At 37.7% G+C, this 117,210-nt stretch overlaps 2 protein-coding genes across 2 annotated transcripts; one reads left to right on the top strand and one right to left on the bottom strand.

Annotated features, from left to right (window-relative positions):
- Positions 1–20,316: 20,316 nt before the first annotated feature.
- grin2db (glutamate receptor, ionotropic, N-methyl D-aspartate 2D, b) lies at positions 20,317–91,577 on the bottom strand. Its single transcript, XM_026284471.1, has 15 exons — positions 91,130–91,577; positions 65,439–65,771; positions 64,991–65,197; positions 63,261–63,527; positions 60,079–60,407; positions 56,236–56,350; positions 44,456–44,661; positions 42,465–42,633; positions 37,551–37,704; positions 34,142–34,267; positions 33,454–33,683; positions 30,754–30,914; positions 29,561–29,748; positions 24,694–24,935; positions 20,317–24,478 (listed from the first exon to the last, which is right to left on the bottom strand). Exons 2-15 carry the CDS (start codon positions 65,727–65,729, stop codon positions 21,305–21,307), a joined length of 5,859 nt encoding a protein of 1,952 aa, XP_026140256.1. The 5' UTR covers positions 65,730–65,771; positions 91,130–91,577; the 3' UTR covers positions 20,317–21,304.
- A 9,643-nt stretch (positions 91,578–101,220) lies between these two features.
- pitpnc1b (phosphatidylinositol transfer protein cytoplasmic 1b) lies at positions 101,221–116,237 on the top strand. The gene is made up of 10 exons (XM_026284469.1): positions 101,221–101,674; positions 103,562–103,710; positions 105,939–106,027; positions 106,203–106,210; positions 106,326–106,397; positions 109,268–109,360; positions 113,785–113,940; positions 114,034–114,097; positions 114,264–114,350; positions 115,386–116,237. Exons 1-10 carry the CDS (start codon positions 101,627–101,629, stop codon positions 115,532–115,534), a joined length of 915 nt encoding a protein of 304 aa, XP_026140254.1. The 5' UTR covers positions 101,221–101,626; the 3' UTR covers positions 115,535–116,237.
- The last annotated feature ends 973 nt before the right edge of the window (positions 116,238–117,210 follow it).

Raw genomic sequence — 117,210 nt, 5'->3', positions numbered from 1 at the left:
TTATTTTGGGACGAGGGTGCAAGGAGCGGTGTTAGGACATAACACTAACCCACTAACATCCAGAGAACAGGAGTGAGACAGAGTCCAGGAGGTGATGTGAAGGGAAGGAGAGGATGAGAGGATGACAGGAAGAGGGAGGGAACAGGAGAGCGAGTAAAAGGTTGAAGGTCTAATTATGTAAAATGTAGGTTATTAGTCTCCTGATGGGGACACTGTGAGAAAATTAATTAACAATTATAATTAGCAAGATTGTTAGAGAGCAAAACGGTGTCATTGGACAAGTATGTGTATGGTGACTTATGTGTGTGTGTCACTGTCTTTGAGAGGGAGGGTGTGTAGGTCAGCGTGTTTTATATCTTAATTTCAGATAGAGGCACATGCTGCAGCAATGATTTCAGAGCTTCAGTGTGTAATGTCTGCAGTGATAAATCAATGCCAGCTTCATGTCTCTTCATGCTGTAATAGCATTATAATGCAGAATATAGATGGGCTTTACAAAAGTGAAGGGCCTGTGCACTTATCTATAGTCATCAATATTGTTATGTGGAGAGGAGAAATTCATGCAGGGAACGTTCATCCTAAAATGAAAATTCACTTATTTATTGATCCTCATTTCATACAAAACCTGTGTGACCTTCTAAATCTGCGGAATACAAGAGAAGTATTTTGAGAAATTGTACTGGTCTTTCTTTTCCATGCATTTACAATGAATGCACCAACAGAGTATCATAGTATCATAAAAGAGAGCCACATAACTCATTTCCTTAATTCCAAATCGTCTAAAAACATTATAATAAGCTTTGTGTGTGGAACAGTCCAGATGCTATTTAGTGTGCTATATGAACAAATCTTTCTTGAGTTAGATATTGCCAATGAATCAGTTGATCCGGTTCACAAAAGCAGCCTGAAAGATTCATTCACGGATCAAACTGATTAATCTTACTGGGGATCGCAGCAGTTAACTATGAAAGCTTGTTTCTGCCAAATAATTAAATAATAAAAAGGGAAATGCAACTTTTTATCTCACAATTCAAACTTTATTTTAAAAAATTGCAAGAAAAAAATCTGAAATGTGAGATACAATCTAAGTCAGAACTTATCAAGTGCCCAAACAAGCTTGGAGGAGAATATTATCATTGAATAAGTTACAGAATATATGTTCCTCAAACAATGCTTGCATATTAATTCAGAAAACTGTGAATATAGTGCACAAGTCATACTGTATGAAGTACATTTATGATACTTCTATGACGTGCCCTTCTTTAAGCTTTTTTTCCCATGCAATTTAAAGTTTTACATATTGCATAAACTGTAATTCACCGGAATGTGTGTATTAAAATATTTTACATTCTACTAATAATAAAACACATTACACATACTGTTTATGATTTCTACTAGTCGTTTTCAAAATGGAATTGTGTACAATGCATAACAGCGACTACAGTATAAAATATGTATTCTATGTATGGGAATGGCATATGTTGAGTTTTAATATCTGGATAGGGTCTTTGGGGTTGTTTTGGGCTATTTTTGATTGGCCTCTAGGCTGGTTTTTGTTATACAGATCTGGCAACCCTGTGCAGTGGTGTATTTTGGGCGATATTCCATTAGGATTTAGTAGTTTTAACATGCCATGAATAGAAGGCAACAAATTATCTCTAGAGACCCACAGGGACGATTATAGTTTCTATTAAAACCAATACCATTTCCATTATAACCATTTAAACTATTATCAATTATTTGAGGGTTTCTAATGTGTGTGTGTGTGTGTGTGTGTTTTTTTTCTTTATCAGCAGGGAGCCCCAATCCCTATTTATTACAGTTGCAGATAAAAAAAGTGACACAATTATTATTATTATTTTTTGTGTGTGTTCTACTGAAACAGATTTGAAAGGACATGAGGGTTAGTAAATGACAACAGAATTTTCATTTTTGGGTGGGTTAATACTAGAAGATTCATTGCATTACTGGGCTTCTGTAGTATAAAAAGACATCTATAAAAAAGAAGAATAAAATGACAAACTAATCAACAAATAATTTGTGCAGACAGAATGAAAAGGTGATGGGAAAAGAGGACAAAATCCATTTAACCTCTAAACACGTGAACAGAATATCTGTTGGTATGTGATGCCAAGGTATGACAGGCTTTCAGTATCATGTTACAAATGTGGCCATGAGGCAAATCACAGATATGCATCATGTTTAGCCTTTTCACACCTGTCATCTTTAAAGGGGAGCTTTTTTTATATCTTCACCTTGCTAGAACAAACATCCAAACAATTTCACATAATAAGAAAGACACAAAACTTCTAACAGATTTCTCACCTCAGAGAATCAGAGAATAAATCACTGAAACGGCACTCATACTAATTATGCATTTTTTTTCTTAGCCATCGAAAATAGCTGCAAATAAATACAGATTTAAGTTGAAAGATTTCACAATAAATAAATAAATACGTTTGTATTTGTTTATTTATTTATTTTGATAGGCAACTATATATATATATATATATATATCAAACATGTTCAATATATTGAGCTGTTATTTTTTTTAATGCATTGTTTTAAAAGTCTGTGTTTGATCCTAAGTTATGTAGTGTATGGTGTCCAGTTTTTCCCCTGTAACTTACTCTGTAAAGACTGAAAATACATGTAGTGCTAACTACTGTAGTGCTTCAAATCTGTTCAGTTTAACTACTGTTTTCGATATAATCCCTTTACAGGCCATTAAAGGGTTAGTTCACCCAAAATGACAATTAGCCTGTGTTTTACTCACCCTTGTCTATTCAAAGCATTATCATTGCAGTGGGAGGGTGTTTCTGTTCAACAGTCCAAAAGAAGTCAAATAAAGTGCACGCATCCATAATAAAATGTGCGTCACATGGTTCTAGGGGGTGAATAAAGGCCTCCTGTAGCGAATCCATGTTGTAAGAAAAATATTCATATTACAAACGTAATAAACAATTTTCTCTCACTTCTGCTATCTGTCATACGCGGGTGCCACTCCAGCGGATGATGAAGGACGTATGCGACGAGCACGTACCTCTGAGATATGCTAGTCTCACGAGTTTGTTTACAGGAGCAAATAAAGCAAAGTTTCCTAACTTTAGCAAAGGAAAACCAGTTTCCTCTTGGATTTTATCAAAATCCTCTGACATTTTTCTTTACAAATCCTCGTTTTGTGCCTCTAATTCTTGACCAGAGTTTTTTTTGTTCTCTCTCCGTGTTCATCACTAATCACGCAACACTAACATCCTATGTCATCCATTGGAAATGCTTCCACTTTCCACAGTTAGATGTAGTGAGAGAAAAGTGTTTATTACATTTAAAATATGGATATTTTTCTTTAAAAAATGCATGGATTCGCTATAGGAGGCCTTTATTCACCCGCAGAGCCACGTGAGGCATGTTTTATTATGGATGTGCATGCTTTATTTGACATCCTGTGGACTGTTACACAGAAACCCCTGCCGACTGCAATGAAAATAGTTGGAATAGCCAGCATTTTTTTATTTTTTAAATATATATAACTCTCATTGGATTTGTCTGAAAGAAAAAAGTCTTATACACCTCGGATGCCTCGAGGGTGAGTAAAACACAGACAAATTAAAATTTTTGGGTGAACTAACCCTTTAACATAGTCTGCTTTAAGAAGTTACTGAAAATGACTATGCAAATTTAAACACTTTGGGTCTCATTCATGAAACACGAGCAGAACGAATTTGTGTGTAAATCGCGTGTAAAGTGGTTTTGGTGTAAATTTTCGGATTCATTAAAACGTTCGTATTTTCCAAATGTTAGTTGGTACGAAAGAAATCTACACCTGCTCCCAGCCACGCGTAAATAGTGCGTTTAACGTCTGAACGTTTTGCTCATTAATACGGCTGCATTTTAATTCATAATCGGGTACATATTTACACAGCATTTTGAAAAAAATATTATATAAATTAATTACATACGGTTTTTCTTTTAACTTTTATTATGAGAGCCAGTAATAGCCCTTACGGAAATTAACCATGGTTTTACTACAAATGAAACCAAAAAACCATGGTTACTATAGTTAAACCATGGTAACCACAAATTAACCATGGTTTTGCTATATTAACCAGTTTAACCACGTTATATGTAATAAATCTGTGGTTAGACAAATGGGAGTCAATACGCCAAAAAACCATGGGTTACTACAGTTTTACTATAATAAAACCATGGTAATTTTTCGTAAGGGAGGATCTGTAATATGCTGCCAAACTTCCTTTTTTAGGACCTGATACGCCACTAGTACGCTTGAAAATAAAATGTGGCGTTTTGAATGAACTTCTGATAATAAAACTTCAATTTCTGCAGCTGAGAAATGTTTCTTTTTCAGTCGCTTTTGAGAAGACATGTTGAAATCCTTCGTTTAGTGTCATAATATGATGCTCATATATAGTTGTCAGTCGGATTTAATAGGCGGGATTTATGGTAATTGAGAGTGAGCGTGCACGCGCGTCCCATTTACGACTGATTGGAATTCATTAACACACACACACATTTCACTATCACATCTGACGTTTACGAAGTTTTTGTGAATCAGGAGAAGAGTTTTCGGGAAGTTTTCTTTACGCGCAAATCACTCAGATATTTACTCGTATATTTACGAATGTTTCATGAATGAGACCCATCGTGTGTTGAAAAACTGTAAATTACATCTTCTGGCGAAATGCAGGAATTAATTCAGAGCGGCCCACACAGTGCGTATATATTCTCGCAGTGGTTCCCAAACCTGTCCTGGAGACCCCCCTGCCCTGCACATTTTGTATGTCTCACTAATCAGACACACCCAGTTTAGCTCTTGCAGTCTCTACTAATGAGCTGATAAGTGGAATCAGGTATGTTAGATAATGGAGACATACAAAAAGAGCAGGGCAGGGGGGCCTCCAGGACAGGATTGGGAAGCACTGCGCAAACAGCTGTGGAATACAGTACATGGGTTGCACACTTGTTACCAAGTTGCATTATGGGATTGAATTGAGTGCACTTCATAACTTCATGAGTGCACTTCATAATGTTCATTATATTTTTTGACACCACTACAAATGACTGTTCCTTCGAATAGTGCACTAAATAAAGTTATAGGAGGCGATTTCAAACACAGCAAGTGTTTTCTGAACATTTCGGTTGAGTGAATAATTCAATGAATCACTTATGAATTTAGTTTTAAAAAAGCAGATTTCTCTTACAATGTGTGTGTGTGTATAAACTTCCCGAATATACACACACATATACACACACTTCGTTGTTTCATTTTGGTAGAATGCAGCTGAAATTACAAGAGAAGTGGTCATGCTGTGAACACAGGGAGGAATATATCACAGTGCTATCTCTGCCTGCTTTACAATGCCCCACTCCTGCTCGTAAAAATGAACTATGGCAATGCTGAGTGGAAATACATTACCGTCATAAAGCACTCTACCACGCCTGCAGTACTCTGGGAACACACCTCTCTCACATAGAACAAGAGAGAGAGACTGTTTGGTTGCTGATTAGTTGCTAGAAAGCAGAGGGGCTGTGATAAAATGAAACAAAGGCAATAGTCACTGACTATCTGGAGGCTTGTTAGGGATGGAGGGAAGGTAGTTCAGAGTTGGAGACATCCACAACTCAAACACCTTTAGAAAAGCCATAAAAATCCTTCATTACCTCTTTGGGGGCCATAATTGTGTTAAAATGCCTATGTTATACACATAGAAAAATTGCACATACAGACAGATAGACATACAGAGTTAGAGATGTCATCACAGTGCATTCCAACAGTAAAATATTCAGTACACAAAAGCAGCATAACTTAATTCATCAGTGTGGATCATTATAAAATAACCCTGACATATTCACATTTTTATTTGCCATTATTTCAGTTTTTTTGCTGACTGAGCCTTTTTAATTCTGACTGCATAATACTCCTATAAGCCCCTGCATTTCATAGCTACTGTAATTTCTTCCTCTTCGTTTGCTGATAAAGTTTGAGGCAGTTTAAATCCAGAGAGCATTGATAACGCAGGCACTTTTACTTCAGGCACAAAAGCAGTGTTAAACTAACCTGAAACACGGCAGCCTATTTTCCGAAAAAGCTGTGCATTCATTAAATCATCAGTGAGTCACTGACACCTCCTGTGTGACTTTTGACAGATATGGGGATGATGAGGCTGTCTAAATGAGTCTGAGGAATGGCAGGAGGATATTAATAGCTTCCTTTTTACAGGATTTTCCTTAAAGCTTTTGCAGGCTTTCTGTAGTGATTCTCATCTGAAAGGTTTTCATGAATGTGCAGATTCAAATCTGAGAAGTACATTTATACACTTGATTTGATGCATGCACCTGTACACTTTTCTTGGAAACAGATTAAATGGGACATATTTTAGATTTTTTTTCCTCCATGAGTTCCACTAGTGAATCTCAATTAAAAGTTGTATTGTGTTGACTAATTTATTTATTTATTATTATTATTTACATTTTATGGATTCCCCCAATCTCCCACGCAACCCAACTCTGTATAGGAAACCATATTTATTTATTTATTTATTTTAAATGGATTAATTGTTATTTAAGCAAGTTTTAATTAATACCAAGAATCAAGAAAAAGTGTTACATTTCTTAATTCATGGACATAATTTTCGCCCTTGTCATGGCATTACCCCCTCTTCCACGGAGCAGCTACCAGGTGCTCCACCCGAACCCGAGAAGAGACCAAGGAACACAGAGACCAGGAGGGAGGTGGACCGGCGGAGGATCAGGGGGAGGGATGGAGGGCCAGGCCCATAGAGGGAAACCGAGAGGAAAACAAAAACAAGGAGCCCAGGAGGGAGATGGACCGGCTGAGGATCAGGGGGAGGGACGGAGGGCCAGGTCCATAGATGGAAACAGAGAGAAGAGGAGCAAAAACAAAAAACAAAAACAGAACAACAAAACGTCCTGGAAGGACATAACGTTCAGTGTTCCAGGGCCGAACCGACAGGGCAGGAATCCAGAGAGGAGCAAGGTGGAATTGGAGCCCTGCGGTCGAGATAGAAGCCCACCCGGGCGGCGCAGAAGACCACCACATCCATGCGGTCGACACAGAAGCCCACCAAGGTGGCGCAGAAGACCACCACTGGATTCAGGAAGATCAATGGTGACTTGACTCTGCTCATGAAGATCAATGGTGACTTGACTCTGCTCATGAAGATCAATGGTGACTTGACTCTGCTCATGAAGATCAATGGTGACTTGACTCTGCTCATGAAGATCAATGGCGACTTGCCTCTGCCCATGAAGATCATTGGCGACTTGCCTCTGCCCATGAAGATCATTGGCGACTTGCCTCTGCCCATGAAGAACACCGGTGACTGGCCCTGACTCGACTCTGGAGGGTCAACGGTGACTGGCCCTGACTCGACTCTGGAGGGTCAACGGGAACCTGACTCGACTCTGGAGGGTCAACTGTGGCTGTCATTCTGTGCAGAGGCGCTGGACAAGCAGCCATCTTGTGCCATGACTCTGGACCGGCGGCCATCTTGGGCTGTGGCGCTGGGCCGGCGGCCATCTTGGGCAGTGGCGCTGGGCTGGCGGTCCTCCTGTCTGTAGACCCCGGTCTAGAATCGGCCATCCCACCGGGAGAGACAGGTGTGGCTGGGGTATTCCACGGAGATCGATGTTGTAAATAAAATACAAACTCCCAGAAATTATAGGTGTCCAACTGCTCCATTTCAATTCGAGGAACCGGGTCATCGAGCCCGGTGTTGAAAGTGTCCTTCAGGGCCGCATCATTATATCCCATCCCCTCAGCTAGGGTCCAGAACATTTGTGTCATAGCACCCACCACAATCCCCTCTTGGCGGAGGGTGGTCAATTTGATGTAGCATGCCCTTCGTTCCACCATACTGGCTGGGGAACGGGTATGAAGTCCCACACCGCTGGATCTCGACACGGATGGAGTCCTTTTGTTACGATCAGAGACCCAGTGAAACGCAGGAGACGAGAGATCCAATCGCAGTAGGGTTTTAATGGGTAATCCAAAGACAAATCAACAAGCAGGGGTCAAAACCAAAAATCCATCCAAACAAACAAACAGGAAAAGGAATAGGAACAGGAACGGAAACATGATTAGAACCGAGAAACTCGGAATGCGAGGAAACTGGGTGACAGAAGGAAAGGACTCCATGCAGACAAACAGAAAAGGACTAGTTAATATAGGGAGGATAATGACTAACAAGTGAAGACACCTGAGTGCAATTAACAGGAGTGCAATTACTGTGATGAAGGGACAAGGCTTTGTGGGAATTGTAGTGCCTACGGTGAGGTACCTATGGGGAAGTGAGACCACTAGTGGAGACTCAGGGAAACAGAGACCAGACAGCTTGACAACAACAAGCCACCTTTTCAATCTTTTTTTTGTTTTTGTTTTGTGGCATAATGCACACATCCTTAAACATAATCTAAACATCCCAAGTTCATATCCTACTTTTTGTACAATTTCTAGTTTTTCATGTCACAGTTTTAGTCTATTATTCTTGATTACTCACAACCTATTTTTTTTTTTTTTTTTTTTTTAATGGTGTGAGTCAGAGTAAATTTCGATGTGAATGAAGTCTCATGAACGTGCAGCCTTGTACACGTTAATATGTATGCTTGTACAATGGACCAACGGCCAAGGTCAGGAATTTTTGTTTGAAAACTTTCATTAGCTTGTAGCTCGAAATGAAAGCCCCTTAATACAACATAAGGAAATAGTTTAATGGTTTTCATAATGACAGCATGCACATTGTTAAAGACCACAAGCGAAGAATGTTCAGTAAGAAACCTGTAGTCTGACATGTTTCTTATTCACAACATAAGATTTTAGGAGACAAAAATTTTGTAATCTGGCACAGTGACTGGTGTACATGACAGAAGTCATGTAGTCTGAACAGGGCTTAACATACTTGGATATATAACCACTTTGTTACGTCAAAATAAGACTTGAAATGGTGTAAAAACATGATATTTAGGAGTTTTTAGTGAATAATCAGCTTGTGAAGTTTTAAGTAAATCTTTTTCTCTGAAAAAAATGTTAACTATTAAATGAATGGCTGAACATGAGTTCAAATATATACTGTATGATATATATTTATATATTTTTTATATATATAAATTTATTCCAAAATAATAACTGTAGTGAAGAAATATTTATTTAAACATGAAAATGTGACTGGGACACAAATTTACATTTGCTAAAGAAAATAATAATAATAAAAAGAAAAAAAAATAAGGCTGGACAATTATTCAATATCAATATATCACAATATAATTTTTTCAATAACGCTGATATGAACACATTCCGATATTTCAGTATACATTACCAGTGTTTCCCATGCATTGATTTATTTGAGGAGGTTGACTTCGTTGAATAAACATGAGCACTGCACATTTCAAAATCAAAACTAGTGTGCAGGTGTTTTATATGGATGTATCTTTGAGGGCAACAGACTGTCTTCAGGCATTTCATTTTATCTGATAAAGCAGGGTTCATAAGCTAGCGCTGCTTTGTTATCAGCTGTTATCGGGGAAACCACTGTTTCTGCTGCTCCAAAAGTGCCTCCTGCTGGCAGAAAATGAGTTTGCATTTTCAATAAGCCTGTCTTCAGCAACGTTTTTGTTGTTGCTCACTCTTTTTTTCTGTTTTCTGTTAACTCTGAGCACTTTTCATATTCTTTATCCTGGTGAAGTACTATTGTTGCAATCTATAAGAATACTCAGCCTATTATTATTAATGAGTATGATTAAAAATACTGATTAAAAACAGCACATTTTATTACACAACCTTATTACAAAATACAAAATTATATGACATATATTTAATATTTCCAAGGAGTCAGACATTTGCTTCTTGGCATGGACTAGTAAGACCTGCTAATAGATGCTATAACTACACCAATCTCCTGCCAAAAAGCATCTCTCCTTATTGATCTTAAAATGGCAGTGTATTATGTAAATATTTAATTATATTATAGTAGATTTTGTCAGTGCCCATTTTCTTTGGAATAAGCTTAAAAGCATGAAATGGGCTCATATTTATCCCTGTCTGCTGCCTTTGGCGTCACAGCTCATGTACCAATGGGACAGTCATTAGTAAATAGCTTGGGACAGTGGCATCAGTCAATCAGCATTGTCATTTCAGCTGCAGCTGATCAGTCACATGACATGTACGGCTCAGATGACTGACTTAAACACCTCTATCAATTGCAATTAAAGACCACCTTGATTATTTCAAATAGACTTTATACCAGTGGTTTGCAACTGGTTAGCCTTGGGACCCACATTTCCCAGTGGTCATCAAGTAGTTTCTATGCTTTAGTGAAGTGACATAAAGGGTGGCGCCGCATTTGCGCGTGGCATTGAAGGGTGTGCGCTACGAGAACAGTATAACATCTGGCAGGACAGGATAGTTCGTTTTTCTGAGGTGAGAAACTTTATATTTCATAACGAGTTACGAAAATAACAATAAAATAATGACATTAACATTAAACCTGTCAACATCTCATCTGACCGCAGATACTCCATCAAGATAGTGCATGTTTTTTCTCAGGCACTCTTAAACTACTCTAAAATAGTTTTTAAAAAGTTTCATAACGTTTTGAGATTTTGAGGTTAGATTTTAGCTAACCAAAGGACAAAATGTTTCAACATGTTTTTGATAATTATTGTTCTACAGAGTCCAGAGAATATTTCTGCAGTGGTTTGATTGAGAGTAAGCAAAAAACCTAGCACTAGTTTGCAAAAGTAGGTTTTTAACATAACTGAGAATATTTAATTAATGATTTGATTGACAGCATTAGTCCCAGAGGCAAAGTTGTTCATAATGAGGAGATCTATTATATTAAATGAAAATCTTGTGTTTGTGTGAATATGTGAACATGTTCTACAGTTTGAGGTTATTTTCTATAGACATTTTGTGTTTTTGAGGCCTTTTTAACTGTTTTAGTGCCACTTATGGTCCGATCTCAATGAAACTTCACCTGCTTGCTCAGAGTCATCTGACACGTTTTCATTAAGTTTCGTAAAGTTTTGAGTTTTCGTTTAGGTTTTATAGGCTTTTGGATCTAGAGAGTCCAGAAATATTACTGCAGTGGTTTGGTTCCAATTGGGCAAAAATGCTTGGACTAGCTCGCAAAAGTAGGTACATATTTGTGAATAATTAATGAATTATTTGATTGACATGGCCAATGGCGGCCATATTTTCTGAGATATGCTAATGTCCTTATAGACACTTGTGCCACATTCGACCAAGACACTGCATACCAATTTTCAAGCCGATCAGACCAAAAGTTGCCTAGTTATAGCTGAATTTATGTTGTTCTGTCTTATGCGCAATTTTATTTTCATTTTTTTACATATGTATACTCCTACATATGTATACTGAGTTTGGTAAAAGTAACAAATTCCGTTCAAGAGTTATACTTCAATTAACATTTGGCTTACGTTAGCATAGACACTTTTAGGCATACTGTTTCATGCGAAAAATCTAAATTTTAACATTTTTTTTTATTTTTATTATTGATATTCAATGTCCACTGAATATTTCTGCAGTGGTTTGGTTCCGATCAGGCAAAAAATGGCTAGGCCTTAAGGTTTGGGCTGCACTATTTAACAAACAAGAAACATTTAATAGACATTTAGAGTCCTTTAGCCATAATATTGCTTTCTCAGTGCATAAAGTTACCTTGTCTGATACAGCAGATAAATACAAACATAAGCTAGGTTCAAAGCTACAACAGCCAAATAAGGGATTTGTTTCTTACAGATATGCAGCTTTTCCCTTTATAAGACATTAACTGATAGACTGGAGTCATGCAGATTATTGTAATGTTTTGATCAGCTGTTTGAACTCTCATTCTGATGGCACCCGTTCACTGCAGGGGATCCATTGGTGAGCAAGTAATTAATGCAAAATTTCCTTCATTTTTTGTTCTGATGAAGAAACAAACCCTAGTACATCTTGGATGGCCTGGAATTGAGTACATTTTCAGTTCATTTTCATGTTTTGGTAAACTATTCCAACACAGACAGGCAAACAAGCAGTTAGACTCCCACCAAGAAGCCAAACACACATACTGTAGTAAAATTAGCAGCATGCTTTATTTCCGGCTTGTTGATCTTAACTGCAGGGTGGATTTGTAGGAACTCTCATTCAGACGCTGATGAAATTCGGCCATCCCAGTTGAGTGCACTGTCTGGCCAACTAATCACTCTAAATAGCTTAATTACTGAATTAGCTGCTCAGGTACAGCAGCTAATTGTATAACAAGTTGCAGAATACAATACCCCTCAAGAATCCAGATAAATGAAGGTCAAAAGAATAAAGATCCATCCGTTTCAATCTTCTAAACCATAAAATGCTCTATTGTTTCTCAACATTAGGAAATTCACATCCATCACGGTAACACTAAGCTAAATAAATATCTCTTCCAAACAACAAGGACTCCTTTCTCAAAGGGAAGCTATGTAACTGGCAGCTATGTGGTCAGAAACCATAAAATGCATAACAAATTATTCAGATTTGCCGTTGTTTAATTATTTTCTGACACCATTGTTCAACCACACCACATTAGTGGCTTAGAGAGCTTTGTAAGCGGCTTATGATATACACTTATGAAATATTTGTTTACAGAAAGATAAAGGTAGATTAGATGATTAACATCAAAGTGCATCTTTTTTTATCTCTCTCTCTCTCTACTGTACAAAGCGGACAGAGTTCATACTGGCCACAAGCCATCAGCTTATTAGTCCTGACATTGCACTAATGAAGAGGAAAAATTCTGCATCTATACAATCCCCAGCCTTCTTTTTTTTTTCTGTCTGCCCTCTCTCTCGCCGACCAGAATCTGACCAATTACACGAATCTATTACAGCAAAATTAAAACATCCAAATGTGCTTGTGTCTGGTCTTGCTTTTCCAACTTTCAAAATGAAATTAGTCACAAGTTACATTTCAGAAATATTGCTTCTGGAAACCCAAAGGCACCCGTGTATTGCTTCTGCTTTCCCACGGTAATGTATTCAAATGTGGCATTTCATAATGATCTAGTTTGAAATAAACGTGTCTGTTATTATTATAAAATTTTAATTTTTATTAACTTTAAAGGGGGTTTACTTTTTGAGAACTCAGAGCTTATATCAGGTGCATAGTGAACAACACAAACAGCTGCAGAGAATCCAAAGGCCTTTAAACAGACAAAAATAACTGGCAAAAACAAGCCTCTTTAATCGCCTCTGCGCTATTTGCAGCTTTTGCTCGCAGTGGTTTTATCTATAAAAGCAACAGCTAAGTCCTGCAAGACAAACTGATATTAACGCTAATGTCAATAATGATGAGAGACGAGCGCTATGTCGTGTGAAGTTGGAGTATGCCCCCGTGGATTCTGGGTAATTTGTCGTTCAGTCCCAGCGCAGTAATGTGAGCGGGGGGAAGAAAGGAGATCTGACAGGATTTGCTTTGTGGATGAAAAGATGCTCACTATCTCTCTCAGTCTTTCCCCTGTTCTTTATTTTTTATTTTTTTATTGAGAGATCAAGTCGATGCGCTGGTGCACCCTGCGGCACGCTGGGCTAATGATGAAAGAGAGATCATTGCCGCTTCTATCATGTGCTGTATGTGTGCAAACGTGAATGTTTGAGCGTGTGTAAATCAGCTTGGAATCCAGCTAACGTTAGTAACACTTTCTTCGCTTGCTCGAGGACACGTGCGGTGTTAATCTGAGCATTGATGCTATGGTGAAAGGATAAGTGAGGACTCGGATTCTGCTGTGCCGTGGCAGAACTCTTCATACCCGTGTGGCTTTTGAGTGACATAAACACGGCTCAGTGTTGATCGATGCACAGACATCAGCACACCCCAGAGATGGATCATCTACAGCGGCTGAAAACACTCCCAAGACGAGACTAAAAGCTCTCCGCCATCATATCGATAATACTAGATATAGTCCACTCCAGCTATCTGCTTCACACAGCATATGCATAAAACACAAGATATCCGGCAATCTCTTTTTTTTTTTTTTGCTCCAGTGGGCACACATACACACGCGGCTCTAGGGTAAGCGAGGACGAGCAGAATAAGGGTTGAATTCCAACATCAAAGGTTATTTTTTTGGTTACTATATGCTTGTGTTTTAATAATGTTTTTTTGAAAAGGATAGTTCACCCAGAAATGAAAATTCAGTCATTATTTTATTCACCCTTATGCTGTTCCAAATCTGTTTTTTTCTGTGGAACTCAAATATATTTTTAAAGAAATGTTGGTAAGAAAACCGTTTTGGTAACTACTGACTTCCACTGTATGGACAAACTGATTTCTCAAAATATCTTCACTATATTTCACAGAAGAAAAAGTAGCTAAATGATGACAAATTTAATTTGGGGGTGAAATATCCTTTTAATTTTAGCTTGGTTGGGATGACACTGAAGGTTCAATCACATTCAACATTATTTGACAAATGGATTTCATTATTTGAAATCCATCCATTTCTATAAAAATCCAATCAACATGTAGAATTTTGAGTAAGATTTCCACATTCAGATTTTGTAGCAGGTGCAAGTTGGTTAATTAATTTTGATGAATTTACCAACAAAAGGCTGCTTGGTTGGAAAGTGACATTCGTGTGAGCTGTGAAGCATCAAAATATAGATTTTTGTCAGCAATACAACATAATTTCTAAATGTGACTGCACTTATTTGTATTTAGGTATGTTTCCCAACTACTTTTACGCTTTAGTTTTAGATTTTTTTTTTTACTCTATTAAGCACCAGAAGTGTCATAAAAATGCAAAAAAAAAATTCACAAAAGAAACCGTACCATCAATAGGCAATAGGTTTTCTTTCAAGTAAGTTTTATTGTTAATTTTGGAATATTGCATAAAAAAATGCTGAGAAAACATTAAGAATCGAATCAAATTTCCAAAATGTGCTTAAAATAGGTTGCCTAAGGTAAATAAATCCCTGAATAAATTCCTAGATGCAGGAAAAAAAAGTCTTGTTATTGAATAATTTGCTTCTAAAAGATCCCAGTGGCTAACTTCTGTGTCCTTTATTTTATGTCAGTTTATGGTTTAATTTATTCAAAACAATGGAAATGCCATTTTGTTTGTTTTTGCAATATTTCATTTTCTTTTCATATAATGTTGCAATTTTGGACCAGGGCTAATAGTAAAATATTATATTAATTATCTAACTACCCATCTAACTATCTATAAGTTTTAGAAAAGAGAAATTGTATTAAAGCACTTATAAGCATGTCGGCTTGCACATATAACTCATTAATATCTTTTGTATCACAAAAGGGGATTTGTATTAATATTGTGCATGACTATGTGCAGTTTGTATTTGTCATGTTAACTGACAAGGAGAGGAAGATCACAGCTCATCATGGCTCTGCGTACAGAGATGGTGGCTTATGTAAGGTCAGGTCTGGTCTTCAAAGATCAAAGCTCAGATCACATTGCTCAAAAGAAGGGGGTGGGGGGGCTCAGAGAGACGCGTACCAAAAAAAGGAAGAAAGTTCTTATCGAGATAGAAGAGAATTTACTTTATCCCCTCTGCAGGCATTAGTGGAAGGCAAGACACTCATTCTCATCTGCACAGACACGCACATAAACAAACCTTCCCATGTTCACACGCAAAATACAGTTACAAGATAAATAAGAAAAGGCAATGAGTATTTTAAAGAGAGTATTCTTTATGAAACAATTCTTAGCACTGACCCCTTCAAATCCCTTTCCAGGACATGATGTCATAACCAAACAAAATCTGATTGGTGGAGGAATTCTGTCTGGACTGTACAGTACAAAGGCAATAAACATCCTCAACTGATGCCCGTCACACACATTCACGCTCACATTGCCTTTAGTCACAGTGCAGTTTACACAATGCCGCATCAATCCATGTAAAAAATAGTGAGCAAGCTCAAAACGTATCCAAAATAGGTCATAAACAACAATAATAAATTAATTTAAGCTGTTTTAAGCTAATTATTTCATTCTTTTCCTTCAGCAATTGGAATGGGAGATGAGATTACTTGATTATGAATGTGATGTGACATGGATGACCCTGTTCAAATATGGGTTTCACAACATGTAAGATGTAAAAGCACTTTCATTGCATGAGGAAGCAACACTAGAGTGAGTTTCCAGTCTTGAGTCTCAGGCGTTATTGTTGGTGTACAGCTGCAGTTGTGGAATAAGGGTAGGCTAAGTAAAACATGTAGAGGTCTATCACAGGGACTGACCTGCTTTCACACACACACACACACACACACATGGATCTCTGCTCAGCTGTGATCAAGAGGGAAGAGCTGCACTTTTATCCATCGAGCCTGTCAAGTAATGCCTCACATCATGGTGCCAACAGCTACCTGGAGCTACTCTGAGCCTCAAGCTCCTGAGGGGGAGAGAGAGCAAGAGAAAGTTCTAGAGCACCTGCAGGATTCGGTATCCATGAAGCTGCAGCAAGTGTGTGTGTGTGTATGTCTGTCCTGAGTGAGTCAATTATGTATTATAGCAGCCCAATGAGTGAGAGAATAGTGAGGAAACGGCTGAGTAATCTGGTAGAGAGGTACAGAGGAAAAAGAGAGCAGATACTTTGATGTGTATATATAATGCATGTGCACCACACCACACTCTCCTTAACATGCACAATCAACACATAAATAATGAAACACTTACAAAGCTTTACAGTTTGTGCAGTACAAACCTGTTTGTTTACTCAATGAGTGACGTAATGAATTGTTTTAGACCCTTAAATTCATTACGTCACTCATTAGCAAGCATTTAATATGAGGACTTGAAGTTTTTGCACTGAATTTAAAGGTGAAATTAAAAGGTCTAAATACCTATTGGTAGCTGAAAGCTTATCATTTAATACACTACCATTCAAACGTCTGAGGTCAATAACATTTTTAATGGTTTAATTGTTTTGGTGAAAATTTGACGAACAGTATAGGACAAGATTTTTTTGCAAAATTCTAAATTGCGAAGAATCTTGATCCATAGAAATGTCACATTTGGAGTACATTAGCCATGGAATCAGAGGGACGATTTATTTTTATTTATTTTATTTGCTTTTAGACTTACAGATCAAAAGTTATTAGCAGAAACATGAGTGCAATTTGGCCTGTTGGTGGTGCTAGAGAGTTTGAGAAAGACATTCCAAATTTGCTATGGTTAATATTTAGACTGTCCTTTATCTTTGTGCCATTTTTCATAACTTTCCCGCAAGTGTTTGTATAGGCTGCCATAGACTCCCAGAGTGGAACAAGATGAAGAAAATTAACAGATACAGTAGGTGCCTAAGCACAATTTTCTATATCTATTCTAAAATATAATTTATTACTGCGATTGCAAAGCTGAATTTTTAATCAGAAATCATTCCAGTATGCTGATTTGGTACTCAAGAAATAGTTATTATTATTATCAATACTTACATATTCTCTGAGAATCTCTGATAAAAGTTCAAAACCGCAGCATTTATCTGAAATAGATTTTTCTAACATTATAAATGCCTTTAATGTCCCTTTTGATCAATACTGAATTAAAGTATGAAAGACTCCAAACTTTAACAATAGTGTAAATTAGCATACAAGATGTATCAGACATGCATAACTTTTTAAAGGATGCTGTTTCTGAACTTTGGGCACAGATTCTGTGTAGGAAATAAATAGCAGAACCTAGAATTACTGACAGCAAATGAGAAGCACACAGATAATGCATCAGAGTGGTTGCAACACTGTAGAAAAAAGAAAACTTCTCTCATGTGCTGAAAATTAAACATGCAAACAAACAGTCACACTTAATATAAAATAGCAGCTGACCAGCCCTTAACACAATATGTGACTTTAATTTCTCAGCCAAATATTGACCACCACTGACAATTCTAGCAACAATATCCAACCCTTTACTTTGTCTATTTCACAATCAGGTCACCAGTCTAAACAGATGAGGGAAGAGGATGAGAGGATGATGCCTTTGGTGAGTGTTTGTTTGGCGATGGGATGACTTATCTATTGCCAATATGATATGTACCTCCTAACCAACATGAGTGCACCAACATTATTTTACAGTTAGTTAACACACATTACCCCATCTAGTCAGCACAGTAACAGTGAGTTGTGTACAGTACAGCCCAGACTCTTACTACAGTGTCATGGTCATCAGGTACTCTCCAGTCACATTTTCAGTCGTTTATCAATTACATCATAACTTTAATTGATCATCTTCAGTAATCAACTGATAGGAGCAGGAACACAGTAGCTACTGGTCTCTGTTTTTTTCTGGTTTTGTTTTTTTGCTAACTGAGAGAACATACAGAGGGATAAACAGAGAGATTAAAAAATATCTAAAAAAGGAAAACGCCAGAGGTACATTGTTTAAGTTTCCTAATCAATGGCTCTGTGGAAAAAAAGATCATGAGACAACTACAGAATAAGAAGAAATCAGCAGTTAGATTGATGGACTGATGGGTGATTGAATGGATGGATGGTCGGACTGATGGATGGAATACTAACTGGCTAGATGGAAAGCTGGAATGGCAGAATGTCAAAAGGACAGATGCAGCGATAAGGACACAGCAACATGAGCAAAGGGCATAAAACACACATGATCTGAAAGCTATTTAGGTAGTATCAGAGTAATTGTGAAGATTTGCTATAAATAAATGAAAAGATGGACAGAAGGATGGATGAAAGGATATTAGACTTGTTTCTTGTTTTTTCTTCACAGGCACTAATGTTTTCACAGTCATATAGGAGGAATCAAAATTCAAAAATGTCTCCAGAGTCTAGAATTGCTACAAAGCTAAAACATTTAAAACTATATCTACCACTTCCTCCAAGTATATTAAATTTAACTCATTATATATACCTGTCTGTATATATATATATATATGTATATATTTATTTGTACATATATATTTTGTATAGATAAATGATCTGATGGAAATGAAAACTGAATACAATGGGCAATAAAATATCTAAGTCAGTTCACAGTATAACATGATACATTATCAAAAACATAGTATATAGAGATAATATTTATTTTTGTTCTCAAGAAAAAAAGCTATATGAGAATTATAAGTCCATTCTGTACATGCAGTCACAGAATACTGTGTTAGCGCCTTCTGACTCAGTAAGGGTCAATGACAGATCAAGTGTACTCATGGCACACTATATTAATTCAATCATTCTACATCCATCTCCCTGCCCCCCGCCGTGCTTCCATGCCGTGTGTGGTGGCCTTTCCGCTGACGCACCCATATTCCCGGCATTGGAAGAACCGCTGACCGAGGGGATTAAGCGGCTGTGTGTGATTCGGTTTACACAACACGCAATTCAATACCTGAGCTTGTTATTTCTTGACTCGTGTGATGACACATGGGTCTTTAAAATGTGTAAAAGCCCTAAATTTCACTGCAAATGATGGCGAACCTTCCCCAGGTGGTCTTGTTTAAATGAACAAGATAAGAAAGGGAGACAAACATCACTTATTTCCGCATGAACAGGTGTATCAAATAAAGGGCAATTGAATCTGTTGGTCTGTGACGACATGTACAAGCCCTCTATGCTCCCCATAATAAAAGTGTAATTGTCACTTCTTGTTATGTATAACTGCATCCAGAATGCTACAAAATCTACCGCATGTCTACTTTTTGCTAAATCATTTCAAAGCTACATTCAACTACAACATGGGCAAATAAGCGGTGCCTGACGTCAAATAGGTATTCAGAAACTGAATCTCTGTGTGACTGACATCAATTCTTTTGCCAAAAATAAATGGTGGAGGATGCTTTTGGCTCAAAATCGATCAGTATTGTGTTTGTCCTTGACTCCTCATTATCATATGTTAACAGTGGCACTGACGAGGGTCAGCAACTTGTGCTTTAATACATGCAACTCTGCATTGGAAGTAGGCTTCCCTTGAAAATGCACTATCAGTGAAAATGACAGCCTCAGCTCTTCTAAACAATGCCCTTAACCATCCCAGAAACAATGTAAGCTGTCTGTTCCAGTTCTAACATGTGATGATGATTAAGGAACAAAACAACAGGCACAATCCACTCATGGTCCACCATTTGTAATCGCTAACGTACAGTTTTTAATATTATGTAGCCATCTAGTGCCAATCATAAATATTGCAACCCATCATCGTTTGATGAAAGACAAGTATTGCTTGTATGCAAAGAAAGGACCATTGTATTGGGCAGTGCCGTGGATCTAGTTTTGACAATTTTAAAATTCTGCTATCAAAACAAATAAATAACTTTGTAAAAATTGCCCTCGCATCTATAATTCCACTATTTAACATCAGACACAGCTGGTTTACCCTTTAGTTAAAATACGACCACAGTGAGAGCAATAAACAGCTTTAAAAGAAAAGAAAACCTGAAGGGGAAAAAAATTATACAGGAAAAATTGCTACATTTTTGTTTGTGTTCTTATTGTTTTTCTTTTGTCACTTTAGAACACAATGTCATCTATATTTGATGTCAAAGTGACAACATGGCATTGGAGTTTTGATAGGACAACCAAAGTACCAAAGTTTTGATGAGTGAAATGGCTCCATGTAAGTTCTGATTAGGTTGGAATCAAAAATACATAAAGAGTGACAGTTTACTCTTGTTTACTTTGAGGTCAAATTTCAATTAATAATTTTCCAGCATGGCCTTGAAAGAGGAAGCCAAAGGGTGATGGCATAACATCAATGTTGCAAGTGTCAAAAAAAGGACATATCTGTATTTATGTGCATCAGGTTGCCATGGAGACACTTTTTCAGTCAGTGGATTGGTGCTGATCATCTGAGCCTTTCCAAGAATGCATTCAGATTGAATATAGATTAATTCTAAGTCATCTGTAAATTAACTGAATAGTCAGTTTGAGCCGCTGCAGTATTTGATGTCTGTCGTCACATGTCATATGTGCAGGATGCAAAAATGTCTTTTCCTTGTTTGAAGGAGTGTATATGTGTAAACATGACATCATTACTCACAGAAAAATTCCAGACAATTGCTATCCACTGTTCTCATTGGAGGAGAGTAGCATGGAGGACATCGTAATACTCAACTCAGACCGAAGATGGAGCACGGCTGGAGTATCCATTGTGACCGTGGCGGAATTTGTTGAGCCATTCCCTGCTTTGACCGGTGATTCTTTGTTGCTCTGGTCACTGTCGTGGATGTTTTCCTCATCTTGGTGTGGCACGTGTATGTGCATCACACTCCAGCTGCGCTTCACAGTAGAGCTCACACATACGCGCAGCAGTGAAGCCCCGTGTCATACTTCACTTTCTAGGCTGGAGAAATGGGCAGAACCACGACGTGAGCACAAGCTCTTGGCTTTGAGTGGTAGGTGTGGTGAGTAGAATCGCCTTGGCTGGGGCACAGAGCGAAGTCTCTGGTACTGAAGCTTAGCGCTGGCTGCCTGGGAGGAGCAGGAAGCACCCCCAGGGGAGAGCACAGGTGGAGGGGACATGGATGCAGAGGATGGAGGTGGAGGAATGGGCATGGGTAGGGAGTTGGGAGCAGAAGGTACAGGTAATGTGGGCAGGAGTGGCTGTGGTGGGGAGGGTGATGGCTGGGGTATGTGTTCGGAGAGCTGGGCTTGCTGGGAGCTAAGGTTGGACTGGCTTCCAGATTTGGATTTGTCAGGTTTAGGGGGTGGTTTAGGTCGAGAGCTTCCACTGAAGCTGTGGCAGTGGGGAAGCAGATCTTCCTGGCTGTGAGACTGAGTGCTGCTGTGTTTGTGATGTATGTGGGGCCTACCGTGCCTATACTGTGTACATGTACATGATGCAGCATCTTGCATCCTATCCCGAGACCTCTGACCTTTGCTCTTTGACCCACTGCGGCTTCGCTTCTCACCCTTCATCTGCAGTTTGTCGACTGACCAGTAGCGTCGTGGTGGTGGCAGGGAAGTGGGAGGGGGTGGCCACTGTGAACCTAGCCCTCCACTGCCTCCTCCAGATCCCCATCCAATCCCTGGACCTGAACCCCAAAAATCACCTGCCAATCCCCATCCTTCTGCCCGACCCAAAATAGAGTCATCTCTGCTGTTGACACTTCCACCTTTCTCTCGAGCAGGGTACGTTCCAAAAAACCACCCCCCTCCCCCAATTCCACTAGCTCCACCTGCTCCAGTTCCTTCCCAGTATCTCTCAAAATGGCCAAACTCTCCTGAGGACCCCTCATCAGAAAAGCTTTCTTCTGCTCTGATTCTATCCCGTTCAGACTCTGACACTGCCCCTCTCCCTGCCCGCCGCGCTCTCTCTTCTATTCTCTCTCTTTCTCTCGCTCTCTCCTCTTCTTTTTCTTCTTCCTCCTCATCCTCAGAGTCCCACTCATGGAAGGACAAGCCTTCTCTTGTGTTAACTCGCCCCCTTTCATAGCGGAGAAGCAGTGGCCTGCGTTCTCCTACTCTCCCTTCTTCCTCTCTCTCTACCCCACTACTCCTCCGTCTCTTGGACAAGGAGAGGAGTGTATGTAAAGAGGAGGGAGGGGAGGGTCCGGAGGCCTCCGTGCCACCTGCTTCGCCTCCACTGACCCAGAATTTAACTGAAGAGGGGAGTTTGTTGAGGTTGGCATAGCGTTTACTGGACGGTTGGTGTCGTGAATGGGAGCTTTTGGGTCTTCTCTCTCGGCCTCTACCTCCCCCACTCTCATCCTCTCGTTCGTCCCTGTCATCCTCACCTCCATCTCTCCTCCCTCTTTCTCTCTCTCCCTCCCAAGCTGAAAGGCCGCCTTTGTCTGCAAATGCACTCCGATATTGAGTGGAAAATGACGAGTACTCTCCCTCTCTATCCCCATCCCCCTCTCCATCTCTCTCTGCCTCAACGTCACCCTCCTCTGGCTCTGACCGCTTGCCGGATGACAACTTCTTCTTTTTTGTTTTCATTGCTTTCTTTTTCTTCTTTTTCACCTTACGACGCTTTCTTTCTCTTTCTCTTTCTCTTTCACGCTCCTCCCTCTTTTTTCGCTTTTTGTTTTTCTTCTTCTTTTTCTTTTTCTCCTTTTCCCTCTCTTTCCTTCGTTTCCTCTCTCTTTTCCTTTCTGTAGCTCCCTGGTCTCCGCCACTTCTTTCCCTGTCCCTCTCTCTCTCCGCCCATCCTGCCCACCATTCCTGGAGCTGTCCTAGTTGACTACCACCCCTTTCTCTCTCTCTGTCCTTTTTATGCTCCCTATCTCCAAATGTGCCCCATGGTTTGCGTGGGGGTATAGGAGGGGGAAGTCCATGAGTGAGAGATCTAGGGGAAAGTATGGACCGCTCTCGGTCCCTGGTTCTGTTGTGGCCCTGTAGAAGACTAGACTCTTCGGTCAGCTCATCCAAATCCTCCTCATCCTCTTCCTCAGCCTCTCTGTCTCGGGTGCTACGAGATGAAGCTGTGGAAGTAGATGAAGGAGAGGTGGAGCGTGAGGATGTGGCTGAAGATGTGGTTGAGGAGCTGGTGGTAGATGAGGAGGATGATGTGGAGGTGTAGGGGAGTGAGGGAGAGGGGGATGGAGGAGTGTAGCTTGGGGAAAGTGTGACTGGGATGGGGAGAGGAGGAGAGGGTCTCGGTCTTCGACTTGCTTCCCTTCCTCCACCTCTCCGGCCCAGTGGCAGGATGTTCTCGTACAATGGGCCACCAGGTTCTTTGGGTTTTTTTGGTCGCCGTTTTCTCCAGAAGGATGAAGGGAGAGGGGGAGAGGGGTGCTGTAGCGGGGGGTTAGGTGTCAGCGGGGCTGGGGTCTGGCTTTTAGGAGGAAGCCTGGGAGTCCCCAGAGATTTAACCCCTCTACCCTGACCCCCTCCACCAGTACCCGCTCCCACCTTCTTCCCCATGCCATGGTCCATGCCCTTCTCCTGGTAGAAAACCACACTAGTTGGTGGGGGTTGTTGGTGGGCTCTGGGGACTGTTTTGGGAGTTTGAGAGCCTGTCTGTTGGTCCACACATGGCCCAAGTCCCTCTGGATCAATAGGTCCATAGTAGCGCTTATATCCATCTAGACCACTACCTGCACCTCCACCACCTGCCCAGGTAGGTGCCACCTTTTGAGGCAGGGGTCCTGTTTCTCCAATTGCTCCTCTAACACCAATGGCAGTCGTGGCACTAGCAGTTTTGGGAAGTCTCCAGCGGTCCACAACTGCTAACCTGCGATCTGGCCGTGGTAAGAAAGTAGTGCATGGTAGTGGTGCTCCTACAAGTTGAGTATTTGAGGGACCCAAAGCTGCTCCAGAATGAACAATTGTGGGAGGGGAGCCAGGAAGTGGTGTTTTGTAAGACTGAGGAGGTTGAGGCTGTTGTGGTTGCTGCTGTTGCTGCACCATGGCAATGGCTGGAGTGGATACAGCTGAAGTGACCACATGTGAGGAAGAAGTAGGAACCATGGCAGTATGATGGTGGCCAGGAACTGTGACTTTAACCCCACCTTTTGCAGTTTCATCTTCAAAACTGCAGCAGCTATACATTCCCTAAATGTACAAACAACAAAGATATAATAGTGAAATAAGTCATATTCTGATGATATGGGCAAATCAGTGTCAATTACATAAGCATCATTCTCATCTCATCTGTAATACCACAGGCAAAGCCCATGTAACAGTCCTTCTCAATTTAAACAAACACTTCCAAATAAATTTCTAGAGACTAATAATCAGTCACTCTCTCACGTCACACTCTTTCTCACCCTGCTGAAGGCGAGTAGGAAGTCCAGTTTGCCAGACTGGCCCATTTTGCTCATGCAGTGCCGTAGCCTCCAGTAAACCAGGTGTTCCCAGGCGAAGACCAGCAGACTTAGGCCCATGGCCACCAATAGCATGTAGAAGACACCAGCCATATTGTCTATGTCTAGTTTGGAGCTCATCACCTCAATTTTATCATTATGACAGATCCCTGAGAGCCAGAGACGCTCTAGCATCTCAATCTCATCTGAGTGGAAAGGGAAGAGAAAAGACAAAGCATCAGCATTACTCGCTTTCTCTGTTAATATGTGATACAACTACTTGGCACAGATGCTTCAATAAAACATGTATGAATGCAGTATGTTAGTGACTTGCCTCTACCACATGCCTGTTGTAGCAGGAAACAGATGCTAAAACTCAGCAGCTACTATGTCAGGTGCTATTCTGAGATCTTTAGAGTATGATATTGAAAACATTTCAGATCAGATGTCAGGTCCCAGTGGGTAAAAGAAACATTACTGTGAAGGTCTGTTTAGAAGCCGATCAAAAGGAGCAGACTGTTAATACTGAAAGAGTGAAAGGAAGAGGAAGAGAGCAAGAGGCCTATAGGCTAGCAAAGGCTAGGTCCTGTGTAATGGTCTACCCATATCGTCTTTTCCTCAGAGGGTAAATGAGAAGACAAGAAAGGAAGAAGAACAAAGTTCTTTGTCTTTTCAATGCTGCATTGTATCATGGGAAATGAGAGAATGTGGAGAAATAAGTAAAAGGCTGGTGGAAAAGAAGAAGAGAGTGACTTTGTCATTATGACAAATAGCAGAAGCACCTATTCTATTCAGAGAGGGGGAAGTTAACAAAAAGTGGGATGAAGACAGATGGCAACAGGGGGAAACAACCGTATATGTTCATTGTTTATGTTGGTCTCAGTGTGTGCATGAGGATGTGAAAGATGAAACAGAAAAGGGAATATTAAATAAGATAGAAGGAGCAACAGAGTGACAGGCAGATGGCGGGAAAAACAAGAGGACAGACAAGGAGACAGAACGGTGAAAGGGTCAGATCATAATCATTTAATTGTGCCGGAAGATGGTCAGGCCTGCAGCAAACTCGAGAGAAAATCAGAATCTCACCTTCTATCTACAGAAAGACGGGCTTGTGAATTACCCCAAACCTTACTAGATAGAGGCATGTACTGCAGCATTTACTGCTTTGATGAGGACTGGACAACAGCACCACGTTATCTCCACTTGGGCCATCTCAAAACAGTGCTGTGTAACATTATAAAAGCACATCATCACCTATCACACTAGAAATGACAGTTCCGTTGTTCTCACAAAGGTTGAAATATGGCGTCTGTCTTTTATGCTATCAAAACAAACTATCCAGCAAGCGCAACCTGCCGGCATTAATCACAATGTAGATGAGATGCCGCAGACACATCACATAAAGCATTTCACAAAAGAAAATGCAGTCAAGCAGGACGAAGAAGCGCAGGCTGAATTCCACATGGGACTTGAACAGATAACAGAACAAGCCCGGCTCGGATCCGAGCACTGCCTCACTCTGTTGACACTGTCCATTCACCTCCTTCTGACTCCTGCCAGTGGCTCTGGCAAACCACTTCACTGACCACAGCCAAACTCAGCAGGTGTGTCATGCTGGAAACATACATATACACAGAGCTACAGTATATGCTAACACACAGACACCATTCACACACTTGCACAGCTTTACAAATACACACCCACACATATAGTAAAAATTCTAACACACGTACACATATTTTCACACCTTTGCTCTTGCCATAGCAGCTTCTGTTTGGCAACGGAGCTCAGGGCTGGCATGGTTAAGTGGGCACATTTGAACAGTTAATGCTTTAGCAAGGTCTTTAAGCTCAGGCAGACAGCCAGTGTGTGCCATCTGTGTGACCTCCAACACCGTTCCCTGCACAGCCCCCTCTGATCCTGCCCTGACCCAAACCACTATCACGCAAAAGCAAACACTGCAATTGGATCAGCATTAAAGGTCAACACTTTTATAAACAGATTGGAAGTGCCACAGCATCTCTGACCACTGTAATAAGTCCTCTGAATTGTTAGTAGGCGAAAGGACTTCTATTCCAGATGACCACTGCAAAGAAAGCTGCTGGCGCTGAGATAAAATAACAGAGGCTTTTAGCAGGTAACAAATTATTTTGCATGGCACTGACCAATAAGGTTACCTGCAGTGTTTAAAAGACATGAAAAGGCTGTAGATGGACAAGTGGTTTCCTGTGGCTCTATGGAAACATAAAAGTAACACTGTAGTTGTTGGTTGTACAATGACTACTATATTTGCAATCTATTGCCCACTCAAACAAAAACACTAACAATGTCTTTCATGATTGTCCAATGAAACAACCTGAAAAAAGAGAGTGATTACATGTTGTGCTGCCAATTATAGACCATTTTGAGGCATGTAAATTATAAATAATCTAGTCCAATGGTCCTATCACATTTCTGGTTTAACATTTTTGTTTTTCATATTTTCTGTGAATCCAAAAAGGTCCACTTTTTGATAATAACATGCTACGATAGCTGTTAACCTTAGTTACAACTGAATGACCTCCAGTTAACATTTTAAAATAGTTTCATGACAAGCAGGGTCAATGACATCAATGCATTGAAATGGTCTATAATAGCAGAAATCTGTTAAACGACACTAAAATATTTTGATAATAGTAGCTCATTATCCCCCCAAAACTGCTTTTTAACACTTTAAAGGTAAAACAAGGACAGAATTCAGAAAATAACATCAGATAAATCACCCACGCTTCAACATACAACAACCAGATGAATAATAAAATAAAAAAGTCACGTTCTTTTCACATGTAAAGCATCTCAGCTGTTAAACAGTGGTGTTAGCTAATGGAACCTGGCACCAGTGTGATGATCTCACTGTGGAAACCTGGCGTACACACACATTCTTTCAGTCTCTCTCTCTCTGACACACCAACAGCCAAAGAGGATTTAAACAGCAATCAAATAAACCATCCAGTTGAAACAAAACACTGTTAGATAGCTAGTGTGTATATGTATTTGTGTTTGTGTATGTGTGTGTTGGGAGAAGGCAAGGAGGAGGGTGTATAAATGACAATTAAAGAATTAGTACTTGGACAAGCGCATATGAATCAGATGCGTTCCACGCTGACATCGCAAATCCGTAACAGCTAATCCTCTAAGTAGTGTGAGAATGGACAGTGACTCAATACACACATCTTACTCATAGCACACAATAGCTCGGTTCCAAAACCTAGTGAGCTTTTGCCTACACAGGCAACTGCCTTCAAACACAACATCCCAACTGTCATACTCTAGAATGCTTTGTGTACACTAGTAAAACAGCACAGGATAAACAACTCACAATCGTTTAGCATGTTGCTAAGATAATGATTTGATGCACTAATAAGAATAACGATACACAGCACATAATGATAAAATGCAAATGATAAAATGCATTTAAAATATATAATATACATACATTTATATTTTAAATGCATTTTAAAATGATAGTTAAAGGGATAGTTCACCCAAAAATGAAAGTTATTACATTAATTACTCATCTTCGATCATGTCATCCCAAACCTGTAAGACCATCATTCAAAACATAAATTAAGATATTTTTGATGAAAACTGAGAGCTTTCTGATCTTGCATTGACAGCAACGTAACTGACAAGTTCAAGGAACAGAAAGGTAGTAAGGACATTGTTAAAATAGTCCATGTGACATGTGTGGTTGAACTGTAATGTTATGAAGCTACGAGAATACTTTTTGTGCGCAAGCAAAGCAAAAATAATGCCCTCAACAAAAATAAGTCTATTCTTGTGAACACGCGTTGAATACTGACACGGAAGAGAATAAATTGTTGAATAAAGTCTTTATTTTATTTTTATTTTTTTTTTGCACACAAAAAGTATTCTCGTAGCTTCAGAAAATTAGAGTTGAACCACTGATGTCGCATGCACTATTTTAACATGTCCTTACTAGCTCTTTCAGTTGCATTGCTGTATATGCATTGTCCGAAAGTTCTTGGTTTTCATCAAAAAAATATTGTGTTCCAAAGACGAAAGTCTTATGGTTTTGGAACGACATGAGGGAATTTTTATTTTGGGGTGAACTATCCCTTTATGTAGTTTTATTGACACTTTTTTGCAATTAAAGATGAATAAGGGGATTTATATTCAACATTTCTCCTGCCTTGTGCGTCATTTTGAATTTCTTTTTTCACCAAGCTTGTTGCAGTGCATTCTAAAGTGTTCATTCTTATAAATGTACATGTGATGTTGCCTTGAACAACTTGAACCAGCTGGGAAATCTGCATGGGTAAATTTTTCAATCTCACAGGAAATTCCTGATCAAGTAGATCCCTATTCAAATAATTGGATTTCTCTAAAAAACACAGTGCAGTTGACACAGCTTGATGCTTTAAAACCCTGCCTCTTAGGCAGCTCAATGGGTTTTGGAACACAACACAGTCTTTCTTTCTCCATTCCCAAGACTGAAACTGATACATGCCCATCTCTTTTATGCATCAGTAGGTTGCTATCATCTCCTTTAAATCAGTAAGCAGCCTGCTAGCACAAAGAAAAATATCACCTGCTAGACAACAAAGATACATATTGCATCATGTGAAGGAAACTTGATTACACCAAGATGGCTGGGAAGATGGCTTGAAGCTAGCAGTACAGACTAATGAATGAAGTCTTGTTAAATATGCATAAAATAGACTTTAATCTCCCAAAGGCTTTTATCTTCTCCAGCCCAACAGCATAAATGCACTAATATACATTCCCCTAATTTTAGCACTTTGATACTGCATAACCTTCAGACTCTCACCGTCGCCCACCAGCTGCAGTAAGGCCAGGTCCAATGGCCGTTTCCAGCGGGAGTTCTTGATCAGGGCGATGCCATAACCAGTCGTGGCGAATACTTTCCCTGAGCCGATGGTCATTACTTTACAGCCTTCATCTTTACGGGCCATGTAGTTTAATACAGCCGCATCATAGATTAAGGCATCCAGTTTACTGCAAACACAGAAAGGAAGAATAGGATTCAGGGGAGACAGAGCGTGAGATGGAGTAGGGTGACAGACAGAAAGAGAGCAGAGAGGAAATCTGTCGTGTGCCAGCATTATATTATCACTTTTGCTAAAAATGGAAAGGAAATGACAGGCTCTGGAAAACTATGGTGTGGGTTAACAACTCGTGATAAATAGAGGATGAGTGTGTGAGGTGTACAGGGTTGAGAGAAGAAGTGTGGGAGAAGGGGAAAAAGTGCAAACACATCGTAAAGGAACTCCTGTTATATATGCAACATGGGGCTGGGAGGTGTAAGGAGCGAGAGATGTTAGATAACGTGTTGGAAACAAGGTTATTATTGTTGTTATGAAAACTATTACAGAGCCAGAAACAGAAACTAAATTAACACAAGTGTTTCCGTTAACTGAAAAACTGTATAAAAGAGCCAGCAAAGGAATGAATGCTAAACCGGAACTATAGATGCAAGAAGCAACTTAATTACTTTTTTACTTTTTTTCAAGACATAAAACTTTTTCCAGATGCTCAGTTTTTTCAGGACAATTTTAATTTTATGAAAATCTGACATTTTTTTTGTTATAGATTTTTGAGAAAAATGGGCCAAAATAAATTAAATGTAAGATAAACATTGTGCTTGTCTTGACTCTTGAAGTATTATATACTACAACATATATTATATAGCTTTAGTGGCGAAAAAGTCCTTACCAAACACTATCACTTGTACTATAAATGTGCTTTACAAGCAATGCAAATCAAATCTAAACATAATTATTTAAAAATTTCACTATTTTTCATATTATTGCTTAGCTGAAAAAAGTCAAGGAAGTTAGTGATTTTAAATGCTGAAAAACTATGTGATAATTTTCTAAAGTACAAAAAAGTATGATCTATGCACCATTAAAACTAAAAAGCATAATACAAAACAAAACGAAATTCAAAACTGCATGAGAAAGGATATAGGAAGTCAGTGAGAGTAAGAAAGCCAGCACAGACCCAGACTTGAGGTGAGAGATGGCATCCTCCACACTTTTCTGGTTGTATTTGATCATATACTGGTGCATGTCTGGATAGTTACTGCGGATGTTTTTCTCTGTGCTTCCGTTAGGGACCGTTCCAAATTTCAGAGGGGGGTACTGCTCTGTGGGGTGCTGAAACTAAGAGGGGAACACAGTTTGTGATTGAAATTGCATTGGTTTTTTCAAAGTAATTAGAGGACTAACAATAGAGTCAGTTGAAAAATACTGTAAGCTTCAACATGAATGACATGTGACGGTGAATGCATGTTAGAAAGAGTCTAGAGCTACTGCAGCTGTCAAAACCAAGTATAATACATCATAAACACAGAACAATATACAAAGCAGCAGTGCTGACATGCACATTGTGTTCATTCTGCTTTTAACAAAAGAGAACAATAGTGAAGCAGATGGGGGAAACTATTTCCATTTAAAAAGGGATTACAAAATGAACACGAGGCACTTAGAAAAAAAGAACCAACAAAAGTTAAATGGCTCTAAGTATCCAGATTTGATGTAGCTTCTTTCTGAAAATGACACAAACACAATGGAAACACAAATACATTTCATTTGGTGTACATAAGTACATTCATTTGGCATGACAGCAAAACAGTGATTTTTTTTTTCCTCCAAATATCCTTCCAGATTCTTCAAGGTCGACAAAAGGCAAAGGAACATTTTCATGCTAGAATGCCAAATTACTGATCTCACAGATACATACTTAATTACATATGAAATGCAACATAATAGCATCTAGTACTTCAAAAGACAAATAGTGAGAAAACGCTACTTCATGCTGTTCATCCACTTAGTAGCCAATTTGGTCTTGAAAAAAATAAAAATTTAATTTAATTGGTTCACTCAGAGCAGAATCGATTTTAATGTTTCTGTTCCTGCATTCCTCTGAATTATTATCGTTCTGAAACCGGTTTGCCTAGAAAAAATACTGGTTATTAAAGATATATATATTTTTTTTCTTTGCCTATAATAGTAATTACAGTAATAGCCTAATAATAATAATAATATTTTCTATACAAAAAAAAAAAAAAAAAAGGAAAGAAAAGAAAGCAAACGAAAACAGCAAGAGATCTGGTATCCTAACCCACTGCACTTATTCACAGCCAATATAGCATCATCCTTTCTAAATTTTGGCCAAATTATAGGCTACTAAACAAAAAATAATAATAATCTGTTAACACTTTCAAGGCATTAAAGTTTAAAAGTTTATTTTTTAAGATATAAAAAAATTTGCTGAATTCTTAAAAAAAATGCTACTCATATAAAATTTCGATTTGAGAGGGGGAAAAAAACCCTAAGTCGCATAGGCTTCAGAAATAATTCACAAATAATAATTCACAAATAAGATGCTAAAATGCCAGTAAAGCAAAATGTTTACAAACATTATAAACACCACATATACTGTATGGTTAACCATATAATAGGCTATCTATGATAAAACACAGTTATTTGTTTCCTACTCTCCACAACATTTCCAAATCAATCCAAAAACAAATTACTTTAAGGTGAAACTTATGCCTACCCTTGACTGGTACGAATCCAAATTTTCCATATTCGCAACGTTTCTGTATGTTAAATACTATTTATTATGAAATAGGCTTTGTACTTCACTCGCATCGACATCATCCTTCACATCAGCTATATCAGCACAGGTTGGTGGTGGTCACACTGACTGCAACAGATTGTACAACGGAGCAGTGCAACGTTTTATGTTTCTTTAACTGTATTTGATTTTTAATAATGAACATGCTGCAATGTCGGAAAATACATGTGTCTGTGTGCGTGCGAGGCGCTGGCGTGATCTGGTCATACCAACGCTGGCTGGTAATCCAGACAGAAGCAAAACATCATTCAAGACTGTCAAGATTTGCTAAATAAATAAAACTGTAAAATAAATAAAACTGTAAAGCTTTTGCTAAACAAAAGAAAACTATTTTCTGCTGTCCCATTTTCCTTTCCGTGAACTTTGGATCGCGTCACAATAAAACAAAAATAAGAAAATAATTTTTCTTTTTTTTGTTAATCTGTCAATGATTTAAGTGAAATACATTTTGTGTAGGCCAATATTCATTAGACTATTCCTTTTAGGTTAGCATATAGTTTTATTCTGTTTTCTCTGTTCTCAGAAGCTTTGCAGGTGCATGTAATCTGTCAAATCCTTCTTACACTATCCTCGGATAAGCTCTAATGCATTGCCATTGTGACTTACCTATGATGAATTTACAGCTGCATTTCTCACGTCTAATGCGTCAGAGTCACATCTGTATGTCTGAATTCCTGATTGGTTGACAGCTAATTTCAAATATTGAATGAAATGATGAAATAACATTAAGACCTTGTTAATGGCCATTTAAATTTTTTCGATTCTGTTCGCAACTATACAATTTGATTTAGTTTCTGTTTCTTTTCCTGTCAAAATTTTGTTCGTTTCATTACTTGAACCGGTTCGGAGCCCTGATTTACACTACTGTCAATCTCAAATATTTCCAGTCTCAATCTAGTCTTATATATGGAAGAAGTCAAGAATATATTTGATCCTGAAATCCATGTCAACACAACATCACAAATTATGAAAACTTTATACCGTTTGCCCATCTACACGTACTGATAAACACAAGTTTTCTCTGCATCTACAGAAGCCCTGAAACCCCTATTCCCTTACCTTTTTATCACTGAGGCCAGACACCGTGTCAATGTATTCCTCTTGGATCATGAAGGCAGCCAGGTTGGCAGTGTAGCTGGCCAGGAAGATGACAGCAAAGAAAGCCCAGACAAGAACCATGATCTTGCTAGTGGTTCCTTTGGGGTTCTCCACTGGAACGGAGTTATTGAAGACCAGAGCCCAAAGAAGCCAGATTGACTTCCCTATTGTGAACTTAGAACCTCTGGCCTCTGACAGAGAAGAGCAAGTGAAACAGAGAAAGAAAGACTTTTAGCACTGCCTTGAATCTTAAAGGCACTTTAAGTATTTATCAGCTCCAAACAAACTAAAAGATATCAAAACTGATAAACGGATAAAAAAGGCTTTCTAAACTTCTCCTATGCAGATGATGAGGTGAGAAAGTGGTGCCGGCGCCAGAGGATAAAGAAGAGAGCAGAGGAAGGAGAGGTATACAGAGCACAAGTCTGCAGTCCTTTATTATACATGAGTGTCTGCGAAACTGCCTGCACCACAAATATCAAACCCATGTCCAGGCCGATAAAGAACAGAGGTGAACTCAGCCATTAGGATTCCTGAATAAACTCAGTCACAGGCAACTCATTTATGTCCATTCAAATAACACTTGAAACTACCAAAGTTTGACCTTATCAAAAGGTTAAATGCAGGACTAAGAGCAAATTGGACTCACTCTTGCCACTCTGAAGGCTACGGTTGTACCCCACTGGACTGAAAAACTCAAAGATGAAAACCGTCACTGCCACCACAGTCAGGCACATTACAAACATCATCACCCACACAGCAGGGCTGTACGGCTCTGAGAGAGGGCACAGAGAAAGAGGAGAGGACAGAGAGAAATCAGAACCATTAGTATTACTGTTTTTCTTTTCTTGTTGTTTACTTGGTTTGTACACAACAGAGCAGAAATTAATACCAGGGGTTTAGCAACCATAAGAACTGGAGGTGACCTTTGGAAATGACTAAATTATGTTAAATTTAATTAACTTTTTAACGTAACTATTAATTCAAAATGCCATTATATTTGCCAAAATAATAAATTTTTATTTGTTCATGCATTTTATGGGAACTGAACTCATAATTCTTGCTAGTGACATGCAAAACAAAAAACGAAAACAAATCAAAACACATTTACATGTGGCAGACACCTATATTAAAAACAACTTTAATTGCATTTTAAGGTATATATTTTTATCCATTCATGCATCCTTGATATTGCTAGTGCTATGCTATTTAAAATAAAATAAAATAAAATAAAATATTAAAAGTGCCGTATATATTTTTTTGGAAATTGGTCCCATGACTTTGACTTTGCTAGTGCTATGCTCAAAACAAAATAAAACAAAACACATTTACAGCTGGCTTACACCTGTATTAAAAACATTTTAAAGTAAAACAAAACAAAACAAAACTTGACATTTGGCAGACACTTCAAAAGACTTTTACTAGCAACTATTCAAAGCGACTTAAATGTAGCTTCAATTAGGGCTGCTCAGTTATGGCAAAAATCACAATCACAAATATTTTGGTCAATATTGTAATCACGTTTATTTAAAGGTGCCATAGAATGCATTGATACAATATTTTAAATTGTTTTGTGATGTCCCCAGAGTGTGTATGTTAAGTTTTATCCCACAGATAAATTTTTATAGCTTCTTGAAATTGCCACTTTTAGGTTATGAGCCAAATGCTCTGTTTATGTGTATGGCCCCTTTAAATGAAAATAAGCTGGTGCTCCCGCCTCTTTTCCAGTGCTGCCACTGTTGCCACGTGTTGCTTTTCATGTCCGCAGGAGGGTTTTGTTGCGAAAACCTGGTAACCCTGCTCCCTTCTCAGAAGAGTGCGGAGCGCCAAGTATAAGACATGTTCGTGGATCAACATCTTTTGATGATCCATGATCAACATAATTGTCCAAAAATAAAAAACTTAACCCAATCCCTGCCCCTAAACCTAACCCAACCCATAATGTATTCCAAAAATAAGTGGGAAATGATGGCTAACTAACAAGAGTGTAGAAACACCTAACCCTGATTTTAAGCCTAAAACAGATATTTCTTGAAAAGTTATATCTCAATTCTGATTGGTTGATTGGAATGTTGTTCCAGGATCATCAAGGATGTTGATCCAGGAACATGTTGTACTTGGTGAAATCACGCTCACCTCGCAGGTATTGACCTCACACATTGCTTCCAAACGCAATTTTTAACTACCACATTCCTATTCTCGATCATTCTGGTAGCACGTGAAGGCAGCATTAGTGAACAGGCAGAGACAATGGTAGCTTTAGCAACATTAGTCTTACAGAGAGCCAAGAAGCTTTTTTGGAAAACAAAATATGATGCGTGATTCTTACTTTGTCCGGAGTCTGGACGTTTGCGCACGAGGCGTTGGCATCGCTCCCTCTTTCAGAAGCAATCTTTGCACAACTCCAGCGCTGAACTGATCCTCGTTTGTGAGGCAGTCCAGTGTAAAATGTTAGCACAAACTTTTCAATTTTTTCCGGGACATTTCCTTCGAAAATGCAAGATAACCAACGTGTCCTCAGCAGTCTATGAAGACTCCAATGTTTGTTGGTGCATCCCAACATAGACACTTTTAATGGTTCTTTGGCGCTGACATTATATCTTCAGCAGCTACAGCTATGGTGGACTGTAGCTGTGTATATGCTAACAGGGCAGAGAGCCTCACAAATGGGTGGGACTTTCACCGACTATGTCGTCATAGTCTGGAACTGCTTGTCTGGAGAGACTGTTTATAATTTTTTGAGAATTATAAAACAATGAGTGAGTGGATTTACCATTATATTCTGGTTGTTTTCACACACTGTGGCCACACAACTGTGCTCAAACACCTTATAAAATTGATTTTTGCATTCCATGGCACCTTTAACACGATTATTAGTGGGTCATGAACAAAACGTTATATTAGTGATAAAAGTCCTCAAAAATTAATGAAAATAATTAAACTTTCAGTAATACAATAAAAACAAAAAGCAAAGGTCAAAAACAATAGAAAAAATGTTAAAAATGAAACAAACAGTGCTTTGAGATTTTTAAGGAAGTCTAAAGTATTCAGCTAACAGTATACTACAGCAATTAAATAATCAAATGTAAAATTAAACAGCATAATCTTCGATGTAAGAATTACACGTGCTCTGTTTCTTATTAAAGTCACAAAAGTCCTTCAGTCAACAGCGGAGAGTGGTTTTCTCGGTCTTTTGTTGTGTGATATGACACAAGGAATATTACCCGCTGTTGCTTTAAGAACTGTACGGATCCAGTATACTGTTACACACATACTGTATTTTCATTCTCAACTGTTTACGTTCACTTAAGACATAACTGACGAGTGTTTATATGAATAATCACCAAGCTATGTCTTTTAGTGTATTTGACTGTTTAGGCATGCAATTTAAGCTAAAAGTTTACTTTACTTTTCTGCTTCGTGTCAGAGAGCATGCAGAGATCATCACAAGTTCTTTTTCACACTTTTAGAAACATTAAACAAATCTAATAAACATTCATAAATCAAGCACTTCCCATTTTGCGAAAATCACGTTACATGATTTTACTGATTTGCATGTTAAGTTTGGGCTTTTAAGGAGGAGTGCCACACTGACTGGAAAGGGATGGAATGGGGCACATTAATCATTTTATCTCGACTATTGCATTTTCATAATAGTTGGAAGCCGAAATCAAAATAAAAAATGTATTTCGGTTAATTGCACAGCCCTAACTTCAATGTAGAGTATTTTTATCCGTTCATGCAGTCTCCAGGAATTGAAGTCATGAATTTGATGCAGCTAGTGCCATGCTCTGAAGTAAAATAAAATGTAAAATAAATTATAAATTAAAATAAAATAAATGTACAGCACTGAGTTTGTCTGAAAAATGTTGATTTAGTGCTTCTCACTGAAGTGTGATAAATAGTTTGTTTTGAAAGGGAACTGTAAGTCTGATTGATGAGCTCTGAAATGATACGCACCAGTACCTGGAAAGTCATACATCATAATCACATGCAGCAGCGACTGATTAAAGTCAAATATGATGAAGCATTATGGCCCGCACGAGACTCAAACTCACCAAGAAAAGCAGAGGGAGAGACGGTTCCGTTACTGCGAGAGACCATGACGCTGATGCCCGTTTCCACGAAGGGCACAGAGAAGTCCACAACCTCTGACCTCTCCTCGTTGATAGTGAGAGAGCCGATCGCCATGTCTGCCCGCTTGTACACAACCTAGTGAACAGGAGGAAGTGGAAGATTGTATTTTTGCCCTTTTGCCACTTTTATTAGTAGCAGGAAGGTTTTATTTACAGGATTTATAGGGACTCATTTTACAGGAGCATTAGACCTAGTAAAATTCTGCTTTGCCCCAGTAAACTTTTACTGATTAATCCTTGTTTGACAAGGGATACAATTACCGTATACCGACCTAAGAAACATGATAGACTACTCAAAGGATTTGATCACATCCAAAACATCACAGGCTAGTCGAGGTGGACATTTCCTTAATTTAGATCTTCTAGGGAATCTTAGGTTTGCCCTGAGATCATGTGGCCACTGTAATTTGCACAGAAATCAGAGACTGAAAGGTAGCTAGCTACTAAGCTAAAATATGCTAATGTCTGAATGAGTAGCTATTGCAATCATTATATTGAATAGGATAGGGAAGAAGCAACAAAGAAGTACAGGAAGAGAGAGGGGCACTGGGACATGCATTTGTCTGGAACAACTACCCTCTGTTCCACAGCTCTGACATGAAAAATGCATTATGGATCAAGATTATGATCCATAATGCATGCTCAACCAGAAAACTATATAAAGAAAACTATATGATCAACCATCTTCGAAGTGTTTAAAGTCCACATGTACCAGAAGTTGCTGCTGACTTTATTTCAGTGTAGCAACGTATTTCCAGCTGAAACGGAATATTGAATAGAGAGATTGGTTTTATTTTCGTGCTCCTCCTCTCTGTCTCTCTCATAGCAGAATATTTAAGAATATTCTGCCCAAGCCGTTAAACTGACGTCCTCAGAGAAGGAATGCCATTCCAGAGCGGAAGTAGATGTTCAGATTTTGATTAAAGATTAGCAAAACACGGATTAATTGTTCACATCAAGACTAGCAATGTAAGCTAGTAAAGTAAATAAATTTTGATTTCATGCAGACTTTAATATAAAGTGCTGTGAAATTTCAACACCTTAGTGCTTTTCTTTTTAGATAAATAGAATGTGCATTACTGCAGAGGATTCTGCCAGTTATCAGTTAACACTGGTTTTGTTTATGTTTATTATATAAAATTTAGTTATTTAACAGCAGTCATGCTACTTCACTATATGTACTGTACACTACCATACAAAACTTTGGGTCAGTAATCTTTTTTTATTTTAAAAGAATTATTAATTTTATTAAGCAAGGATGCATTCAATTTATCAAAAGGGAACACAAATTAATTTTACATTATTACAAAAAAATGTATATTTCAAATAAATTCAGTTGTTTTGAATTTTATAATAATCATAGATCCCTAGGAAAAAAATAGGTTCTGCAAAAATATCAAGCAGCTCAGCTGTTTTTAACATTGATAATACATTTATTCACTTGTCAGATAATTGTGTTTCTTGAACATAATAAATGTTTCTTGAGAACCAAATCAGCATATTTCAACATATATCAGCAATGATATCTGATGGATCATGTGACACTGAAGACAAAACTGTTCTTTTAAATTGTATTTATAAAAAATAAATTATATTTCACAATATTTTGCCATACTGCATTTTTGATCAAATAAATGTAGCCTACGTGATTAGAGAAAACATAAACTTTTGAAGGCTAGTGTATATTTTTTAACTTTTTTCAGCACAGTATATACAGCATGGCCATTGATAGAGTTATATTAGTTTTTTATACATTTGTGGAATAACATGCTTTAAAAAAATAAATAAATAATAACTTTTTATGTAACCAAACACAAAATAATCAGATGAGTAATTAATTATTGTAAGAATCACGAGGCATACATTAAAGTTTAGGAAGCCAAAGGTCACTCATCATGCTTTGAATAAATATAGGATGATTGATTGCCAGTATTTAAAAAGTAAACTACAGAATTTATTTAGTTTTCATTTTCCGGGTCATAGATAGGGTACAAATATTTGCAGGTTAGAATTTTGCAAATAATAAACTGAACTAGTGATCATCTGTAACCTGTAGTTACATTAATGCCACACAATAGTGTTACAAAAAATGTAAAACTGCTGCTAAAACAAAAATGGCCAGAACTGAACACTTTGGTTCTTTGAACTCTACCCCCAGGCCCCCTAGAAAATAAAGGAGCACTTTTTTTACTTGATGTGGAGAAGCACCAGCAATGCCACTGGAAAGAGGCCGTGAAACGTTAGGGAGAAAAGAGAGGAACCAGCTTGGGAATTGACACGAAGATGAATCAAACTCGTGTTGCCCGCATGAGCACCACGGCTCAATCGCTAGACTACGGCCCTAACAGAATTTCCTCTACACTTTACTGATCAAAGCATTCACTGTGCACCAAACCTAGACAGTCAAAGAACTGGTGATATGGAGGTGAGTCCTCAGCATTTTGCCTGAACACAGGAGCCATATGTGGTGAGTAACAGGTGGCCTATCTGCAAATTCAGAGAACCTCTATCTCTAATTAATATTCAATCCACGTACTGACTGCATTCCAGTATCCATAATTTGGCCGGGCAGATAGTGTAGTAAGAAGCCTGCAAACATAGACGCTACAGGAGGCAGGTTATCCATCTCGAGACAGTAAACCCCATACAGAGAGAAAGCATGCCTAGGAATACCAAAAAGGAGGGACAACATTAACATCTTTACTTTCCAGTGCAGCTCTTTTCTCACTTTGCATTCTGTTTTATATTCCTGAATGGTGTGAAAAGCTTGTGATGCAGAGGAACGGGATTTATGGTGACGGTGCAGAGTTGAGTCACTGCCTAAAGTCATGCAGGTTGCAAGCTTTCCCAAATCTCCTCTGACAGCTTGAACGCTGCATTGATTCCAAAAAGACACGCACCTGCCTGTGTGTGTGTGGGGGAGAAGGGATTGTTTAGGTAGTATAATTTCCAGTGTGCAGCGAGAACTAGTGCATCCTTGTTGCTAGTGAGCCTGCACGTTTCTTGGTCTGCAGAGACTGTGGAAAGAACATCGATGAAGTTGTTTCCTCGTGAGCGCGCCGCAGCCCCAGTCCTGCTGCAGGCCGGCCTGCCGCACAGGGGAAATGTGGACCTGTCGTAGATAGAAGATCAAAGCTGTTCACGCACACACACACACACACTTGCAGCCTGAGAAAATAACCCTAAGCACTGCGCCTACAGGGGCCGTGCTGACAGCTGATTGGCTGAGCATCAAAATATGCAGTGAAGAGACCAAAAGCGAGCGAGAGAGAGAGAGGGAAAGGAAAAGACTGAGAAAAAGAAAACGACGTGGTCACAGAAAAAGCGATATACTGAAAACCGAGGAGCAGTGAGAAGGGGAAAAAAATGCATAGGATACCGTGAGAAATAATAAGAGCAGAAGAATGGAAATGAGACGTTGAAAAGAGCTGTCTCCATTCCCTAGCAACTGTCTCGAACAGGCATCACTCCAGGATGTGAGCGCCACAGCAGGGTCTCGCTCTCAAAACAACAACCCTCCTGTCTGCCATTCACAACTCGTTTTTGGCTGGTTTCAGGCCTCTGTCTTGGATACCTCCTTGTATGTGCGAGTGACCCATTAGCCGATTCCCTTGGCACTGTGTTAAAAGGTTTCAGAGTGTTTCAGTATTCCTGGAGGCTGGCTGATACTGGTGGGAATTTAGTCATCAAACAGGGCAACAAGTGACTTCTCTGTTACATCACGCACTGTACTGGAATTACACGGTCAAACACTTTACAAAGAGCAGGGGGGTTCAACCTCCTGCACTCAGACCCTCAAGGACCCCCAGTTAAAAAAAAAAAAAACTTTGATATCTTCAGCAAACCCTTAACTTTCATTAAGATCATTAAAAATAGAATTTAATTAAAAAAAAAAAATTCATCATCACAGACAAAAATCACATTTTAAACTAGAAAAGTTATTTTAAATTGTAATATTATTTCACAAATTTACAGTCTGTTTTTTTTTTTATAATATTATATAGCTATAATTTTTAATAGCTAGAAATGAAAAGAAAACCTGCGTATAGGTTCGTGGTAAACAAATATTTCTTCTTGTAACTTTCTTAGGAATATTTCCTGCCTTTTGTGACCTTTACCTTGCTCACTGATGGTTTTATGGCAGTATGGAGTCTAAAGTTGCTCTGGAACAATATTTATTCTATTTGAAAATGTAATTGTACTGGAAGAAAAAAAGATATAGAAATATATTTTTTTTACTTTCATTTTAAATATAATTAAAAGAAATGTAATTATTGCTTATAAATATTTTTTCTGATATTTTAATATTTTTATCTATTTTGAGTCTTTATGCAAATAAGTCTTTATGGCTGAAAATACAGTATAGCTGCTTTTACATTTTAGGGATGGGGTCCCTCTCAAGGAAAGCAACATTTTTGAAGGTCTTTGGCTTGAAAAGGTTTGCAAACCCCTGCCTTAGTGTTGAAACCCCTGGGTAAGACACTCTGGTGACCACATAGTGTCACACATCCACTTCCTTCAACAGAACATGGACATATGTTATAAGCTCACATTAATTCCTTCCTGCAACTTCTTCAAAAACACTGCACCATGACCTTAACTATCCCATAATCACAGTGTTTGATCATCATGACTACTGATACTAAAGGGAATAGCAGCCTTGCCTTTAATCTGTAGTCCTCTCTCCACCTAATGCCTGAATTTACATATGTAAGTGAAGTCTTCTCAGTGATATTGCTGACCTCATCAGCCCAGTGAATAAGGAGAGGCACTGATGGGAATACAACAAGCTCGGCCGGTTTAAAGTAGGGGAAAGAAACAAAAAGCTTCCCTCACCTCTCCCACCATCCCGTTCCAAACTCCATCAATCTTTTTCCCATGTTTCCCATTGGTCACCAAGTAGAGGTCATAGGTGAAGCCGACAATTTTGGCCAATCGCTTAAGGATGTCGATGCAGAATCCCTTGCAGCACTGTTTCATGGGTGCCACCCCTTCCTGAATTGTACTGTAATCAGAGAGAAAGTGCTTAGTTATGTGTCATTGCATGTGTCTATAAAACCAATCATATAATAACAATCAAAAATATATAATATGATATAATATAATATAATATAATATAATATAATAATTGAAACAGAATTTTGTTTTAATTTGTAATAATATTTTACTATATTTATTTTAAAATATGAGTGTTATATACACACACACACACACACACAGTATACACCTGAAGACAGAAAACAAGAGAAATAGTGTTACCAAAAGGAATGAGAGTTACAGAGGGAATGTGAAATAAACAAATACACAAGAATGGGAAGGGTTTTTCAGAAGTATACTATCTTGGTACATTTTCTGAGATATAGCTAAAAATGATATAATTAGATGAAACACAGGCATCCATATTTCTGGTGTGGAAGCAGCGAAGCAGTATCTGCCGAGAAACGTGTACAGGCTAGAGCTCAAGCAGATTGACAAGCAACATGATGGCTAAGTATGAACAGAGATCGCCACAAGGCAAAGCCAAAATGAGAGGGGAAGCGAGAAAAAAGAGAGAGGAAACGAGTGATCGATTGCAAAGCGAAGGCAGGTGAGTATAGCCCCTGGAACTTCATAGTGATATGCTGGGGAGGAAAAAAGATACACAGAGATAAAGATTAAATTGAAAGAATGTGACAAATGACCGGAGGAAGCTGATCAAAGCTTCCGAACTGAACTCTTTGGAGGAAGAAAAAACAGGACATGCTTGCAACCTCAAATTACGATTTCTGCTGTAAATACTTCATTGGTATGCCAAAGATTGCTTTTCAATTAACAAATCAAATTTAAGCAATGCTTGCAAAACACTCTTAAGAAAACAATATCAAAATAAAGTGATGTCATAATATATTTGAATATCTAAAAAGGGTTGATGGTCAAAATGTTGGTTTAATAATTATAGTATTTAAGTTGTGATAAAATAAAATCAATTGAAATAAATGTCTTGTAATAAATGCTGCCAGTAATAAAAAATAAAATAAATAATAATAAAAAAATGCTTGCAAAACACTAAAAATTAAATTGAAATGATTGAAATTCGGCACCAAATGTAAAATATTTATGACATTAAAACTATTCTTTTGACCAAACAATTATCAAGCTAAAGTAGTGAATATAAAGATTGTAGTGTTGGCATCTGAGGGACTGCATTACTAATACAAATTTGGCTGCAATAGATGCATAACTGCATTTCTCCTCTAACACCTGTATTTGATCTCTGACAGAAGTAGTGTTGTTAAAAGTGCCGACTGCAATACCATTCGTTACTGAAATAAATAAAAAAAATGGGTCCGTTACCATCAGCGGATCCCTAATATATCTGCACATAGACTGATCCGCTGATAGACGTGGATTTCAAACAGTATTGTGTGTTTCTGTGTGTGCGCTCGGTGAAGAGCATGAAGCGATTTGCATTGAAGCCAATCACAGACATTGAGCATGTGAAAACAATGACCAATCAGTGCTGTTTAATAATCTGCTCAACAGTGCTCAAATCTTAGTTGGAAATGGATGTTTTTTTTTTATTTCAGTACTGAATGGTATCGCGGCTGATACTTTTGACAACACTAGACAAAAGATTTGGCAAAATGTGGAATGACACTGCAAAGCCTGTCTCGCTGAAAGGTCAGACCAGTGGGAAGAAAATCTAGTTCCTAACCTGAAACATACAACTTTCTAATTTAACTTTGGTTTCTTGGGATCCACTGGAACAATTTAACAACAATGTTCCTTTTCCCCAATAAAGAAAAGCCATGATAAAAGGCAGACGAGGTGGTCAGATCAGTACTAACCTGGCATTGAGAGGCCGTCTGCATGGCACAGAGTCTCTAATGCAGGTTCCAGAGGCAGGGTCTGCAAGCTCCACGATAACGAAGGGCCGCTCCTCCAGGGTCACAACCCTCAGGTGCTGAGCATCATCGGGCGGCTGCAGGAATGGACCATATCGAGACCAAGCAGGGTACCTCAGACGTAACACCCCATTCTCCCACCATCCTACCTAAGACCACACATACAGTACATGGTCGAGGGTCAGAGGTCATCTGTGTCTTTGCAGTTGCAGAAATGTGGCTAATAAATGGATATATCAATTTAATAGGCTGTGCTTATAATGACCGTGACACTTATAATGACCATGACAAAAGCTGTTTAAACATGACTACTTCTCATTATGAATCCAATTCATAAATCAATAATACATGGAAGTCAAAGGTCTTTTTTTAGCCGTTTTAGCTATTTAAAACGGTTTATTCTAATAGAGTCATTGAGGCTGGATTACAGACAGGAATGGCTTTCTTTTCTCAGGTTAAGCCTGTAAAGTGAGGAAGGATAGTGAAAAATGAAAGACTATCTCCTCTATGTTCCTCTGTGAGCTTATAGCTGAGGGCTCTCTAAAAACAGTCCTGTGCCCTTTTTATTCATTGGGGAAGGAGTGGATTTTTCTTTACAGAAAAAAAAGACAGATTTTTAGCTAAGTGACGGGCCACAGAGGAAAAGGTTACGAGCCTGAGAAAAAACAGCAGAGGGGTAAAATGTGTCAAGATAGGCTATGACAGTACAACTGAGCTCATAATCCATATACAGAAGATAAAGATCCGTAGAACTGTGGGAATCAGAGTACTTCACAGAAAATATACCAAAACAAAAAGCATGCTTTTATTTACAAGTATTATTGTAAGTATTGTTTCCATGTATTATTATTATTATTATTATTATTATTAGAAATAAAACTATTACTATGATAAATGACATGTATATTATACTTTGTATAAAAGCTTAATAATCATAATATTAATATAAATACGTTTTTATACAAATTATAATTTACATGTTTTAATATCAGTGTTGTCAAAATTAGCACATTAACACAGGTGATTTATTTTTTAGGCGTTAAAAATATTTAGTGCCATTAAAATAGTGGAGAAGCTAGGGTTGGTCACCCCACTCATAAATGCTGCTTCTGTCTCTTTTTTTTTCTTGTCAAGAATTGTATTTATTTAACGTCTTTACAACCACATCTACATGAGATTTCACCTCAGCACCAGCCGTCCAATAAGCTTCAGCAGAACAACAGTGAACTGCGGTCAGATGAGATGTTGTCTGGTGTATACTGTATGTATTTTTTCCTGTCCTGTCAGCTGTTATACTGTACTTGTAGCAGGTGATCTTTAATTGCATGCACAAAAATGGCGCATGCTGTAGCCTGTATCATTTCATATTAAATTGTGAATAAAATTACAAGCATGCGTATCAAATCTGCATCACATTTTGGCAGCGGCAGCTCTTAAAGTCATAGCAGCCATTTAATTGATGAAGTGCACAGGTAAATATTATATTTATTATAATGGGTTTATGTAAACATTGATTTACGATTATTTAAATAGAAGTTTTTTAAAGTCTTAAATGTTAAAATTGATGGCTCTCCAAATTTTACTGTAATGTTGAATGGCTATAGTCAATGGGTAAATATTAGGAAAAACAATTCCCTAGAGACATCAGTAGTTTTGGTATCAGTGATACTCACCTTACACTTCACCAAATATAAAAAAAATACTGTCTTTATGTTGTTTATACATTAATTTGAGGATTGAATGTGAAATTATTGCAATATAAAAATATATTTAAAAAATGTAATGTTATGTGGGATTAATCGCGATTCATTTTAGAAAAAAAAGTGTGATAAACTGGTTATTTTTAAATTGATTGACAACACTAATTAATATTAATTAATACTAATTTAATTTCATATTTAATCTTTTTATTTTAATAGTGCTACTATTAGCAGAAATGAAGAAGAAGAAGAAAAAAAGGAAAATGAGAAGGAGAAAGTGGAGAAGAATTACAATAATACATTTTCTTATTCTTAAACACAAAATGCAGTTCAGAATGCATCACAGGTCAGCGAAAAGTTGATGTAAAACTAATTATGGAATTTTATCCAAAGTAAAAACACAAACGAGAAATGCTATAACACAAGCAATTCATCATAAGAAGAGACAGCAATAAAAGAAGTGCTGTGATACAAAGCATCAGTTCAGTTTCATATTTCACCTAAAAATGAACAATTCTGTCATTATTTACTTACCCTCCCGTCATTCCATTCCTGTATGCTATTATTATTTCCATAAACCTTAAAAGAAGAATTATCTGAGTCTTCAGAGAGATCTTTTCATATGACCAAGTGACAGTGACCAAGGTTTGTCAAGCTCCGAAATGGCTAAAAAGAAGTACAAAAGCACCATAAAAGTAGACTAAAATTCAAGTCTAATTTTCTCATAAACAAACAGAATGAGGTCATGACATCAGATATCTAAGGCAAAACATCAAACCAGCGGCAAGGTCATGTGCATCTACTTAAAAAATGATTTGGACAATATGAAGATTCAATCATCAAAAAATAACTTACAGTTTTGGAACAACATGAGGGAGAATAAATAAATAAAATACATTTTTCCATTTTCAGAACTATTCCTATAGGACACAGCAACCTCTCAGCAGTTTGTAAGCAGCACACACTTCACATATTACTGTCTTATCCCAGTCCCAACACTCAAAGTTTGCTAGCTGCACTGAGCCGTAGGACTCTCCCCTACACACCAGCGGAGAGTGGCAGCTATCAGCACCAAAGCAACCCTCGAGAGCCATTCAGATACAGCAAAAGATCTTTAAAAAATGTTACAAGACTCAGTGGTACAGAGAATAAATATACCTCTCATAAGCTGTGTATGTGCACGCATATGACTCTGAGATATCAGTCAGCGGCTGGCAGCTAAAAAGACTTTGCATATTAGCACAGGATCAGGGAAGAGGCATCTAATTGAAAGGAATCGAGCAGGAAATGGCAACAGTCAGCATCTAGATTCCTGCAAGCACTGGTCTCATTGGGCTAGTTATTCCACTTCTAAAATGTTCAGTAACTGAGGCTGTGGTGTCACAAAGGCTCGGAAATCAAACGTATCCGGGTCGTATCACTGGAAATAACAAAAAGCAGATTCTGTGACATCGGCTCACCTGGTCTCTGTCTCGTTCTCTGTTCATCAATCTGTCTGCTTGGCTCAGTTTGACTGTCCATTTGTCAGCTTTCTTTCTCTCTTCCACCTTAAATTTCTATTCACACCAAAGGTGATAACCGTAATGATAATTTAAAAAAAATAGGGGCATCCACATCACAACTATAAGGATAGCAAGATAGAACCAATAAGTGTTGGAAACTCTTTAGAACTTTTTTTCTAGCTAATGAATGATAAACATATTGACAATGAGGCATATTGGCCAATCAATCTTCATGCTTTAAAGAACATTAAAGGGGTCAAATGATGCTTTTTTTAAAGATCATTATTTTGTACACATGCACAAAACTCTGTATTTAAACATTCAATAGCAAATACTTAAACTAATAACAAAACATAATTACAGTAGCTGATTCAGAAATGGCAGATTGTCCTAGGAAAGTCAGAATAACCTCCTCTCCTAGGTTCACGAAATGGAGATTCATAAAATGCGTTGCTGTTCTGTTCTGTAATCTTAAAGATTCCTAAATGGATCTACTTATGGAAAACCAAATAAAAATGCTTTTGCTTTTGCTCAGATACACACAGCATCTCCCTGACATGGCTGCTTCAACACTAACTGCGGTTACTGAAACCACGCCTTCTTTCTTTGTGTGAACATTTGGGCGGCATTAAGCAAATATTTCCACATAGTGACGTAGATGTGGGGCGCGTTTGAGCCGTAGATGTGAGGGCGTGGCAGTCTTAACTTTGAAAATAAATAAATTTGCATTTGAGACTTGTGTTTTGCACTTTAATATATTTTAAAGTAACAAAATAAAACAAAGCAAAGAACAAGTGTCTTATTTATTATAAAATGTAGCATTATATCACTTTGTTGGTCACGACAAACAGTTGTTCTGCCATTGTTACAAGTCCTTGTGGAGACTGAAAGAATGCCATCTATGGCTGTTCTGTTGTCGTCTCTTTTTTTTGTTTTAAATAAATGATATTGATTTTCATTTGCCGCCGTCATGGCTGATGCTTCTCCGACAAGCTGCTTCTTCTTCAGCTTTTGCAGTGGTTTGCAGGTTACACAAGCAACATGCCCGTGGACACTAGCGGTTTGCATGTGTACTGCACGTCGACATGGACAACAACACAGAAGTATAAATGAAAACTGATGCACATCCTATGGCATTCCGACGCAGAAGTATATATCAGCCTTAACATTCATACATCTGTCATCATATCGGCAGCTATTAGTAGTATATATTCGTCATTCAAAAGGAGAAACCAAAACAAAGATATATGAGATAAATGCAGATATATGAAATGTAAACAAAGCAGCACTTGCTTACCGTTTTGGATATCAGTAACGTTAATAACTTGAATCATTTTAAGCTGCTCATGCTGTTATCATGCTGTCATCACTTTTGCTTTAATTCTCTGACTCATTCGCTAAACTGAACATCCAATCAGAGTCCTAACTCTCGCCGATGGCCCCATAGTCCCTGACGGCGATTCAACAAAGTGCCGCCAATGTGAGCCCGACGAAAGCCGACAAGTGGAACACACCAAAACTAGCCCAACCGTCGCTCGCCATCAGCCCGACAATTGTTTACAGCCGATCGTTGGCTTGGTGTGTCCCGGGCTTTAAGGACATCTTGCAAAAAGATAGGGTGATTCTGTAGCCAGAAAGCCTGTTGTGTGGTGTGTGTCTCTACAATCCACACTATGTATTTTCTAAGGTCATGTATGCATCTTCTACTCTTAGATTTATCTTAGTTTTTATTTATATGATTTGTTATCTTTGAATTGGCTATGTAATTGACATAATACATATTTACCTGACTGATAATAAATTGTTACATTTGATTTTATTCTGTTTTTATTTTGTTGTATCATTGTTACCACTTTTCCTGTATCAAGTTAGTAATGGAGTTAAATTCAGTTGATATGGAGCATAGGGCACACCAACTGAATCTTCAGAGATACGACTAACACTTGGTGTTAGAGTAGTTCAAATTTACTTAGATTGTAAGAGCTTATAGGGAATTTCCATTTAGGTCAACTGGATGTTGTTCGACCAACCTAAATAGGGTTAGCCTAACCTCTGTTGATTAATATTATTCTAGTGTGCCTGGCGTAGCCATGGCATGACCATACCAAAGCTTCTATCAGGGAAAGTAATGATGGTCAGCTTATATCTATAGTTGTGGTCCTGACCTCTGACTAGAAATAATGTTGCTTTATTCAAATGTGCACAAATCTATGGGGGCTAATTAAAAGTACTTTTTGAATGAGCACACATAGGAGTGGCCATCTAAAGTATTAGCCAATTACCTCTGTCTAATAACCAAGACTGACAAGAATGAGAAGGGTAGAAGCAATATCTATGAGCGACATGAGCACCCGAATGAACGAGTTAAATAATATTCAAGAATAACTAGAATAATCAGATGTCTACATAAATTATCCTATAAATGATCAAGAATAATTGACATTCGAGGTCATAATAAAATGGAGCCAGATTAGATAATAAAATGGAGATTTGAATTGAACCTAAATTGAATAACTTTGCACGCTGAAATGACCGAACACACCTGGAATTTCTTCTCTTCCATGTCATTGGATGCGTGTTTACGGCTTGTAAATAATGTTCAGTGTATCCAGGTTCTTCATCAGAACGCCGGCTTCTGCATCACACATGTATCATGGTGCTTTCATGAATGCGCCACGGAGACTGACACAGAAGATAAATAAAGTTATTTTTGTTTTCTTTGAGCACAAAAAGTAAATTTGTAGCTTCATATAATTACGGATTAACCACTGATGTCACATGGCCTATTTTAACAATTTGCTTACTACCATTCTGGACCTAAAACATGTCAGTTCCATTACTGCCTATGCAAGGTCAGAAAGATCTTGGATTTCATCAAAAATATATTCATTTGTGTTCCAAAGATGAATGAAGGTCTTACGAGTTGAGGGTGAGTCATTTTTTGGTCACGTTATCCATTGCCTCTATTCTCCGGTAGTGATGTACTGTATGAGGCACATCTGACAAAAAAGTAACTTTCAAGCCAAGCAGCCTCCTGTTACTGTAAGGGGCAAATCTACTTGAACGACTTGAACCAGTGGGGAAATCTTTTGCCCTTATGCAAAATCCCCAATCACATGGATTCCTATTGAATTTCCTGCAAAAATTTTCTGAATGTAACTGCACCTTTATTATGGATTGGTGCCGTAGTTATCTTTATAGTAATCGTTCTTGGTGTGAACAGGTCTTCACAGTCTGTTAACCCAAGATCCATTTTCTCTGAGCGGCACTGACGGGAAGAGAAGGGAACAGGAAGGGAATGTTGAGTTTGCTGGCTTGTGTCTGCATCTGACAGACAGTGTCAGCACAGAATCCGCCACGGAAAGAAATCCAGCCACACATCTCAACAGGTGACACTGTCTTGTATTAAGGATGTCTGAACAGCTTAATAAAATATGCATGGCGTGTCACAAAGTAGCACAGCCAGGCAAGGTAGGACTGTGTTGGATCCGAGTGGCTTTTTGCAGCTGCTTGAGGGATTGAAATGCTAATGATGTGCAGTGTTTAGTGTCATGTCCTTATAATACTCTTTAATGTCTTTGAATGTTAGGGCTGTTGGGTTTCTCCCTCTCTCTTCTCTGACCCCCCTCCCCCCCCATTTCCTACTCTCTTCCACCTGCAAAATGTAGTTCTCAGGGCCGATCCATGTCAGCGGCAGCGAGATGTCTTAACTCTTTTCGACGTTGGAATGTGGGCCGACAAAACCACCGAAATAGGAGTATGAGAGCATGTGTGGAGAACCAGAGATCCTGCGGTGCATAACAAAGAGCCAGAGTAGCAGAGATCTGGGCCCAAGCTGAGGGGGCAGAACCTCACGCAGGCAGAGGTAGAGCAGGGGCCCGATCAAACACAGTCTCCCCCGGGAACAGATAATACTTTCACAGGGTGAAACACAAACATGCTGCCATGACACCCCCGTCCCTGTGAACGTCCCTGTGAGAGGAGGATAAAACGAGCCACTTTTACCACAGTGCGATCCTTACAAATCCACTAGCAGATTTACACGGCATAAACACACATGGACACATCCTGACAGGTACAAAGAGGGTTTGGAGAAATGTGCTTGGCATTTCATTTCTTAAATGTTTCCCCCCTGATACGTATCGATTTATGAGAACAGCACGGACAAATGGGATCAAAAGCACTGTAGCAGTTAGTTAAACGATATAAATGCCGCATGTGAAAGGCGTCACATGAAGTTTCTTGTGCACCACGGCTTCTAGAAGTTGAGTCATACATGTCCATTGTCTACTCTGTGTTAGAACGCATTTACGAGAACCAAAGACAAAATGGATCAAAGACAAAGACAGCGAGCGTCGTGTTTTAATAAAGCGCCCTCCTAAAACAAATGGAAATTGAAAACCTCCTATAGTCAGCGTGGAAGCCTTTTAAAAGTACATTATGGCGCCCCATTAAATATTTTATGTGAATGACAAAGACTCTGTGACTCTGAAGTACAAAAGCATCCAGATGTCTCTAACAGCACTTTTCTCCATATCTGCGAATGAGACGAAGGCGCCAAAGCCAGAACCAGCGCCATGCAACCCTTAACAGACTGTTGCACCGTTTGATGGCTTTTTAGGAGTTATTCCATTGACAGATTTAAAAAACAACAAAATACCACTGTCTTTTATAGAGTGTGCCATTCACTGATCTATATATATAACTGGATCGCTCATCGCGTTCTAAACTGCCAACAGGCAGTGAAGCCACCGGAAGTGTTCGATCCGCCATCTTACTAATCCCTACCAGCAGAGAGCACCATTGAGTTACATTCAAACCGCTGTCCTAAAATAACTCGATTAGAAGCTGATCAGTCAAACGGGACTCGTTTTTATGTTATTTGTAATAAAGTAATGTTTACTTCTGATGTTATCTGCAGTGTTTACGGTTTTTTGGGACAGGATAAGCGATATATTTAAATTGTGTAGGTGGGTGTGTCTGCTGCGCACTGACGACACAGGTAACTGATCAAACACAAAAATGGCTTATTTCTTTATGAACAAAGTTATTCAGGAATTATTAAACGAACGTATTAGTATCAGAAATGGATTTTAATATATTACAATGAATTATACAATTATGTTGTCAATATTTCTCTATAATTAAATAAAAAATTATAATTTACTATCTGGGAAAATAAAGATTTGTATTTATTTCTTAAATCCGTACTGTATATAGTCAGTTATTTCTCTGAATAAATTCAGATTTCAGAACGAACACTTTGTCGTTTGTTATATGTGTTTAGGTCGTGTCCGTCTGATGTTTATCATGTTCATGATGCTCACTACTGTAATGAACGTAGCTTTTTAATAAGTAGGAGAAATTCCCGACATTTAAAAAATAACCGTTTACATGCCTAGGGTGTTAGCATTGTAATAATGTACAGTGATACTTCATATTTATAAACGCTGATTTGTTAGGTGATGTTTTCTCATTAAAATCATACAAATTCCTATTAATTCAATGGAACTTTTTCGCACACTAGGGCGCGGCGGCTTCACTTTAATGACGTCATGAGCAATCCAGTTCTATATTATAGATCAGTGGTGCCATTACAGAAAACTTAAACTTCTCTGAATATTTACTCATGTCATTTCAAACCTGTAGTTTCAAACTTTTTCATTTACAGAAACTAGGAGTAGTAATATTTTTTTAAATTAAAAAATTTATAAAATCATTTTACACAATAATAATGACAAAAAAATTAATTTCAGTACATTATTACATGATTTTATTATATACAAATAGCAATTTTGAATACTTTTGAATAATAAAGTATTTTATAAGATTGAGCTAATTTTTTTATTATGTAGACTTCTTTTTTATATATATATATAATTTCCATGACACTTCATTCCCTCATACATCCGGGTTTTCCAATACTGTGAAAACACTGATTCTTATTTAATTATGACAGTTGTAGAGGTAACAAATTATAATAAGAAATATGTCAGCCTACATTTTTTTTACCTTTCTTCCAAACATATTTTGTCTTATTTTAAATAACTTTTGGCCATTTTATGACCCCCTTGGAATTGTGCTGAGGCCCCCAGGTGGGTCCCAGCTCCATGGTTGAGTCATACAATACATTTGTGTCTGGAAAAGAACAAGATTTATCAGTTTTTTCAATAATATTCTCATTTACCCCATCTCTCATTTATGTTTACTCAAATGTGGCACAAGAAGTTCAAATTTTAAACCAATCAATAGTTAGTGGTGCTCTTACAGTATGTCTAATAACCAATTGTAATGCCAAATTATAATATAAAATCATAGAAATGGAATCTGAGAGATATGGCTATAGTTGTCAGTTGTCATGATGTCAGTACACCTATATTTCGATCTGTCCCTCACAAAAAGCTATCCAACACAATCTCATTTTAATTATTTTTAATTATTTTATATTTTGGCGAATCAGTGGCTAAATAGTTAGAATTTATCATCTCATTAATACCTTTTTGTACAATCTATGAATCTTACAATCTTTTTTTTTTTTATTATTAAATCACACCACAAATCAAGAATGCATATGAAAAATTGGACTCGCATTGTTACATTTTCTCTTGAACATGGGTTGAGCTATGATATGATTTATGAAGACTTAAAACATAGCATGAGTTATATGGACCTCCATTATGAAACTTCTATGGTGCTTTTGTTTTTGCAGCTTGACAGCCCCAGTAGTCACCATTCACTTTCGTTCCATAGAAAAGAGCATCATTAACGTACTGTCTAGCGTTTCATTTTATGATTAACTGAAGAAAGAAAATCATTCGGTTTTGGAACGACGTGAATGTAAATGATGACAAAATTCTATTTTAGGTTGAACGATCCTTTTTATAAAGTAGAAAAGAACGATTTTAAGGAAATGAAAGACTGGCCTGATTCAGAATAGACTAAATGTAGAACAGACAGCAAGGAGGAACTCATTCGTTGGCACCTAAACAAAGCCTACACAAGAACATCGACAGAACAAACGATCAACACTCGACCTTTCAAGACGCCCAGGGCAACACAATCCCCATGCATCCTTTCACTCTCCTACCAGAGCCAGTTAACATGAGCCTGTCGCGCAACAGAACGTGCTGCAGCTCAGACTGCAACCATTGGACCAATGCATGAAAAGCCATTGATTATAAGCTATGTTGTGTTCAGTATATAATGCGCATAAATATAGACTGTCACAAACTATCTGGATCAGCAGAAAATATCCCCCACTCTATATCGAATTTTTTTTTTTTTGCTCTTATGGCTCAATGTCAGTGAATTTGGCCCGAAGGAATTAGAATTTCTCCCAAGTACATAATCCGCTGTCATTTTCTCTGTTAACAGATTGTAGAGGTGGGGAACACAAGCGCTGCCAGGGATTACAATTTTCAGTCTCTACGCTTGTCTTTGTGGCATCTTAATATTAATAATTCTGTTTTAAGGCACTAGTTTGAGTGGCACCTTCATGTATATGACTTTCTCCGAGGCTATATTTACTCAGCTGGGTTTGGGATCGGTTATTTTGTCTCACGACAGCAGTGCTCTGTGGGAGAAATGAAGAACCACAATGTCCCATGTGGCACCAACGATACCCTGATATATGAGAAGCCAATAAATTTAAGGGAGTTTTTAATTCATTTATTTATTTATTCCTTCTCCGCTCAGACATACTAAACACAAACATAACTAGTGAAGGAAGGGGGAGAGGGAAAAGAGGAAATCAAATTGGCTTTCTAAAAACATTTCACAATTAATTATTTTCCGGTTATTGTTCTTCACATAACGCAGGCTAATAATGTTGGAACGCCTTGCTAATCTTAATAACATACTGTGGGTATCATGGATATGCGTAGAAACAGGGCCAAATTTAAACATGAGCTAGTTGTAAATTATGTACATCCTCTTGAAACCCTAATTATATGTTTATATCATTGAGGCTTTAACGGTTCTGTGCAGTATGGCAGAAGTGCACAGTCAACACCAAAACACTCTCTCTGCTGCTCAATGTGATGCATTGTTCAGAGTTAATTGTAATGGGTTTTTCTGCCATGGACTGTCATGGGAAATGGTTTTCGAAATTAGTGTAGTGTCAAGTTGTTTATCATTTTAAACCTGCTTTCAATCTATATGTCTTACTGCTACAAACTGGAACATTAGACTTGAAGCTCTTAGACAGCAAGTGCATCATTACGATAGTCATCATGATGAAGTAAATCGCACATTTTATTAGAGCAATGGGCTGTCGTTACCTTTGAATCCCAATATGTACTGCAATCGCTCATATTTGTAATTAAAAGCGCACAAAAAGCCGACCGTGTCATAAACAGACACCTCGAATGATATGTGATCCCCTTTCAAAATCCATTCCAGCGCATTCCTGCTGCAGTGCTCAGCATGGCTACTGCAATGCTGCTTTTCATCCTGGACATTACCAATCCATAACAGCGGTTACACAAGAACGAACAGAAATAGAATTCTGATTAGTTCTTACGTCTTCCCAGCCACTCCCAGGCGTGTAGGAGATGACATCCAGAAAGGGATTGGCCAGGTAGCCCTCGTTATTGAACGAATAGTCCCGCCCACCGAGCGTGATGTTACTGAAATACCTGCAGAGCAGAGAGAACAAAGCAGAAACAGTCTGTTGAGATGGAAGAGACCCAGAAAGAATTAGTATGAAAGACTCCGAGGACGCGTCAAAGAGGAAATCTCGCATGGAGCACTTCACAAACATCCTAATTAGGTCAGATTGCGAGACTGTGGTGAAGGTAACCATTTTATTTCCTTCAGCAGTGGAATCAAAGGAGGCAGTCACTCTATTTCGAGCACTTAATCTAAACCAGTAAAATACCCAGAACGGTGCCTAAATGTGACATTCTTTGTGACTGCTTCAAATGAATCTTTTTATCTTAAATCCAATATGCTTTTGGCAAAATGAAGTGTGCACATTTAAAAATTTGACTGGGTGCACAAGTTCGAAGGAGCAAAGTTTCCTCCGCTCTGTTCTTATGAGGCTTTCGTGAATAATCCTCACACAGTTCTTACAAAGATCTCTTTGATAAATACATGCAAAACCATTATGTAGAAGCCTATTTAGCAAACCGTAATTACATCAGCAGCACTAAACAGGTGAATCGCTTCTCCCCATCAATCCTCTTCTGATGTGTAATGAGTGTGAGTCACACCGATGGGGTTATGTTGAGAGTTTCTGCTCAGCGAGTCCATTTCTTTTAAGCATTTTTCAATGAAAATTAAGATGCGACGAAATGCAGTGATTTGAATTAAACAATTTTGCTGATGAAAATATGAGACAAAAATGCTGATTGTTCAAAGAATCTCATCATAGTCAATTTCAGGGATATAAATGGTTTGAACATTTCATCAAAGTTCTTTCGTCTACTAAAGTCAGATGTCATTTTTATGAAATTCAACTAAAATTAACGGACATTTAATGACAAAATACTAACTAAATTATAAAAGTTTCGCCAGAAAGCTTCTCAGAAATTATCCACCTAATTTTTCAAGGCAGAAGTATGATATTTCCTGTGAATCTGTGACATTTCCAACTGATTAGCCACCACAGATGTATAACTAATGATAACAAAGTGGAATAAATCAATAATAATAATAAAAAAAAACTATTTGCAATATAAGCATTGTTTATGATTACACAAAAATTATATGATAACAAAACCAGCAGCATAATGGACTAAATTACTGAACATAAGTAGAAGCAGCTGATAACGGAAGTTAAAAATGGCTTGGCTTTCTCTGTTAAAAATAAGGTGGGTAATCTTCCAATTATAATAAATGAAACTGGCACATGCTTGTCGATTATAATGGGCCTCTCCTAGTTTTGCTGCATTGCATGCTTTCAGGGCAAACACAGCATCAAACATGCTGCTATTGTTTATCCCCTCCCACCCATGTTGTCTTCTTAAATACAGGGGCATGTTGAACGTCTCTCCCTCCAAACCCTGTGGTGGGGGAGTAAAGGACATTCATGCCCCAAAGGTGCAACACTTTCACTCTCATTAGAGTGTGTCATTACGGATAAATAGACTTTCTATAAATGCAACAAAGCAGAAAAGTTGAAGGTTAATGCCTAATGAGATGAGCTTTAAACACAGTTCTCAGGGTGAAGATAAATAGAGGGCTTTTTAAAGATATTCAAGATCAGTATAATAACACTTTTAAACTATGCTGAAAGCAGCATTTATTTGCATGTGCTAGTTTAGCACTTGATTCACTAAATGAATTAGGCAGGCAATTTCACAAATGCCCATTCACAAAACCTGTGAAACTGAATAGCACAGTCCCACCATAGACATCCAGACACATAAATGATCTCTTAAAAATGCACTTGAATCTGGATAAATGCCCGGTTATAACACTCTCCTCTATCATTTGATAATAATCAGCTGATTTACTGCTGTCATGATTGCTAGAAAGTGCACACAAACATCCCTTTCAGATTAATTTGTCACCTGCTTTCATTTTATTGTGAATACAGTGCAATATACAGTACAATGAGTCTAATAAAGGAGCCGTGTTTGTGTTGAAATTAATGCTAATTACTTAATTTAAATACTCTGATTGCACCTGCTAAAAATAAGTTTGTGAGTGGTTAGTGAATAAGATGCAGATTTTTATGCTGCGATACCATGGACAGAGATGGTTTAATTATTTAGTTAATTATTTAATTTGCTCCTATGAGAATATCTAAACTAAGAATATCTAATAACTAAGAAAAACGTTGTCTGGTCTGATAAGTATCAGTTTCTGCTGTGACATTCAGATGTTAGGGTGAGAACTTGGCGTAAAGAACATGAAAGCATGGATCCATCCTGCCTTGTCTCGTCGGTTCATGCTGGTGGTGGTGGTGTAATGTTGTGGGGATATTTTCTTGGCACACTTTGGCCTCTATTACCAATTGACCATCGTTTAAATGCCACAGCCTACCTGAGTATTGTTGCTGACCATGTCCAGCCCTTCACTACAGTGTACCCATTCTCTGAGGCTACTTCCAGCAGGATAATGCACCACGTCACTAAGCTCAAATCATCTCAAACTGGTTTCTTTAACATGACAATGAATTCACTTTACTCAAATGGCCTCCAAGGTCCTCAATACAGCAGCTTTGGGATGTGGTGGAGCGGGAGATTTGCATCATGGATGTGCAGCCGACAAATCTGCAGCAACTGCGTGATGCTATCATGTCAATATGGACCAAAATCCATCCTTTTTGAATCAATGCCATGAAGAATTAAGGCAGTTCTAAAGGCAAAAGGGGGTCCAACCCGGTACTAGCAAGGTGTACCTAATAAAATGGCCAGTTGAGTTTATATTTTGAAAATATTTACATGTATATAGATTTTATTTATATTCATATAATTTATATCATATTTACATATATTTAATATATAAAAATAATTTTTTTCTTTAATATATAAATGCATGTATGTTTATATATATATACATAATATATATACACAGTACACACACATATAGTATGCAAACAAAAACATTTATTTTGGGTGTGATATATCGCAATTAAATGTTTGACAGCAATAAATATAACTTTTATTGTACTAAAACCTTTTTTTAAGATAAATTAACCAACTATTACTAAATATTGTAGAAACTTAATTTTCTGTAAGGTTGCTTTGCAATGATTTGTATCGTAAAAAGCGCTATACAAATAAACTTGAATTGAATTGAATGTTACAGTCTTCTTTCTCTACCCATTGAAATCTCATTTGACAAAAATCAAATCCCACCCTACATTATGTCCCACTAAATATTCCATTTCCCTTAAATGGTTAGTTCACCCAAAAATCTAAAATATGTCTAAATGACTCACCCTCATTTCGTTCCAAACCCGTAGACCTCCGTTCATCTTTGGAACACAGTTTAAGACTTTTTAGATTTAGTCCGAGAGCTTTCTGTTCCTCCATTGAAAATGTGTGTACGATAAACGGTCCATGTCCAGAAAGGTAATAAAAAACATCATCAAAGTAGTCCATGTGACATCAGAGGGTCAGTTAGAATTTTTTGAAGCATTGAAAATAAATTTTGGTCCAAAAATAGCAAAAACTAAAACTTTATTCATCATTGTCTTCTCTTCCGTGTCTGTTGTGAGAGAGAGTTCAAAACACTGCAGTTTAGTGAGAGCTCTCGGACTAAATCTAAAATATCTTAAACTGTGTTCCGAAGATGAACGGAGGTCTCAAGGGTTTGGAACAACACGGCGAAAGTGTTGTGCCGTTTGTAAGACATGTTGTATCTCTCTGTGCAAAACATAACATTTGTATCGGCAGAAAGAACTGTTTCTTACTTTATTCTACCGCGGATCCTCTGTGTTCTGTTGCCATCCGTCTGACAGTTAGTAACAAAGTGCGGCCCTCCTGTGGCTCCGTAGTCCTTACGCAACGCGACAGCTCCATGGGTAAGAATGGACACCCCACGGGCGATACGTCTGCGGGGCTCGTCTCTCCAGCCCTGTGGTCTGACCGCAAACAGCCGACTGGGTAGTCCGGTCAGGCCCAGCTCGGACAAAGCTGGACCCACCACAAACCATATGTGAGAGGCGCTGGCCTGACCAGCTGCCCAAGCAGCATGGAACACCTGTTCTGCTTCCTCCTGAGAGCAGTACAACAACCGCACCTACAGTGGGAGTGGGGCACAGAGGACAGAGGGGACCAAGATGAAAACCAGAGTGCAGGAGCAAGAGAGGAAACAAAAGAGAGTGCAAAATAGAACACAGAGGTCAAAGGTGAGGAAGAGACCATGAGTGGAATGAGAAGAGGAAATGGAAGAGAGGACAGGAGTGGTATAATAACGGATCATGAAAATAAGTCCTTCAGTAGCTGAAAAACTGTATTGAAACTGTAATGTAATGACATTTTACTGTTGATTTCTTATAATGAGAGTATTTCCAATTTACAAAACAGAGCCTAACAGTCCCAATATCAAAAGAGCAATTTAAATGTCGCTCTTGCTATTACATTTCAGATATTTCATAGAACATTCACATCAATTAAATGGGAGTGCATCCACTTGGATCAGTGAATTTGGATTGAAACTTAAAATTATTTATGCACTCTAATTAATGATATATGAAAACTAACTTTAAATGGATTATTGAAAAATTAAGACTTCGTTAAGGAATTAATAAACTGATTACTGTAGACTGATGTACTACAGAATGTTCAGAGGGCAGAATATGTGTGTTCCTGCAGTCACACCTTCTACTGTCTACTGTATGTCAGTTAAATCATGCTATTTATTCTGCTGCATTTAGATTGTTAAGACATGTTCACTAACTACCTTTTTCTTAAAATTTGTATAGCATAGAATAGGGCATACTTCAATGTGCATATTTTTTAGAAGAACAATATTAGAACACTATTAAGATATCTGATTAATCAATCAAAGAGTTAACCAAAATTGTATTGATTATAAAAACAGTTATTAGTTACAGCCCTAATGTATGAAGATTTATTCCAGAACAGACTGAAATTATTTTAAGAAGAGGAACAGCTTTGAAGTAATGGTGCTGGGACATGCCTTAATGAAGGAAGACAGATACTGGATGGATGGAAAGAGAAGGAGAGAAAAAGGAAAGAAAGGAAACTAGCATATCTAGGAGGGAGAGAGAGAAAGGAAGGAAGGAAAGAACAGTAAAAAAGCAGAAACTGATAGAGAGACTAAAGATTTCACCTTTACAATGCATGAGAGAGAAAAACCCAAGAGAGACAGACTGTAAGATAGAACAGGAGAAGAGGGCTAGAGAACTGGGAAAAGAACAAAAGATAGAATAAATAGATAGAAAATCCAACTCGTATCTGAACTCACCAGCCCTGAACAGGACAGATTAAATGATGAAATTATGTTCTTGCTCTTGTTCTGTGCATGTGTGTGTGTGTGTTTATGTAGAGTATACAGTATATCCTGCCTATGTATACAGTATTGAAAATCATGGTATAATTAAACTGCTCCTGGGTTTTTGATTGGTCAACACTGTGTCCCAGTCGTGCTAAAATTCACAGTGGAAAACATCATTTATCACGTCACCGCGCAGCTCCCATAGATATTTTTGCTACATAGCAATACTGTAAGGGACTATATTTTTCAGCAGAAAAATGCCACTTGATAATGTTTAGTAATAAGTGAATATATACACAGCTTAAGGTCTTGTGAATGCTACACTGTGCATTACTTACCTCTTGTACCAAATGCAGTTATTTTTAGGGATCTAACTGATAATGTATTATGCCAATATGCCAATAAGTATTTTATGTGTCCTCTGATAACCAATAAATACAGTATAATACAGCTGATAATAAAATCATTTTTCCTTCATTATTTTTCCTAATATATATAATTATGAATAATTGAATAATAAATAAAACATTAAAAACTCCAATAAAAAAACACTACTATTTAATAAAATGATTACGATTAATTACTGTTTTTAAATATTAACTTGGAGAGTGCATTATAAAAGTATGAAAACATGAGACTGACAACAACCATTTTAATTTAAAATAATTTAAAAACATTTTAGAAACAAAATACAATTTTAATATTACATTATTATTTTTAATAAAATTATTCTATTTTTTTCTATTTTAACTTGTAGTGTTCTTCGAATAATAAAGATAATTTAAATATAAAATTAGAAATTAGCATGCAGAATAAAATATCCAAAATAGGTCAATATACAGTATATCCATTCTTGCATTAGAACATCACACAATCAGAAACGAACTCCCTCCCATTTCAATCAACAAAGTTGTCTACACTGAAAACAACTCTGCAACACAGTGTGAAGAGTAGACTTTAACTTTTTGCTTAGTGTTGGAATTTTGTTTTTTTTACATTGCACAGCAGATACAATGCAGTACTATAAACGGCATAGCATCTCTACCGACTGACATATTTCTACCACTGTCATACCACTCAGTGTAATCTAAGATTGCATTTGCACTCTATACTGTATGTGCTACTAAGCAACTTTCTGTGTGTGTATAAATGCATACTTTATGTATGTGTGCAATATTTATTTGGGTTTGTGTGTATGTGAGTGTGTGTAATTGAGCAGAAGCACTGCATACTGAATCTAATGCATATGGCATTGGGCTGCACCGCCACAGGCTCTGTGTTATATTAACACTGACATCAGTGTACTGGGACCCACAAGGCACAATAACACCCTCTAAAACACACATACACAGAACAATAACAGCCTGGAGCCAGGGGGAGACAGAGGACAACCTGCGACACACACACACACAAACACACACACATTACACAAATATAGGAAGAGATGGGAAAGGGAATGAGAATGAGAGGAGAATGGAGAAAGGACAGCGAGAGGTCAGAGAAAGATGGTGGAGACGACAGCCAAAAGGAAAAGTCAAACAAATGGTTAAGGACAGGAAGTGATGTCAGAGTAAATGAATGATTAAATGAGCGAATGAGCGAGACAGAAACGCAATGACCTTCCCTCTCTACCTGTGCTTCATTCTCTTTTAGCAGCCGCCGTGTGCGCGCTCCTCCCGGATCATCGGTTAAATTCAACATCACTACACTCTTCTTCTCCCAGCCGATGAATGACCCATCGGTCAAACCTTCCACTACTGACAGGAAGTCCTGGTAGCCATGGTGACGTGTGGACACCACCGAGAAGGCCGTCCAATCATACTCCTCCAGCACCTCAAAGATCACCTCCAATTGGAGTGCAGTGGAAGAGCTGAACTGCAGGAAGATTGAGCCGGTCTCCTGCAGAGTAATTAAGAAGGTAAACGACTACATTTCCCCAAGACTGAAGACAGCTGATTCATTCCTTGCATAAGGCATCATGGGAACTACATTTCTTCAGAACTGTTTCTAATGTGACATTCACTAATCATAACAGCAGACAGAGCTTGTCTTCTGCAGTGCAATTAAGGGGAAAAAATAACTACGTTTCCTGTGACTGAAGAGTATTTATTGCCTCCATAAAGCATCATAGGAATTCAATTTCTCGTAAAGAGTTTCTGAGATATGCAGCCACGTTAGGAACATGAGGGAGGTACTTCAGGGTCTCTAATCGTCACTGGAGTACATGGCACAGCTTTAAATTTAATTTGTGATGGCGTTGAGTGTACAGAGTAAATAATGATAATAAAAAACTAAACATTTGTGATTGAAAATGTATTTTTACCTTTGTAGTTTTCATTTTGTGCTAGGGAGAACATGTTATAAATGGTGAGACTAGCAGCTGAAATTGCAAAACCTAGAACCGAAGCACTTCAGTGAAAATAAGAGGGAAAAAAAGAAAAGACCGTATGGCCTGCAGCAGTAATGCATGACCCTTGCCCTTGCTATTTATCCAAATGGATGTTAGTAATGCCATCCCTTCCTACAGTTATTGTTGAGCTCTGATCAGGCCCCGACAGAGACGATGGCAGCCCTATCTCTGTGCATTTAACGGTCCTCCTAAGGCGGTACCATTAACAAACAATGCCCTTATAGCACTGCAGCAAGCCAAACACTATCTAGCAAGTGTTAGAGCTCATTAACACCAAGAGCTTGCAGATAGAGATGTTTGTGAGGAATTTCCAAAGTCCAAAGAAACTCATACAACATTGTTTTTTTTTCCCCCCATTCAGAAACAACAACACTGTCAAATAATTCAGTGCTGCTGAAGTGCATCTTCAGACAGGACTTAGAAATCCTCAGTGGCCTAGTTTTATTGTCCTATTAAATTGCATAGACAGTACAGTTAATAAGAAAAAAAAAAAAACCACTATTCATTTCAAGACAGCTATACTTCAGAATCAAAATCAATCGTATTTGCTGGGTACAATCACTTTTAAGAGGAATTTTACTTAGCTGAGTCAAACTGCTGACACTAGCTTAAACCTCGCAGGGTTACAGGAAATGCTTCAAACAGGACATCTCTGTCTGTCTGGGAAGTTTCTGTCTGTAGACTTTGGTTCTGTATTTAAAATCATTATGTCAGTCTGCACCATTCTGTATTGGGAGATTTCCGCGGTATAAAGGTAGATCAATGAAAAGTGCTCAGAGTCCTTTGTCAATAGTGTAGAAATGTATGAAGCTGGTTTCAGTTGGACAATGTGGCAAATTTGCATGACCAAATTGAACATAAGTGAGATCTTTATAGGAAAACTTCGCAAAGCTCTCAATTGCATTAAATTATGGGATTTATCGTTTCACCTAAATTCCCTAAACAATCATACCTGTGGTACCCTGCCCAGACCAGCTCCCCCTCCCACAGCAACAATGGGGAGGCCGGTCTGGGCCGAAACGAACTCCAGCATGGGGGCCAGGGGCCCAGAGACCAGCGGGAGGGGTCTCTCATCTTCATACACGAGTCCCTGAAGGGGTCTGGCTGCCAGCAAGTCACACAGCTGAGAGAGCAGCGTCCTGGGGCTGCTGTCATTCACCTGTAGGTAATTCACATTCACTTCACATTTGTGTTCACATTCACACCACATTAACTTCTGTAGTTATGAATGAATACTCTTGCTTAAGTGCCCGTATTTTACTCTACTTTTGTATTCACACCTCAGTTCACAATCAACAAAGCATTCAGGTATTCAGGCTACTCTAAATTTCAATCCACCACTGTTTCGACCCTTTAAGCAATCAATTCAGTTTAATTTGAATGACCTCTATCGGACTGACCTGGAGCCAGATTACATTTGCGGATCCCCACTGGGTGACGACGCTCTCACCGAAGCTGCTGTGCACACGTCCGAACCCCGGGTATGGCACCCTACCCGCAGCTGCTGCAGCCCCTGCTTCCCCTTGTTGAACCGTTGAGCCTGCGTGGATCACTGCGATGTTGAAGTGCATTGATGCCACCGGGTCCCGTTCACGCTCTCTGGGCCGGAGCAAGAGATGAGGGGAGGAGCTGGTCTGACCCACCCATTCTACCAGGGCCAATAGCAGAGAGAGTGTGGGTACTGTGACCATGGCAAAAAACGAGGAGGCCAAATGAGAGGGTATGAAGAAAGCCTGAGTGAAACCAGGAAGAAAAAGCAAGAGGGTAAACTCTGATTAAAACAAAATCAAAAGAGCAATATTAAGAAAAAAAACAATTGAGTGATATATAAAGAAAGAGCAGGGCCCGACAGTGTGAGCATTTCACTAACATTTGCGACTAAAAATAGATGTGTGCAAACTGGAAAATGTATTTAGGAGCATGAGTGTGAATACAATACAAATACAAAACAGAAGAAAGGTGAAGGGAGTGAAGGAGATGAAACGCACATTCGCCACTGGGTCGCTGACGGAGGCAGAAATGCTGCAGTTACCCCGGTAAACCTGTAAACATAGCAGCTGCCCTAACCATATATGTGTGTATGTATATATACGTTCCTAACTGTGTAAATAATATTTCACAGTCATTTAGATGTTTATATTCACTTTAGTCTACACAATAGAGCCAAATAATTAATACGTAATTGAGCTATTTATTTAAAAATATATATATATTCTAACCTAAAACATGACCCATCCACTGGTCTACAATAGAGAACAGTGGGCATATCTGTATATTGACTGATTCGCTATTATTGTTTGCAAGGTGTTGGTGTGGTGTTGGCGCAGAGGATAAGCCACATGCCTTTGGTGTGAGAGACCTGGGTTCAAATCCACTGTGAAACATCAATGTGTCCCTGAGCAAGACACTTAACTCCTAGTTGCTCCAGAGGTGTATGACCTCTCACACACACACATATATATATATAGCAATTGTAAGTTGTAATTCTTTTAATAACATAAAATCAAAAGTTGAGTCTTCTAATATTATTCGATGGAGCTAACATGAACGAACATTTGTATTAATCAGCATTAAGTTGGGAAGTTGTGGCCTAGTGGTTAGAGAGTTTGACTCCTAACCCTAAGGTTGTGGGTTCAAGTCTCAGGATGACAATACTACGACTGAGGTGCCCTTGAAGGAGGCACCGAACCCTCAACTGCTTCCCGGGTTCTGTGGCATAAATAGCTGCCCACTGCTGTGTGTGTGCACTTTGGATGGGTAAAATACAGAGCATGAATTCTGAGTATGGGTCACCATACTTGGCTCTATGTCACGTCACTTTTTAAGTAAGGGATAATGTACATCCAGCCAGTTGTTATCTCAGAATAAACCCAGACGGGGTGATCTGGACCCTGATGTGAAGCAGAGGAATAATTATCCCTTATTATTACACTTATTACACGGCCAAAAATATTTATTTATACCATATGTTGAAATTAATGCTTAAGTCTTCCATTGTAACATGCGGTGGTTGAGTGTTTTCAGTCACAAGGTAGTGCCAGAGAGTAAACGATAGCGGAGTGACTCTTTAAGCATATAAGTAGTACCGGTAAAGATAACTTGTAGTGCCCGCATGAACGGTGTTTCATTCAATTTGGTGGTTGTTATCTGGGAATAACATACCGCTGGATGGTGCGACTGACCAATTAGAATCAAGTATTCCACAGAGCCGTGTAATAAAGAATATTAACATTTAGCTATTGCACATTGTTAGTTAATGTTAACACGCTTTAACTATATGGGATCTTATTGTAAAGTGTTACCTATTGTTCTGTCATTCATTTGAACAATATTTTGCACTCTAATCTAAAACACTTGTTTAGTTTATATTCTTGTGTGTATTTTTTTTATAAAGTCTTTCTTTAGTAAAGGATCTTTAATAAAGTATGTGTATGAGCACACTAATAAAAACAGAGTCAAGGAATGGATGTGCTTATTGTTAGGTGAATGAAAAATAACAAAGATTAAAATATAATCACCCACACAAATTCTTCATAACCACACTCACATACCAACATGACTGAACACACACACCAATAAAACTATTTGGAGTGTTAGAGGTTAGTGCAGCTGATGTAAGAAAGTACCTCCATGCTGTATTACGCTCCTTTCCATCTGAGTTACACACACACACACACACACACACAATACAAGCAAATCATTTTCAATTTACTTTCGTGGCAGCCTCCTCCTGCCTGCTCTTCTCTGTTTCATGACTTCAGGTGCTAATGCAATTGCTTGGAATCACCAGGCTCTCTGACATAATGTTCCCCCTCTCCCAATTCTGTCACCTCTTTCTGGGTTTGTTCTCTTTTTGTTGCATTCTCTTTCTCGCTCTGTTCTATTTATCCGTCTCTAAGCCTGTTGGTCTGTTGACCCTGACGAGTCCTTCAGATGAATGAGAGAACGAATTAAGAAGCCAAAGACGAAGAAGCAATGATCAGAATATGGGAGGGATGGAGACAGATACAGAGAGAGAGAGAGAGAGAGAGAGAGAGAGAGAGAGACGGACAGACGTTGGAATTGTTTGGCTGGAAGAGGTAAATATAGTCCTAATGACTAAGATGAGAACAGAGATGGGGAGGAGGGAAAATGGAGGGAATGGAGAATGAGAAAGAGGGATGAAATATGGCGGAATAGAGGGAAAGAGAGAAATATTGATTACTGGGGTGTGTGTACGTGTTTGGCCTGAACAAACATGCTGGCAATCCTCCAGTTTTGACAGACAAGGGACAGTATGAGAGTGTGTGTGTGTGTGTGTGTGTGTGTGTGTTATGTGAAAGGTTGGTGGGAGAAGGGAGGTCGGGGGGCTGGAATGCACGAAAGAGCATCGAAGCACATTCCACAACAGCATATTACTGTTTTTGAGTCACTTCAAATTAACCTGGAGTAATGATAGCCTGGGCTTGTCATTTGGGAACCCACTGTGCTAATGTTGTGCAAAAGCAGTAATTTACTGCTGCTTCCACAGGTTGCATTGTACAGTAGGAGACGTGGGAAGTGCACACGCAGCCCTGAATTCATCAAAGAGAGCCAAAAACACTCAACAATATATCATCCACAAAGGAAAGGACTCGTGCTTCGCTGTTGCTTACAGACCCCCGGGCGATTCTAAAATACTACAGAGTACATTACTATAACGGCTCTCCATATAAATTTACATAAATCTCTAGTGTCCCTGACTAGTTTTTTAAATATGCTGCGAACACTTTATTTTCAGAGACATTCAGAGATGTTCAGTTCAGTTTATTTACAATTAAATTATTAAAAGCTCATTATTTACAGAATAAAATTTATCCTTACACAATTCATACATCCATACATTATTAAAAAAAAAAAAACTGTACTTTATGGGTCTTATAGGGAAGGTTAAGACATTCATAAAAATATATAACAATTAAATGAATAAATAAATAAACCACCTTTTGTGTTCTACAGAAGAAAGTCATACAGCTTGGAAAGACATGTGGTTGAAAATGACATCATTTTCATTTTTGGGTGAACTAACGCTCTGCTCGCCTTCTCCTCATTTCCCGAAAATCCAAACAAATGGACAACAGAATGCACCAGACATGAGATGGACTGCATTCACTCACACTGGCTGGATCTGGGGCCATATGCATTGACAGCTCGTGATCATTATGGCTGAGCTCATGGCTGCATTTCCTGCACCGAGCTGGCTGTGAGAGTGTGCGTCTCTTTACTGCACGGCTGTAAACACAGCTCGTAAAATGCTTTGCATGCACCGTGATGACCAACGCTATCGAAAGCACTTTAGCTGACAAATGACCACGTCATCCATCAACCTTCCACACAGGCGCAGATCCTCGTCACAAAAACAAAGCCCACGCTACACTGCACAAAAACATCAGGACACTATTTAGATACCATGAGTGTTTTAATAGCGCTTAACAGAGATGCTGTATCACCATAAAGCAGTGAGTTTAATCTACTTCACTTCTAAGATCTCTACTTCAAGAGTGCAGTTAAAGTAATCTTATCCACAAGACAATAGCTGCCTTATCTTTACCTGATTTTCACCTTCAATCTCAGCGGACTAAAAAAAAACAAGCTGTATCCCCTAATTCTCTCATCAGCATGAAACAACATGCAGGCTATTACTGTATGCCTCGACAAAATTAAGAAAATCAAATGTTTCTATTCTGTAGGGTTTGTACAACACATCTAGTGTCCTATGAATCGCAGAATCCCAAAAACAATTACTGTGCAATGAGGAATGTCAAATTTTGGATGAAAAATTCCAAAATATATCCATATACTTAAATCAAAATGCAATATGGACTATTTTCCACAAATATAAAACTGTAAAATATAGTTTTAATATGAAGTCTGCATGGTTTGTGTGTCTCTGCGTGAATCAATGACGACAACTGCAGTCTCACTACGTTCACTTCATGAGCAAAAAAGTTGAATTTATTACAGAAATATATTACTGCTATACAGTAGAATGCATGTCTCAATGTAATACCAATACTAAAACTATAATATATCAAACTTTATTTTTAAGGAATAATCACAATTATATATAACTAAGCTTTTTTTGTTAATTAAGTTGATTATGCCTTTCAATTATTAAAATGTAATCAAAACATTCAAATGGAATATAAAACATATTTCATTCATTTTAGTAAGTTGTTGTTAAATTGTTTCATGATTCCTCTTCATGAAGGTTTCATGATTTCAATTAATAAAACATGCTTTTTTATTGCCAACATTTTAAAGAACTATTAAAAAATAATAATTTCAGGGGGGAAAAAAATCTAACAGATTTTATAGAACTCTACATGGCATTTCACAAAATGAAACATTGTGCAAAGCTCTCCACCGATTGGTGAATTGTTTAAACCAGAAACTTAGCAGGTAACATAAGTAGCAAGAATGTTGCAGATCTATTGTAGGCTGATAAATAAAGATGGTAGGTTTGAATCCCACAAGGAGCGATTCATGAATTATAATAATTGCATCTTTGAGCAAGAAACTTAACCCCAGGCTTCTCCAGGTGGATGGTCCCTGTAATAAGTGTACTCTTTGGATAAAAGTGTCAGCTAAATGATAAAATAGCACAAGTGCTCCCAGCTTATTTTTTTCCAAATACAGCACTGTTAGGCCCTGACAGAGGTCTTTGAGAAAGAGCGGTAAGTGCACTCCTGGGGCTTCATCTCAAAGACTTCACATTTCTGCAATACACAAAATGCAGTTCTCATTTGGCTTTATTCCCACCTTTTTAAAATTCTTTCTTTCGAACACAGCACAATGCATATGTTTGAGAGAAATCTATTTTTATTTTTTTATTTTTTGGTCAACAAGCAAAATTCCATTTGCATAATTTTGCACAGGAAAGCATGAAACTTACAGGTGTACATATATACAACTGTACATATGCATGTACACATACATAACCATACAAAAAAAAAAAAAGATATTTATACTAGAGTGTGGGAGACTTAACTCAGGATTTTAATACAGGCGGCACGGGAGGAGTGATGCAATACTCTGATAGAGCTGTTCACCTACAGTATGACATGCTGTACTATTTAAAACTTGCTAATTATTTCATAACTGTTATACATGCAGCTTTAATGCCTTTTATTATTTAAAAGACTACATGAAATATTTCTACAGTACATTTAAAAATTCATTTGTCACATCGGAGAACCATTTGAAATGAACTAATACAGCTAAAAAGGTTGTTAAAAACATAATAAAGCTTAATGATAATATTATTGAGAAAAAAGTAATTTACTTTCTAGTAAGACTGATACAGGTTTTACTCTAAAATCCTGATATTGAAATAATTGGACACATTATGCATCAACTACCTAACAAGGATAAATATAGATGGCACACATACATTACTAAAATGTAAGTAATAAAAAAAGACTGAACAATGTAATTTATTCTTTTATTGTCAGTATTGAATTACTTCCCTGTATAGCATTAACAACAACAACAACAAAAAAAAACACAGAAAATCAATATAATAAAAGAGTTTTATGTATAAAAAGTGTTCAAAAGAAAAGTTAACATATGCGTTGCGCAAGAAGTTCTACATCAAATGTAGTACCTGCTTAGTCTATGTTTTCAGATACACTATTTGTGTGTACGTTATCAAATGCATAGATTTTATATTAGTACAGAATTCATTTCAAATAAATGCAATACAAACAACTGAAAAATGAACAACCAGTTGACACACGGACATTTCTTGTAGAGCCCTACAAATCAGAAATCTTCCGTATGTTGATATTGGTCTTAAATAATAACCAATCCCCTTGCCTTCATCGTGGCTCAAAACCGCCACAAACATTCACTGTCAGAAATAGCAGGTCCTCGATGGCAACCTCTTTCTCATTATCTCGTAATTTATTTTACTGATGAAGGAAGGAAGCAGAGATGTTTGAAAGAGCAGCCATATCTGAACAAATAAACAAGAACAACATTACAGAAAAAAAACTCTCAGTGTGAATCATTTTTCTCAATTCATTCTGGATAATCTGAGAGCTGAAATGAGAAATCTGTGAGCTGGCCTTTCCACACAGCACTCTATGCAGCATTTTTGCTCACTTTCTCTCTCTCGCTCACATTTTCCCACTCTCCTTCTACCTTATGTTTGGAGGTCCTGAACTGCTTTAGAGGTTGAAGAACACTATGTTCTTGTGTAGCGTACCAGCCGATCACACCGTGCCTTTGCATCAAATGTGCACATTTCCGCGGTTATGCAGAGTCGATTCAATCCAGCGGCCTCTTCTGTCCCCATTCACAAAACAAAAAACACCTATGAATCCTCCTATTCATAAATCAGCACCCTAATAACTTCCATTCCCTAAAAACAACCCCCAACGACGTTAATTTGCCCAATTTATCCATGCTGAGAAAACGGGTTTTCCATCTATAAGGAAAGAACAATTTCACAAGCCACAAAAGCAAACAAAAAAGATCCCCTGCAATTCATTCACTGCATTTACAAAATACAGTGGTACTTGATTCACCCCGTTTTTTTTTCCTTCTGAAATCATAGGACTACTATAATCTTGATTTTTATTTTTTTAAACGCCATAACACCATGTCATGCATCCATCTATTATCATTATATCATATTTGAGCACTCGATTTTTAACAAAATCCTCGACTGCAGTTTGCCTGTGTCCGGCATAATACTCGAAGTGGCGCATTCCTTGAATGAGAATCCATTAAATGCATTATTAGACTGTATTCCAAGAGAAACAAAACACTGGTCGCGAATTAGAAGTACAAACTGAGGATATGTAAAGAAAAATGTCGGAGAATTTCAATATAAGCCAAGAGGAGACTGGTTTTCCTTTACTAAAGTATGGAAAATTAGCTTCCTTTGCTCCTGTAAACAAACTTGTGAGACTAGCATGTCACAGAGGCGCATGCGCGACACATAGCTGCTTGGCTAAAAATAGTGTTTTGTGAGTTGGCACCGCATGGAGGACGAAACAAAATCTTGTCGGAGCCGTAAGGTGTTACGGTAACATAATAGTTCATCGTGGGCTGCTTTTAAATGAACATTCTTTGGGCATATTAGCCTACTCAATAGCATTAACACAGGTTTTACTACTTTCAAACTTTATTTGGAATGTCACCGTATCTGTCATTGCAACTTCTCGATCAGGCGAATGCACACACACACACACACACAAGTCTGCCTGATGAAAAAAATGTATTTAAAAAAATTTAGTTAATATTTGCATTATTTAAGATTTATTTTATCCACCCACAAATTAATTGCTCCAATTAATGATTTTAGGAATTAATTTTTGTTTTTTGTTTTTCCTGCTCAGGATTATATTGAACAATGTTTATGTCACATCAGACTCCTAGATTTTATGAGATTAAATGTTTATGTTGTCCTTCACAGTTTACTACTGTATAATGTTTAAATATCAGATGGCTCTGTCTGTATTTATTTTTGTGTTATATTAAGTATCCTGACATACATACATAATGTTATACATAAACCCCATTTTTTAAGGCATATTAAAATTTTCACTGTATAAGGAATTTTTGTGATTATATATATATATAACGTTATTATATACAGTGGGGCTCGAAAGTTTGAGCACCCCTTGCAGAATCTGTGAAAATATGAGTAATTTTCAAAAAATAAGAGAGATCATGCTAAATGCATGTTATTTTTTATTTAGTAGTGTCCTGAGTAAGATATTGTGCATAAAAGATATTAACATTTAGTCCACAAGACAAAAAAATAGCTGAAATTATTAAAATAACCCCACTCAAAAGTTTGGGAACCCTTGGTTCTTAGTACTGTGTTCTGTTACCTGATGATCCTCGGCTGTCTTTCTGTTTTGTGATGGTTGTGCATGAGTATGGTATGGTATGTTTGTTCTGAACAGTTAAACTGAGCAGCGTTCTTCAGAAAAATCTTTAAGGTCCTGCAGATTCTTCAGTTTTCCAGCATCTTTGCATATTTTAACCCTTTCCAGCAGTGACTTTATGATTTTGAGATGCATCTTTTCAGACTGAGGACATTTGGGGGACTCAAACACAACTATTTAAAAAGATTCAAACATTCACTGATGCTCCAGAAGGAAACAAGATGCATTAAGAGCTGGGGGGTGAAAACTTTTGCATTTGAAGATCAAGGTAAATTGTACTTAATTTGTGTACCGGGAAACATACAAGTATCTTCTGTTGCTTACAAAGGGCAGAACTAAATGGAAAAAATTATATTTCAACAAAATAAGTCAAATTTGGCCATCTTCATCGTGTTCAAAAGTTTTCACCCCCCAGCTCTTAATGCATCTTGTTTCCTTCTGGAGCATCAGTGAATGTTTGAATCTTTTTAAATAGTTGTGTTTGAGTCCCTCAAATGTCCTCAGTGTGATAAGATGTATCTCAAAATCATTAAGTCACTGCTTGAAAGGGTTCAAATATGTAAAGATGCTGGAAAACTGAAGAATCTGCAGGACCTTAAAGATTTTTCTGAAGAACGCTGCTCAATTTAACTGTTCAGAACAAACAAGGGACTCATGCACAACCATCAAAAAACAGAAAGACAGTCGAGGATCATCAGGTAACAGAACACAGTATTAAGAACCAAGGGTTCCCAAACTTTTGAGTGGGGTTATTTTAATAATTTCAGCATTTTTTTTGTCTTGTGGACTAAATGTTAATATCTTTTATGTACAATATCTTACTCAGGACAGTACTAAATAAAATATAACATGCATTTAGTATGATCTCTCTTATTTTTTGAAAATTACTCGCATTTTCACAGATTCTGCAAAGGTGCCCAAACTTTCGATCCCCACTGTATGTTATATAAAGCCAGGGCTCCAGACTAACATTTGAGAGCAGTGGCACCAGCGCCACTAAGTTCAACAGATGGTGGTGCTGGAGCAGATTTGGTAGTGCTGGGGGTGGTGTGTGGGAGTATTCAGAATAAAGATCATTTAATCATAAAATTACTGTGGTTTTTCATTAATGAGTGCATTTACTAATAATATTTCATGTTCATTTCTTCTTTATTTTTCTTTTGTTTCCTTTTTATACAGATTTGACAGCAAAGTAATAAACTTGAGTTAAGATGCATACAAAATGTACTTTTCTTAACAACAGTAACAGTAACATGATCTACTTTTCATATACAGAAAATGCATATATTCCACTCTTATTAAATGTACCATTATTTTTCTTACATATGGAACTTCTGTGATTATGTGTGATTTAGTAGCATATTGAAGAAAAGTTTGAGACTTTTCTTACTTCATGCACAGAAAAAGTGTAAAATTCTGACAAAATCTGAATCATCATTTCTTGATGATTTGATACTTTATAATAGCGAATTTATCATTTCAAAATATGTATAAAAAGTAGAAATGAATGACTAATAAGCCAATAAGTGCTCCTCTGCTGCTGTCTACTTGTTGCAATTGTGATTTTATGTATTTTTAAAATTTTACATAAGTGTTTGTTTACCACAAAGTAGGCTATTTTGTTCATTCCATTAAAAATAACATTAAAGCTTTAAAGTGCTGGAAATAGTTGTGTGAAATGCTTGAAAGTCATTGAAAAGTGCTTGAATTTCTCTTTCAAAAGGTTGTACAAACCCTGAAATGAATGATACAGTATATTGCATTAGACTATGTCTACCACAATACCATGGTTTCAGTTAATGTTACAGCTTCTGATTTTCTGATGTATGTCAGCATTGTTTATAACAGAGAATTCTGTGCAGAATTTGAATGATTCTCACTAGATCTCGCAGCACTGTTGCATCTGTGCAGTAACAGTGTCGCAAAATCAACACTGGCTGCAGAGTAAAGCTGTTCTGAGCTGTTCTGTTCTGAGCTGATAAACGTTCCTCTCTGTGCACATGAAATGTAGCGCGGTTTAGTCGCCCTTTGTTTCATTTGCCATTTGATATTTCTCAAATGCAGCAGAAATGGCAGAGCTTATGAGTCAGGCAACGCAGTGGTCGCGTCAGTGCCACCACTCACAAAAATTAGTCATATTGGCAGAAAAAATGGTGGCAAAATGTGACCATTTGGTCGCAGTCTGGAGCCCTGAAAGCTTGCCTTGAAGCATCAAAATCGGTATCGATAATGGCTGATGACAAGAAATCGATATTTTGTATCGGCTACAAAAATCCTAACCAGAGCATCCCTATTAGAAAGCCATTATATCGGTCTAGGAAAAAAAGCTACTTTAACATACAGTACAACTTTTAAAATGTGAACAGATTTTTAAAATACTAGGCTTCATACACTTACCAACTTTGTAAATAGTTTGTTTTTTTATTTTTTTAATGTGCAACTTCACTGAATATGGACTAGTCTAGATGTTGCAGTGTGCTTTAATGACACTTCTATATGATCAAATTAAATGCCTTTGACTTTGTACCTTTAAATACTTTGTTTTCAATTATTCTTTAAAAAAGGTTGTTTAAAATTAAAAATTTACTTTTAATAAAACATGATGTGAGCTTAAAGGTAACAGGGGTGTGCTTAAAGAGTGCAAAACATGCCCATTAAGCACAGCCAGACCTTTCGCATTTAATGATGTAGATCTTAATTGAAATGCTTTGTCATTTAAAATACTATTTAATATTATTGTGTGAGAGAATAATATTTTTATTTTAACATAACGTCTTGTATTGAACCCAATGTTTTGTGCACTACAAATGACTCAATGTAGATTTTGGTAAGCTTATTAGGTACTTTGACCCTAAGGGCCCTATCATACACCCGGCATGTGTATGATGTGACGCAAGTGTGTTTGCTAGTTTCTGTCCGGCGCCGTTCGCATTTTCCCGTCCAGCGCCACGTTGTTTAATTAGCAAACGCATTTGCGCAGGTCTAAAAAAGAGGTGTGTTCAGGCGCATTGCTATTTTAAAGAGCTGAAAATAGACTGCGCCATAGACCAACTCAAACCAAAATATTTTTTTTTTTTATTTATTTAAAGAGCGCGTTGGTAGAAAATGCGCCTCTGGGAGGGTCCACAGTGTGCGTTGACTTTGCTTATTACACACAGGGATGCGCATCACACAAACATGCCAAATTTTAAAAACAAATTACAGTGTAAAAGAATATTAGGCTACATGAATATAAAAATGTAATGATGGATAATCATTGCATGTATTAGAATTAGGCTATCTATTTGCAATTCAGCCTATTAGTACTTCTTATAATAATGAATGCAATTGGCTATTGAACAATCGTGCCAATACACACACATATTAACTGACTCATCGCGTGGAGCTTTGGTGGATGCCTGCTTGTCCCATAGATGATCTGCTCACGCGCTTTAACTTTACGCATGAGCAGATCAGTTTCTTCGCTTGAGAAGCGTTCAGCTTTTCGGGCAACAAATTCCACCATGTAAATAGTGGTCCACCCTGGCACAAGCGCATCTCGCTCTTAAAGGGAATGGGAGATGACACTCTGGTTGGTTTATTGAACGTTACGCCCATTAGTCTCATTAAGAGAATAGGGACAACCCATTCTAAAAATGCGCCCAGGCGCACGGACCGTTTTTCCGTCGTTAAATTAACAAAAGTGTTTTTGGACACGCCCTGAGTGCACCTGCACCGTACACTTTGCATTTAGATCGTTAAAATAGGGCCCTAAGTCTTTATTAATTGATAATCGGTCCCTGCAATGATAATTTGTATGAAAATAAATTGTTGGACTTTTAATATCACTAGCTGTCATTTCATCTGAAAACTGCAGTGAACTGTACGTAAAGGAACATTTTGCACAAATATAGGTAGAGTCAGATTTTTTCAAAGAGCCTAGGTTTAATATCTGGCTGCTATTCAGAGGCTTGGCATTGATAAATGTACTCCTGGAAACTTCTACCAGCCTGCAGCTGGCTCTGAGGACCCTCGAGTAGGAGTTCAGTACCATGAACCTTCGTGGCGGTCTCTACATGATGCCCTGCCTGGGGTTGGCTCAACCAGCACATCCCTTAAGCTTCCAGTCCCCACTGAGATCCTGCATCCTGCCTTTCTGTCAAGCACAATGGAGTGTTTTAAGGATTAGAGCCGTTCTAAGGACACACCGGGGGAAATGCCGTGAGTCAACTTGGATCATAAACCATCCAAAATCTCTGAGCCCCTGGGCAGCATCTGCCCAAAGATCAGCCTTCACCCTCCATAACAACACCAGTCCTCAGAAGATCCGATCGTCTGTATGATGCAAAAAGGTACAGAGCACCTCAAGGATGGATATGGATTTCTTTAACTGGAATGGACATTTTTTTATTGTACAGGTGGATTCAACTAGAGAAGCTAATTTATTGCATCTTTAAAAGATTGTTAGCACTGAACAATGTAAATGATGTGTTTAAGTCAAGCTTCTGCTGCTGAATCCAAGCTCCTCCAAAGATACAGAGTGCTCAAACTGACTCTTAACTAAAATTTAATTATAAATGACCAGGAACGGCCTCCTCCTGCCTCTATCCACAGATAATTGACTGCCCACCATGAGCATTAGCTATTCATTGGTTGCCTAGATTAATCGCAGAGTTTCATTAAAAAAAAAAAAACCTGAAAAACCTCATCAACTTGTTTTGGGGTTTAATAATAAAAAAAAGCAGTTGCCTTGTGTTGTGCCACTCTACCATTTGAATATGATTGAGATTTAAAGTGGAAATTGCCCTGGAGAAAGAGACCTGACTTCCTGACAGTGGGGGAAATAAGCAAGCCAGGAGATGCAATCCATCAGGGAGAGTGGCCTGCTCACTGAGCGCTACAGTGCAAAAAGACCATTATCCAGCAAAAACACACAGATTTAGATTCAATGATAACACAATGGTTGGATCAACAAAGCTGCATCCATTTTTTGTCTGGATCTATAAATTGACTCAAACAGTATACATATGCAAAAAATGCAATTCATTTGTTTGTATGCGTATGTATCTTTTTATGTATTGGTATGTTTATAATATGTGTGTATGTATATATATACAGGTGTTTGGATGTATGTTATACAGTATGAATGTGTGTCTAAGGGTATATACATACATCTACATTCCTTTGTATACAATATTCTCAAACAATGACTGTATAAACCCTGCTGTCTACACTTACAACTGCAGTATATAATGTATAGGCTATTGATATTTCCTGTTTGTTTAAAGAAAATAAATGTCAGGGTGCTATTACTGTGCTGATGTTATTATGAAGAAAAAAAAGCTTCAGTGAAAAAATTCCTTAAGGATTTTTGCATGTTTTCTATAATTAAATTTAATTATAAGCGTCTTAAAATGATTTGACCTTTTTATGAAAAAGGTCAAATTGTAACATCATGTGGTGTGACTTAGCAAAAACATTATATTCATGAATGAATGATTCATGATATTTGAAAAAAAAAGCAAAGGTCAAATTGTAACATCATGTGGTGTGACTTAGCAAAAACATAATATTTATGAATGAATAATTCATGATATTTGAAAAAAAAAAAAAAAGTTACCTTAAAAACGTATCTTAAAAATGTGGTTTACACTATAAATAAGAAATGTTATGTACAAAAAAAAAGTCATTATCTCATTGGCTGAGTCATCTTATCTACAGTATGACACAGCTAAAGTGTTTTTTGTCTCAGATAAAGGAATGAACGTCATGTCACGGTACGTGGTTTTCTTCAGAGGGCAGCCCAAACAAGCGTATTGTTTTATATTTTTGGCAAATCGAGAATGAAGGCTTTCAAAAAACCTAATGAAGCATCTGATGAGCATCCAAAACTGAAAAGCGGTTACAGTTCTACATGAGCACAAGTAAATGTAGTGCTCCTATCTGTTCAGTGCGGTGGGGAGTGAATGGATCGGGAGCCAGTGGAGTGGCACAGGATGAGTGGGAGGTGCTGATGAGAGGAGATGAAGGAGGAGGAGAGGTAGAGCTGAAACACAGCACGCTTACAGCATCCCTACTCACACCTCTCAGACACACACCGCTGTGAGGAGTGAGCTTCACTGACAAGAGCTGCATAATAACACTCGACACATACACATAACACATCTGTGTACTGTAAAAATGACTTCGGACCAACTTTTAAAAAAAATCTAATTTGTCAAAGCCAAATGTATTAGTTTCTCTCAAACTATATTTCTGGTTTGGTTTGAACATTACATACGTATTAAATAGTAATCAAAAATATTCCTTTTTGCAAAGACAAAAACATACAATGCCATTTTTTGCCAATTTTTTTAAAAACAAATATAAAGAAATATAAAGAAATATTATATAATATGCAAAAAAATAAATATTTTCTGAAAATCCAGCTAAAATATGAGTCATTTATCCATAATATTACTTTCTCCTGTGAAAAAGTCTGCTCTGAATCAGGAGAGAAATATGCACAGATTAATCATTGTTTACACGCAAAAACAGTTCTACACAAATAAGTTGGTGGCTGTAGATGTGAGAGGAACCTTTTCACTGTAAGATGCATTATTATGGATCATAATATTATGCCAGAAGCAGCATAAAATCATGGACTGGAGTCGATTATTATAAGGTTTTCATCAGCTGTTTGGACTCTCATTCTGACGGCACCCATTCACTGCAGATAAATCCATGGGTGAGCATTTGATCTAATGCTAAATTTCTCCAAATCTGTTCAAATGAAGAAACAAACTAATCTACAGTACATATTGGATTGCCTGAGAGTGAGTACATATTCAGAAAATTATTTTGACATAAGCCAAAATGTTATTACAAGTCAATACAGAATTTATACATTTCTTTATTGCTTTTTACAACTTAATTTTAACATAAAAAGACTAATCTAGCTATAATATGGATGAAAATATATAAAATATATGAAAATATAAAGACCCCTTCTAAAGAAATTGTGTTTTCTAATGTCTTCTTAAAATATATAACATATTCTCTGTTACACACACACACAAAAATTTTATCCAAAATAATGTTTGCCATCAGTAAAAGTAGCCAGTATTTGTTCTGCACACCAACACTCAGGTGTCAAGTGAAAAAATGATTTTAACCAAATTTCTGTTTGTAGTTTTAGACAAACTGAACAAAACAGGTTTCAACCAGAAACCCCAATTTTTTGATTAGGCCAATATGAAAATACACTTTAAATGACATGGTCGTTTTACTTTTTTCAGTGTAAACTGATCCACAAACAGTGATGCTCAGGAACTAACCTGCACTCTTAAAACAGAGCAAATCCTTTGTGAAGTTTCGTCTACATATCCACATTGACAACTTGGACTGGAAATAAGGACACACATCAAATTACACTCTCTCAATCAGTCACACACACGTGCTTTCACACCACATCTGGCCTGTCCTCACACGCACTGGGTGCCAGAAAAGAAGCCGGATACACACTGTGCACATCAACACAATCTTCATGGACACTGATACACTCTCCCAGCTGTCAGCTTCCTCCCGTGCCCGCCTCAACATACACACACACATACACTTGCAAGTGGACACTTGGCTTTACCCACTAACGTGTAATTTCAGGCACAGATGCGCAGGGTGGCCACACACACATATGCTCGCACACAGACACAGACCATAAAATCAGTGATAGGGAGCACATGCTCACATGGCATATGTTTAATGACACTCATGTGCACCCCAGCACACAAACACACTGCCTTTAGCCCCAATGCAGCACACGCAGCCTCTTGCAAATCGCTTTGGTAGGAAAGCGTCTGCCAAGAAAATAAATGTAAATGTAATCAGAAATGGTGGTGTTAGTGGCCTCATCTGCCCTCCGCTGTACAAGGGCCGTGACTCTTTGTTTGACATAGTCATTATTAAAGGTCAATGGGAATGTTGTTAACATGACAAAAAGCCTGTCGTAGACGTTCAATCTTTGACATGACTGCCTTCGAAATGCATGCACAGTTTGAATTGCTTTACAGGTGACACCGACTCCCGCCGTGTGGCTTCATATCATTTGTGCTGTCGTGGTAATGTCTGTTTGCTTGTGAATCATCATTAATGAAGACACAGGGAGACATGGGAACTGGTATGAATTAAAAATCATGACTTGATAAAAGAGGAAAATGGAATATTGAAGGGACAGTTCACCCTCGAATGGAAATTCTTTCATCAATTGGTCACCCTCATGTCAACTTTCATTCTTCTTTGAAACACAAATGGAGATATCTTTATTAAAGCCCGAGAGATTTCTGTTTCTCCATTGAAAGCCAATTTCAATTCTCAGATCAGAATATCAAAAGTAATGCATATGAATCTTCTAAAGAGATGTGATCAATTTATATGATGATGATCATTTAATTTACAGACATGGAGTACATCAAATATAAACAAGGAAGCTCAACCATATTTCTTGTCAAAAGAACAAACCTCATTTTTTCCTATAAAAGCCACCTTTGAGCTTCCATTTATCAGTTTTGATGTGCTCTATCCTTGTGAAAAAGAAGCGTGCTTAACTGTAATGTATGTACAGTTTTAGTGTACTTTAAATATTTGAAGTATTTTAGCACATTGTTCTAAATCTAACAGAATACTAATGAAAAATCAATAAATTTACAGAATGCTAATGAAAAAAATTAAATAAAATGATCATTTGAAATGTAATATTGTAAAACCTCATGTGTTTTCTCAAAACACTTAAACTTTAATTGTGACTGTTTCATGTACATTTTGCTTCTATCACCCTTTTTTTTGTGTAACTGCAGATTCAACTTCATGCCTTATCTCCCATTCTGCTCTTTTCTTCCTTGCATATCTGGCTTGAATTTCCTGACCAGACACTTATTTTAGTTTTCTAAAGTCAGCAGTGTGCCAGCAATATTTAACCAACTTAAAATAAAAAACAAACTTTTTAAACAGATGTATTCTTTGCATTTTAGTCCTTGTTGATTTCTGTAACAATTAATACAAGTATTGTCACATTAACATTTGTTTACATTTTGTGAGCAACCGTATAATTTAGAAATGAAATTCTGAATGTCAAAGCAGGTCTTACACTATCTTTCATGATGAGCAAGTCCTTCTTTGAGGTGTAAGGTTATATTGCATCAGCCAAAACTATTTTATCTTTAAAGTGTCCTTTAATTAAGGACCATTGTTATGCTCTGAAAGTGTAAACCCATTGAGCACAACACAATCAATCTTAAACAGCCCACTTTACCTGAATTCACCCTACTTCATTTTCAGAAGGCTTTGTATGTGATTATATGAATAAATTAAATCTGTTCATCATATAAAGTGATAGTGCCTATTCAGATCCTTAAATTGAACTGCTCGATTCATATTGATTTCTTTTACACATTCATTAACTTTTTGAAGTTTGAAAGTTTATGGTTGCATGGCCTTTCAACAAAGGAACAAGAATGCCCGTTTCATTCAAAAAGCCTTCATTTGGGAGTCAGTCTTATGGGTTTAGAACAATATGAGGGTGAGTAAATGATGACAAGACTTCTGATTTTTGGATGCGCTTTTCCTTTAAATGCTACATCTGAAAGTATATTTATGATGAATTCAGTTTGATTGGTCAGAATCCCATTGTCCTACGGTTGTCTGAAGATTGCGTATTGAGCCCTTTGGATGGGCTTATTAAGCATGTAAAGTACTATGCTGTTAGCATGTATATTAGACTCAAGGTAATCTCTCTAGGTACCTTTTTGTGCAGTTGCCCCTAATTACCACGTGCGGTAGGAAAAAAGAACAGATGAAAGAGAGAGAGGTGTCCGACAAAGCAAAGGAGAGAGTTCATAATTCCAGAACTTTTAATGAAAGTTGTTGGGAAAACTTCACTGAGGCAACTAAGCAAAAAAATGCTCTGTGTCAGAGTAGCACAGAGTTTAAATTAATGCATCATTTCATGAATACAGCCTAGCGTTGTCCTATTTCTTTGAAACAGATGACAGTTGTTGCCCAATGAGACTGTTTCTCTCGTGCTCAGCACACCATGCTGTGAGTTAACCAGCAAATTATGGCTGTAATAATGCAAGAACGCCCTCCTCTCTTCAATCACTGAGACAGCGTATCTATAGATAGTTAAAAACTAAACGCAGCATGCATTCCTTACACACATGTACAAAGGATAAACAGCATAGGTAAACATAACTGAAATGCCAGACCCTAAAGCACATACCATATTTCCTACCTGGTCTCATGGCATAAATGCATATTTCAGATATGAATAATTCATGAGATTGAATCTACATGGCAAACAGTTGTTACAATCAGATGGGGATGCACAGATACACACTTGGATGTAAAAGCACTGCTCATATATGCCTACAGCAACATTAGATTACTGACGCACCAACATGCACACCTGTGCATCACATGCTTGATTACACTTACAATCTCCCATCTCTCCTTCTCTCTCTCTCTCACACACACACACACACACACACACAGCTGCACTGAACTTTGAACAACAAGTACTTTGAACAAACAATCTACACAACATGGATATTAGTATGTCATAACTACATTTTTCACTTTTTTTTTTTTTTACTGTATTTTGAGGGTTCAAATATTTTTTGTTGGTCCAACTGGTTTAGATTTTTTCCATCACATATACATTTAATATTAACCTGTTAAATGTCACCCTGTCCCGTATACGGGACGCCTACGTTGACTATACTATATTACAATCAAATCTAATCTAATCTTGACAAACTATATATCGTTGGAAAGGTCTAAGACTCCCAAATATATATTTTACCAATATTTTTTGTTAAAAATTATGTAGTAAAAGTAATAGATGAATTTATGACAAGAGTGCACCCTCAGAAGTCTACATTACAAAAGGAGCTTTGACCTTTGTTTAAAAAAAAGACTTCCTCGTTGCCTTTTTCTCTATCACATTTTAGAAATCATCAGAAGTTATATATCACTTGAAAACATAAAATCTCAAAATTCATCCTTCAAAACCCATTTTAAAATCAGACATTGCATTGCCATGTAAATGGTACATCAAAATCATGTCACAAAATGTTTTCAGTCATGAATTATAAAAATGTAGGTTTGTATCATGCACATTCAAGTCTATCTTCAAAAACGTGAGTGACAGTTAACAGGTTAAGAAACATATTTTTATACAGGTCAGAAAACATAATTCTCATACTTTTTATTTGAAGGGATAGTCACCCCCCAAAAATGAATATTCTGTCATCATATACTCACCATCCCGTTGTTCCAAACCTGCTTGACTTTCTGTCTTCTGTTTAAGAAAGAATTTTTTTGTTGTTGTTGTTGTTCATAGAATAGTCGACATAAGGATGAGTAAATGATGATAGAATGTTTTGGTGAACTAAACTTTAAATGTCCACAAAGTAATTTTTAGTTTTTAATTTGTAATAATAGTTAGAAATTATACAACGTAGACAGCTTTAAACACAGAACTGATTGTATGTGGTTTTGCTTATATTAATCCTGTCCTAACTTTTAAGATCATCACAAGTCAACAGAAACATCAGTTATGTCAGCCAGCTCAATAATGTTATCTTGATGTCAATACATCACAACCAGACATAGAAACACAAGTAAACAAGCAATATTTTGTGCAAATGTATTTAACAAAATGTGCATATGTAATGTGTTACTAGTTTTATTCCAGCATTACTATGTAAGTGTTACAGTTAATGATAAAATGATTACTCTCTCTAAAAAAAATAATAAATCTCACAAACATAAAAAATGCAGACACAAAAACATCAAGATAACTTGCACAAAGTACCATATAGGCTCATAAATGACAATGGAGCATGATATCTCAGCAACCGTTGCTGGAGTGCCTTTGTACAAAGACACACAGGCACTTAGACTAGGGTGTAACAGCCAGGTTTCAAAAGTATAAATTCCATTCATTTTATCCATAAGGAAACTGAATTTTAACAATTACTTAACAAACGTTACAGACAGACCCACTGTGAGCTACGATGTTGATAATAAATGGTGTATGCGTCTGTTGAAACTGTCAGTGTGCATTAGGAAACACTACATTATCTATAATTTTGTAAACCTATGATCTCAAACTACTAAAAGTCTCCCTATGCTCTCAAACTACTAAAATATCTCTAAGCTTATTTTGAAATAAACCTAAATATGTAATATCTTTAAATCAATAGTTTTTAATTCATGTAATTCACAATGCTATTTATTCATTCACTTAAAGGCAATAGGTACACAGTCTTGTCAATCTTTGTATTTTTTTTTTTGCTTCAAATCAAAGTTTGTAATGCTGAGATTCATCTGGTTGGTTTAGTCCATGGCTTATTAGTCTGTAAAGAAGACTTTTTCTTAGAAAATCCCAATGAAAAAAAAAAAAGAACTTCTGGAACCAAGGCTGCTGAAAAAGTGCACTCTATTAGGCGCATTAAGAAAACAACTTCACCAGGATGTATTCCATTTCAGACACATCTGTGAAATTAAAAGTTACCAAAGAACCATTTCTGTTCTTGTTTTGATCTAAACAAAAGTAATTCAGCTATATCTGCTCTAGATCAGGGTAAAAGCACACGTCGTTCTTTTCCTCCTTTTTTTCCATTAACATACTGGACAGAAGTCTGTCAGTGTGATCAATCAGCACCCCAAAATGTCTCCTCAGTTTGGTCCACCATTATCCGTGTCATTTCACTGTCCCCGAATCTCATCTCGTTTCATCCAGCAGCTGCTGTACACATCGCTGCACCTCTCCACTTCACAGAAACTGCATCACAATACCTGTCTTAGCACTAGAGACCTCCCCAGTGGGGGAAAAAATGGCCTCACTGGCTTGATCTTCAGCCAGTGTTAGTTTACATCTGTCAGGAGCATTTTATGGACTTGTGTTTGATTGGATATCAGAGACGAATGAGTCAGAGAGGCTGCTAGCCTGCAGACCGTCAGCGAGCTCACGTTAAGCTGTCAGGTGAATTGTGTTTGGAAGCGAGGGAAGTCTTGCAGGGATTTCCGTGGTAACTGTACAGGACTGCAGTTGTAGTTAGATGGAAATATCCGTGGTTACGGTAACCGTGGAGATGGGTGAAAAAGAGGGCTCAGCTTCCTGTGGAAACTCATGGCTGATTAGAACAGGATGCCAGTGAGTGCTACACTTTCTGTGTTAACGTTTCCTCTTAATATGCTAACATTTCCGGCTTGTTGTTAAAAATCACTTACATTTCTGTTTTTAGAGCTTCTTCATCGCCACAATGGATCATAGAAACACTCTCTTTCTTTTTTTCCTCCTCCTCCTACTTTTTCCATTGCTCCTTCACTGCCACTTGACATCAGCTGCACAACTATAAGGTGGCGTGCACACAGAATGGACTTTTGCTTTTCTCTGCATGGTTTTTAATTATTTTCTACATAAACATGCTAGAAAAACACGCTTTGACCATTGCACCCAAGTTTTCTCTTCATCTGCAGCATCACATGCAAAAAAGACTGGAAACATTTCAGGATTTTTCTCTATATAGTGGACTTCAACAGGGACCAAGGGGTTGAAGATCCAAATTGTAATATCAATGCAGCTTCAAAGAAGCAGAAGTACCAACCCAGGGTTTATAAAGTGAACATGCAAAGATCAAGTCAAGTGCCCTTTACAAAAAATAAAGCTAAAACAATTTGAAAGTTGGAGGAGAAAATGAGCAGATTTTCACCCTACCTTCTGCTTAGTGTTGTCACGGTACCAAAATTTCAGTTTTCGGTACCAATACCAGTGAAAATCCACGGTTCTCGGTACCAGTTTCAGTACCAAAGCAAAATGCAAAAACACGCTTATTAAAAAAATGCCTTGCACTCTATTTGTGTCGTCATATATGCAAGTTCACTCTCTGCCAGCAGGAGGCACTTGTAAAAGATGAAATAAAAATGACATCCATAATTTTCTGAAGAAAGCCGGATTCCTTCAAAAATACAGTGATATAAAAACACCCGCACTGGGTTTCGACTTAGACACACGTGCTCATGTCTATTCAATGAAGTCAAAGCCTTTTGGAAAATCTATTTGTGGTGGTGAGTTTTGATATTGTAGTTTGGTGTGTTTCCTCCTTTTGATGTCGCATCTGCGCACCTTTCAGATAGTGCGTCAAGAACTGTGTTGACTGGGTACTCAGTACTCTTAAAAAAACCTGGTACCGTAACATTTTCATTTTTTTAGTACCGACTTGGTACCAAAGTACCGGGTCTTTTGACAACACTACTTCCGCCTATAAATTCTTAATGTGGAGGCTTATTTCAGCCACATTTAAAAAAAAAAAAATTAAAAAAACCTTTGATAAATCATAATTACAACATAAGAAGTTATAATAATGAAATAGTAAGAGTCTAAATTAATATCAAAATCAAAATAATGAGATAAAATGACTTGTTATAATAGTATTTTTTCCATTACAATTTTAACTGTCAATTTTGACTAATTTGGTCTCATACTTGTGACTTAGTATGTGCTAATTTTGACTTTTCATCTCATATTCATGACTTTGCAATAATTTTTTTCCTTATGTCAATTTAGACTTTTTGTGTCAAAGTTATGACTTTTTATCTAATGATTATGATGTAATTTTATGACTTTTTAATAATTTTCTATGAATTTCGAAATTTCAAAATTACAGCTTTTTATCTCATAATTATGGCAGAATGTCATTATTTATATTTTATATTTTAATTATGTATTTTTTATGTTGCAGAAATGGGATAAGAAGTTTAACTTTTAAAAAGTGTGTCTTTAGACTTTGTTTTTTTATATATTAAAACACTGCCCAGCATCCCATTTATAACACAAAAATGTGTTCTGTGCCCCTAAAATAGCAATAGCTCTGTGCGAGACTGGGTGGGCTGTAGTATATGGGTCAGAATGTCTGAGCGCCTGTGGGGTCCCATGTGCTTCCCTTTCTCCATCTGACCAAAGCACCCAAACTCCGTCTGAGGTCTAATGTAAATTAGCGTGGCCTTTATCAATAGCGAGCCAGTCTAACCGCTGGGGAGTCGAGGGAGAAGGGAGCAATGTAATCTCTTACAAACACCAGCCTATGATCTCGTTAAAGACTAATTGATGTTCTGTGTTAACGAGCTTTACCTTAATTAGTCACATTTAAGTGAACGGGGATACTGAGAGGAGAGTTGGATGCAGTTTGGGCAAGCTGGACTCATCAACACAGCTATGCAAACAAAAAATAAGAGAGAGGGAAGTAATCAGATGAAGAGACTGATATTAAAATGCTGGAGAGGGATCCAGCGGGAAAAAAAGAGATGTTAAAAAAGAAGCAACACTCTAGAGTCTGAAAGCCCAAGGGAGGGAACGATAGAGAGGATAGAGAGCAAAGGTAAAGGAGAAGATAAAGAATCAATGCGCCGAAACAGAAGAGGAGAAAGAGGAAAAGAGAAATGCAAACGTTGATTCAAGCTGCTCTCATCTCTCTGTCTGAGCCCTCCAACCATGTTCAGTCTCAGATATTCAATTCCTCTTTTCGCTTTCTTCCTCTCCTTCATTTCCTCCTCTCACTCCCTCATTCTGTTTGCACTGTATTTCTCTTTTCCTCATCCTTCACTGTATTTCTGTGGCTGTGAGACTTCTCCTCCACATCCAGCTTCATCTGTATCCTCACCTCTGCTGTATCCTCCTCTTCAGTGCATTATAGTCTCTCACCTTCTTTCATTCTATACTCTTTCATTCTTTCACTCTCCTTCCTTTTTTTTTCTTTATAAGTGCACTCCCCCTCCCTCTACAGTAAAGCCTGGAGAGCAGCTGTAAGACAGACCGCTGGAGTGAAGCTATATTGACACTGAAGGCAACACATTAACATTACTGTGCGCATTACAGTACTGCAGTGTGTGTGTGCAGTCCTTGGTGATTTGCGTGCCCAGTATCCACAACATGCCTTGTTCAATAAATGTGCTTTTTTGGAGGTCATAATCTTTCTTCATCTCTCTCTTTTCACCTGCGAGACCACATATGTATCTATCTCAGTAGATGTGAAAATTGTACAGGGTTGAATCTTACGAAAGGTCACGTTTCACAACATGCCGTTAGTGTACTAACACATATAATTGTACAAAAAATGTATGATATATGCCAGCACTGATCTTAGTCCTGTCTTGGTGGACATTAAGACCTCACATTCCCTCTGCAGGACTCCAGGCTCCATCATAACAGCTTTAATAAGTTTGGCGCAAGCAGGGAGTAAAACTTATTACGGAATATGAAGCAGAAGCCCCACATAAATGATTTTACTTCATCTAAACGCCAACGGTTTGATTCATATCGCAGGAGGAGAACAGTGGGCCTATGATGGGCTCCATATGAAATTAACATAATGAGCCCTGCTCATGAATCTCGCTGATTTCTTACCCAACTATTAAAGAAGCAAATGGCCAGACTTTGAGAAATGACAGCAATTGGTGTTTTGAGATATTTCAAGTCTCCATCTCATTTAAATGTTTATAAATACAAAAAACAAATACTGGAAAAGGAACAAGCTATGCTATTTAAATAAGCTCGCATGGCACTGAAACACCAAGAGCATCAAACACACATGCACTACGAGACACTGATAACTGTGCTCAGGAAAATTGATAAATCCGCAGTTTACATTCACAACTGGAGATGAGCAGCCTAACAGCGCGGCACAGCGACTCGATCATTAACCGCACCGAAGCAGCATTTTAAACACGTTTTAAAATTCAGCCGCTTCGCAGTTGTTGTTTTTATGAAAAATCACTAATTGTGGCCGCAGACTGCTCGTCTCAGTGCCGTTTCCAGGCGCGTGCGTGCGTCTTCGCATGTTGCTGTAACCTCTGCGCGTGTATATCTGTGCAGTGAGAGTGCAAGAAAAGTCGAAGTATGTGCCGTTTCGCTGAGGAACAAGTGGGCTTGTAAGCGCTGGCATATGTGTGCGCGTGCAGCAATGACAGAAGGGTCAAACCCCCGCGCGCGCCGGTCGTATCCATCTCTCTGTCTCGTGCCATCCATCTTTTCCACATATAGCGCATCAAAGTCCCCTCACCCGGAGCCGGCGGTGCACTGTCAGTGCCATGTCTCCTCTCTCCACGCAGTCAAGTCGGTGCAGAAACACAGCAGCATTCATTAAACTGTTACTTACTGTGTTTTTCACGCGCCTGTCCCCCCTCTCTCCTTTCGGCCCTCCATTCTCTTCACATCATTCCCCTCGAGGTATCCTTTTTGCGGCTTCTCCGGGGAAAATACACATAGAAATATATATATTCTACATGTATTCAATTTTCGCGAGCTCTCTATCCACCTATCTCCCGCTCCCTCCTCTCTCTCTCTCTCTCTCTCTCGCTCCTCTCTCTCTCCCCCTCTTTCTCCGCTCTTTTGTTAAAATTCAGTATATGCGCCTCGTCACCTAGCAACCGTCAACCGTCAACCTCCCTCTTTCGCGCGCGCGCGCCGGCCACCTCTCTGTCCCGCGCTCTCTCTCCATCACTTGCGACACGTGTTGAATGCTAAACTTAGCGATGTGGAATAATATTAATAACTGGTTGGCTCGAGGTCTCTTCCTCTCCTCTCTCTCTCTCAGCCCTCTTCCTCCCCACACACACACACGCTGCCGCGCACACACCTCCTCCTTTTGCTCGCGCATATCATCATGCAATATAAATATTTACTAGAGCCACTCAGTCCTCTGTTGCATGCCCCCCGCAGCCCCCTTCCGCGCCTCGTTCCCCTTCCATCATCCCGTGCTGCGAATCAATGGTGCCGTATCGCCACTTCTTCTTCTCCGAGAAAAACAGAGAGGTGCTCGTCCGTCAGGCCGTCCATCCGTGTCACTAGACACGCGTGTATCATACAGCAAAAACACAGGTGAAAATACTCACAGGCCGTGTGCGTGCGTGCGCGTGTCCTGCAGAGTGAGCTAGCGTTCCTCATGCCGGGAAAATGATCGGTGGATGGAGTAAGTAGCTTGAGCTACAGTAGGGCTATCAATGGAGCATCAACCTGTCTTATAATTGTTAATGCAAGTGCTTTTATTTTATTTATTTAAACAAAAATGTTCTTTCTGTGTTGAGCTCTTTTTTTTCATCTGTGGTCCTGTAGATGCTGTGACTCGTCAATCGATTAATAAACCAATAACTCAATATCCTGTGATTAATACTGACACTCTGTGTGTTTCATTTAGTGAGCTCAGATGATAAATGGTCAATGTTTTTTACAGAAGGTCACTCCTTACTGAATCCCAGCGTGACGCAGCGCTATTGATGAAATACCATTCAGCCGTTTAAAGCACGGTCGTTTCCAACCCTGTTCCTGGAGGGCCCCCAACGCTACACATTTTGGTTCTCTCCCTCATCTAACATATCCATTTAAAGTCATGGAGTACTCTACTAATGAGCTGACGAGTTTAATCAGGTGTGTTTGATTTGGGAGACATCCAAAGTGAATACTGTTGGGGGCCCTCCAGGAACAGGGTTGGAATCCTGTATTTTAAAGCATAAACTACTGATCTGTTTCCTCATCTCCTCCCAGCATCATGTCTGTGCAGGGAGTATCTACAAACCCGATTCCAAAAGTGAGTAAAAAAGGAATGGAATAATTTACAAATTTTATAAATTTTTGTTTTATTCACAACAGAATATAGATAACATATCAAATGTTGAAAGTGAGACATTTTGAAATGTCATGCCAAATAGTGGCTCATTTTGGATTTCATTAGAGTTACACATTCCAAAACATTTGGGACAGGTAGCAATAAGAGGCCGGAAAAGTCCAATTTGAAACTTATTAGGTCAATTGGCAACGTGATCGGGTATAAAAAGAGCCTCTCAGAGTGGTGGTGTGTCTCAGAAGTCAAGATGTGTAGAGAATTACCATTTCCCCCAATGCTGCAAAGGAAAAATAGTGAAGCAATATCAGAGAGGAGTTTCTCCGAGAAATATTGCAAAGAGTTTGAAGTTATCATCCTCTACAGCGCATAATATTATCAAAGATTCAGAGAATATGGAACAATCTCTGTTCGTAAGAGTCAAGGCCGGAAAACCACACTGGATGCCCGTGATCTTCGGGCCCTTAGATGGCACTGCATCACATACAGGAATGCTACTGTAATGGAAATCACAACATGGGCTCAGGAATACTTCCAGAAAACATTGTTGGCGAACACAATCCACCGTGACATTCGCCGTTGCTGGCTAAAACTCTATAGGTCAAAAAAGAAGCCATATCTAAACGATCCAGAAGCGCAGGCGTTTTCTCTGGGCCAAGGCTCATTTAAAATCGACTGTGGCAAAGTAGAAAACTGTTCTGTGGTCAGATGAATCAAAATTTGAAGTTCTTTTTGTAAACCTGGGACGCCATGTCATCCAGACTAAAGAGGACAAGGACAACCCAAGTTGTTATCAGCGCTCAGTTCTGAAGCCTGCATCTCTGATGGTATGGGGTTGCATGAGTGTGTGTGGCATGGGCATCTTACACATCTGGAAAGGCACCATCAATGTTGAAAGGTATATCCAAGTTCTAGAACATATGCTCCCATCCAGATGTCGTCTCTTTAGGGAATACCTTGCATTTTCCAACATGACAATGCCTGACCACATACTGCAATGATTACAACATCATGGCTGCGTAGAAGAAGGATCCAGATACTGAAATGGCCAGCCTGCAGTCCAGATCTTTCACCCATAGAAAACATTTGTCGCATCATAAAGACAAAGAAGACCTAAGACAGTTGAGCAACTAGAAGCCTGTATTAGACAAGAATGGGACAACATTCCTATTCCTAAACATGAGCAACTTTTCCTCAGTCCCCAGACGTTTGCAGGCTGTTATAAAAAGAACAGGGGATGCCACACGGTAAACATGGCCTTGTCCCAACTTTTTTGAGATGTGTTGATGCCATGAAATTTAAAATCAACTTATTTTTCCCTTAAAAATATATTTTTTCTCAGTTTAAACATTTGATATTTCATCTATGTTGTATTCTTAATCAAATATTGAAATTTGAAACTTCCACATCATTGCATTCTGTTTTTATTCACAATTTGTACAGTGTCCCAATTTTTTTTGGAATCGGGTTTGTATTGCAAATAACAGTCAAAACACTTTCATTCATATCCATTTCATACTTATTCGTTTTTATTATTAGGTCCTTAATAAAACAGAGGCCAGTGTAAAGTTATAGGATATGCACTGCGTAATACACTACAAAACCCTCTAAGGTTTGCAACAGTAAACATAGTTGCAACCTGACCCTATCTAAATAATTGCAGAAGCACACATATGACAGTGGGGGGTCAAGAGATTTTTTCCTGGGGTGGCAAAGGGGTGGCATGAGGTTTCAGGAGGGGGACCATGGATATTAATCATAATTTAAAATGCTGTGGATTTCATTGAATGTTTTGTTCTCTACACTACATTACACGGAGTGGGAGTTAAATATCATATATATAAAATATAAATATCTGATATCAGAAATGTAAAGTAGCTGGGTTTTTGTATGGTGTGGGTATTAATTTGAGACCCTTCCTCTGTGTAATCACTATCAACAGTCTGCTTCAAATGTCAAGACTAGTAGCCTACTCTGAGTAGGGTTTAAAAGTAGTGGGCTACTTTTACTTGTTGTGATTGTGTAGAATTTCAGTCATGTAGGGCTAACTGAAAAATACGTGGTCAACCAAAGAGAAAACGTTCATTTTGTTGATAACAGGTGTCCATGTGAGTCAAACGTGCAGTGCTTGTGCATCACCAGTTTATGACACCGCTTAGATATGTCTGTTTAATTTGGCACGTCGACCATTTCTCAAAATTGAAGTCACGCCCCCAGGCGTCCCTTATTTTTCTGTATTGAAGGTGGCAACCCTAAATGTGGTTGTTGCAGGGTTAACTGTCTGTTTATGGACTTTTTCGACTTGGTGTTAAACTTACCTCTAAACTCACTGATAACTGCTTATCAACCTCTCTTCTCCGAGACACTGCGTACTGCAGACAGATGCACTGTGCAGCGTGCCCAGGCTGCCCGGTTGCACTGACTGGTGAAATTTCGCGGGGATCGCTTCCGTGCTGGTGATGGGTGAAGAAACCATTGTGACTGCAGGGGGTGGGGGTTGGGGCGGGGTGTTCAAAATCGGCGATTTTTGTTTGAGAGGAGTTTGGTGCGGGTCTCCTTGGCCTTCCGCATGTATTTGCATGGAACAAATAATAAATTAATGAGACCCAATACTTAATAAAGTTAAATGTGGCGAAAGTATTTTTTGAAATATCAACCATTACCAAATTAACTCTAATGCAAAGCTTTTCAAAATTCTGAATAAAAATGTAGACTTATAAACAAAAGAATTGTCATATTATGCAGTACAATATTACTTTATGAACAGCAGCCAAGTATTCACTTAAAGGTATAGTAACCAAAAACGGAAATACTGTCATAATTAAAAAAAAATGAACATGGGTTTGCATCAGTATGAAGGTGTCAAACCCTAGATGCCAAGATGCCAACATTGTTTTGGACCCCACTGAATATAGTTGGGAAAAAAACAACATCAAAAGGATAGAAATCGGGTGAACTATCCATTAATGCCATTTATATGGCCTGGTGCAACCTACTCAATCACCACAGTGATTTTTGCGAGAGAGCAAGGGGACCAGTGTTCTAGTTGTCAGGTTGCACATACCCACATATCATTCATCAGTCTGATTCCCATTGGGCAGTGACAGATGTCAATTGAATGGTTTGCCACATAAACTGTCAAAGCGAATGAGTGTGATTTTGAAGTGAGGGCATGTTAACAATTTTCATTCAGTGGAATTTATGTTCACACCCTTTGCACCCTCTCTCTCGCTCGCTCTCTATGTATATGTGTCCTGTTGTTTGAGTTATAGCTCAGAGCACAACAGATGAGTAAACATTGATAGTCACAAGTAAATCCCATCAAATCAGATTGGGGAATGCAAAGGCTACGCTTCCTCCTGCCCTCGCTCTTGACTCCTTTTTTTCACTCTCTGTTGGCGTTTCTTTCATTCTCTCTTCGTCTACTCACCAAGATTTATTAGAGTTCATAAAGAAAAATCCCATTTAATCAAGTAAATAGTAGATGGAGGATTGAGCAGCATTCCCAGAGGCATGCGCAGGGCCTTATAGGAATCATATTAAAGGTTCATAAAGGCCTTGGGATAATACGGACTACGACATGGCATCTGGCATTAGTGTTGGATAAAACAAGAAGACGCGAGGGAGAAGAGCAGAAGAAGCTAACAGGAGAACTTAAGAGAGAGACTGCCTGAGGGAAGATGGAGAGAGTGAGAGCCCTATTCGGCAGTGCCACACAGACTTTCTTTTTGCACTGGGAGACCTCGACGACGATTGAATTTTTTCTCGGTCCGAGCTATAATAGAAAATAACCAAGTACTTTTGCGCAATAGCTGTCAGCGACCTTCTGAGAAGAATAGGGCTAATCCTTTACGGTGCCCTCGCAGAACGACTCTGTTTAAATCCGCTACATTTGATTTCTTGAATAAATTTTCTTCCTCTTAAAGATTTTTTTTCCTTACAGTGAGACTGAACCCTGTCCCTGACTGGGCTCGTGTTAAACGAAGACACGCAATTAGGCTTTCAGCAAAGAAAAAAAGCTACAGTACGTCACATTCGTTTTCACAGATGATAAAATGATGGGCATTGTAATCCCGAGCTAATTAACGTAACAAGCGCAAAAGCACATCACCGTTTTCAAGTATCCGCATTTGTGAATATCTAAAGACTTTGTATGAATAATTCTTTTTTAAGGCTCCTCGCTTGTGTTTGTACGGCATAGTTGGAGGGTTCAGACAGAGCTGATGGAAGCCATGAGAGCCTTCAGTCCCTGAGGTCATTTCTCTGATCGCTTATAATTCCATTTAAACAGTATTACTCTCACCGAACAGCTTCATCCACTGCTAATGATGGCATGATGCCGCATGTTTCAAGACCCCTCTTTCTCCTTCTCGAGAGGTATTCAACAGGGTCAGATAGAGATTCGATGAGAAGATTGAAAAGCCCTTCATCATTAAGAACACCGGGGGTTTGGGCTTTATCCCAGTGTGTGCTAAGTTCTCAGATATATCATTAAAAGGCCCAACCAATCAGTGCTCTCAGCTGGCAAAGAATCCAGCCCTCCAGCCATTACGAAATGTACAATGTTCTGTCTTCTCTACTTTATCATTTTTAAGAAATATTCAGGTTTCGGTACTTATTAAGATCAATCCACAACATTTGTGGCATAATGCTGTCATAAAAATGAATTTCCACTTTTTCTTGAAAACAAAAAAAAAATCTGGCTTACAAAAAAAAAGTTTACAATGGAAGTGAATGGTGCCAATACATAAACATTAAAATACCAAATTTAAAAAATACAGCAACCTCAACCTAACCTTGATTTTTGCTTATTTTTTAGGAAAACAAGGAAGGAGTTGATTGGGCTTAACTTGAATTTATCCCATAATAATCTTTTAAGACTTGACAATTGACAAACTATATCAGTAAGTCTGCATGAAATGCAACTCACCTGTTTTCCTAATGCATTGTTGTTATAAATCTTTAAGTGAATGATTTTTCCATGCATATATTTCATTTAAATTTCAATAAAGTGTCATTTTACTATTATAATAGCAAAAAAAAAGTGTAATTACATGCAAATAACACTAAATCAAACCCTAATCCTAACCCTAACCATATAGTAAGTAGATGTAGAGGAATTCATTCATTTTACTATGTACTCAAATGTAGAATTACACTGTAACAAGGACACGTTATTTTACCTCATACTGTTTTAACAAAATGTTATAGATTGATGTTCCAATGAAAATTTTTCAATGACTTTTCTGGTGCCATATGTTGGACCTTTCCAAACAAACCCTGCCCCTGCACACTCACGCTCATCTGCCTTTTTTGAGCACAACACCCACATCCCAAATTCAATCAACAACCGATGCAAAGAACAAGTTCCCGCCCTGCCTTTTTTTAATTTGTGGCAAGCCTTTCATCAAAATAAAGAAGAAAAGATTAGTACATACTAAAAAAACATGTCTGGCCAGTCTAGATGCCACCATTCTAAACTATGAGTGGCCTTATGTGAGGTACAAAAAAACTTGGAAAAGGGAGCATTGTCAAGAAATGACAGTTCTGGACATTCATTTGCATTCACACAAATGTGTAAGTACAACTAAGAAAGAATTTACAATCGTCAAACAGGTTTGTGTTATGCAATCCAGTGCTAGAATGCAGACACACATGGTCCTCCTCATACATTTACTACAATTTTGGTATTTTACAGTAAAACAAAACAAAAAACAGAAAGTGAAAATAAGACTAATATGTTCCGACTGACTGTGTCTTGCTGAACTTGGTATCTACTATTAATCAATCTTTTGCCTTACAAAATCCCAGGATCAAGAGCAGCAGATGTAGAGAAGTTGAAGTGCCATCTCAGGTGTAAAAAATACATTATAAATAAAAAATCTAAAATGTGTGCACACTCTACTGATACAGTTGTTCAACCAGTTCTCACAGATTCATTCAGAACACAGCAGGCTAGTTTGTGTTCCGTTCTCCCTCGTTCCCCCTGAGTTTTCTTTCTCATGGTTTCCATTCTAACCTAATACCAGCTACTGCGCACAGGCAACTGGTATATCTCTACTGAAAATAAAACATATCGACTCTGCCGCTGGCTGCAAGATGACAGGGTTTAGTTTAGCCAGATCCGGTTAAGCTAATAAAACAATTGAACAGAACAGAAACCAAAAACATTACCATTCACTCAGAAGCCGAGCCGGTTCCTTTTGTTAGAGGATTGAAGGTGTAAAACTATTGTGCTTTGAGAAGACAACATAGTTATGCTAAGGAAAGAAAACAGGGCAGTTCACAGTGAAACCAAAATCACCAGAGCAGAAAACGATTATGCTTTGCTGGGGGCGTTTAAAGTGCAAATGGGGCTGGATGTGCTGAGTTAGAGTCTGGTGGGGAGATGAGGAATTTCTCCTCCTGTACTGCTTAATTACCTCTCTCCTGTACTTGAGGTAATCTTTAATCAGATGAGCACCATGGACTCCAAGCGGGTGCGTGAGTGCCCTGCAACCACTTCTGATAAAATTCACACACAGGTTTGTTTTTCCATCATAGTGGAGAATTTCTATAGACTTTGTTTTTGTACTGAGCTAAGGACATTTCTGATTCCCTATAATTCACACCTTTTTTAGCATTTGCAATGGTACACAAAATGTCTTTACATTTATTTTTCAATACAAAGTATTGTACTTAAAGTAAGATAAGTTTTTAAGGAGTCACACCAACATGACACTTTACAAAAGTGCCATGTCTTGTCATTTAAAGATCAAATGATCTGATAATTTAATAGACTTGTTGACCTTGACACAATCATATCCTCTGTATTATTTCCATTTTTTTATACATGTTTGTACATGTCAGTTGCACCACATGACTGTGATTTTGCAGACAAATCTATTTCAAATATAATACCAGCGAAGCAGTTTCTTGAGAAAAATAAATAAATAATGAATGATTATGCCAAATTGCTTTCCAAGAAGGCTTTTCTCTTCATTACAATATCATGGAAGTTGTCCGACATTTATGCTTTTATGTAATTTCATTCAAACTTTTGCATTTTTATACAACATTTAATGTAGTATCAACTGTTTGGGGGCGGTAAGATTTTTTAAATGTTTTTGAAATAAGTATCTCGTGCTCACACGTCCAAAAATACAGTAAAAACACTAATAATGTGAAATATTATTACAATTTAAAATAACCGCTTTCTATTTTAAAGGGGTCTTCGGATTTGACATGCACTTTTACTTGTCACTTTTTAAGTTGTTTGAACTGAAATGTGTGTTGGCAGTGTGTGTACTCATACACCCTTATAATGATAAAGATCCACCCTGTGTTTAAAAAATAAAAAATAAAAAAAATTATCTTGTTAAATCATTTCCCCTTTCTCAAATCGAGCCGATCTCAGATGCCTGTCTGTATGACATCATGAGTCCGCCATTTTTTCAACGTTGGAGCAGATGTAGACAAGAATGTCTACCAAGCAATTGAGGTCTTTTGTTGTTGGATGCAATCATGAACATAGCAGTCATCATTTGCTCCCAACATCTGAGCTACTGAAGACGCAGTGGATTACCTTTGTTTTTGAAGGGAATGCGTCCCCCGATCTACCTAAATGCGTTTATCATATTTAGGTACATCATTCGGGATCAAGCCTCACCTACAGAAGAAGTGAGTATAAGGTTCTTTTATGAATCTTTGCAAATCGTGTTTCCCAATAATGTACTAGTTAGCAAGTTTCACAGTGAAAGTAAACAGTATAATGAGAACGGCTGATTTCCCCACGGAAGACAGGGGCGGGGTCAGCACAGCTCATTATCATTTAAAGGAACATGGTCTAAAACGGCTTGCTGAAAACAGAGCTGAAATTTTCAATTTCCATTGAGAAATTCTAACCAAAGTATGTTATAGACTTTTCATTCCGACCCTAAAGAATCATACCAACTTGTGGAAAACTGGCATCCGATAACTCCTTCAAAATATTTTACGACATAGTTTATTCCTGTGATTTTAAAGCTACATTTTCAACAGCCATTAATCCAGTCCTTAGGTGTTACATAATCCATCAATGAAAACAGTTGGGCTGCTTAATACTTTTTTGGAAACATTTTTTTTTTTTTTAAGATTCTTTGAAGAACAAGTTCAAAAGAACATCATTAATTGAAGTCTTCAGAGTCAATTTTGATAAATTTAATGCATCCTTTCTGAATAAAAGTATTCATTGAAAAAATGCACTGACTTTGAGACAGTACTGTAAACCTCTCTTACACACACACACACACAGAGACTTTCTGTCTGGCAGAAAGGACATTGCAGTCTACAGGTCAGTGCATTTTGTATTGTAAACAGAGTTTGTTTAATCTGGGGCAAAGTGGAGTTATACTGATACTGTATATAAAGATAGCAGGCGAAAAAGCAGAGAGAGAAAATGAAACCAGGACTGTGAGTACAAGAGATGAAGAAGATGTGCGGGAAATCAGCAGAGAAAAGTAAAGTCAGGTGGAGGAGGGAAGTGGTGGACTGAGTGAGGGAGGAGAGCAAAATAAAAAAGAGCGCACAAGAAAAGAATGCACACAACGGACACAAGGGGAGGGAAGAGGGAGGGGCAAAGAACATGGCAAGGTTACACATGAAAACTGCAGTCTGTTTTCTTCTTTCACACTCACAGAAAGAAAGAAGTAGAGAGAGGAAGCTTCAGTTTTTGTCTTACCTCGGTAATATCTCATTAAAACATAAAATAAAAACAGAACAGAAGAACTGAATGCTAAGGAAACTAGTGCATTCATGATACAGAGAGCCAAAGGAAAGAAGGAAAGACAGAGAGACTATGAGAACAATCAAATAAACACGGCGGCTACATTGGCAGAGTTTACAGGACCAGCTCTGACATCAGTGAAGTGAGAGAGGAAGAAGGGTGCAACTTTGCTTTACGGAAACCGCTTGACAGTTTCATGCTGACACAGTCTGAAAATAGGAAACAGACGCTTAAGACAAACAGAAAGGGAAAGAGAGATAAAAGGATAAAATAAAGCCCATTTAAGCCAAACCATGTTGATGAAAGAATATCGGATATGCATGCCGCTCACTGTCGACGAGGTAAGTTTGTAACTTTTTACGTGTGTTTGGGTTTGTGTCCATATGTTTGGGTGTACAGCAGCTGTCCTCGTGATTAGTGTGTATAAAAGTAAAGGTTAACAGGATCTCTATTCCACTCTGTTTATGCAGATGAAATCTTGTCGTCCTGTGTATATGTCTCTGGGTTGTATTACATAATCTCTCAATTTCAGCCGTTTTCTTTACCTAAACGGGTCTGACCAGTTACGTGATTTTATTCTGAAGGCAGGAGTGAGTTATTCACCTCAAGGCTAGGAGCGAAACACAAAGGCCTTTTGCCACAAACGGCTTGGGATTTCTACAAGAGGGTCAGGGATTGTTTAGTCTGTCTCTGTTTCACCTTCAAGCAGCCAGCTTGTGCTCGTTCAGATCAGACAAGTCCTCACAAGCACACCTGACCTACTGTAAAAGTCTGCCTCAGAATCCGTCTATGGTCTACATCAGCACTAGACAGAATAGTTTCCAGACAGGAGCACCGCCCCCTTTTTCTGGAGAAGCTCTGTTGTGCGAACAGGCAGCATTTTTCTCCAAGACTTCACAAGGTCTCTGTCGTCATCATCGGTGACAATGATTGTTGGAGTGAGTTTTCACATTAACGGATTTCAAAAGAAAGTCCTTAGAAAAAAAGCGGGAACCCTGTCAGTGCTGCCAACACAGCTTTTCAGGAGAATATGCGGAAACATTTATGTATCCAGAACACTTTAGTCTTTAGAGAACAAAACAAAAACAAAACATATGGCAGATGAGAGATCAAGCACTATGATAAACAATGATGTTTAAGTGGAAGGGTTTAGTATTTGTGGGAGTTTCAAACTGAGTTTCAAACTGCCAAAAATTCCATCATGACATTCTTGATTTTGTTAATAATTCTTAAAAAATATGTAAACACTTAATTTAAATATGTAAATCAAACCGATTTAAAAAACATACCATGTAAATATATATTAATATTTATATTTATATTACATTATATAATATGAACAAATTCCACACATATGTAGTTATTAAAATATGTATTATATTAGATTGATTAAATAATATACATATATTCAATTAAAACAATGTAAATATTTGATTGAAATATAATTACATTCATTCTCATTTGATGGATCATGGAAGAAGACATTCTCAAAAGCATTTTTATATTGCTGATATTACTTTTTATTGTTAAAAACAATTTCCCATAAGCATTTTTACGTTATCATGTTAGCACATATCATCAACATATTTCCAAAATTTATATATTACATTAATAATCAAACTCTGATAGCAAAACATCACCTACAGAAATGTAATTTAATTTAAGTATTTGTTTATAGATCACAATTTATGAATCATTATGGAAGAACACAATTTCCTATAAAGCTCCAATTTACTTAATAATGCATTAAATTATAATAATTACTAATAATATATCATATTATATTATATTATATAATTCATAAATAAACATGAAGTTTCCAAAAAAGTTTAGTTTCCATAATATATGTGTGTGTACCATGTATATTTATTATGTGTGTGTGTGTGTGTGTATACATAGAGAGAGAGAGAGAAATTACATAGGCTATTAGACTTTTTTTTCATACAGATCGGTAAATAAACCTTCAAAATTAGTTAAAAACAATGAAAATATATATGTTTTGTCTCAAAACTTACATTAAACTAATTTCTCTGACTGAATTCTGTAAATTCAACTTTCTGTCATTCCAATTTAAATTCCAATTCAATTCACACTCCACCTTATGAGCTAAAAACGAGCCATTTCTTGAATCTAGAACTCAGAACAAGTCCAAAAAAAAAAGAAGAAGGAGGAAATGAAACATATGAGATCACAAAAAGAGGTCAACAATTTCTTTCTCTCTTCCTCAGTACAAGATCGGCCAGTTATACATGATCAGCAAGCACAGCAGTGAGCAGAGCGGAGGGGGCGAAGGGGTGGAGGTCGTCCGTAATGAGCCCTGCACAGACCCCAAACACGGAGCCGGACAGATCACAGAGAAACGCATCTACCTCAACAGGTGAAGCCGCGCACGCACACACACACACGTGCACGCATAAGTGATCCTGTTTCTTTCACGGTTTACATCACCCACCTGCCAACGTGCCAGCGATCAGCTATTATTGATGACTGCAGCTAACACCTTTATGAATGCAGCACAACTGCGTCCATCGCTCACTTTCCCTCCAAAAACGCCTTCTATTTTCCTGTCGGGCTCCAAGCAGAACCACACATCAGCATAAGCGTCCGACAGAAGATCACGTACACATTCAGTCCGATATCATCCCACGCCGTGAACATGCACACACACTTATTGTAATTGCCTGTTTTCTTGTGTTCCTTACACTCTCACCCTACAAGGACAAAACACACACACACACACACACACACACTCAGTCATTAGATGCTGTTGTGAATATGAATTACTGCACCTCTAGCAGTAAAACACATTTTTCAAGCCATTAATGTGTTAGCAAAGACCAAAAGGGCAGAGCATTAAGTTCCTAATGGTCAAATAAATCTTATCGTGGAGCATGTGAGTCTAATTCAAATGCTGATATTACCGCAGACGAGATCATTATATGCTGTTTACAAGTACAGCACGCTGAACCGCTGCATTGTAATTATGAATAATTTAACTTGTAGCATCAAGACACGAGCGGCAAAGGATCGTAATGTAATGGCAGTTTTGGGGTGGGAATGTGCTGTACCGCTGGAACACGCTGTGGAAATGTCTGTCACTTCAGGAATGGGAAAGAGAGAGTGTGAGAACGCGCCCGACACAAGTGGCTGACCATGAATGATCTACATCTTCTCTTCTCCACCCCTCTCTACTCATCCTCTGTCCATCCATCCATCACTCAGGTCCTCAGGCTGTAAATCTCAAGCGCTGTCTGTGCTGCCTTATCTTACAGTGCAGAGTTCATTATCTCTCTCGCTCGGTAGTGGGGTTTTCTTGGTCTCTGACTGTGTTTTTGTAAGGGACAGATGGCACCAGACTCTTCTGGAAGTGAGACTTGTAGCTATTGTGACAGTCGTTTGACCTTTTGACCCAAAACACAAACACACATGCACCTCTAAAGTGGCATAAAAAGTATCTGGACACTTAATTTTAAATGACAGAAAATATCAAAACAAACATATTATGCAAAACATTTTATCAGAACTTACTCTTTTCAGTTAGTTGACCATTAAACAATACTATTGTTCTTTTATTTTTTATTTTTTTTGTCTTTTACACTCAACAAGGCATTGATATTATATATTATATTTCAAATTTAATATAACTGTTAAAATTTCTTCTATTTCTGTGATGGCAAAGCTGAATTTTTAGCAGCCATTCAGTCCTATTATTCTAATATGTCGAATTTCTGTTCAAGAAACATTTGTGCTATATATCAGTTGTGCTACTTAATATTTTCTGTGGAAATATAATATTTTTTTTAATTTATTTCATAAAATAAAAATATTTTGTAACTAATTAAATGTCTTTTGATTGATTTAATGTGTCCTTGCTGAATAAATGTATTAGTTTCCTTATTGGAATAATATTCTATATATTTTATCATTTAAAACCTAAAAGTTGATCCTTTCATATAGTAATACATCTTTTTGTATTATATAACATTATTCTGATTAATATTTTAACACATCAAGGCCTAATTTGTTTAATTGTGAATTTGTTGTCGAGGTTTATGTTAACTTTTACAATCATGAATCGTTAATGACAATTTTTCCATAGTGTACTAATGTTAATTCATACTATTTAAAATGTGGAAAATTGACATTGGGAATTAACATAAATCTAGATTAATACATTTTGTGAAAGTATTGTTCATTGTTACAGTAGTTCACGACACAAATTATACAGAAAAACATTAAAGGTAACAAACATTATGCACATTATTTATAACATACTTTGAAAGGCATCTTAAAGTATAACAGAAGTGTCTGTGTAGAGAAACATAAAACACTCCGCTTGGCTTTTGTACAACTATAAACTAATGAACTAATGGAATTTTGTCATCGAGCTTCACCAGAAAGATTGTGCTAGATGATAAATTTGAACAGTTTCACTCGTGATCACAAGATCAACTGTTGAACTGCATGGTGCATTTCAGTACCTTACTAACATACGCCCACATGGAAATTCATGGTGGTTTAAGCTGAGGGCTGTTTTTGTCTTTTGTTTAATAGGTCTGTTGTGTCCTAACATTTTCTCATGTTTCCCTTTATGTCTCTGTTCAGCAAACTGCCAACCTGGATAAGAAAGTTTGTCCCCATGCTTTTTTATATCACAGAAACTGCCTGGAACTTCTACCCTTACACTGTAACAGGTGAGTTTAAACATTTTGATCACAATAAATACAAGAGTGTTTGAATATGAAAGTATCACCACATGGCATGCACATCTAGTTGTCTATTCAATGCAACCAGCTGTGACCTACAGTAACACCCTATTTCTCTTCTGCATACCCTTCTTTTTCTCCATCCACTGGTGTTTTGCTATAGAGTACACGGTAAGTATTCTCATATGTCAGCTCAGACTCATGCAGTTTGCTCTGGGCTCAACATAATCACCTCACTCTCTCCTTCTCGTGTTTCTCTCTCTCTCTTCTTTGCTCTTTCCAAAAGTGTTCCTTCCTGCCGAGGTTCCATGTCAAGATAGAGACACACTTTGAGAATGACAACGGCTGCGATGAAAATGTGAGTGAGAGTTGGCAACACACATAGACACACACTCACAAACTCTCTCACACAGGAGATAATCCTCTTAAGGGAGGACGATTCATCAGCGGCACACGTAGCTTCATCGTCCTTGTAAAGGCCATTGTGCTTGTGTCTGTCTCTGAAGCACTCAGTAGTAACAGTCAGGCAAGATCCAAACACTCCTCCTTCCTCCTTCCTCCTTCCTCCTGTGACATATGACACCAATGCCGTTAAAGCAGGGCCTCAAACTACTGGTGTGGGTCAAAAAGATTTTGTTCAGACGTGTAGAAAATCTAGGTCTCTTGTATTTAAGACAACCAGAACTCACTGTGACATGTCTTAAGTTAATGGATCCCACATTTTTATTTTTGGTGCTCTGCACAGCTCACTACCATTCAAAAGTTTGAGTTCACGACTTAGTAAAACAAAATCCCCCATTCAATAAGAATGCATTAAATTGCTGAAAAGTGACAGTAAACACTTGTTACAAAATACAAATAAATAAATAAATTACATAAATTCTTCTTTTGAATTCTCTATTCTTCAAACAATCCTGAACAAAATTGTATCACATTTCCCCTAAAATTATTAAACAGCTCAACTGTAAATTTTACTGTAAATAATGGTAATTATTTCAACATTAATAAGAAGAAGAAATGGTTGAGCACCACATCAGCATATTAGAATGATTTCTGAAGGATCATGTGACACCGAAGACTAGAGTTATGATGCGGAAATGCAGCTTTACCATCACAGGAATAAATTAAATTTTTAAATATATTTTAAAAACAGTAATTTTTACGTGCAATAACTGCCATAATACTGTGATCAATTGAATGCAGCCTTGGTGAGCATACGAAAATTCAAAAACAGATAGTATATAAGTACTAATATCAACTACTGTTCAATATTTTACATAATTAGATATTTTAGTAGACATGTTCATTTCTCAAATTTTTACTTTTAGATTTTTACACTCAAAGCTAATCTTTAAAAACACAAATAATTTAACAATTAACCATTTTAGTTTTTAGTCTTTTTTAATTTATTTTATTGAGACAAAAAAAAAAACCCTGCCGAATTTTAATAATGGCCCTAAGACATTAAAATAATATTTTAAAACTGTGCATCTGTTTTAAATAACTTCTCACCATGACATCAAATGTTTTTGGTTTCTTGATGGAGCTTAATGGGGAAAATCGCAGTGTTCAGAAAATCACTCCAAGGTTTTAGATTTTTAAAAACATTTTTTCAACTGGCCTGCAGGTAATGAGAGTCTCCTGCTTTAAAGTGAACAAACAGACAATTTATTTAGCAATGCTGTCATTCAGAGTTTTTAATAATTACCGTGATGAGTTGAGTTATTACTGGTTTGCAGTGTTTGTTTGCATACAGTGAATAAAAGAGAGAGAGGCATTTGCCCCGGAGTGCTCTCTGTTATTAAGAAATGAAAAATACGACTTAAACAAGATCCAACCTGCCACAAAGCGACTCAAAGATTTATGAGCGAGTGTGCCTGTGGAAACAAAGAGAGAGGGAGATGGCGGGAGAGTTTTGTTATTGATACTTTGTAATTGTTACAGATTCCTGACCCAACTTTCTCTCCACATAAAACAGCAGACACACTCCCTCATTCACATACACTCACATTTACACCTAAATTTAAACTACATTCTAAGTAAAAAAGAAACCACCGGGATGGTACCCTTTCAAAAGGTACTAATATGCACTCTCTAGAGGTAAAGAAGTTACAGTACAAGGGTGTTCCATCTTTTGTACCTTTTTTTTTCTGGGAGTGTATTACATAAACACTAAATGAAAAACAAGAAATCTGTTTTGCATACAGGCACATACACATAGCAAGTTTCACAAATCCAGTACAATCAAACAAATGAAAATAATACTGTCAACACATCAGATGAGAGGAACGTCAGTAAACATTACAACAGCTTTTCAACGAGGAGCCCGAGATAAAAAGACAGAGAGAGGAAAGAACGGAGCAGAAAAAGAGCAGTCATTTGCAAAATACTTGCATTGCTTTTAACCATAAACAACATAAAAAAGACTAAAGAGTGTCTGAAGCAGAGAGACAAAAAAAGAGAGCACCACTTATTTTCTTAATTGCTTATTTTTCCTTCGTTCTCAGATTCCAGCAGGTGCAAAAAGCACCTGCAATGCTGCACAGTCAAGGCAGCCTTCCTTTAAGTTAAGACTTGTTATCTGCTTTCTTTTTCCACTGGCCTGCAGTAGTTTGCATAATTCAGTACTTCTGCCTATAGTAGGCTTGATTTTGCACTCTTTGTTTCCATGTTTTTTGCATTAATTCTGAGGCTCTTCCACGCCCTAGAGTCTGTGTTATGGAGTGTGTCAAGGTTCTGTAATGGGCTACAGAATGTTTAACCGATTGTGTGGTATTTTATATGAAGATCGCTCTGAGCACTGCAACACATTCCCAGTGTCTTCAATCAGATGCAGAAGCTGGTGCATTTGTAGGCCTCTGTGTTTACAGTACTTGCTGCGATGTCATTTTTCATTTGGGCATTAGGGACTTGCTGGAATAAGAAAGCAGTGTGTTCTTTGATATACTGTTGGATTTGTCTGACCGTGCTGTCTGATGTTTCCTGTGCATGTTTGGTGATGACCCCACTCTAAAGGACAATGTCTGCTTTTTGGATTATTTTGAGTGATCCAATCCCTGACAAGCATTACACATTCCCAGTGTCTTCAATCAGATGCAGAAGCTGGTGCATTTGTAGGCCTCTGATGTTTTTCATTTGGCATTAGGGACTTGCTGGAATAAGAAGCAGTGTGTTCTTTGATATACTGTTGGATTTGTCTGACCGTGCTGTCTGATGTTTCCTGTGCAGGTGTTTGGTGATGACCCCACTCTAAAGGACAATGTCTGCTTTTTGGATATTTTGAGTGATCCAATCCCTGACAAGCATTATAAGAAGTCAGAGGTACATACGCATTCATATATGCATAAGTACATGGCAAAACAAAATCAGGTCTGGGTGAAATTCAGAATTTAAGAGCGGGCTCATTTTCAATTCATGACTTGAATTATTTGAATCGGAATGGCAGGAAGAGGAATGTATGGAACTGCAATCTACATAAGAGGAATTTCATTAGTCCAACACAAGTTTTGTCAAAACATAAATAAATAATTAATTTTGCATAATTATGCCTTTTTATCTCCCTGTACGTAGGCTAAAAAAAATGATCAGCTCATTAGACTAAACTGAGTGCTGTCACATTAAAACTAACATCAAAACATGCTTTATTTGACATTCGGCAGGGGGTTTTAAACTTTTGATACAAAGGACCCCCTAAATATAGAGACACTTTTCCTAAAATATAAAGCAATTATGAATTTTTATGTATAAAAGTCAGATTATAATAATAAAAAAAAATATTAAAAACATCACATTGTTTTATATAAAATAATTAACTGGCTTTATATTGTCAGTGTTTTAAAATCAACAGAAAAGTAGAAATAAAGGGCAGAATCAAAAAAGTAGAAGTTCAAAATCACGTTTTGTTTAAAGGGGGGGTGAAATGCTCGTTTTCACTCAATATCCTGTTAATCTTGAGTACCTATAGAGTAGTACTGCATCCTTCATAACTCCAAAAAGTTTTTAGTTTTATTATATTTATAAGAGAAAGATAGTCTGTACCGATTTTTCCCGGAAAAAACATGTGGGCGGAGCTAAAGAATCACAAGCGCGAGTACGCAAGGCTTTTGCGTTGAGAGCGTTTGGAAGCTGTGACATTACCGTGAGGAAAAAACCATCCAAAACAAACCATGGCTAACAGTCAGATTCAGCGTATATTTATGATCCAGAATCAGATCCAGAGGCTGAAATTTAACAAGAGCAGCATCAGCAACGACGTCTCCCTAACATAGTCGTCGAATGCGATTTTCATGCTCATCTCATCAGTAAAGACGCTCCTGTAATTAGAAGTATATCGCCAGCACGTGTGGTCAGATCAGGGTTGCCAGGTTTTCACAACAAATCCTGCCAAGTTGCTTCTCAAAACTAGCCCAATCCCGCTTCCAGAAGGTTCCCCGATAAAACATTGCTTCCCCGGGTTAAAATATACGTTTTTAGCAGGGTTGCCTTGGTAAAATTCGCATTTTAGGGGCTAAATATTGCGTTATTTGTATTGGGGTCGCTGTGACCCGCGGACATGAAAAACAACCACCACAGACTTGGCAACACTGGTTGGCATTTACTACACCGAGCCGTAATTCACTGACAATCTACACAAAATCGATGTTAAAATTGCAGGCGATTTTTTGTCGATTTTGAAAGCGATTTTGTGTTAGTTGTCGGTAGACTATGGCTCTGTGTAGTATCTGCTGCTCCACCTGAACCAGTGTTGCCAAGTCTGCGGTTGTTTTTCATGTCCGCGGTTTGAAGCAATCCCAGTACCAATAACGTGATATTTAGCCCCTAAAATGCTAATTTTACCAGGGAAACCCTTCCCAAAAATGTATATTTTAACCCCGGGAAGCAATGTTTTATCGGGGAACCTCCCGGAAACGCGATTGGGCTAGTTTTGGACTAGTTTTAAGAAGCAACTGGGCAGGATTTGTTGTGAAAACCTGGCAACCCTGATCTGAACGCACATGCTGGAGATATACTTCTAATTACAGGAGCGTCTTTACTGATGAGAGGTGCATGAAAATCGCATTCGATTTTTTGCACAGCCCTAGATGTATTGAAACTGTATATATTTGCTTAGCGGTTTTGGAAAATGACTAAGTTCCACTTTATGTCGTCTTTTTTTTTTTTTTTTTTTTTTTTTAAGCTGTACATGTGGAAAGTGCAGTTTGATGACAACATCGCATGTTGTTTACTTGATGTGCCTACGCGCCGACAGCTAAGTTAACAACACCGCCTGCGGTTCCAACACACGATCGTGACCCTTTTTCGTTGGGACTGCATTATTAAGAGCGCGCGCTCTTCCGGCAGAAGTGCCCTTAAGACCCATATAACGAAATTCCGCTCCATCTAACGTCACACAGAGCCATACTCGAAAAAAACTTTCCAAAACTTGTGACAAACCGGAAGAGGTATTTTTGGAACAAAAATATTCCTTCAAACGTACAACTTAATTTTTGAAACTTTGTCCATGTTTAGCATGGGAATCCAACTCTTTAACAGTGTAAAAAACTCAGTATGCATGAAATAGCATTTCAACCCCCCCCCCCCCCCCCACCCCCTTTAAAAATCCCTATTACAATTTTTAAGTCTGCAGCCTAAGTAGCATTTCAAACACTGTTTATTAATATAATTTAATGTTTCTGGAAATAGCCCATATTTTTGGTATATGATAACTCATATAATTCATATAAACACTTACAACAAATATAATCGCTTTTATCTTGCTTAGTGCTAGTGCACCCAAGAATGAAAATTCGTCCATCTCTTTTAGTCACCCTCGAAGCATCGTAGGATCTAGGTGTATGTGACTTTCTTCTTTCAGAATAATTCAGCGAATCCATGCGTTTTTGTAAGATAAATATCCAGATTTTAAATGTAATAAACACTTTTTTCCTAACATCTGCTGACTGTGGGACACGGAAGATGAAAGACATATGCATTGCACCCCCCGGAGCCATGTGAGGGACGTTTTATTACAGATGTGCACACTTTATTTCACGTCTTCTGAACTGTTGACAACAAACACCCACTTACCCCCATTAAAAGGCTTGGAAGAGCTAGGACAATATTTAATACAACTTCGACTGGATTATTCTGAAAGAAGAAAGTCACATACACCTAGGTCCTAGGATGCTTCGAGGGTGAGTAGATGAGATGGACAAATTTTCATTCTCGGGTGAACTAACCCTTTAAATTTAAATTGTAAATTTGTACCACATTCAAAAATCAAGATTTGAATTGGAGTTGGGTTCGGAATGGTGAACAACTTTGACTCACAAATAAGCATCTGTGTTCTTTGGGTCTCTGTGGCCTCACTGCAGTGCAAAGGTCTTCAGAGCTAGCATTTAAAGGACACAAGAGAGACATAAGTAATGTGTGTGCACACAAGCACAGAAGCAAAAACCGCAAGACAAGCATTACATAAAAACACATTCCTCAATGCTCTCTACTTAGTGATGCAGTTCATTGGAATCTGTTGCCTTTTCAGTGGACAAATAATACATCAGAGGAAAGCATGTTTCCATGTTACACTCACATATTCAGTCATGCGCAACCTCAAATCCATAGCTGTCATATGCCGAGTTAGGAATAAGACAAATCCAAAAGGATTACAGTTTTCAATAAGAAAAAACAGCTGAGAGACACAGAAGACAAGCTCAGACTTGTTGACAAAAGGCAGTCAAACAAACAAACTATTATATCACTTCTACAGGCAAAAGGGACCAAAACTAAACTTTATAGAGTAGCCATGGCTGAATCAATGTTCCAATATTATATTATATTATAACAAGTTGTTAAAAAAATGATTATTTTCTGTAACTGATAATTAATGTGATAAATTAATAAAAAAAACAATCCTGATAATCCACAGAATAGGCCTAATCATTGTTAATAATGGCTTTCAAATATAAATGATGGATTTAATTTCCATTTTATCATCAAAAATAAAAATAAAAACTTTCCATTTAATGGAGACAAAATGACATTTATAAATTAATACAATTAATAAAATAATAAGAAAAAGGCTATCAATAGACCCAATAATCAGTTTTTTATTGTATTAATACATAATTTGCATTAAATAAAAATCAATGCTAAATAGGAAAAATTTGGAACAAATTAGTTTATGACAGATAGTCAAAATTTCAGTTTGCATAAATATTGAAAAAAGGAAAAAGATTATTCACTGGTCAAACTTTAAAAGGGTCTTTAAAACTTTAAAAATATCTTACGTCCCTATTTAAAATAATAATAATATTTTTTGTAACAGGAATCATGCATGCACCAACAGGAGTGCAGCTAAATATTACATTTCTGCTCATTAAAATGAGTTAATTATTCATAACAGCTTGTATGACAGTTCACTGAATATTAACTCCACGGATCATGTACTAAAAGATTTTAACTGATAAAAACAGACACTGTTTTAAAACAGTGCTGATACCAAAATGTAATACCAGATACTTTGCATGCTAGGTTAATTTAGGTTAACATTAGATTATAGTTAATCAAACATCTATGTCTCACAACCAAAAGCATGAGATTTGTGCCTCTAACGCTTTAGAAAAGGGACACCACATGATCGACTGTGAAATGTAATGTCACCCTTGTACAGTAATTCATGCACAGCATGCAACACACACACTCACACACAAGAGCAAGCAATGATCTGCTCACTCAGCAGGTAATGTGTACTTACTTAAAACAAACAGGATCTGAGCAACTGGGTGTCACAGAAAACAGGCCGGGGACCCCTTGTGGATGGCTGGAGGAACACCACTAAACCCATCATGTGCTCTTACAAGAGAGTCACCTGCAGCTTTGAGGTCTACGGCTTCCAGGGGCGAACAGAGGACTTCATTCACAGGGTACTGACCATAACATCCCATGCATTGCATCATGCTGTTTAGTCAAGTAATCCCATCATGTGTCATATTACGGCATGTTGTGATTCATCATAGAACATTCGTGACATTCTGTTGGTGGGACACAGACAGGCGGTGGCATGGATTGACGAGTGGCATGGTAAATGAGATGTGTTGCAATGCTTCATTACCATAATTAACCACATGCTCTGTTAAGTACCCACAAGAATCCTGATCCCTCGTTTGGCACTGGATTGCTGTACGTCATCTATCTTAATTCTTAGCAAATACACACTCAAATGCGTAACAAATATTTGTGCTTGCAGGAATGACACTCGAGCAGGTGAGAGAGTATGAGAGAAAACAGCAGGAGGAAACCAACAGCAAACTCAAGAGTGACATTACCTGCACAGGTACGCTGAAATTAAAAATCATTTGGAATGTACTTTACTTATTTGTGATCCTGGACCACAAAACCAGTCATAAGGGTCAGTTTTATGAAATTTAGATTTTTACATCATCTGAAAGCTGAATAAGCTTTGCATTGATGTATGGTTTGTTGGGTAGGGCGATATTTGGCTGAGATACATCTATTTGAAAATCTGGAATCTGAGAGTGAAAAAAAAGAAAAAAAAAAATATATATATATATATATATATATATATAGTATATATATATATATATATACACATACATGTATATGTGGTAAGGAATTTACAAAATATAACACCAAAGTAATAATAAGAGTTGTATAAAAGTATAGAAAAATATTCAATTTAATTTTACAATTCTAAAATGATTCCATGAGAATCTTTTTTTTTAATGTCCAATTTATTTATTTTCTGAATAAAATGTTTAAAAATGGACATTATATTAAAATACGTTAAAACTCAAGAAATGATTATATACATCACAAATCATACTCTCTTAATAAATAAGTGCGGAATGTGCCTTGAATGACCGATTTAATGAAAAGTTTGAATCAATATCAAAAATTTGCTTGTTTGAATAGTAACTTAGAGAAAGTACAGGCAAATAAATATTTTACTTGATTTTCATAATGTTTCCAGATTCAAGTTAGAGCTTAAATAGATTTTAGCTTTCCTGTGGCTCAGCAATAGAGCAGGGCCCTAGCAACGCCAAGGTCATGGGTTCAATTCCCAAGCAAAGCAAACGACTGGTAAAATATACCCTGAATACATTTGAATACACACTTTAACATTTATTCACGTGGCAGAGCATTTATTTAATGCAATTTTCAATGTGAACATCTCTCTCTGTCCACACTGCCCTCTATTGGTGAAGGTTTTATACTGCATCACAACTGGTACAGTTTAGTCAGCACTGTGATGCAACTTCATTATTAATAAGGAAGTCATCATGACTCATAAAAACACTGTTGCAAAATGATACGCTAAATCAGAAGGCTTTTCTTTTCTTCTTCGCAGACTCTGCTCCTCCAGTGCGACCCGGCCTTACTCGCTCCATCTCTGTTACGGATGAATCGTCACTGAAAAAGATGGGGATAAAGACTGTAGACATGCCGAGCCCTTCCTCCCTCAAAAACCCCATGAGATTAAACTCTACACCAGAATAACACCACATCGGCCCCAGCCAGTACCTACATTTAACAAAATTCTGGACTTGGACATTTTCTTCTAACCAAAACTAGAAACACATTCCACATTGTCACTCTCAGCTCTCCGTTCCATCTGGACTTGCATGCTTGTGTTCCATGCAGAGGAACCATGCATCTTTTACTGAAGAATTGTAGATATGATGTAAAAAGACTCTAGCTTCTCATGAAGTGAAAACATAGTGCCTTAATTCACGTTTCACACAGACCTCACCAAAATGCATTGAACAAATGATCTATTCCACTGCGTATGAATATGAAGGGGACCACAGAATGGAGATGAAAAGCCTCTATTGACATGATCAGTAGACTGTTTCAGTGAATCCTGATCATATGGATTATGGCAATCATAAGTGACTAGCTGAATTCTCTAGAGGGTTATGGGTTATTGAGGCTAACCTCTGACCCTGTATCAATACATTGACAGAACACAATTGATTGTTTAGTCGTGCAGCACATAGCGAGAACACTAGCAGTAGTACTCTGGGTGATCAGATGAAAGACTAAAATGGATGAAGCATTGTGTGTTATTTGACACCTGTCTTTGTATCATTGATTAATAAGACAACGTTGTTATTTCAAGCCATTCAAACAGGCCGAAGAATGTTGAAAGTGCCATTTCTTTAAATGTTTTTTTAATAATAAACTTAAGGAATGCATGATGCTCTGGTGCTATCAGACAATTTTTTCAAGGACTTCTTATTTATCAGTTTCAGTATATCAAATACTCATTTGCTCTATTTTTACATTAAGATCTTTGCCATCATCCAACACTCACTTAGAGTTCATCTTTAAATACACAAATAATTTAATAAGACTGTTAAATAAAATGTAATAACTTTAACAATTCTGAAAATGAATGTATATATTTTTTTCATAATGAACATAATATTGTGGTCCCTAAGCTCACTTGTCACATTTATAAATCAATTAGGCTCATTTAAGTTGTTAGTGTCTTATTTTACCTACATGCGTTTGTATATAGAGTAAATAAACAAATCATATTTGAAATATTAAAATGTTTTATTTTTTATATATAAAAAATACCATTTATTTCTGTGATGGCAAATCTGAATTCTCAACAGCCATTACTCTTCAGATGATTCTTCAAAATGTCCTCAACAATAATTTGACACTAAATGTTTATGGAAACCTTTATACATTTTTTTTTCAGGATCCTTTGATACATTTATTTTAATAAGTTCAAAAGAACAGTAATTATTTGAAATGTAGTCCATTCCTCCTGAATTATAGTATCAGTTTCTTTCCTAAAAAAACATTACAAAACAAAATAAAACTCACTGACCCCAAACTTTGAATAACTTTTAATAACTTTTTAATAACACTGCATCCCAATAGGTTAAAAGTTTACTTAACAGCAAGTATACTTGTTAATAACTCACTTTGTGGGGTAAAAGCCCCCAAAAAGCATCACTAAAAAGTGACTTCATAAACAAAAGTCTGAGCATAGGCATCTTGCAAGCTTTAAGCGTTCTAGGAACTGCATTTTTTGCTGTCATATTCACCTTTTCTCCTCGCATATAATTGCAAAGATCCTTGCTGCTTCCTCCTGTGGCTTTTACTGTATTCATTCATTCCTAGCATTTTATTTGGTTCTTTTTATCTTTCTGACGAAG

The sequence above is a fragment of the Carassius auratus genome, chromosome 16 (genome assembly GCF_003368295.1).
Source record: "Carassius auratus strain Wakin chromosome 16, ASM336829v1, whole genome shotgun sequence".
NCBI classification, from domain to species: Eukaryota; Metazoa; Chordata; class Actinopteri; order Cypriniformes; family Cyprinidae; genus Carassius; species Carassius auratus.
Note: the sequence above shows the minus strand (reverse complement) of the source record. Positions and strands in the feature narration are given on the sequence as shown.

What these genes read in the sequence shown, in the direction of transcription:
- pitpnc1b (XM_026284469.1), top strand. Translation starts at nt 101,627, where the DNA reads ATGTTGATGAAAGAATATCGGATATGCATGCCGCTCACTGTCGACGAG. An exon ending in CAGAGGACTTCATTCACAGG is followed by an intron (nt 113,941 to 114,033) that starts GTACTGACCATA and finishes GATTCATCATAG; the next exon opens with AACATTCGTGACATTCTGTT. An exon ending in GAGTGACATTACCTGCACAG is followed by an intron (nt 114,351 to 115,385) that starts GTACGCTGAAAT and finishes TCTTCTTCGCAG; the next exon opens with ACTCTGCTCCTCCAGTGCGA.
- grin2db (XM_026284471.1), bottom strand. Translation starts at nt 65,729, where the DNA reads ATGGTCACAGTACCCACACTCTCTCTGCTATTGGCCCTGGTAGAATGG. An exon ending in GTCTGGGCAGGGTACCACAG is followed by an intron (nt 63,528 to 64,990) that starts GTATGATTGTTT and finishes ATTACTCTGCAG; the next exon opens with GAGACCGGCTCAATCTTCCT. An exon ending in TAGCCTTCAGAGTGGCAAGA is followed by an intron (nt 33,684 to 34,141) that starts GTGAGTCCAATT and finishes CTTCTCTGTCAG; the next exon opens with AGGCCAGAGGTTCTAAGTTC.